The following is a 132154-nucleotide window of genomic DNA, read 5'->3' as shown; positions in this document are numbered from 1 at the left end:
TTTAATAATCGAATGGACAGGATGACCCATTCTGTGAACACCAGTCAGCTTCTTTCCCCAGCCACTCCTGTCACCACCCAATGGACCATGCATGAACAAGTGGCCATGGTGGCAGGAATGGAAGTTATACATGGGCTCAGCCACCTGGACTTCCATTCACTAAGGCCAGTCCAGCTATGGCCACTGCCGAGTGCCCAATCTGCCGAAAACAGAGACCAACACTGAGCCCCCAGTATGGCACCATTCCCTGGCCAGCTACCCAATGGCAGGTTGATCACTTTGAACCACTTCCATCATGGAAGAAGCAGCATTTTGTTTACTGGAATAGACACTTACTCTGGATGTGGAATTGCCTTCTCTGCATGTAATGCTTCTACCAAAACTACCATCTGTGGACTTAACAGAATGCCTTGTCTGCCATGATGGTGCTCCACATAGCATTCTTTTGATCAAGAAACTCACAGCACAGCAAATGAAGTGTGGCGATGAATTCACTGGTCTTACCATGTTCCCCATCATCCTGAAGCAGCTAGTTTGATAGAGCAATAGAATGGCCATTTGAAGACTCAGTTACAGTGCCAGCAAGGTGGCAGTACCTTGCGGGGCTGAGGCAACCTCTCCAGAAGGCTGCATGTGGTCTGAATCTGATAGCCAGGATTCACGGATCCAGGAATCAAGGTGTGGATGTGGGAGTGGCACCTTTCACTATTACCACTAGTGACCCCTTAGCAAAACTTTTGCTTCCTGTCCCCATGACGTTATGCTCTACTGGCTTAGAGGTCTTCATTTCAAGGGGAGGAATGATTAGACCAGGAGAAACAACAATGATTTCATTGAACTGGAAGTTAAGACAGCCACCTGGCCTCTTTGGGTTCCTCATGCCTCTGAATCAACAGGCAAGGAAGAGGGTTACTGTGCTGGCTGAGGTGATGGATCATGACGTCCAAGGGGGAAATTAGCCTTCTACTCCACAATGGAGGTAAGGAAAAGCATGTCTGGATCACAGGAGATCCCTGAAGTTATATCTTAGTATTACCATGGTCCTGTGATTAAGGTCAATGGAAAAATACAACAACTCAGTTCAGTTCGGACTGCTAATGGCCCAGACCCTTCAGGAATGAAGTTTGGGGTCACCCTATGATGTAGAAGATGATGACCACTCAGGTGCTTGCTGAGGGCAAAGGGAATATGGAACAGGTAGTAGAAGAAGGTAGTTAATACCAGCTATGACCACGTGACCAACTTACACAAGTGAGGACTGAAATTGTCATGAGTATTTCTCCTTTTTTTGTTATGTATGTGTGTGTAATATCTATATATTCTTCCTTCTCTTATCCTCTTATCATGGAACATGAGACATATTGACTTTATAGTACAGTATTTAAGTATTGTTAGCTTTACATTGTAGTATTTAACTTAAAGGTTATCAAGAACAAAAGTAAACATCACCCAAGGACTTTGCATTCTCCTCTAGAGAAAAGGTTAGTGCATTTTCATTGTATACAGGAAAGTTGTATTGTGTTAGGCAAAATTATGACCTGGTTATAATTTTGCCTAACACAATAAGTAACTGCATGACACTCTATTTGAAAATTAAGTATGGTTTAAGGAGATGTGTATGATTGCCAAGTTGACAAGGGGTGGACTTATGATGGTTAATTTTGGGTGTCAACTTCACTAGGCCATGGTATCCAGATATTTGGTTAAACATTATTCTAGATCTCTAGGTATTTTTTAGATGAGATTAACATTGAAATGAGCCAGGCCAAGAAGGACAAATACTGTATGATTCCATTCCTATGAGGTACTGAGAATAGGCAATTCATAAAGATAGGAAATAGAATGGTGTTTGACAGGATATGGGGGAGGGGGAATTGCAACAGGTATGGGGTTTCTTTGGGGGGTGATGGAAATGTCCTGGAATGAGATAATGGTGATAACGTTGTGAATATACTAAAAAATCAATGAATTGTCTCCTTTTTTTTTCTTTGGCAGCGCCGCTCAGCTTGTGGGATCTTAGTTCCCTGACCAGGGATTGAACCTGCACCCTTGGCAGTGAAACCATGGAGTCCTAACCACTGGACCGTGAGGGAATTCCCTGAATTGTCTACTTTAAAATTATGAATTTTATGTTATGGGATTTTATCTCAATTTAAAAGTCGCTCCCTCATCAACATTTTGGAAGTTTAAAATATGTCCTCAAATCCTTTGACACTTTTTTCGATTGCCCTCCCCTTGAGTGTAACTGGACTTAGTGACTTGCAGGTAATGAATAGAAGGCAAACAGAAGGTGACAGAAGAAACTGCATGATATTGGAGGAACTGAGGTTTCTGCCTTGCCCTCTCCTGGTCACTCACTCAAGGGGACACAAGCTACCACATCATGAGGACACTCAAGCATTGCTGTGGAGAAGCCTCCAGGGAGAAGAAATAAGACCTCTCACCATCAGCCAGCACCTGCTGCCACCCATCTGTGGCAATGAATCCTACAGCCCCAGGAGAGTTTCCTCTGGCTCCAGTTCTAGCCAATATCTTGACCACAAGCTCCTAAGAGACTCTGAGCCAGATCCACCAGGGCAAGCCACTCCCAAATTCCTGACCTACGGAAACTATGAGATAACAAAGTTTATCTTTTTAAACTACTAACTTTGGGTATAACTTGTTACACAGCAATGGATAACTGATACAGATATTTAATTGCAGGTTAGTTGGTAAAAGCAAAGGATTCCAAACAACTTAGGTGTCCATCACTAGTAACAAATGACTTGTCCCAACCTCAGATTGGGTTGTCACACCCCTAAGGGCAGGACAGCCTCAGCTGTCATGGGCTGGGTGATATCCTGGCTGAGATGCCTCAGCAGGGAAGCCAGCCCTAGAACGTGGTCTGGAGCAGCTGAGCCCCAAGCCCTTCCATTGCACTTTAGTTCTCCAGCAAACCTGGATACATGGTAGCCAGAATTCCAGACTCATGCCTTATCCCTCCTTTCCCTGTCACCCCAAGACTTTCCTTTCCCTTCCTCTGATGGAGCCCTTTTCACAGCCAGCATTTGTAACTGGACAGGACCCTGTGGGGCCATCCCAGGACAGACCCCACCTCCCATGTCTTCCGCCTGCCTCTTGTCTGCAGAAAAATCTTTAGCCTCCTAGGCCTTTCCCAAGTTCCAAAGAATAAATTTAATCAGAGAAGTGGGAAAATTCAGCTAGAAAGGAAAACAGTCAAGCAAGACAAAATAATTTCAGTTTAGTCATTAAACAAAGTCAAGGACTTTTAGTTCCTTCTCAAGGGCTATAGATAATATTCTGAGCCATGTCCTTTGAGTTATTTTGCAGATACTGAAACTCTTACCAGGTAGAAGTTAACTGCATGCTGCCCACAAGCACATAAACCCCCAGATCAGCTGGAACCAGAAGATTGATGATATCAACTCCCAATCACCTCACCACCAGCCAATCAGAAGAAAGTCCATGAGCTGATCACACACCCCACAACCCTCCTCCCTCACTGTCTTTAAAAACCTTTCCCTGAAAACCATCAGGGAGAGCCCTTTGAGGGAGAGCCTCTAGCTGCCTGTACTCCTTGCTTGGTGCCCTGCAATAAACGCTGCACTTTCCTTCACCACAACCTGGTGTCAGTAGATTGGCTTTACTACGAGTGGGCAAGTGGACCCAAGTTTGGTTTGGTAACACATTGATCATAATTTTGATTAAATTATTGTCAATGTGATTCTTTGTTGAATGTTCATTATTTTTTTGGAGAGGATGCTGCAGGTGTCCCACCCAGATCTCCTTTACTGGCTGACGCACCCCTACCCCAGCTGCTGTAAATATTGTCTGCTAACAGCTCACAGCCACCCATTGTGAATTGCCCTCACCCGAACTGCCTCACCAGGGAGGTTATGCCCCCAAAACACACATCCCCTAGGGAAGCCCACACCAAGGACCAACTGGCATGGGGAACCAGAGGCCAGACCCCTTGCATCAAAGTAGGACCAACTTGTGCTTGTCACGCTCCAGGGTCCCCCCTAGATCAGTGGAGGCTTGACACCAGTTGAGCCCACTTCCTTGCCTGCTCCTTCCCTAAATTGTCCTGCATCCTTCACTCCCTCACAAGTTTCCCCCAAACTCACACAACCTTGAATCTCCATCTCAGGCTCAGCTTCTAGAGAACCCAACCCAAGGTGAGGCAGAAATCAGTTCTCTGAAGGCAGGAACTGTGTCAGTTTCATTCACTGCTGTATGCCCAGGGCAGAACACAAGGCTTAGCACACAGTAGGTGCTCAGTAAATGCTTCAGTGGCCAAGTCACGAGCCCATATTACTGCTTGGGGAGAACATAGAGGAGTCCTATTACCCATATTTATAGGTTGAAGGGATGACTAAAAGGATCGTCACACTTTTTCAAAATCTTCCATTCTCAGTCATCTCTGGCATGTTTCTCCTGCAAACTCAAGATCCATCAACATCTTCATGTGCTTTGAGCATACAGAGGCCAAGGACCCCTCAAAAAAGAAGGCACATTGATCTACTTGTTTCTTTTGTTGCTTGTGCTTTGGGTGTCATTTTCAAGAAACCATTGCTAATCCAAGGTCATGGAGATTAACCCTTATGTTTTCTTCTAAGAATAGTATGATTTTAGCTCTTACATTTAGGTCTTTGATCCATTTTGAGTTAATTTTGTGTATGGTGTGAGGTAGGGGTCCAACTTCATTTTTTTGTATGTGGATATCCAGTTGTACTAGTACCTTTTGCCAAAGAGATTATTCCTTCCCCATTGAATGGTCTTGGCACCTGTTATAAACTGAATGTTTGTGTCCCCCCCTAAATTCGTATACCGAAGCCCTAACCTCCAATGTGATGGTATTAGGAAGCAGGGTCTTTGGGAGGTAATTAGGGCTTGATGAGGTCATGAGGGTAGGGCCTTAATAATGGGGATTAGTACCCTTATAAGAAGAGATGCCAGATCTCTCCCTCCCTTCCTCCCTCCCTCTCCCTCCCTCTCTCTCTCTCTCTCTCTCTCTGCCAGGTGAGGACACAGCAAGCAGGTGACCCTCTACAAGCCAGGAAGAGAGCTCTCACCAGGAACTGAATTGGCTAGAATCTTGATGTTGGACTTATAGCCTCCAGAACTGTGAGAAATAAATGACTGTTTAAGCCATCCAGTTGGTGGTATTTTGTTATAACAGCCCAAACAGGCTAAGAAAGCATCCTTATTAAAAATCAATTGATCATGAATGTAAGGCTTTATTTCTGGATTCCCAATTCTATTTTATTGATGTATTTGTTTATCCTTATGCTAGTACCATGCTGTCATGATTACTATGGCTTTGGAGTAATTTTCAAAATCAGGAAGTGTGGCTTTCAAATTTTGTTCTTCTTTCTCAAGTTTGTTGTTTGGGGGGAGAAATGTCTATTCAAGTCCTTTGCCCTTTGTAAATTGTTATTTATATTTTTACTATTGATGTGTAAGTGTTCTTTTTGGATACTGGATACAAGTCCTTTGTCAGGTATATGATTTGCACGTGTTTTCTCCTATTCTGTGGGTTGTCTTTTTCATTTTCTTCATGGTATCATTTGTGGCACAAAAGTTTTAAATTATGATGAAATCTAAATTATCTATTTTTCCTTTTGTTGCTTTTGTGCTTTTTCCATCATAGCTAAGTAACTGTTGCTTATTCTAAGGTCACAGATATTTATTCCTATATATGATAGACATCCAACTTTATTCTTTCACATATACATATATATATATATGTATACATATGTATGTATACATATATATACATATACATCACAATACATATACGTTGTAGATATACAATTGTTCCAACATCACTTGTTGAAAAGACTGTTCATTTCCCATTGAATTGTCTTGGCACCCTTGTCAAATGCCTTTTTAGTATAAGTGTGTGCCATGGGACAAACTTAGGCTAAAAAATTTTTCTATGTTTATCTGAAATTCAAATTTACCTGGGTATCCTGCATTTGTATTTGCTGAATCTGGCAACTCTATACTGGCATCTAGTGGGTAGAGGCCAGGGATGCTGCTAAACATCCTACAACGCTCAGGACAGCCCTCCACAAAAAATGAAATCTTATCCAAAATGTCTATGGTGCTGAGATTAAGAAACCCTGGTGTGAAACAAATACAAGTATAGCATCGCTTGACAACCAGCACACCAGCAACTCTGAGAGTAGGTGGGATCTGCCCATTTTTCAGGAGTGGAAACTGAGGCTCAGAGCAGGTGAAGCAAGCATGGAAGGTTGTGGGCAGTGGGGATTCACCTGGATTCTCTTTAAAAATCGTCCAGGAGGGGCTTCCCTGGTGGCGCAGTGGTTGGGAGTCCGCCTGCCGATGCAGGGGACACGGGTTCGTGCCCCGGTCTGGGAAGATCCCACATGCCGCAGAGCGGCTGGGCCCATGAGCCATGGCCGCTGAGCCTGCGCGTCCGGAGCCTGTGCTCCGCAACAGGAGAGGCCACAGCAGTGAGAGGCCCGCGCGTACCACAAAAAAAAAAAAAAAAAAAAAAAAAAAATCGTCCAGGAGAATCTGTCCCAGAAGAGACAAAGAGGTTCTTCAAAGGGGCCCAGGCTACCCCCTATGGATGCAGGCACCACAGATCAATCTCCAAGGATCCCCCCCCACGCCCCCACCCCTGCCAGACACTTAGCCTGAGAAGATCCTGGGCACGCCCGGGCATTTGCATCTTAACGCTACCCCAGGAACTCCACTCAATATTCTGTAATAACCTATATGGGAAAAGAATCTGAAAAATAATGGATATATGTATATGTATAAATGGATCACTTTGCTGTATACTTGAAACTAACAAAACATTGTAAATCAACTATACTGTAATATAAAATAAAATTTCAAAAAAAATACATACTAACCCAGAGCGCTTCTTTAGGATGTCATATGGAGAGGATGAAAAATAAAATAATGCTTGGTCTAGCCACATTCTCATCACTGGAGGGTCCATGGCCACTTTTCGTTTACTTGGTTAGTAGTCATTTTTAAAAACCTACAAATGGGGAATTCCCTGGTGGTCCAGTGGTTAGGACTCTGTGCTTTCACTGCCTGGGCCAGGTTCAATTCCTGGTCGGGGAACTGAGATCCCACAAGCCGCACAGTGTAGCCAAAAAAAAAGTTTTTCTTAAAATTACAAATAAAATAAAATAAAAACCTACCAGTCATTAATATTTGCCCCCTCTAGCAGGTTGAATGGTGTCCGCCCAAAAGATATGTCCAAGTCTTAACCTCTAGAACCTATGAATGTGATCTCATTTGGAAAAAAGGGTCCTTGCAGATGTAATTAAATGAAAGATCTCAAGATGACATCACCATGGATTTAAAGTGAGCCCCAAATCCAAGGACAAGTGTCCTTATGAGAGACAGAAAAGGAGAAACATAGAGGAGAAGGCCATGTGATGACAGAGGCAGAAGTCGGAGTGCTGCAGCGACAGGCTAAGAAACGCCTGGAGCCCTCAGAAGCTGGAAGAGGCAAAGAAAGATCCTCCCTTAGAGCCTCCAGAGGGAGCACGGCCCTGCCAACACCTTGATCCTGGACTTCTGGCCTCCAGAACCGTGAGAGAATAAATTCCTGTTGTTTTAAGCCACCCAGTCTGTGGTAGCTTGTTACAGCAGCCCCAGGACACTAACACCCCCACCAGATGACTTTCATCTCAAAGACCCCCATCCAACCCTTGTACTATATTTTTCATACCTCTATTAATTATTAAAAATACATATACATCTTTATTTGGATTGCTTTTAACTGTATAAAAGGGCATCAAGCTGCCTGTGATCTTGGGGTCACTTACTCTTTTTCGCATGGTGATTCTATTTCTGAGCTGTGGCCATATTGTTACTCATCCCTCTGGGCATACTTTTTGATCGCTGTATAATATTCCACCATCTCCATTCAGCATTTAGGCAGATTCCAGGCGTGGACACCTCCAACACGTCGAGCAATTTCTCTCGAGCACGTTGCAAGGCATGTGAATATTCCACTTGAGGAGGAGAAACAGCATGGCCACCACACACACCTGCCCCCCAGCTTTCTATGAGTTCCCCAGGAGCCCCATTCCCACCATGCTGGGTATCATCTTGCTGGGTAATTTTTGCCGATCAGCTGGATGCAAAGTGGTATCTCATTGAGGTACTCAGGTTATTCTAATTTTATAATGCAATTCACACAACATAAAATTCGCCATTTTGGCTATTCTAAAGTGACATTTAGTACACTCACAATGCTGTGTGAACATCAGCTCTAGTTCCAGAACATTTTCATCACCTCATAAAGGAAACCCTGTACCTTTAATACAACTTTTGAGCAAAACTAAGCAGCTGTTTAACTGGTATTTAATTCTTGTTTGTTTTTCCTATTCGGGGGAAAAAACACAATGTTTGTATGTATGGGGTGGAGGATCCCTCACTGTAAAAGTAACACATTCTTGATGCTGGAAAAGAAAAAATCAGACAAAACAGAAAAGTAGAAAGAATATAAAAACCACCTGGAATCTCACAACTCAGAACACAGTGTGCACAATGATCCCCACCCCCAGGTGGCTAATGTGAAGAAGATTGACACCAGCAAGTGTTGACAAGGATGGGGAGGAACTGAAACTCCTGTCCAGGAGTTTGCTGGAAATGCAAACTGCTGCAGCCACTTGGAAAGGCAGTTTGGCGGTTTCTTCAAAAGTTAACATAAGTCAGCCTTTCCCCTCCTCAGTATTTAGCCTAGAGAAATGAAAGCAGGTGTTCACAGAAGACCTGGTACATGAATGCTCCCAGCAGCTTTATTTATTAGTAATCATCCCAAACTGGAAATAACCCAAATGTCCACCATCAAGGGAATGGATGAACACACAGTGGAATACTTCTCAGTAATAAAAAGGTGTGAACTGTTGACACTCCAGCAACAGGGATGCACCTCCAGCCCATTATGCTGAGTGAAAGAATCCAGACGCAAAAGGCTACATACTGCACGATTCCTTTTATATGCCATTCTAGAAAGTGAAAACTAATGTAAACTGACAGAAAACAGGTCAGAGGTTCCAAGGGGAGGGGTGGGAGGAAACATTTAGGGTGATGGTTATGTTCACTATCTTGATGTGGTGACAGTTTCACAGGTGTAGACATATATCAAATGCATCAAATAGTACACATTAAAAATGTGCAGGCAGGGAGATCGGCTCGGTGCTTTGTGACCACCTAGAGGGGTGGGATAGGGAGGGTGGGACAGAGGGAGACGCAAGACGGAAGAGATATGGGAACATATGTATATGTGTAACTGATTCACTTTGTTATAAGCAGAAACTAACATATCATTGTAAAGTAATTATACTCCAATAAAGATTAAAAAAAAAAGAAAGAAAAAACATGTGCAGGTTTTGGTATGTCAATTATAACTGAATACTGCTGTTTTAAAAAGCAATGACAATGACAGTATTATATGAAAAATGTGTGTGGTGTGTTGTAAGAAAAAAAAAACATAAGAAAAGAACTCAGAGTTGGGATTCACAGATACTTGTATGGGTATGTTCATAGCAGCCCTATTTACAATACCCAAAAGGCAGAAATAACCCAAATGTCCATTAGTGGTTGAGTGGATAAACAAAATGTGGTCCATCCAAACAAGGGAATATTATTCAGCCATAAAAAGGAATGAAGCACTGATTCATGCTACAACACGGATAAAACTTTTTTTCTTTTTTGGCTGCACTGCACAACATGTGGGATCTTAGTTCCCTGACCAGGGATCAAACACACGGCCCCTGTAGTGGAAGCATGGAGTCTTAACCAATGGACTGACAGAGAAATCCCAACACGGATAAACCTTGAAAACATTATGCTGAGTAAAAAAGCCAGACCCTAAATGCCACATGTTGCATGATTCTATTTCTATGAAAAGTCCAGAACAAGCAAATCCACAGAGACAGAAAGCAGATATTAGAGATTAACTAGGGGGTAGGGGAGGGGGAGATGGGAGTTATTGCTTAATTGGCACTGGGATTCTATTTTGGGAGATGAAAAATTTTGGAAGTAAATAATTGTGATGGTTGCACAACATTTCATGAATGTACTTAATGCCACTCAATTGTACAGTAAAATGGCGAATTTCATGTTAGGTATATTTTTCCACAAAAGAAGTCTAAAACGATAAAATTCAATTAAAAACAAAAATACAACACATGGTTGTGGTGATGGGTTTGGGTTAACTAAAGCAGGTCTGGATTTATATCCCTGCCCTGCTATCGGCTTGCTGTGTAACCTCTCTCACATGTCTTGACCTCTCTGTGCCTCATCTGTAAAATGAGATTCTAGTGACCCCAACACCCCACAGTGTGTTGAAGGGCTTAGGGCAGTATCTGGACGGCAGCCATCAAGCACCAGTTCTCAGTGTTCTTTACTTTGTCTACATTTTCACAATTCATCATTGAAAATTAAAATATATATATATTTCAAATCACACCAAAGTTCCCTCGGGCCTCCACCACAGCCCAGGCTGGGTCCCAAGTAGATCTCAGCGAATCCCAGGCCTGTCCCACTCAGTGACTTAACCCAGCATGGGTCGCACTCCGGAATTCACCCGCCAGTCCTGAATTCACAGCTCTGCCCCACGTCCTGGTCCAGCCCCTCCTCAAGTTCCATGTCAGCCTCCAAGTCCAGGGAAATGGCATTCTTCTCTTGTACCAAGAGAGGTCCCTCGAGGGTAAGCAGCGGCCATGGTTGCTGCAGGGAAATTCCATGACTTTGGAAAAAAAGGACATTTAGGATCTTAGCTTTCCCCCAGACCAGCTTCTTTGAAACCCCATCTGTTGGGCTCCTGGCTCCCACAGAAGTGGCCCTCGCCAGCCATGCCTTGCTGAGATGTGGGCAGCCCAGGCTGACCGGGGACCCCATTTGGGGCTCTTCCCAGGAACAGTGGGCACTTGTGGGTTTCTGTGGGCCCCCCTCGCGGCCCCATTCTTGCTTCAAAGGAGTCTCTTGTGGGACATGGATATGTGGCCAAAGCCCCGGCGATGCTGGTGGGGAAAGAAAAATAGGCATGTGTGTATATTTTATAGCCTTCCTCTGCTCTCTGAACAGCCTCTTTGAAGGTGACGATGGGTCACAGCAGGCCTTGGGTGGGGGGGACAGTGAGTGGCCACCTTGATTCTAATTCAACCACAGGCTGCTTTTGGGGGGGATATGCTGGGGTGTCGGGAGAGGTGGGTTTTGGCCTGGCCTCAAAGCTCCGGTTGCCAAAGAGACTCAAGGCTGCCATTGTGGGTGGCAAGGCTCCAGGAAAGAAGTCAGCCCCCAGGGACCCTCTTCTATTCCCATACGAGGCTGTACGCTGGGATATATTTGGGGTGGAATTCACCATGGATGTTTTAGACGGTGTTGGGCTGGGAAACTAAATAACACTTCCCAGTGGGCCCGACCCAGGTCATTCTCCCCAATTCACAGACAGCTGTGTGGCCTCTCAGAGCAGGGAGATGGATGATAAGCAGAAGTCATCAGAAATCAGTAACTGGTGTAGTGTGTGAGAAGGGGACAAAAGGATGGGGAGGAAAACGGACCACGCCACACCCACTAGGAGGGCCACAATCCAAAACGGAAAATAACATGTGTTGTTCAAGGCTGTGGAGGAATCGCAACACTTACGCGCTACAACTTGTAAAAACGTGTTATGGTGCAGTCGCTGCAGAAAAGTTTGGCGGTTCCTCAAAAAGTTAAACATTGAAATGCCGTGTGATCCAGAAATTTCACTTCTGGGTATATGTGCAAAAGCGTTGAAAGCAGGGTCTCAAAGAGGTGTCTGTAAACACATGTTCACAGCAGCACTAGTCACAATCGCCAAGAGGTGGAAACAATCCAAGTGTCTGATGAATGGATAAACAGAAGGTGGTGCCTCCATACGGTGGAATATTACTCGGCCATAAAAAGGAATGAAGTTCTGATACATGCTACAATGTGATGAACCTCAAAAACGTTATACCAAGTGAAAGAAGCCAACACGAAAGGCCACACAGTATATGATTCCATTTGTACGAAATGTCCAAACAGGCAAATCCATAGACAGAAAGCAGATTAATGGTTGCCAGGGGCTGGGGGAGGGGGATGGGGAGTGACTGCTTAGTGGGTACAGGGCTTCCTTTTGAGGTGATGAGAATGTTCTGGAACAAGAAAGAGGTGATGGTTGCACACATAGTTAATGTACTAAGTGGCAGTTTAAAGGGGTAATTTTTTGTCATATATTTTACCACCAGAAAAAGAGAGAAAGAAAGAAAGGAAGGAAGGAAGGAAGGAAGGAAGGAAGAAAGAAAGAAAGAAAGAAAGAAGGAAAGGAAGGAAGGAAGGAAGGAGGGGGAAAGGGAAAGGGAAAGGAAAGGGAAGGAAAAAAGAAGAGAAGAGAGAAGTAAATAGTTCCCTGAGGGGTCGATGGACACCTGGGTGCAGGGCCACATGCAGGGTCAGATGTGTGACTGCAAATCACTGGCCAGATGTGCCCAGAAGATGGGCACAGTATAAAACCCACCAGACCAACTGAAACCGAATCATCACAGATGAGTTAGAGGACACTGCATGAGGTTCCTGCAGCTGCTGTAACAAAATACCACAAACTAGGGGGTTTAAAACAACAGAATTTATTCTCTTGCAGATCTGGAGGCCAGAAGTCCTAAATCAAAGTGTCGGCATAGTCACACTCCGTTTGAGGGCTCTAGGGGAGGATCCTTCCTTGTCAATTCCAGCTGCTGGGGGCTCCAGGCGTCCTTGGCTTGTGGCCGTATCACTCTAGTCTCTGTCTTTACATCACCTCCTCCTCTTCTTCTGTCTCTTATAAGGACACTTGTCATTGGATTTAAGGGCCACCCAGATAATCCAGGATGATCTCATCTTGAGACCTTCAACTTAATGACACCTCCAAAGACCCTTATTCCAAATAAGTTCACGTTCACAGGTTCCGAGAAGACATATCTTTGGGGGACCACCATTCTACCCACTAAACTATCGCTCCGAGGACTGAACCACTTCCTCAGGGCCCCTCTGGCAGCTTCTCACTCAGACCTGGGCAATGTTGAAGTCCCCAGGAAGTGAATTCAAGGCCCAGTGACATTCACAAAGCCAGCATGGCCCGCTAGGCCTGCACACCGAGGCTTGAGGCCCAGGAGATCAGAGGGGTTTGTGGACACCAGCAGCCCAGCATCCCCAAGTGAAGGGGTGCAGACTGCCTGGCATCGGCTACCCAGTGCGTGTTCGTTGAGCACCTCTGCGTGCTGGGTGCCCTCACCCCAGGCTGGGCAGAGTCTGTGTGTGGAATGCTCAGATGGGCCTGGGGCAGCAGCACTGTGGGTGGTTTAAGGCTGGGGGTTCTGGGTTTGAGTCCTGACCCAGCCTCTTCCTGATTTAGGAGGCTGTCTGCACTCTCTCCTCACCCATTAAATGGGGCAAAATCAAATCCTTCATGTATAAGTCAAGATTCCCCAGAGAAACAGAACCAGTCGGTTACATACAGATGTATAGAAAGAGATTTATCATGAGGCTTATGTGATTATGGAAACTAAGAAGTCCCACAGTCTTCCATGGGCAAGCTGGAGCCCAGGAAAGCCAGTGGCGTAGTTCAGTCCAAACTCAGAGAGCAGGGGAGCTGATGGTGGAAGTTCCAGCTGAGTCCCAAAGCTTGAAAACCAAGGTGTTGATGTCTGGGGGCAGGAGAAGATGGAGAGCCCAGCTTAACAGAGAAAGAGCAAATTCACCCTTGCTCCAAGTTTTTGCTTTATTCAGGTCCTTACTGGAGTGGGTGATGCCCACCCATACTGGTGAGGGTAAACTTCCTTACTCAGTCCTCTGATTCAAATGCTAAGCTCTTTGGAAATGCCCTCACAGATGCCGCTAGAAATAATGTTTTCCCACCTCTCTAGGGACCCCTTAGCCCAGCCAGATTGACACTTGAAATTAACCATCAAGAGCTAAAGGATAGGGCTTCCCTGGTGGTGCAGTGGTTGAGAGTCCGCCTGCCGATGCAGGGGACACGGGTTCGTGCCCCGGTCCGGGAAGATCCCACATGCCGCGGAGCGGCTAGGCCCGTGAGCGATGGCCACTGAGCCTGCGCGTCTGGAGCCTGTGCTCCACAACGGGAGAGGCCACAGCAGTGAGAGGCCCACATATCGCAAAAAAAAAAAAAAAAAAAAAAAAAAAAAAAAAAAAAAGAGCTAAAGGATAGGGCTTCCCTGGTGGCACAGTGGTTAAGAATCCACCTGCCGGGCCTCCCTGGTGGCGCAAGTGGTTGAGAGTCCGCCTGCCGATGCAGGGGACACGGGTTCGTGCCCCGGTCTGGGAGGATCCCATATGCCGCGGAGCGGCTGGGCCCGTGAGCCATGGCCGCTGAGCCTGCGCGTCCGGAGCCTGCGCGTCCGGAGCCTGCGCTCCGCAACGGGGGAGGCCACAACAGTGAGAGGCCCGCATACCGCAAAAAAAAAAAAAAAAAAAAAAAGAATCCACCTGCCATGCAGGGTACACAGGTTCGAGCCCTGGTCCGGGAATATCCCACGTGCCGCGGAGCAGCTAAGCCCATATACCACAACTACTGAGCCTGTGCTCTAGAGCCCGTGAGCCACAACTACTGAGCCCACGCGCTACAACTACTAAAGCCTGCATGCCTAGAGCCCGTGCTCCACAACAAGAGAAGCCACCAGAATGAGAAGCCCACGCACTGCAACCAAGAGTAGTCCCTGCTCACCACAACTAGAAAAAGCCCATGCACAGCCACGAAGACACAGTGCAGCCAAAAATAAACAAATTAAATAAATTAGTTTTTTTTTTAAAGAGCTAAAGAAGAGGGACTTCCCTAGTGGTGCAGTGGTTAAGAATCCACCTACCAATGCAGGGGCCATGGGTTTGATCCCTGGTCCAGGAAGATCCCACATGCCGCAGAGCAACTAAACCCATGCACCACAACTACTGAGCCTGTATTCTAGAGCCCGCAAGCCACAACTACTGAGTACGCATGTCTAGAGCCCATGCTCTGCAACAAGAGAAGCCACCACGAGAAGCCTGCTCACTGCAATGAAGAGTAGCCTCTGCTCACCGCCAACTAGAGAAAGCCCGCGTGCAGCAAAGAAGACCCAACGCAGCCAAAAATAAATAAATAAATTTATTTTTTAAAAAAAGAAAGAAAATTTTAGCTCATAAAAAATGATAGGACTTCCCTGGTGGCACAGTGGTTGAGAGTCTGCCTGCCGATGCAGGGGACATGGGTTTGTGCCCCGATCTGGGAAGATTCCACATGCCGCAGAGCGGCTGGGCCCGTGAGCCATGGCTGCTGAGCCTGTGCGTCCGGAGCCTGTGCTCCGCAACGGGAGAGGCCACAACAGTGAGAGGCCCACGTACCGCAAAAATAATAATAATAATAATTTTTTAAAAAAGAACATGGATATCTGTGGAAGAAGTGTACTCCAGGTGCACCTAGGAGGGGTTAGATGCGCTAGAGCAGCGGTCCCCAACCTTTTTAGCATCAGGGACCAGTTTTGTGGAAGACAATTTTTCCACAGAAGGCCAGGGGATGGTTCAGGTGGTAATGTGAGTGATGGGGAGCGGCTGTAAATACAGATGAAGCTTCGCTCGCTCTCTGCCGCTCACCTCCTGCTGTATTGCCCAGTTCCTAACAGGCTGTGGACTGGTATCAGTCCACAGCCCAGGGGTTGGGGGCTCCTGTGCTAGAGGTTTATTTTGGAGCCAATGGAGGCCAGCAGGGCCATCCAGACAATGCGAGTGTCACTTTGAGAAGAAGAGAGGGAAGGAAAGAGGATGTGGAGAGGCTCAGGTGGAAGCAAGGAGAAGATTCCTGCCAGGTCAAAGGATTCTTCCTGATTAGGTCCTGCCTGATGTCAGCATTGGTCTCTGTTGCTGATAAGCTGGACCATTCCAGAAGTAGTGGTAGCTGAATCATCATGGTAAATGGGGGTTCCTACTGATGGCCTACATGTCACCCCTTCTCTGTCCTGTGGCCCCTCTGTTCACATGCCCATCACGTGACAAATGACAAATGTGGCCGACTGTTGCTTGGCTGAGTCATGTGGTCTCTGTGGTTGTTCCAAGCCTTCTTTGTGGTGGATGATTTCTGGAGGATGTTGATGCTAATACAGAAATCCTCGTGTTTCAGTCCACTCCTGATTGTCCATTGATGGCTCTACCCCAGACCTCCTTGTCTTTGATCTTCCAGATCTTTTTTTTTTTTTTTTTTTGCGGTACGCAGGCCTCTCACTGTTGTGGCCTCTCCCGTTGCAGAACACAGGCTCCGGACGCGCAGGCTCAGCGGCCATGGCTCACGGGCCCAGCTGCTCCGTGGCATGTGAGATCTTCCTGGACCGGGGCACGAACCCGTGTCCCCTGCATCGGCAGGCGGACTCTCAACCACTGCACCACCAGGGAAGCCCCCAGATCTTCTTAAAATAATTAATTAATTAATTAGTCTGTTTATTTATTTATGGCTGCATTGGGTCTTTTTTGCTGCACACGCCTTTCTCTAGTTGCGGCGAGAGGGGGCTATTCTTTGTTGCAGTGCGTGGGCTTCTCATTGTTGCGGAGCACGGGCTGTAGGCGCGTGGGCTTCAGTAGTTGTGGCACATGGGCTCAGTAGTTGTGGCACACGGGCTTAGTTGCTCCGCGGCATGTGGGATTTTCCCAGACCAGGGCTCGAACCCATGTCCCCTGCATTGGCAGGTGAGTTCTTAACCGTTGCGCCACCAGGGAAGTCCTGATCTTCCAGATCTTTTACTTCTGGCCCTGGCCCAGGAATCTGTGTATACTCTCACCTCAGGTCACCTCTCTGTCCCACAGTGTGTCTAGTCAGAGACTCTCTCACAGCTCTGCCCACGGGGGAGAACACCCCTCCACCATGCTTTGGGGCCACCCCTGCATGAGGCTGTACTGCAGCCGTTGGCTCACACCTGTGTGCCAAGCAATCCACCACACAGACCCAAGTGGGAGAACTAAAATGCCTCTGGGTGTAGGCATGCCAGATTCATCAAGACAACACACACCCAGAAAAAACTTAAAAAAAAAAAAAAAAGACATTCAGTTAAATTTGAATTTTACATAAGCAGCAAATAATTTTATTAAAAATTTTTTTATTGTGCTAAAATACACACAACATAAAATTTACCATTTTAGCCGTGTTTAAGTGTATAGTTCAGTAGTGTTAAATACATTGTTGTTGTGCAACCGTCACCACCATCCATCTCGAGAACCCTGTTCTCTTCCCAAACTGAAATTCTGTGCCCATTAAACACTAACTCACCATTCCCCCTCCCTCAACCCTTGGCACCCACTATTCTCCTTCCTGTCTCTGATTACTCTAGGGACCTCATATAAGTGAGATCATACAATGTTTGTCTTCTTGTGTCTGTCTTCTTTCACTTAGCATAATGTCCTCAAAGTTCATCAATGTCTCAGAATTTCCTTCCTTTTTAAGGCTGAATAATATTCCTTTGTATAGATATACTCCAATTTTATTTATCCATCCATGTGTCAATGGCCACTTGGGTTGCTTCTACCTTTTGGCTGTCATGAGCAATGCTGCTATGATTATGGGTGTACAAATATCTCTTTGAGTCCCTGCTTTCAATTCTTTGGGGAATGTACACAGAAGTGGAAATGCTGGATCATATCTTAATTCTATTTCCAATTTTTTGAGGAATTGTCATACTGTGCACCATTTTACATTCCCACCAACAGTGCACAAGGGTTTCAGTTTCTCCACATCCTCACCAACACTTGTTATTTTGTGTTTTGTTTTGTTTTTGTAAGAGTAGTCATTCTAGTGGAGATGAAGTGATATCTCATTGTGGTTTTCTAAAAATATTTATTTATTTGTTTTTGGCTGCGTTGCGTTTTCATTGCTGCGTGCGGGCTTTCTCCAGTTGGGGCGAGCAGGGTCTACTCTTCGCTGCGTGCGCGGTCTTATTGTGGTGGCTTCTCTTGTTGCAGAGCACAGGCTCTAGGCGCGTGGGCTTCAGTAGTTGTGGCGCACGGGCTTAGTAGCTGTGGCTCACAGGCTCTAGAGCGCGGGTTCAGTAGTCGCGGCACACGGGCTTAGTTGCTCTGCGGCATGTGGGATCTTCCCTTACCAGGGATCGAACTGTGTCCCCTGCATTGGCAGGTGGATTCTTAACCACTGTGCCACCCGGGAAGTCCTGTTTTTTTTTTTTTTTTTTTTTTTTTTGTGGTATGCGGGCCTCTCACTGTTGTGGCCTCCCCCGTTGCGGAGCACAGGCTCCGGACGCGCAGGCTCCGGACGCGCAGGCTCAGCGGCCATGGCTCACGGGCCCAGCCGCTCCGCGGCATATGGGATCCCCCCAGATCGGGGCACGAACCCGTATCCCCTGCATCGGCAGGCGGACTCTCAACCACTTGCGCCACCAGGGAGGCCCCTGTTTGTTTTTTAATTGCAGTAAAATATACATAAAGTTACCGTTTCAACCACTTTTAAGTGTGCAAATTCATTGCCATTTAGTACATTCACCATGTTGTGTAACCACCATCACTATTTAGTTCCAGAACTTTTTCATCACCTCCCCAAACAGAATGGGCATCTGTAGCTTTTTGGGCAATCCTAGCCCTGGGGCAAAACTGTAAATGCATATCCTGTCTATCTTGTGGGAATGTGAACTGTTTCTGGTCCTTCTTTCTAATCAGAATAGAAAAGAATGCATCCACCAAACCAGTGGCCACAGGCGACATAGCTGAAGCCTCAGGAATAAGCTCTGTCAGGGCCACCCCCTCTACGCAGCAGCTGGATGGGGCACCCACTTGATCAGACCTGAGGAAGTCCATGGTCATTCTCCAGGGCCCATCTGGTATCCTCAGAGGCTGACTGGAGAATTTGATTGGAGAATTAAACAGAGGTGTGATAGGGACCCTCTCCTGTGTCTTTGATGGTGGCGGATCTCTATGGATGTGATATTGTTTGTGTTTTACTACTTGGCTGCAGGTGGGGACGGATTTAGAGGTTTCTTGTGGCCTTCCCCACTCTTATCCTTCAGGCCTCAACGGTGAGAGGAAGTTCCTCCAACTTCCAAGTATATCTGTTCTCATCAGCTCTACTTGTATACTCAGGGACCGCTGAGCTGGTCCACCATGAACTAGACTTTCTCCAGGACTTTGTTCATTACCTGACCCCCCAGCCCTCTGTCTGCAAGTGGCCATGGTGACTCACTGGTTTCTGAGTATCAGTGTCAGCTCAGACCCAGTGTCTGATAATCCTCAAAATGTCTGGGCATCCAGGTTCTGCAGTGGACGGCCACTTGAGTCCAGCACCACAGGTCGCTGTGAGAAAAAGGACTGAGGATTTGTCAAGGAAACAACTTTCCAGTGTCCTCCCTCCTCGCACCTGACCAGATCTTCAGGCCAGCTCGGGTCTGGGAACTGGGCAAAGGGATTGAGACTCAGCATCCCGCTCCTCTGTTCTTGTGTTTTCAGATCGTGGTTGTTAATTATGCAGTATCCTTGGTAGCTGCCCATCCATCTCACCCCAGGGATATTCTATTAGCCTTATTAATCATCTTCACAACTCATTGGGGTCAAGCCCCCTTCCACCTTGCCTTGCCGTATCAGCCAGTTTCTCCCAGAGATGGAGCTATTAGGACATGTATACATCAAAAGACTTATTGCAAAAAAAAAAAAAAAAAAAGACTCATTGCGAGGAATTGGCATATGCAATCATGGGGGCTGGTGAGGGGATAAAAAGAGACTTAAGGGAGATGACAACCAAATACGGACTTTGTTTGGAACCTGATTCTAATACACCAACTGTAAAAAGTCACCTTTTGAGACAGCTGGGGAAATTGGGAGATGCATGATGCATCGTGGGTGCCTATGAAAATCTCCATCATTTCTGGAGCCAAGTGGCAGAGAAACAGAGAAATGACTCGAGGCCTGGGATTGCTTTAAAATATTTCAGCAAAATAAAGTAAAAATGAATTGAAAATAGAGTAACCTTGAACACATCATGCTGAGTGGAGGAAACCAGCCACAAAACCCCTCATAATGTAAGGCTCCATTTATATGAAATGTCCACCACAGACAAATCCATAAAGACAGAAAGCAGATTAGTGGCTGCCAGGGGCTGGGAGAGGAGAATGGGAGTGACTGCTCATGGGGACTGGGTTTCCTCTGGGGGTGATGGGAATGTTCTGGGATTAAATAGAGGTGGTGGCTGCATGACACTGTGAATATACTAAAAACCACTGAATTGTGCACTTTAAAAAGGGTGCATTAGGGGCTTCCTTGGTGGCGCAGTGGTTAAGAATCTGCCTGCCAATACAGGGGACACGGGTTCAAGCTATGGTCTGGGAAGATCCCACATGCTGTGGAGCAACTAAGCCAGCGCACCACAACTACTGAAGTCTGTGCACCTAGAGCCTGGCTCCGCAACAAGAGAAGCCACCGCAATGAGAAGCCCACGCACAGCAACCAAGAGTAGCCCCTGCTTGCCACAACTGGAGAAAGCCTGCAAGTAGCAACGAAGACCCAACACAGCCAAAAATAAATAAATAAAAAATTATTGTTTTTAAAGGGTGCATTAAATCAGAACTACAGTGAGGGGCTTCACTGGTGGCGCAGTGGTTGAGAGTCCGCCTGCCGATGCAGGGGACACGGGTTCGTGCCCCGGTCCGGGAAGATCCCACATGCCGTGGAGCAGCTGGGCCCGTGAGCCATGGCCACTGAGCCTGTGCGTTCGGAGCTTGTGCTCCTCAATGGGAGAGGCCACAGCAGTGAGAGGCCCGCGTACTGCAAAAAAAAAAAACCAAAGCTACAATGAGCTACCACCTCACGCTGGTCAGAATGGCCATCATTAAAAATGTTTACAGGGCTTCCCTGGTGGCGCAGTGGTTGAGAATCTGCCTGCTAATGCAGGGGACACGGGTTCGCGCCCTGGTCTGGGAGGATCCCACGTGCCGCAGAGCGACTAGGCCCGTGAGCCACAACTACTGAGCCTGCGCGTCTGGACCCTGTGCCCCGCAACAAGAGAGGCTGCGATAGTGAGAGGCTCGCGCACCGCGATGAAGAGTGGCCCCCGCTTGCCACAACTAGAGATAGCCCTCGCATAGAAACGAAAACCCAACACAGCAAAAATAAATAAAAATAAAATTAATAAACTCCTACCCCTAACATCTTAAAAAAAATGTTTACAAATAACAAATGCTGGAGAGGTGGAAAGGTGAGTGGTGCAGCCATTATGGAAAACAGTATGGAGTTTCTGCAGGTGGAAAGGTGAGTGGTGCAGCCATTATGGAAAACAGTATGGAGTTTCCTCAAAAAGCTAAAAATAGAGTTTCCATATGATCCTGCAATCCCACTCCTGGACATATATCCAGAAAAAACTCTAATTCAAAAAGATACATGCACCCCAATGTTCATTGCAGCACTATTCACAGTAGCCAACACATGGAAGCAATGTAATGTCCATAGACAGATGAATGGATAAAGAAGATGTGGTACACATATACAATGGAATACTACTCAGCCATGAAAAAGAATGAAATAATGCCATTTGCAGCAACATGGATGGACCTAGAGATTATCATACTAAGTGAAGTAAGTCAGACAGAGAAAGACAAATATCATATGATATCACTTATACGTGGAATCTAAAATACGACACAAATGAACTTATTTATGAAACAGAAATGGACTCACAGACCTAGAGAACAGACTTGTGGTTGCCAAGGGAGAGGGTGTGGGGGAGGGGTGGATTGGGAGTTTGGAGTTAGCAGATGCAAACTATTGTATATACAATGAACAGACAACAAGGTCCCACTGTATAGCACAGGGAACTATATTCAATATCCTGTGATAAACCGTAATAGAAAAGAATATATTAAAAGAATACTGTGTGTGTGTGTGTGTGTATATATATATATATGTATAACTGAATCACTTTGCTGTACAGCAGAAATTAGCACAACATTGTAAACCAACTATACTTCAATAAAAAAAAGGGGGGCATTGCATGCTGTGTGAACTCTATCTCAAGAAAGCTATCTAAAAATAGTGAAGAGGGTCACGGAAGCCAGTGAGGCCAACACTTGATAATTTAGAGTCTGAGAAATGGGTCCATGGCAGGCGTAATGTATGATTCTTTCAATTTGGGGGTATGTTTGAACATATTTATAATAAACAATGGGAGTACTTCGCGGAGGAAGATGGGAATTATTAAACCAGAGGTTCGTGCCTGCCCTGCTGGAGCAAGACCCGAGTAGCCGGTGCCCTCCCAGCGAGTTGTCCAGGTGGGAGGTGAACCAAGGGCTCGCTCTCGGCCTTAGGATGGGCTGACTGCAGGCCCCAGGCTGATCGTGGATCCGGCTTTCCCCCCAGCCTTCTGGAGCTGGGATGTAGACTCCAGTCAGTAGGACGGGATGGCAATCACCCAGGCCTGAGAGCTCCCAGTGCCAATGGAGTTTCAGCAGAATGTTTGCTGAGATGTGGAGGGAATTAATGCGGACACATCCCAGGCACGCCGGCCTGGGGCATGTCAGCCGATTTCCTGGGCAACTGGCTCTGCGTGGGTCACGGTGGCTTCTAGGGTCTGGACTGTCCAAAGAAGGGTCCTTGTGTTCCTGGTATACCAAACTCAGCACACTGAACCTGGCTTTGCTGCGGAAAACTGGTTTGAGGTTTCTCAAACAATTCCACATGGAATTTCCAGCAATTTCAGCAATGATCCAGCAATTTCACTCACAGGTGTAGACCCAAGAGAACTGGAAACAGCTGTTCAAACCAAAACTTGTACACGCATGTTCAGAGCAGCACTAGCATGGAGACTAAACAACATGCTACTAAAAAACCAATGGGTTGGGACTTCCCTGGTGGGACAGTGGTTAAGAATCCACCTGCCAATGCAGGGGACACGGGTTCGAGCCCTGGTCCGGGAAGATCCCACATGCCACAGAACAACTAAGCCCGTGCACCACAACTACTGAGCCTGTGCTCTAGAGCCCACGAGCCACAACTACTGAAGCCCGTGCGTTTAGAGCCCGTGCTCCGCCAAGGAGAAGCCCGTGCACCGCAATGAAGAGTAGCCCCCACTTGCTGCAACTAGAGAAAGCCCACGTGCAGCAACGAAGACCCAATGAAGCCAAAAATAAAATTAAGTACTTAATTAATTTAAGAAAAATGTCTAAGGGACATTTAAAAAAAAACCCAATGGGTCAACAATGAAATTAAAAATACCTGGAGACAAATGACAATGAAATCACAACCATACAAAATCCACGGGATGAAGCAAAAGCAGTTCTTATAGCAAAGTTCATAGTGAATAGGCCTTCCGCAAAAAACAAGAAAAATCTGAAATAAACAAACTAACCTACCACCTAAAACAATTAGAAAAAGAAGAACAAACAAAACCTAAAGTCAGCAGACAGAAGGAAATAATGAAGATCAAAGAGGAAATAAATAAAATAGAAATTAAAAAATAGAAGAAAATCGATAAAACCAAGAGCTAGTTCTTTGAAAGGGTAAACAAAATTGACAAACCTCTGGCCAGGATCACCAAGAAGAAAAGAGAGAGGCCCCAAATAAACAAAATATGAAATGAAAAAGGAGAAATAACAACCGATACCACAGAAATACAAAAAAAATAAGAGAATACTATGCCAACAAATTCAACAACCTAGAAGAAATGGACAAGTTTCTAGAAACATACAGGCCATCAAAACTGAATCAAGAAGCAATAGATAATTTGAACAGACTGATCACTAGCAGTGAAATAGAATCTGTAATTTGAAAAACTCCCTACAGGGACTTCCCTCGTGGTCCAGTGGTTAAGAATCCATCTTCCAATGCAGGGGACGCAGGTTGCATCCCTGGTTGGGGAACTAAGATTCCACATGCCACGGGGCAACTAAGCCTGCATGTGCCACAACTAGAGAAAAGCCCGCACACTGCAAAAAAGAGATCCTGTGTGCCGCAACTAAGACCCAACTCAGCCAAAAATAAATAAATGAATAAAATATTTTTAAATATAAAAAATTTAAAACTCCCTACAAACAAAAGTCCAGGACCAGAGCAACACTAGTCACAGTTGCCAAAAGTGGAAACAACCCAAATGTCCACTAACAAAACATGATACAACTGTACAGTGGAATATTACACAACTATAAAAGGGGATGAAGCTCTGACACACCCTACATCGTGGATGAACTTAGAAACCATTACACTAAGTGAAAGATGCCAGAGACAAAGGCCACAGATTGTATGACCCTATTTACGTGAAATGTCCAAACAGGCAAATTCACAGAGGCAGAAAGCAGATCAGTTGTTTCCAGGGGCTGGAGAGTGGGGTGGGAGTGACTGTCAATGGATAAAGCTTTCTTTCTGGGATGATGAAAAAGCTCTGGAATGAGACAAAGGTGACGGTTGCATAACATTGTGAATGTACTAAATTCCACTGAATTGTTCACTTTAAAATGGTGATTTCTACATTTGGGGAATTTCACCTCAATTAGACAAAAGAAAGGCGTCTTTGGAACTGCTCTGCCTATGTTGGTCTCTGCCCCTTTGCTTATTCCCTGCACCGTCTCGGGCAAGCTGCCACCTTCCCTGTCCCCCTTTATAGACCTGTGACCTGGGGGTACTCTAGTGCCCCTTCCCACCTGATTCTGGTCCCCACTCTAGGGCAGGACAGGTCCCACTTGTTCCTGCTGTGTCCCCAGCACCCGAAGGAGACCACACAGTAGGAGCACAGCAGGCGTTTGTTGAATGAATAAATGTTGGAAAATGCATTAGCTCCAAGCTTTATCCTGAGCCTCTATTTTGCTGGAGAATTTCTCCCCAGTCTGGGGGAAGGGGGCGAGGGGGACTTTGCTTGGCTAGGAAATCCCTGCAGAACCCAGGCCTCTAAGGAGGGCCCAGGAGGCAAGCAGGGTTGAAGACGCTCTGCAGAAGGAACAGCGTCGTGACGAGGCCTTTCCACTCTGCGGTCAGACTCCCAGCCCCGAGAACCATAAAACAGCCCTGCTCGGACTGGAAACATTTTCTTTTAATATATTCCTGGAGGCGTTGGCAGGGCCTGTGAGGAAAATTCCAGGGGAATAAGGAGAGAGGTCTTTGGCATCCACGAAGGGCCTGGAAGGGGTAGCCAGGCCTAGGGCCTTGGGGGGACCTTGCTGTTATTGGGGGAGGCTGAGGGGCCCAGGCAGGGCCAGGTGGCTGTCAGCACGTTAGCTGGGTCTGGGAGGCTCCTGCAGACCGACAGACCTCCCTGAGTCCTGTGGTGGTGGAGGTGGTGCGTGGCCTCACCAGTCGGAGACAGTTCTCCACAGGAATTCATATAAAGCTGCTTCGAGATGTAGCCAGCAAACATGAGCTACCCACAGTGTGCTGACGTCTGAGGAAGGAACCTCCCGGTGCCCGGCACAGGGCAATGGGGTCCACACACCTCCCATGGCTCCCTATTGTCCCAGGATGGAATCCAGATCTCATTGTCTGGCCTGTGTCCCCTGCCCCCATGTGAGCCGGGCCCCACCACAGCCAGGTCCAGGAACACTGCCTTGTTCTTGTCCCCTCCGGCCTTTGCCCACACTGGCATGTATTGAGGGTGAAGTTCTGGATTATAAATCCTGGGGCATTGCTGGGGGAGGTCAGGGGGACTCAGAGGGGTAGATGTTTCTCAAACCTTGTCATTGGGGCTCTTATGTGCCTTTGTCCTCTAGAAGACAGGACCCCACTTACTATGGGCTGGCATGATGGTACATGCTGGGGGTAAAACACAGTTTGTATTTGTATGAACATACACACAAAGAAGATAATTTCAAAGAGGGAAGAGTGTTTGGAAGAAAGTTGAGTGAAGGTATTTTTGTTCAAGGGTTGGGGAGGCCTCCTGAGGTTGGTGATATTTAAGCTGAGATCTGAAGGACAGGAAAGTACCGTGTAAATATGGAGAATGAGAATTTCAGACAGAAAGGATGGCTTGTGCAAAGGCCCTGAGATGGGAAAGGACGTGGCTGTTGGCAGAACAGTGAGGAAGCCAGTGTGACTGGAGCAGAGTGAGGGAAGGAGGAGACGGGTAGGAGGGATGGGAGGAAGTCAGATTGTGTGGGGCCTTGCAGGCCACAGAGAGTTGGTGGAATTTATTCTGAGAGTAATAGGGAGCCATGGAGGGTGTGTGAGCCAGAGAGGAACATGATCTGATTTATGAATTGAGACATCCCCTGTGGCTACCCTGGGGAATGGGGCAGTGTCCAGGCAGGAGTCAGTGGGGTGGAAACCAAGGCTGTGCTGCTGGGAGGGGCAAAGTGTTTGGATTTGTATGTTTTGGAGGCCGAGGGGACAAGAGCTGCTGACAAACTGAACATAGCGGGGGGCGGGGGGAGGGAGGAGCTTCAGATGCTGCCCAGGTCTCAGGCCCAGCACAGAATGGATGGTGGGACCATTGCCTGAGACAGAAAGCCTCAGAGAGATGACGTCAGGGTACCAACGGCTGTGCCTTGGCCGTGCGGTCAAGGTGTCTGGTTGGAACCACATTCCTGGGCCAGGCTGGTCAAGCTCCAGGTGGAACTGTGGACCTTGTGGGCGAAGAGTGGCCTTTGACGTCCAAGCCTGGACCAGGTCCACCAGGGAGAGGCAGGCAGGGGCATGGCCCGAGCCCTAAAACCCCAAGCTTTGTGTAAGTAGACAGGGCCCAAGTTTTCCCCATCCGGGTCCTTTTTTTCCAGCTGGAAACTGGGACCAAGTGGAGAAATCCAGATGTGGAGTTGGATGCAGCCCCGAGACCGTGTGGTCTGGGGAGGCCCAGCATCCAGGCGTCCAGTGGGTCAAGCCTCCGTGTGGCCTCTCTGGCCATAGCCCGGCCAGGTGTGGGGGGGCAGGACGGTTTCAGCTTTGTGTCTCTGGCTGCAACTGCAAAGTTAAAAAAAATAATCCCAGCCCCGAGGCCTCACCCTTCCCGGTGTCAACCCAAGCTCCGGGTGGAAAAACAGGCCCCGGGCCCCCCGCCAACCCACAGATCTGAGACCCGCCCAGGGATCTGTTTAGGAGCAAGGGCAGGGGTCAGGAGGGCAAAAGACTGGCTCCCAGCATTTCTCTAGACATGAAAGTTGACTCCGTTTTCCACCTGGAAAAGGGGGCATTGCTCTGGACTCGCATCCACATTCAAGGTCTCCTGAAGGACCAGCTGTGTGCTCAGCCGAGGGCCACGAACTGGAGACCAACCCCTCAGACAAGCCATGGCCAGCCCTGCCCTGAGGGCCTCCCAGTCCAGCGGGACAGGGTGTGGGGTTCGCTAGACAACAGCTGTCACATTCCTGGGCCTCAGTTTTCCATCTCTGCAATGGGGAGAAAAACAGCCCCACCTCAGGGAGTCAGCATTATCCCCATGACAACTTCCTCATTTCGGACCATTCATGACCCAGCTTGGGGCCCCATGGACAAGATCCCAGCGGTCCCAAATCTTCTAGATCAGGGGCACAAGTCAGCTGTTTAAAATCAGGTGGGGTGGGAACTGGGTTGAATCACTTTCAGGTCTTCTGATCCCAGTCACTAGGAGAAAGTGGTTCAAGTGTGGCTTAAGAAGTGGGGACAGGTAGCAGGGGCGGGGAGAGAGCTGGGGTGTTGCTTAATGGGGACAGAGTTTCAGTTTTTCGATCTGAAAGTATTCTGGAGATAGATGGTGGGGATGGTTGCCCAACAACCTGGACACACTTCAGGCCACCAAACTGTGCACTGATTAAGATGGAAAGTTTTATGTTATGAGTTTTTACCACAATAAAACGTAATTTTTAAGAAAGAAAACAAAAGGTAAAGACTGAAATCAGATCTGCCTCTCATGTACTGTGTGGCCTGAGCAAATGTCTTGCCCTCTCTGGGCTTCTGTTTGCTCCCTCCCTCCCTTCCAGCTCTGGATCATAGTCACAGCTCTGATCTTGATGATTCCCTGTGATTGTGCATTTCCCCCTTTTCAACCCTCTGGGGCTTGAAGCGGGGCTGGGGAGCAAGGGAGATGAATGTCAGTTGAGCAGCCTTGAAATGAGTGATGGGGTGAGAAACTAGTGAGTATGGGCCCCTCTTGCCACCTGCCAGCCATTTGGAAATAACACATTGGTGACGGCAGCCGTCCCGGGCAAAGCCTGTTTCCTTGTGATGTTCAAGGTTGCCTGGTACCCAGGGGAGGTCAAGAGGCCAGCAGACTAAGGAAGGACCTTGGCTGGGCCTGGAGCTTCCTCCAGCGGCAGCCTTCCAGGGAAAGCCTGGGCCAGAGCTGGGACCACCACCATTCCTGCAGGCAGAAGGTAACAAGAGGGGCCTTGAATGTAGCGTTTGGAGATGGAAGCAGATGATGGAGGCTTGGCATACTGCCAGGGTCACCTCCATTAAAGCAGGTGATGTCCGACAACCTGTAATCCAGAATGCTCACTAAGGCAGGAGGCAGGTGGCAGATCCAGTCTCCATCCTTTGCATCTGGTGGCATCCAGCTGGGGGCTTACCCCCTTCCCCACCTCGACAGGATGACTTAAGCCCCTGGCCTGTCCAATCAAAACCTTCCATCTACAGACCACAGTGACTGGTTCCGGGAAAGGCGTGGAACCTGAGCCGGGCCAGCGAGCCTCAGCCCTGAGATCTCTACTGGGCCCGGCAGGGAGAAAGGTACTCTGCTTCCGCTGGACCATGGGGCTGGAGAAATTTAAGCCTGGCCCATCTTTGCCACTCCAAGAAGCAGGAAGAGGGCTGATCAGGGAGATGCAAATCAGAACCACAAAGAGACATCACCTCACACCCACTAGGATGGCCATAATAAAAAAATAAATCTAAAAACCGGCATTGGCAAGGATGCGGAGAAACTGAAACCCTTGTGCATTGCTGGTGGGAGTGTCAAATGTTGCAGCCGCTGTGAAAAACAATGTGGTGGTTGTTCCTCTCAAAGTGAAACATAGTTCATCATCCTATGATCACAAGATCCAGCAATTTCACTCTAGGTATACACCCAATTGAAAACAGGTGTTCAAACAAAAACCTGCACACACATGTTCCTAGGGTTCTTTATTCACAATAGTTAAAAGGTGGAAACAACCCAAATGTCCATCAACTGGTGAACGGATAAACAAAATGATGAACCCTGCAGACATACTGAGTGAGAGAAGCCAGACACAAAAGGACACATGGTGTATGATTCCATTTACATGAAATGTCTAGAACAGGCAAATCCATAGAGACAGAAAGCAGATGAGTGGTTACCAGGGGCTGAGGGAAGGGGGAACGGGAGTGACTGATAAGGGGAACGGGGTTTCCTTTTGGGAGAAGATGAAAATGTTTTCGAACTAGATAGAGGTGATGATGGCATGACCTCACAAATGTACTAAAAACTACTGAATTGTACATTTTAAAATTGTTGAAATTATAAATTTTATGTAGTGTGTATTTTATCACAATTTTTTTTTTTTTTTTTTAGAAAAGGGAGAAGACAGCTGACAGAGAGACACAGATCCTGAAAGCATCATTTGGGGTTCTGGATCCAGCCGTAGCTGAAGGTAACCCTGATGCTAAGGTAAGGCAGCAAGGGATGGGCTTTCCCTCCCTGTAACCTGGTATTTCAGAAAATCAGCTGCTTCGTCCCCATCATGATGAGAACAGCCCTCACTGAAGGTGCCGGGGGCCTCAGGAGGCTGGAATCCCCTCCCTGACCCTCTGCTTTCCCATCTATAAAATGGGAGGAAGGGAAAGTTCCTCCATGCCAGCAATACGAGGTCCCAGTGTGCACTCATGTTTGATCATGTATGATCATGTTTCATCCCCATGGCAGCTCTGTGAACAAGGTGTTCTGAGTTCAGCAAAGGGAAGAAATTGCCGAGGCCCATGCTCCTGCCTTCGACGCTGTGTCACATCTAGAAGCAAATGGCTGGGGCCCCAGGAGGAGGGGGGTTAGGGCTCCCAAGAGGAGGCTCAGCTGGGTGGTGACAAGCTCACTCTTAGCATCCAACAGCCCTGAGTTCGAGTCTCAGCTCTGGCCCTCTGTGATCCCGGGCCAGTGGTCTTCACCTCTGGGCCTCGGTTTCCCCTCTCCAAAACAGACTGGTTACTCTGGGCGTCAGGTGCCGGGTCTGCTGGGTGAACAGTTGCTGTCCTGGGAGAGCTCATTAATACACGGATGTGTCTGGTGGAATCCGAGCTGGGCTATGACTCCTGGTGTCGGGCAGAGGCCAGTGCTGGGGGGGCAGCTTACCAGTTGACTGCCATCCGGAGGCAACGCAGCCAGGATACAGCCTCCCCTCCATGCTGTGTTGCTGTTGGCTTTTAAGAGGATATGGATGCAGAAGGAACTCGTTGATGCTTTTTCCACTTGCTGCTGAGCACTCGGCGTCCCGGCGCGCCTGGCCGGAGGCTGGCACTGTTTCCTGGCACCTGGACAGCCTCGCTTGGCCCTGGCCACAGGGATTCACTGAGTGTTTGGCGGCTGGCTGGCCCCAGGCATTGGCGATGGCGTGGTCCTTCTCTCCTGTGGCTGCCCCAGGGAGCAGGGAGAGAGCACCTCAGAGCTCCCGTGGCCTCTGGGAGACTCCCTGGACAGGTGCCAACAGGTGAGGGTGGATCAGAGAGGGTGACTCTGGCGGCATCACCTCTGAGGCTCCAGCCTGTGGCACCTCATACGTGGGGCTCAGCAGTGTTGTGTCTCAGGCTCCCTGGGCTCCTGCGGCTTCCACCATCCCGCGGTTCTGTGCTTCTCTTGACTGGTGGCCATATCACCTGCGTCTGTGGTTTTTAGCACCGTGATCCCATGGCCCTAGGATCCCACAGTGCCGTGGCTTTAGCATGTTTTGGTCCCATGTCTCCATGAGCACATAATGCTATGACTCTGTCATTCCTTAGTTCTGTGGCTCCTTGTTCTGTGGTCTTGTGACTCTTGGATTCATTGGAACTTCCTGAATTTACTTTTTTAAAATAAATTTATTTATTTGTTCGTTTTTATTTTTGGCCGTGTTGCGTCGTCATTGCTGCGCGCGGGCTTTCTCTAGTTGCGGTGAGCGGGGGCTACTCTCAGTTGTGGTGCACGGGCTTCTCATTGCAGTGGCTTCTCTTGTTGCCGAGCACGGGCTCTAGGTGCGCAGGCTTCAGTAGTTGCAGCACGAGGGCTCAGTAGTTGCGGCTCACGGGCTCTAGAGCACAGGCTCAGTAGTTGTGGCGCACGGGCTTAGTTGCTCCGCAGCATGTGGGATCTTCCCAGGCCAGGGCTCGAACCTGTGTCCCTTAGATTGGCAGGCGGATTCTTAACCACTGTGCCACTAGGGAAGCCCCACTTGTGGCTTTAGAAATGGGTAAATCATCTAACCCAGTGGGAAACAGAGTCAAGAAAACTCATGGGGTGGGTGTTGCAATGACCCCCCCCTCCACCAGCACTATGTGGGCCAGCAGCAACAGTGGCATCACCCCTTTGCCAGAGGGTTCCATGTGGCTGTCATCATCCCATAGCTCTCTCGCAGACTGTCCCAACAGCTGCTGTAGTCAGTCTCCTTCTGTGGGGTGAGAATAGGGACACACAGGCCAGCCAGCCTGGTCCGGCCTGAGGGAGTAAACTTTAAGTTAGGGTAAATAGTGGTCAGCCAGGTAAAGAACCGAAGGAAGAGTGCTCCAGGTGGAGGGCACAGCCTGTGCAAATGTCCTAGGGTGGGGAGGAGCCTGAGAGTAGGAGGTACAGGGAGAGGCAGCCAGTGTGGCTAGAGTGAGCCAGGCCAGTTCACTTTCCTTGGTCTCATGTAAGGTAAGGGAGACAGAGACTGGACAGAGGCACCTGCTATGTGCTTCACCTTCACTGTCTGACTGACTTCTCACAATGACCTTTGAATGGGCTTGTCACATAGCTAGAGAGGCCCCAAGGGGGCATCCATTCATTCATCCATCCATCCTACCATCTGTCTATGATACATCCATCCACCTGTCATCCACCCATCCACCCATCCAGCCACCTATCCACCAACCCAACCGTCCACCTCCCCACCCATCTGCCTGTATATCAGTCCACTCATTTAGCCATCCCATCTATTCATCCCTCCCTCCCTCCATCCATCCATCCATCCCCTGATCCAGCCAGCCAGCTATCATCTATCCAACCATCCATTCATTTGTCCATCCATCCGTCTGCCTTCCTTTCTGTGAGTCCGTCCATCCACTCACCCGTTTACCCATCCACCCACCCACCTACCCACTCACTCATCTATCTGTCCATCAGTCCACCCATCCATCCATCTACTCAGCCAGCCATCCATCATTCATTTATTCTAACATGTGTATGATGCTGGAGATATGGTGGGCCTCAGTGTGATGAAGGATGCAGCCCCATAGCCATGTAATCCACTGTGCCCATTCAGTGTGGTCAGAGCTGTGACAGATGATACTCAGGGCACTTTGGAGGCCAGAGGATGCTACTAACCCAGCTGGGACAAAGAGGAGTGAGCGATGTTAAAGGGGAAGGTGGACCAGGGAGAGTCACAGCCCAACGAAGGGCCCGGAGGGCAGAAAGAGATGGGGCTGGAGAGGCCCGTGAAGCCCAAAATGGCTCATGGCTCTGTCCCGTCCAGCCCTCTCCCCTTCCATCACACCCTCAACTCTCTGCTCCAGCCACACCTGCCTCCCTGCTTAACCTCCCATACATCAGGCACATCCTCCCCGCAGGCCTTCACCCTTGCTGTGCCCTCTGCCTGGGACACCCCTCATCAGCTGGAACCCGTTCACTTGTTCAGGTCTCGATACTAACATCCCACTGCAGAGTGGCCTCCCTGACCCCTGGGCTCTGTTTCCACAGCCCAGCCAGCCCCTACTTCCATGCAGCTTGTGTGCACTTGTCCACCTTCGAGGCTACCTACCACAGGGCTGAGAGGCCGAGACCACCTCCTTCCCATCCGCTGTGCAGCAAAGGGTCAATGCTTGTGCAGTGGATGGAGTTATTTAGTTTTATCCTATTGATTGCTAAGCATTTATTTGGCACATATTGTATGCAGTCCTCCCATTTGCGGGCTGGGGCTCTCCCCTGCCTGGTAGCCTCCCTCCCCCACTGGCCCATTGGAGCCTGGGCCTCTGCCTGCCAGGCGGCCAGTGGGTAAACACACCCCGCCCTCACCCTCGGCCACCCTCCCGTCACTGGCTAGAACAAGGGCCTCCTGTTAATGAGCTGAGGTGGGGGCTGGAGAAGGGGGGAGGAGGAATTGGGGCAGGGCTCTGGTTCCTGTGATCTCTCCTGCCTACCCACCCACAGAAACCTGAGTCGGGGGCCTTCTCCCCGTGGCAAGGCTGTGTGCCTTCCCTCTCTGAGCATCCAGTGCCCAAATAGAGGAGGCACGACCAGGCTGCCACACTGAGCCTCAGTTTGCCCATCTGTAGAGTGGGGGACATTGGCAACCACCAGCATCAAAAAGTGCTGAATGCGCTTTTCATGGACTAATGTATTTGGGTCTCATGATGAGCCTAAGAAGTTGGGGCTCTCATTGTCCCCATTTCACCTGGGTTTTTAGTGCTGCTGGTATAGTGCAAAAAGACTTTAAGAATTTCCAATTTTCACTTCATTAGACAGAGAGGCAGACTGACAGACAGACAGACAGACTGAGGGAGAGAAGGAAACCACTGTAGTGAGACCGCAGGCAGTCTCTCTCCGTGTAACACAGACACAGGTTTGTTTTGTTGTTACCTACAAGACTCTCACTAAATGCGAGAGGAAAGGAGAAAAGAGCAGGGCAGTCATTTGCCCTGCCACAGTTATCCCTGGAAAATTATGAAGATAATGGTGGTGTGTAATCATTCTCAGAACTCAGTGCCCATAGAATGCCACATTGTTAAATTCCAGTCGCTTCCTAGTGAAGTCCTTTCTCCCCTAAGGCAACTCCATAGTCCATTCTCTAAACTGGAGATGTAAAAATTTACATTATAATAAACTTTTGAAGGTGTCCTCCCCCACCCTGTCCAAAGAAAAGAAGAGAAACACACACACACACACACACACACACACACACCGCTGCAAGGCACAGTGATGTTAAGCAACTTGTCTCACGTTGCACAGCAGAGCTGGGATATGAAACTCAGGGTCCTGGTGCCAGAGACCAAGACCTTCATGGTGGTGTCCTGCTGCCTCCCATGATGATGAGTTCCTGCCTCCTGAGGCTGCGGGGAGAGTGGGCAAAAACGGAAAACCCACAAGAGTGATGTGGCAAGGTTTCAAGCATTGGGCACTTGCTCAATAAAATTGTAGTCACTATATTTATTGTTATTTTCTTCTTTCTTTATCATACCTTTTGAAGAGCCTGCGACCGAATGACAATAGATTCGGGGTAAATGGAGGGTGGGAGGGGAGGCAGGGCTTGCTGAAATTCACAGAGCAAGTCAGGGTGGGTCTGCCAGACTCCAGTGCCCAGATGGCACCCTATCTGTCCCCCTGCCCCTCTTCCCACCACTTGGTCCTTCTGGAGAGATGGGTCCAGTCGGGCCATTCAAGGCAGGCTGGGTCAGGCTCCTCAGCTGCGGATGCAGCAGTGGCTAAGCGGCCTCCCTTGCTGCTCTAATGAATTCCCCAGACCCTGGGCCTGTGGTGGGGCCCGCCCAGGGCAGGGCGGCTGCCTTCCCGACATACTTTCTCTCTGGATTCACAAGGAGAGGCGGCTGGGGGAGCTGGGGGCGCCCACATGTCTCCTGGCCCAGCAGGACTCTGCCAGGAAGGGCTCAGGGGCCCCATCACACAGGCATCAGCCCCTCTGCCTCAGCCTGGCCAGGTTCCTGGAACCACTGGGTCCAGCATCATGGGAAGGGGGGATGTTTGGGGCTCCAGCCAAGGGCTCAGGCCAGGAGGTCCTGGGTAGCAGAGTTTTCACAGCTAATGAGGGGCCTGGGCTAGCATTTCTCATCTGGAATCTGTGGCCAAGGGCAGAGAGTGGGTGGTATGAAGGCCTTAGGGGTCCTGCCTTCTCCTGTTTTAATCCTGGCTGTATGACCTTGAGCTGTCTCATGCCCTCTCTGAGGGAAATGTGAATAAGAACGATCTGAGGTATAAGTGACATAGTGTATAAATTACAGATTATATAATGAGGCTAACACAGGAGGCAGACACGGGGCATGGGTTAGCTCATTCAATCCTCTCAAGAGTGATCATTCCCACTTTCTAGGTGAGGAAACCAAGGCACAGAGAAGTCAAGCAACTTGCCTTAGGTCACACAGCAAGGCTATGCCCAGCTGACATTCGAATCCAGGCCATGTGGCTCCTGAGTCTGTCCTAAAGTACAGTGGTAGCAGGGGTTACTATTATTAATAGTAATTACATTACATTAATTATAAGGAATAATAACAATGTTACACTAATCATGGCAGGTGCTCTTTGCAGGCCCAGTGGCCCCCAGGGTAGGAGGAACGGAACAAAACAGACATTTCCAGTCCCCCAGGTGAGGCCATCCCAAATTTCTCTCCCAGAAATATTCTGTCAGGCATTCTAGAAGAATGTCACACAGGCACCAGCCCCTAAGCCCTGCCCAAGAAGAGCAGGGAGGTATTCCTGAAGGAGGGGGCACCAGAGCCAGACCTTGGAGGATGGAGGAAGGTGTTCAGGATGGTGGGGGACAGCATGTACAAAGGCCAGAAGGACACCCAGAGTGAGTTGTTGTGTAATGTGAGGCTGCCGAGGTGTGCATGGGAGGAGGGGGCTGCTGCCTGGAAGGGGAATTTCAGGGCCGATGGGATCCAGGAGGCAGGAGCATGAACCCAGATTGCCCATGTCTCCAGGCCTCTGTTGTCTAACCTGCAGACTGGGGCATCTTAAGGGCCTCTGCCTTTGCCATTCCCTCTGCCTAGAATGTCCTTCCCTGCATCTCCTCATGGCCGGGCCGTGAACAAGGCCACGTGTGTCCAAGCCACAGCCCCATGCCAAGCCTGTGGTGGGGGCCTGGCTTCCATGTGCCCTTGTCCCAGCTGCATGAGGCACACGCAAGCCCACAGCCCTTGCTGGAGCCGTGGTTTTCCCAAGAATTCCAGCACCAGCCAGGAGTGGCCCCCAGGTGTGCCGGATGCCAAGGAAAACAGGAGGTGAGCTCATGGCCCTGCCACAGGCATCAGGGCGTGGGCCTGTGGCACTTCACTGGAAGTGCCCAGGCTGGGATTGGCTGCTCCTACCCAGCCTCCCCTCCAGACCCTCCACTCCTCACTCACCCTCTGTGGCTCCCCATTGCCCTCAGAAGACAGCGCAAGCCCTGCCCCACTGGTATTACTTCTCCTGAGCCCCAAGATTTCTCTACCCTGAGATCAATCTGTCCATCAGGCCAGGCTCATCTTTGCCTCAGGGCCTTTGCACATGCTGTTCCTCTACCTGGAATGCCTTTCCACCATCTCTTTATCTGGCCATGGCCTCCTCACTTTCCTGGTCCTAGCTCGGTGTTCCCTCCTCCTCTAAGAAGCCTGCCCAGACTCCCCCTGCCACCCCAAGCTGGGTCAGGCACCTTCTTGGAGCTCCCACTGCTGCCTGTGCATCCCCCACCACAGTCCTGGCCCCTTGGGATGATTACATGTAGCTGCTTCCCCACCAACCTGGGTTCCCCACAAGAGAGGGGCCCAGTCTGGCTTGTTCACTCTGTGTCCCCAGCGTCCTGCACAGGACATGGCACACAGTAGGTTCTCAATGCATGTTTGAGAATAATGAATGTGCCTGAAATTTCCCCACCTCCAAGCTCCACATGCTTCCCTCTGCCAGAACTGTCCTCACCTTTTTGTCTCTGCTGATCTGAGTCTCCTTTCCTTTAGGTTTCCTTGCCACCTCCTCCAGGAAGCCCTCAGTGACTTCTCTGCAACCTCCCATGAGAACAAATCTGGCAATGAACCTACCCTGGCTTCATCCCTGCCCCTCGCAGTGGCCCTAGGCTAGTCACTTCCCCTCTCTGGTCCTCAGTTTCCCTGCCTATAGAATAGAGACTGCAAACGCTGAAGGGTAGGGGCAAAGAGAGTTAACTCCAGAAAACAGAGGTGTTTTGTAGCTTAAGAGCATGGCTGGGCTGGGAGGATTTTCCTGATTAGCAGTAATTTCTATTTTTATTACAGGCTGTTCCCACAGAGCTGGACTGGAGCTTGGATGGTATGGCAAAGTCTTGACAAACAGAAGCACAGGGCCTCCCCCGCTCAGATCTCCTCCAGCCAGAGCCCTTTAATTTGCTCACCCTCCTGCTGGGGAGGGACACACACACAGCCCAGTGCACAGATTGGGAGACTGAGTGGGCTCCGGCCCTTGGGCGACCAGGCTGCCCCCCTCCCATACTCACCAGCTAGAGAACCGCAGAGAGAGATCAGAAAGGGGTTGGGGGAGGAGGTGGGTCCTAACCTTTAGCCACTCTTGACTCAGTTTCCCCAAGTGTGAGCTGAGGGGAGCCACTGTGGGGATCACTTCGTTCCCAGATATGACCGAGTCTTGGCACGCAACCATCACTCAGATAAGCGAATGAGAGGGCTGGAGGGCGGTCCCGCTTGATTCCCCGCCCCACCAACCCCGGCACAAGCCCCCCCGTGACTCAGTTTCCCCGCCGGATCCGGGTTCAGCCGCGCTGGGCGGGGCCTTGAACGCGGAGGCCAGCGCCGTCTGTTTACCTTGAGGCTGGACGCTGGGCAGGGCCGCGGAGGGCCGTCCCCGGGGCCGGCCGCGCCGCCGGCATAAATAGGCTGCGCGGGCCTCGTGGGCGGCAGAGAGCGAGCCGCTGTCCAGCTCCCCGCCGCCGTCATGGTCCTCACCACCGCCCGCGTTCTCTTGCTCACTCTGGCTGCCCTCGGCGCATCGGGCCAGGGGCAGATCCCGCTGGGTAAGCCGCGCCTGACCCCCAAACGGACACGACTCGCGGGAGGCCTGGGGTCGCGGCTTCTTGGGACTCGGGGACTGTTCGCCGGGGCGTGCGGGGCGGAGAAAGCAGGCAGCGGGGGCAGAGGCTCAGGAAATGGGGTGGGCGTCAGGGGTCCCTGCGGCGGCGGTGTGAGGGGTGGTGATGGGGGTCTCCGGTCCCCGACGCCCCACCAGCGCCCCCTGTCAGCGCAGGTGCAGACCTGGGCCCGCAGATGCTACGCGAACTACAGGAGACCAACGCGGCGCTGCAGGATGTGCGGGAACTGCTTCGGCAGCAGGTGCCTCCGGGGTTGGGGGGACGGGGGTGCCGGGTTGGCACAGAGAGGCTTGGAAGAGGGGAAGGGGGTCTCGGAGGTAGGGGAGTGGGGGGGAGTGGGGGGAGGACCGGAGAAGGGGATCCTGGTGGAGGTGAAGAGGGCCTAGAGTTATGGAAAAGAGGAAAAAGAGGGGTCCCAGGGACAGGGGGTTCCTCGGGAGAGGGGTAGGGATCCGTGAGGGGGGAAGGGAATCCCAGGGAAGGAAGAGAGGGGCTGGGAGAGTAGGGATCTCGGGGTAGGGAGTCCGTGGGGAGGGGGCCCGGGCCGAGTGGGTGGGTCTGCGGGAAGGGAGTTTGAGAGAGGGACAGGGGAGACCCGACGGGGGAGGAGAGGGATGGACCCACTGACCACACCCCATCCCCCTTGCACCAAAGGTCAAGGAGATCACGTTTCTGAAAAATACGGTGATGGAGTGTGACGCGTGCGGTGAGCGCAACTGGAGCGGCAGAGACTGGGCGGCGGGGGAGCGAGAAGAGATGGGGAGACAGAGACAGAGAGCGAAGGACAGACCGGGAGGAAAAGAGACAGAGAAGAAGATGGAGGCTGACAGAGATGGAGAGATTGGATGAGGGATGGAGAGAGAGAAACAGGAAGGGGAGACAGAGACTATGGGAGGGGGAGACCCCAAAAGGGCCAGAAACCATGCGAGAGATGCTGGGAGGTGGAGAGTCGCGGAGGGAGAAGCAAAAAACGGCCGGGCGCAGAGATCCAGATACTGGAGAGACCTGGCGGGCAGAGCGCTCAGTACGAGGCGGGGTCGCAGAACAACCAGGATCTCACCATGCCCTCAGGGGCCAGCCCCCCCAGGCTCCACCCCTGGGCGTGGCCCTAACCATTCCCGCCCCACCCCCCGCAGGGATGCAACCCGCGCTCACCCCCAGACTGAGCGTGAGGCCCCTAAGCCAGTGCGCGCCCGGCTTCTGCTTCCCCGGCGTGGCTTGTACCGAGACAGCAAACGGCGCGCGCTGCGGACCCTGCCCTGCAGGCTTCACCGGCAACGGCTCGCACTGCGCCGATGTCAACGAGGTGCGTCCGTCACCACCGCCTAGACGGTCCCCCAACGCGTGACCCCACAGCTCCCCACCGCCCCGATGAACTCCTCATCCGCTGGGGGTGCTCTCCCGGAGAGCCCCCTCATCTCCAAGAGCGCAGGTCTAGACGACCTCCCCACCGCCGGGGGACAGCCACCACTACCACCCCCCTCTCCACCTGGGACGCCCATCCCGACGACTTCCTCCGTAGCCGGTGACGTCCGCCCCGACGACTCCCCTACCGCCGGGAGTGGTCCGCCTCAACGACCCCCCTCACCGCGGGGAGCCGCCGACCCCAGCCACCCTTCCACCACTGGGGGGCTTCCGCCCGGACAGCCTCCTCACCGCCGGGCACGCACGTCCCGACGACCACTTCCCGCCTCCTCTGGGGACGCCCGCCCTCAAAATGTCTTCCCCCGCCCATGAGCACCCAGCCCACCGGGTCCCAGGAACAGATCCCCTCAGGCACGCCCTGTTCCCCGCCTGGTCTTGCCCCTTCCCACATCAAGGCAAAGCCATGTGTGACCCCTGGGACAGTGGCCTTTGCCCCACATGGCACTCCCCCTCGCCAAGAGCTAGCTGATGGCCCTTGAACTTTACAAGTACAAGCCCAATAAGCCCTGAGGCGCCTCTCTCGGGGGGCCCAGCTACACGTCCGTCCTCTGACCCTCCGGGGCCCTTCCTCCCCCAGTGCAACGCCCATCCCTGCTTCCCCCACGTCCGCTGCATCAACACCAGTCCGGGCTTCCGCTGCGAGGCTTGCCCGCCGGGGTACAGCGGCCCCACCCACGAGGGCGTGGGGCTGGCCTTCGCCAAGGCCAACAAGCAGGTGAGAGCCGTGGGGGGTTGGGGTGGGGGGCATTTTGTTGAGTTAACTCGACCTCCAGCCTCGCAGCCGAGTCTGGGGAATAGAGGAAGTTAAGGGTCCACGTCAGGGATGGTCCGGGTTGGAGGCAAGACGTAGGGGAGAGGTAGGATTCAGAGGAGACGTGAACCGGGTGGGAGGTCTGGGGGTACCTCCGTGGGAGCAGTGACCTCTGCCCTCCCTCCCACCCAGGTTTGCACGGACATTAACGAGTGTGAGACCGGGCAGCATAACTGCGTTCCCAACTCCGTATGCGTCAATACCCTGGTAAGGCCTGGGAGGAGAGGGGAAGGACTGAGAGATGGAGGATGGGACGCGAAGTGTCAGGCGGTGGGAGGCGGGTGTTGACCTCCTGTGGCCCGGGCTCAGGGCTCCTTCCAGTGCGGCCCGTGCCAGCCCGGCTTCGTGGGAGACCAGGCATCAGGCTGCCGTCGGCGCGCACAGCGCTTCTGCCCCGACGGCACGCCCAGCCCGTGCCACGAGAAGGCCGACTGCGTCCTGGAGCGTGATGGGTCGCGATCCTGCGTGGTGAGTGCGAGCGGGCCAAGGAAGGGCGTTCGATGAGGATCCTGGGGTGGGGCCACGCCGGAGCACCCACTCACTCCCCCACCCCGCAGTGCGGCGTCGGCTGGGCTGGCAACGGGCTCTTCTGCGGCAGAGACACAGACTTGGACGGCTTTCCCGACGAGAAGCTGCGCTGCTCAGAGCTCCAGTGCCGAAAGGTGGGCGGGGTCTGAAGGGCGTGGCCTGGTATGAGGGTGGGCGTGGCTCCCTGGCAGCGCCCCTCATGCCCGCCGCGCCCACCCCTAGGACAACTGCGTGACGGTGCCCAACTCAGGGCAGGAGGACGTGGATCGCGATGGCATCGGAGACGCCTGCGACCCGGATGCCGACGGGGACGGCGTCCTCAACGAGAAGGTGGGGCAAAAGCGGGGGCCTAGGCGAGACTAGATGGGGGCTTGGCTCGAGTGAGGGGTGTGGCCTTAGAGGCTGATCTCACGGGTCCCCGAGGGTTAGGGGTTCCCTGCAGAGGAGGCGGGGCCTCGGAGATGGACAGTCTGGGGAGTGACATTTGCCTCTCTAGGCCTGACTACTCCCAACCGGCCCTGACCTCTAGGACAACTGCCCGCTGGTGCGGAACCCAGACCAGCGCAATGCGGACGGCGACAAGTGGGGCGATGCGTGCGACAACTGCCGGTCCCAGAAGAACGACGATCAGAAGGACACCGATAACGACGGCCGAGGCGACGCCTGCGACGACGACACAGACGGCGACCGTGAGCTCTGTGGCAGGGGGAAGAGGAGAGAGAAGGGCTGGCACCAAGGGGCGGGGCTTGGCTGGGGGCGGGGCTCGGCCTCCTTTGGGAGCCGGAGGGGGTGTGCTCGCCTAAGGCTCCAGGGACCGTGGACCATGCTCCGGCGGGCAGCAAAATGCAAGCTGGGATATGATGTCGAGGAGAAAAGGAAGGAATTTTTGGAGGAGGGGAAAGTGGTCCCTGTGTTAGATGCTGCAGGGAGGAAATAAGAGGACAGAGACGTGAGCCTGGGGTTTAGGGCTGAGGAGGTACCATTTTTACATCTGGGCAGAGACTCGAGGTGGTGCATTCACAGAGCTAGTCCCCTCACCGCCATCCATTCATTTAGTCTCTAGGAGGCTGGCGACTGGGCATGAATACTTGGTTTAACTTTGTAGTTATTGGGAACCAAAGATGGGGTGGGACTCTGTCCCAAGCTAGCCCCAGGTCTGCACCTGCCCTGCTGAAGTCAGCCTGGCCCCGTCCTAATCTTGGGATCCCGTGTTCTGTCCTTCTGCTTCCCGCAGGGATCCGCAACACGGTGGACAACTGCCCCAAGGTGCCCAACTCAGACCAGAAGGACAGTGATGGCGATGGTGTAGGAGATGCCTGTGACAACTGTCCTCAGAAGAGCAACGCAGACCAGGTGAGGGCAGGCCAGACCCCAGCTGGGTCAGACCCCTGGGGTAAGCCCCAGACTGATTAACAAGACTCCAGCCCAGTCCCAGCAGCCTGGCGGGGGTGGGGGTGGGGGGAGGGGTGTTCCTCCGCGTCAGGAAGGACCTTGGCTCTGGAACTCGGGGTGGGCGGGAGGCTTCTGAATTCTTCTGCCCTGATTATGGATATTTACATCCTTCCCCCGCCCACAGAGGGATGTGGACCACGACTTTGTGGGAGATGCTTGTGACAGCGACCAAGATCAGTAAGGAGGACATCTGGGGCTGAGATGGGCACCCAGGGTGGGCAGCCCTTGATCCAGCTTTCTGGGGTCTCATTGTCTCTGCCCCACCCACGCACTCTAGGGATGGGGATGGGCACCAGGACTCGCGGGACAACTGCCCCACAGTGCCCAACAGCGCCCAGCAGGACTCAGACCACGATGGCCAGGGTGACGCCTGCGACGACGACGATGACAACGATGGGGTCCCCGACAGTCGGGACAACTGCCGCCTGGTGCCCAACCCGGGCCAGGAAGACGTGGACCGTAAGGCAGGGTGCAGGGCCTGTGGTGGGGACGGGGCTAGTGTGGAGCCACTAGGGTGAGATTTAGGGTGGGCATGCTGGGGCCAGTGGCACGTGTGAGCGGAGCTGGAGACATGGTGTGGGCAGGGCCGGTAGCCTGTGTGGGCGTGGCCAGGCCTGGGGCGGGGCCTGGAGCTGATTCTACTACGGTGGGGGGGCCTCCCATCTCCTCTCAGGGGACGGCGTGGGCGACGCGTGCCAGGGGGACTTTGATGCAGACAAGGTGGTGGACAAGATCGATGTGTGTCCGGAGAATGCTGAGGTCACCCTCACCGACTTCCGGGCCTTCCAGACGGTTGTGCTGGACCCCGAGGGCGACGCGCAGATAGACCCTAACTGGGTGGTGCTCAACCAGGTGTGGGAGGGGCCCAGGTGGGAGGTGAGGGGAGCCCAGGACCGCCACAGCGGGTCCTAAGCTAGGGGCGGGGAGCCGAGGGCCCAAACGGCTGGCCTGAGGCCCTTCTTCCTTTGAACCCCACCAGGGGATGGAGATCGTGCAGACGATGAACAGCGATCCTGGCCTGGGTGTGGGTGAGACATGGAAAGGGGCCAGGCTGTGCAGGGGGCGGGGCTAGAGGAGAAGTGGGACGGGGCGGGCCTGGACTCAGGAAAGGCGGGGCCCGGTTGGGTGGTCTGGGCTCAGGGGTCGGGCGTTCTGGACTCTGGAGGGGCGGGGCCGGGGGGCGGATCTGGGCCCCGGTGCGGCAGGGGCTAGCGTCCCTTCCTCTCCCCAGGTTACACGGCCTTCAATGGCGTGGACTTCGAAGGCACGTTCCACGTGAACACGGTCACGGATGACGACTACGCGGGTTTCATCTTTGGCTACCAGGACAGCTCCAGCTTCTATGTGGTCATGTGGAAGCAGATGGAGCAGACTTACTGGCAGGCAAACCCCTTCCGTGCAGTGGCGGAGCCTGGCATCCAGCTCAAGGTGCTGGCCCCTACCTGAACTCGGCCTCAGTGCCAACTCGGAGGCCCCAAACCCTCCCACAGATCCCCAAAGCCTTACAGCCCCCAGCCTCATTCTATGGACCTCAAAGTCTTTCTACCGTAGTTCCTCCCACAGGCCCTCAAACACTCCCCCGAGATCCTCCAACCTTTCTGTGGGCCCCAAAACCCTCTCACAGAGCCCCAAACTTTCCCTCAGGTTCCAAATCCTCCTGCAGGCCCCAAAGACCCCAGTATTTCACTGAAACCCTAGAATTCCCCAAGTCCTCTACACTAAAGTTTATCCCACAAACCATTGCTGCCCCTACAGCCTGACTGCAAAGCTCCTCGTGTCCCCCAAGGCTTCCTCGTGGGTCTCCCATCCAGGCATACTGGGGGACCCCACCACTCCTTTATGACTCACAGCTCCTTGCCTGTCTGGGAGCTCTGGTAGCCTGTGTGGTCTCTGACCCCCGCTCCCCTGTTCTCCGGTGTGGCAGGCCGTGAAGTCCTCCACAGGCCCTGGGGAGCAGCTTCGGAATGCACTGTGGCACACGGGAGACACAGAGTCACAGGTGCGGCTGCTGTGGAAGGACCCCCGCAATGTGGGCTGGAAGGACAAGACGTCCTACCGCTGGTTCCTGCAGCACCGGCCCCAAGTGGGCTACATCAGGTAGGAACCCGCCCTCTGCCAGGGGGCCCGGAGTGCCTGCTCTATCCTGGCTCTTGAGGGAAGGGGGGAGTGCTTCAGAGGGCCTCGGTCCCCTTATCTGTAAAATGGGAATAATACAGGCAGTTAGAAATGACTGTCTGGCCCTGGGGCATGATACCCCTCCCAGGACAGGGGGAGGGGCCAGGCTGTGCAGGGAGCTGCTCAGGGGGCAGGGCCAGAGGAGAGGTGAGACGGGGCGGGGGGGGGGGGGGGGAGCCTGGACTCAGAAAAGGCGGGGCCAGTTTGGGTGGTCTGGGCTCAAGGGTCCGGTGGTTCTGGACTCTGCACACAGCAGTAGGTGGGGTCTCACTCACTCCTGGTTTCTCAATCCCCGCTCTACGCTGCCAGGAAGACCAGGCACTACGCTTAGCACCTACTGTGTGCAGGGCCCTAGATGTCCATCCTCTCACACAGGGAAACTGAGGCTCAGGTCAGGAGCCCCCTCTGCCCTGAGCATGGCCCAGGCAGGGAGACATATGGCCCCCTCTCCTAGAGAGGAGGGGGCCTAGCTCATGGGGCAGGATGCTGAAGCTCTGAGAGGGGAGGCGGCACCTGGCCCAGCACCCCGAATCACAGTCCCTTCCTTCCCCGCAGAGTGAGGTTCTACGAGGGCCCGGAGCTGGTTGCAGACAGCAATGTGGTCCTGGACACGACCATGCGGGGAGGCCGCTTGGGAGTCTTCTGCTTCTCCCAGGAGAACATCATCTGGGCCAACCTGCGCTACCGCTGCAATGGTAAGAGGGCACTGCTGGGGAAGGTGGGGCGTCCCTACCGCCCAGCCTCACCCGCCTCTCACCTGCTCACCCTCTCTCCACAGACACCATCCCTGAGGACTACGAAGTCCAGAGGCTGCTGCAGGCCTAGGGACACAGGTGGGGACCCGCCACTGGATGACGGCCACCCTCACGGCTACCCTCACTGTGGGAGGCCATCAGCACCCGGCCCCAAGAGGCAGCTGGCCTGGTGGGGAGGGAGAGGGGCTCAAAGAGGACAAAATAAAGTGTGTGTGTGGCGGAGCAGCCGGCTGTGGTCTCTGCCGCGGGGAGATGGCAGGGTCGAGCCTCTGAGGGGAGGCCAGGGACCCCAAACTCGGGCCTTGGGCGAGTTGGGGGCCTGCCACTCTCTCCCCCCGTGACTGGTTGGGGCCCTAGGTGCCTGACTAGGAGTGTCCGGCCCTGCTGCATCCCACTCACTCTCCTGGGGCGTCTGCCCCAGGATCCTGGGGTGTGTGTGTGAGGGGCTCACGCCTGCGTGTCCGTGTGTCTGTGTCTGTGTGTGTGGCCCCTGTGTGGCTCCTGCCTGGTGCACCTGCAACACCCACAGTTCATCCTCCAGAGGGGAGAAGAGGGCAGGAAAAAAGGGGAGGAGGCAGAGATGAAAACATTGGATTTTTATTACGTTTCATTACAAAGGATGCAAAGGTACACAGACGATAGAGTCCACGCCAGAGAGGATGGGCAGGGGCCGGCCGAGTGCGCCCTGAGCGCCCGCCCCCGCCCGCCATGGGCACCCACGCGTGCGGCCCACGGGACATCTACAGCACAATGTACATGCTGGGGGTGGGGGCAGAGCCAGCCTGGGGGAAAGAGGGACATGAGTGGGACAGGGCTTGGACTGGCAGGTTTGCATATATCAGTGCCCAGTCCCTGGAGGGGCAGGGGCAGTTTCCAACGGGGGGCATGGCGGGGTCAGTGGACCTTGACTGCCAAAGGCCTCCCTTCCGGAGTCTGGTGGCAAATGCCACAGCTGCGTCCCCTTGTCCCCGGTTGGCAGGAGGTCAGAAATGACAGGCTGGGCGTCGATTACCCCCAAATTCCACAACCCTGCAAGGTGGGGGCAACCCAAGTGTCACTGGCTCCTCAGGACAGGGTACTGGGCACTGGCCAGGAGGGCAGAAGGCAGAGGGAGCTGTCTGGAACCAGTCCCTGACATCCAGCCCCTGCCTGGGATGAGCCTGGGGCCCTGAGACCCGTGACCCTGAGCTAATGACAAGAGGGAACTGAGGCCCGGGTCACAAGGGTCTGGTCTGCCCCCCGGCGCCTTCAGGAGTACCCCAGTGCCCAGGCCTGGGGGTGCAGGTCACCCCACCTCCACTGGGGTAGAACTCTTGTCTGTGGCCAGCCACCTGTGGCACACCAACAGTTATGAGAGGTGCCTGAGCCCCACGCAGCCAGGATCCCCAAAAGCCGAGGAAGCCAAAAAGAGTTGGTTTAGGCCAAGCTGGCTGGGCAGGGCCTGACAAAGGAATGTCCCAAGGACCCCTGTCATATGCTGTGAGACCCCCAGGGGATGGGGGCCCAGGGTCCACGGAGAACTCAAGCAGAAACAGACCTGTCTGCCCACTCACCCCAGGGTAGGCGAGGTGCCAAATCCTCCCCCAGCTCTTCAGGTCACGTGGTGGGGGGCGGAGCTCAGGTGGCCACAGCTCCCTCACCTGAAGCATCACCTGCAGGGGTGGTAGGCCAGGCCCAAGAGCAGCAGGTACCCTTGACCTTGCACCCCTGTGCCCCAACACTATGCCAAGGGCGCCCTGAGGACTCTGACTACAGCTCCCTCAGAACCCAGTGAGGGCAATGGGTGCTGCTACTGCTGTGTCAGGGCTGGGGGCGGGGGTTGCCTGACCCCACCAGGCCTCACCACACCCAGCCTGCACCCTGGGGTGGGGATGCCTTCTTTGGAAATGCAGAAGACTCAGAATCCAGTTGGGGGCAGGAGTTTGGCAGCAAGTTTGGTTATGAACTAGCTCGGGGTCGGCTGAGATGTGGAGGTCTGGGGAGGGGGGGCACCATCCCAAGTGTTCTCAGCTGCCTGGAGGCCTCCACGTCAACAAAGTCTTCTCTAGGAGAAGGGGATCATGGGGGCTCATTAGGCCCAGGAGGCTGGACAGAGGGGGGTCGCCCCTGCTGCTTGAGTCCCACCCAGCACCTCCATGGGCCTTGTACCTACTCCCGTCCCCTGTGACCAGGCCGTGGCCAGCACCCGGCATGCACACAGGCCCCAAACTGGACACCCACCCCAGCAGGATGGATGGACGACACGGGACGTCTCGCCCTCCATGCAGGAGTCTCACAGCATCTGATGGACGGACAGATGGACAGCTGTCCTTGCCCGCCCCACTGTGACACACAGGCCTCACGACAGGCCCACTTGGCTGGCCGCCCTCCTGGGAGGTCGGCCGCCTGGAGAAATCAGGCCAAACACACATACGACGTCAGAACCCTCCTGCCCAGCCCTCAACACCCACAAGGAGATAACAGCACACAGGCCACAAAGGCCGGCCAAGCGCTCCCAGGGAATGGAGGTGTTGCTGGGGAAAGGGCTGCAAACACACACACCTGCCCTTGCCTTCCAGCCTCACAGGCCTGGTCCCAGGGAACTCCGTGGACCGCACTGGGGTCGGGGGCTGGACCCAACGCAATTAGGGTCCCTTCTGCTGTGTACTTGTCCCCACAGGGAAGCCTGTTTTTTGGATACCGCTGGCTGTGGGCCTCCAAATTTTGTTGAAGGGTCGACCTGCCCCCTGAGCTTTCCACTGAGGGTCTCAGGGCCCCCTGCCCCAGGGGACTGGCCCCTACCCTTCTTGCCCGGAAGAGCGCTGGGGGGAAGCAAGGCGTGCAAGGAAAGCGGGGAGGGGGCTGCAGGGAACCCCAAACAGTGCTGCCTGTCTTCCCTCTGCTAAGGGCACGGTGTGGGGGGAGGTCCTCACGGGTACCTGCGACAGGCATGTGACCCCGATGAGACTCCTCCTTCCCCAAGTCAACCCTGGGCACTGCAGGGGGTGATGCTGACAGGTGGGGGGTGGGGACCAGGGGCATGAACTCTCTTCTCTGGGGGACACAGAGACAGGCTGACCCCAGGTCTCATCCTCGGCCCATGGAGCCTCACGGGGGAACAAATTTACCACCCTGGGGGCTCAGAGGACAGAGGCAGGTGGGGACACGGTGGTTGGCTCACACTCCCGGAGGAAAGGTTTGCACAGCTGAGGGGGGCTCGGCCACAGCGAGCGGGTCTATATACACGATGCAGGGGCTCCAGCTCACCCCTCACGGCGCAGCTCGCCTGAAGTCACAGTATTTTCACATCACAAGTCAAAGGGCTGATTCCCTTAAGCTGTCCTGTTTCTAAAAGTCTTGGCAATTCATATTCAATATTTAGTAGAGAAATGATATTTAAGAAAAAAACCCAAATCCCCTGTTGTAGACCCCCAGAGGCCTGCCCAGGCCCAGGAGGGGGCAGTGAACCCTTTGAGAACGCCTGGCCGCTGGCTCCTGGCTGGATCCCCTCCCCGGGAAAGCTCTGCACCTACACCCCTCACGGGCTGAGGCTGCCGTGTTAATAGAGTATCACCTGTGCTCCTGGCTGAGGGATGCTAGAAACGGGCCATGGGGCTGGACAGCCCCTCCTTCCCTGCCCATCTGCACCAAGAACCCAGTGCCGAGCAGATGGGAAGTGTAGGCTGACGAGGCTCCCTCACGGGGTCCCCTACTCCTTGTTTGAAAATTGCATCCAGGAAGGTTGCTTGTAATTTTATTAAGGCCATTTTTTAAAAAAAGTTCTACATACAAGTCTAATGGTAATCAAACCCTTCTATGTACATACATGTAGTTTTTCTTTAAAAAAAGAAAGAGTCCACTCTTTGCCCCCATCCCTGGAAAGAAGACAGGCCCTTGACCTGGATGGACTGACACTAAACCTAACTCCAGTCCAGACAACAGCGGCGGAGGCCAAGTGACCGAGGACAGGGGGCTTCCCGTCTGTGGGGCCACGCGGCCACTTGGCCACGTGCTAAGAGTCCGGCCAGGGAACAAGAGAGAGGGATGGTCGCTAGGATCAAATCTGGCTCCCACAGATAGAGGCGGGTGCTCCCAAGACGCCGACGGAGGCGGAAACGCACCAGGCAGGAGGTGTCAGCCCTGCTGGCAGGCGGAGGAGCGAATAAGAACTCGAGATGTGATGTCGGAGGGAATGAAACGGACGTTCCTATTCCAAAGCAATTGACAGAACACAAAGCCAGCCCTGTCACCCCCTCGCAGGGCCTGTAGGGCAGACGGATGGCCTCTGGTGCGCCAGTGAGCCCTGATGGACGGTCACCTGGGCCTCCTGAGGCACTCTGAGAAGCACCTGGAAACCAGCCACTAAAATGCACACTGCTCTTTGCCTCCAAAGCCAGCCCTGCCAGGAAGGGCTACGAAAGAGATGGCGGGATGGTGGGAGGGGATGAATGTCGGCTGGTCCTCAGGATGGGGGTGCTGAGGACAGACTTGTCTCCGGGGCATCTCAGAACAGAGGGGCCGTAGCTGCTGCCGCTAGCCATGGGGTCTAGGACAGGCCTGCCCTGAGGACTGGCTGGCACCTTTGGGAAGGCCGGGCAGAGCGGGGTCTTCACGAGACCCCTGATGGAAGCCGGGGCTCCTTCCCAGAAGTCTGTTAGGGATCAGAGCAGAGGTCCCTCTGGCCGCTGCTGCCAGCTTCTGCCAGAGTGCCCACCCAGGCCAACCTCATGTCCTTGTTTTGGGATAACGGAGCAAAAGTAAAAAGGCCGGAGATGCAGCTCAGACCCAGGCAGACAGCAGACCTCTTCCAGTTAGCTTACAAATATTATAACGTTGGATTTCTAGAATAAAAACATGCTCTCAGGCAAGTGTTGGCTTGAAGGAGTCAGTTATTCATCTACAACCAAAATGTAAATACAAACCGAAAGAAACAAACCAAAAAATGCCCCGGCCGCCTCCACCCCCCCACCCCCGGCCATTCTTTAAATAATAGTAACAGTGACCACGGTACAGAGAAAGAAAGATGGAAACAAGTCGCAAAACCCCCTAGAAATAATCCCCGCCTCCACGTGCATCCCCGACAGGCCTGGGTGGGGATTTCACAGCAAAGGTGGCCACCGAGGGGCCCAGCTGGGGGTGGCGAGGCGGGGGCATGGGCTTCCCTACTGGGCCCCGGGGGAGATATAGCTGCTTCGCATGCTCCGTTCACACATTCACATCCCACCTCCGTGGGATGGAGTCTAGTGTTCTGTGTGTGCTCAGAAATATAAAAGACGGCAGTCCAAATAGTGTTTATTTCCGCTTCATGTCCGCCCACCCCCCACCCCCGGCGCCTTCTCCTTTTGGCGGGGTGGGGCTGGCTCGCTACCTAACCAAGGGCTGGGGGCGCGGGCGGGTGGGGGGACCGGGGACAAAGGAAGGCAGTGAGAGCTGGACAACAGTCGCAAGATGCACCTCATCCCACCACCGTCGCAGAGCACGGCGCCCCCCCCCCCCCCCCCCCGAGGCCGGCGGCCCTGCCCAGCACGCATTCCGCATCTTACAGGGGGAGGAGAGAGCAGGGAGGGAGGGTCCGCGGGGGCGACGACACGCGGCCTCACGCGGGAGGTGGACGACCGGGGTGGGCGGGCGGGTGGGCTGGGGCGCTTGGCGGCATTGCAAGCTCAGAATCACAAGCTCGGCCGTTTGCGAGGGACGGAGCGCCGCCGTCCCCAGGCTTGGGGAGACGCCCTGGGGACCACTGACCGGTAGGGTGACGGAGCCGGGGGCTGGGCGGCCGTGTGCCGGGCGTGCGGCTCACAGACGGTCCATCCGGAAGGTGTCCTCAGTGGCCGGGTCGGCCAGGACCATGTCTGGGTCATTGAGCATGTGCAGTCCGTCCAGGGTCAGGGGGTCAATCTTGAGTTCGTCCAAGGGGAACTGGTTGTCAGAATCGAAGCTGACGTCACCGACCCCGGCCAGCGTGCTGGTCAGTTCTTTAGAGAGGCTGGGAGGGGACTCTCCTGTCACTGGGGGTGGGGGGTACACACAAAAGGCTCAGCTTGGCCCTGACTCCCCGCACCCCGACTCTGTGCCTCCATGGCTCCCATCAATGCTCAGGCCATACCAGGGAGCTCACCTGAGCAGTCTGTTCCCCAAAGGACATTTGCGATGTCTGGGGACATTTTTAGTTGTCACGACTGGAGGGAATGCTACTGGTATCAGGTGGGTGGAGGCCAGGGATGCTGCTCAACACCCCATAGCACACGGGATGGTCCCAACCCAGATGTCGGGGTACCAAAAGGCCGGAAAGCCCTGGGATGCGGGCTGCGACAGACTTCAGTGTGACCTGGAGGGAGCAGGGGCCTCTCAGGCTCTGCCAGGTTCTGCCAGGCAGTCTGCTCTGTGTGCATCAGGGGCCTCCCCATGGGTGGGAGGGAAGCCCGGGTTCCCCTGCAGAGACCCAGGTTCACACCTGGGCTCCTTCCTCTACTTGTGTTGAGACCCTGGGCCTCAGTTTCCCAATCTGGGAAACAGATATGAAAGTTTCGTACTTTCTGGGCTGTTGGACAATCACAGAGGCCTGATCCTTCTCACACAACCTCCAAGGCCAAGGCTTCTGCACCCAGAGCATCTCCTGCAGACCCTTGGGGCGGGGAGGAGGCACTGGGTCTGCACTCGGCTGTGGGGAGCTCTGGGCAGGAACCCCTCCATCCTAGAGATGTCAGTGGGGACTGCTGAGAGGGTCTCACCCTCAATTCCCCAACAGCCCTGGCTTATGAGGAAACTGCCTCCGTCTTTGATAAAACCTAGAACCTTCAGGGGCATGACGAGGGGTGGGGGTGGGGGACTGCAGGGTCTGAGCTCTGCTGGGAGAAGACTCACTCAACATGCGCGTGCGCAAGCCTGGGTGCCTGGGCACTGTGCTCAGGCCGCGCGGGGAGGCCCGACGCAGCATGCGCGAGCTCTTACGTGTCTGTCAGCTGCACAGGACAAGCCCCAGCAGGCAGGGCCCACCCCACAGTCACATGCATCCCCGGCACGCTCAGCTACTGGGGTTCAGGGGACTGGGCAGGAGGTGAAGGGCTAGGTGAGTGACCGGTTTCATCCTGTTCTCACTCTTGAGCCTGGGACACCGGACACCTGGTCCAGGGTCCAGTGTGCATCCCCCCAGCCTGTGTCCTGTAAGCCCAGCAGTGAGTCGAGGTTGGTGGGTTCTGGCCCCCTTGGGCAGGGACACCTCAGCCCCGTTGCGCCTCACCCTGCAGGGCAGGGACTCCACCTCCCCCGGCCTCTCACCTGTGAGGATGATATTGGGGATGCTGCTGTGGCTAGGGAAGCTGAGCTGCTGTGTGTCCGGCAGGCTCCCGTGGCTGCCCGTGAGGCCCATCATGGCCGCCTGTGAGTAGTTGAGTGTCGAGCCCGGGCTGTACAGGCTGCTGGAGCTGATGGCATTCTCTATCATGTTGAACTGCTCCAGCTGGCAGAGGAAGCATACAGGTATGAGGCCAGCCCCCCGAGCTGGCCACCCTGGGACCCCGGTCGTGGTTGGCTGGCCGGCCTGCCTGCGACCGCCAGCACCTCCTCCCCTACAGGACGGCCAGCACCCATGCCAAGGTACACTTGGGGCTGCCAAGCATGAGTCCCTCTGCCTTGGGGTCTCCCCATCTCCGAACCTGCCTGGGCCTGCCGGCACACGGCCCCCTCAGAGCTTGCTGGATGGATGGATGGATGGATGGATGGATGGATAAGTGAGTGAGTGAACAGCTCCAGGCAGCAGCCAACCCTTCCCGTGCCCACACGCCCCCAATCCCGGCCTTCACACAAAGCCACTGCAACCTCCCGGCAAACCCACGTGCACGGCCCACACTGAGGCACCGCTGTAACAGCCACTGCCCGTCCCTACCAGCGTTCACCACCCACCCTTCCTCCCCCTCCACTGGCGGCCTCGTTCTGTGGGCAGGGTGCAAACGCCAGGAGAGGCCAAGCCAAGCCACCCCCTCCAGGGCCTGGGCCTCTGCAGCCTGGAGACTGGAGAGGCTGAGAAGCTCAGGCAGAGGAGCAGGCAGGGTCTGGCGAGCGTCTGCGGTGGGCGCCCACTCACCTGGTGGGACAGAGCATTGGCCTGCCTGGCCGCCATCTGCTGCTCATAGTATGAGTCCCCAAACACGCCGCCCAGGGTGGAAGAGTGCTGAAGACAGAAGAGAGGCCCACTGTCGTTAGGGTTCCCAAAACCAGGCAGGGGGTGAGGCTGCTATGGGGTGGGGGGTGCTCCCACGGGCTGGCTGCACCCATACCCTTCTCCCAGGACCTCACCACCGGCCTGGGCTGGGAGAGGAGGGAGGCCTCTGGAACTTCCTGGAAGATGCTCAGGACGTGAGAGGCTGATGACGTCTATCTCAGGGCTCCTGGGAGAGCCCACACCCGCTGGGGTGGAGGGGTGCACCCCTACTCTCGGGATGATTGCTCCTTTCCACCGCCTGCTCCTGGGGGTTGGGACCTCTGCCGCCCAACTTCCCCCGAAGTGCCATCCCACCTCCTCTCCTTAAGCTCAGGTGTGGGTGAACCCGCTGTCGTCAGATGGAAGACGAGGGGCCACAGGGACCAGGAACCCCACCTGCCAGGCCCCAGAGGAAAGTGTGTGAGTGGGGCAAGGCAGGAGATACTCTGGGTGTTCAGGGTGGGATGTGTACCTTGTCAGACGTGGGAGACGTGGGACAGGCAGCAGGACACACACACTTGGGCAGGAAGGGTGCACAGAGTGAGCACGGGACAGGTACACGGAAAGCCCCTGCCCACCTGTCCAGCCGTGGCTGCCTGCCTGCCCGCGAGGCCCTGGGGCCTGGGGGATGGCAGGCAGTCCCACTCCTGTTTGCCCAATGCCAGCTGGGGCAGAGGGATGGGGGCTGCCCCTGGGAGAGGAGCAGGGGGCTGGGAATCCTCTGAGGCAGTGGAGATGCCAAGAATAGGAGTGTGGAGCCCCTGCCCATTCTTGAGATGCTGCCAGGGAGATGGCACGACAGTCTGGCGGGATGTGGAAGGGAGGAAAGGGATGGCCGTGTGTGTCGCCAGGTCACACCGGAGGCAACAGACCTGGGGAAACAGATGCCCCACCCAGGGCCCTCGGCGTCCCCGAGGCTGGGAGCTCTGGCCTGTTTCCTCCTCTGTAGAACAGGGTGACCTGCAGAAGTCGCTCCCCTGCGGCCGTTTCCAGGTCAGAGTCTTCATGGACCACAGGCCCTGGACCTCCCCGCTTTGAGCTCTCTATTCTAGAAAGGTCCCCGCGTTCTCTGACAACTGCCAAAGCTTGACTCTCAGGCCTCCATCCCAGAGAGGAGTTGGCCACAAAGCCCCCAGCCACTCTGCGTGTTCAGTGGACTGACCACAGAAAGGGACAGCCACTCCGGCTGGTGCGGTGGTTCCTGGGGATGCACATTCCATTCAAACACCAGGAAAGAGTTAAAAATGTGAAAGGAGTAAGAAGCAAAAAAGACAATGTGGCAAAAAGGCCACATTTGCCCTAAAAATCGCCAGCTTCAGGTTTGGAAAAGGGGGCTGTGAGGTTGCTGTGTTTACCTGTGAAGGAGGCAGATGATGGCCTTGGCTGAGGCCGGGGGAAGGCTGTTCTGGGGCACTTGACCCTGTCCCCATGACCTTGACCCCAGAGAGGCCCGGCACACACAGGAGACCCCAGATATGGTTTCTCTTGTGAAGCTACCATGAGGGTTTGCCAGAAAGGTCTGCCCAGAATGGAAGGGCTGGGGCTGGAGGGGGCAGCACAAAGGAGCCAATTCCAGCTGCCTAAGGTTCAGGGTGCAGCCGGACACACGCAACATCCGCTTGGGGCCAAGTGGGGCAAGGCGGCTGCCTCGTGCATCCAGGGGAGATGCTGGCTGGGCCGGGGAGGCGTGGGGTGACCCAGGCCCATGGGGCTGATGAATGTGTCCCCAGAGATCCAGCTGCAGTGGGAAACCATGGTTTGCCCCCAAGCGAGCCCCTGGTTGGGGCCAGACAGCCTGCCGGCCCCGTCCTCACATCTGAATGAGCAGCCTGCCTCCCTGGCCAGTGCCCTATTGACGGACGGACAAACCAACACACAGACACGGGCTTGAGGAGACAGCAACATGCTTTCCGCTCAGAATGGCCCACTTTGGTTCAGGAGAACCTCTCCTGAGAGCGATCTGCTCCACCCGTCCTGCCTCACGTACACCAGCCCCAGGCAGGGCTGCCCGCCTCAGGCAGGCGCCCTCTATTGCTGCCCCTGCCTGGACCAACTTCTCCCACTCCCACGTCCCCTCGGCACCACGTGACGAGACCAGACGCGAGCGCTCAGAGCCGACAGGGATGGACGGAGAGCATGCAGACACCAGGTTGACCCCCGGCCGGCCCCGAGCTCACTGCACCTTCCCTGCCTTCTGCGGAGTGGGGGGCTGCACGCCGACAGTCCCAGCGGGACCCCTGGCTGCCGTGGGTGGTGGAGGGAGCGCCCTGGGAGAGCCCCTCCTGTATCAGTGGGCCATGAGAACAGTCTCAGGTCCCCTGAGGGCTAGGCCTACTCTCCTGACACACAGGGCCTGGCTCGGGGTGCGTTGCTGCGAGCCTGGGAGATGGACAGCGGGGCATGTCGCCGGGGACAAGGGAGCCCACGTCCTGCCTGGAGGAAAGCTCCTCCCCCTGCTCTACCCGGGAAGTAAGGCCCTATCTTCCCCTGGCTGAGGAGACTTCAAGGGTCTTGGGCACTGCAGTAGCTTCTGAGGTTTCTCAGCTTGGTGACGTTCTGGGGATGGGGTGGTGAGGTCCTGGGGAGGCTCTGCTGCTACAGCGAGAAGTCTGGGGCCTGGAGGTCAGTTTTGCAGGAACCCCTTCTCCCCTGATGGAAGGTTCCAGACAGAATGCAGCCATGGGTGGAGCAGAGCCAAGAGGGATTCTGAGGAACCTGGAAGGGGTGTGTGTGTGCGTGTCTGTGTCAGAGATCGGGGTCCCGTGGTGCCTGGTGTGGAGGGAGGGAAAACCTGAGTCTGAGAGACACGATCTAGCCCTGCCTGTTGCCTGGGGCAAGCCTCAGTCTCCTCATCTGTGGGGAGAGGACAAGGACACTGGAGGGGCTGCTTCCTGTGCTGGGGGTCTGAAGGCGAGAGACACGCCATCCTAAAGGGCGGAGGGGGCTGAAGAGTCAGAGCCCCCATCACAGGCTGGCCGTCACCTCAGCTGCACCCTGATGCAGGGGGAGCACGCCTCCGCCTCCAGAAGCCTGGAAGCAGGAGGCCTCAGGGCGGGCAGACCTGGGTGGGGACGGGTGCACGGGCTGCTCGATGCCTGCTCTGAGCCGCACACCGGGCTCGGCATCCTAGCCACGGGGTGATAAGCTGGGGCGAAGGCGACACCAACGTCACCAATGCAAATGGGGAGCCCGCCAACCCCACTTGGGGCTTGGCGTGGACCACAGAGACGCCGAGGGAATGTGACAGCTCCAGGAGAGGGTGCCTTCTCCTTGGCCACTGCCCAGGGTGGCCGCCCCTCACCGGTCCCCACCCCGGTGGAGTGAACAAGATGGGGTGGAGTGAGACGGGAGGCACAGATGGCGGACAGACAGGTGGATGGGGGACACGTTGGGGGGGGGTACCAGCTAGGCTGGAGTGGGGGAGGCCGGGGAGGGGAGGCGGCGTCCCTTACTTGCGGGGAGCTCCCGGGGGAGAAGCCTTGATTGGAGACGGGTGAGGTGGGAGACTGGTTGGCTGGGGAGCCAGCGCTAGTACGGTACTGCTGCAGAGCCGGCGCCTGTGACGACAGACACAGGTCAGGATGCTCGCGGGGCCCCAGGCCTGGCTTCCCGGGACTGGCTGTTCACTGCTGACACCCCTGGCAGGGCCCCCATCCCTCAGGGGAGCTGAATACCCAGGGCACCTGCAGGAGGGCACCTGAGCCCAGGGCCTCAAGGGGCCCTACCTCCAAACCCAACTCTGGGAGGGGTGGGGGCATTCCGTCAGAGAGCATGGAACCCAGCCTCACAGAATCGCCCTGGGGGGCTGGGGAGGGAAGGAGGGATCAGGCTCTACTCAGCAGGTTTTAGAGCACTCACACGAACGCACACCACACCCACGTATGTGTGCACACAGCCGCACACGTGTGAACACGCACACCCGCACAGGCAGGGAAGGCCCAGGGCCAGTCAGATGCCCTCGGGCTAACAGCCAAGGCCGTCTGGGGCACACTGCAGGGCTCCTGGCACCGGGCAGTCACTATCACTGGTATTGCTTGGGACAAGTCCGCCAGGTTATGCTGTCCACCAACTTCCAAAGGACGGCCACCTCCTCACTCGAATGACAAAGGGTCTTGGCTTCTTATCAGACTCCTGGGGGGCAGGACGGGCTAGGCCAGGACCTGGATTTAGACCCTGCTCTGGTCCTACCCAGTGAGGCCCTGCTGTGTGCCTCTGGGCAAGCTGCCTGACCTCTCTGAACTTGTTCAATGAGACCCAGCCGGCCGGCCCAGGGCTCCCTAAGTGCTATGGCTCCTTCATTTCCTCAGCGGCCTGTTCTGAGCAGTTTGGGATGGGGGTTGAGCCCAGATGGGGCAGGGGGCTCGTGCATCAGGGTGTGGGTGTCAGAGACATCAGCGTGGTCACTTGGCAATGACCAGCTCAGGCCTTCTTCGGGTTGAAAAGAGGAAAATGACCAGAGGGACATTCTCCTCGCTTGGGTGGATCTACAGAAACTCACAGAGGAGGCCACAGGAATCCGAGCCCTGAGGGAGCCACCACTCCCACGGGAGGGGAGAGGGTTGCCCGACAACAGCGCCCTGACCCGAGAGCCTGGCCTGGATAGCCCATGTCTCCAAAGTCCCCCCAGCTCCACAGAGAGGCACCGCCATGGCCGGGTGTCATGAACTGGGTGCCCCAGGCAGCCCCAGTGTCAGGGCCACCTCCGTACCTGCTGTGTGTCTGCCCAAGGCAAGGCTTGGGTGCAGTCCCATCCAAGGGGACCCCTGAGGTCTGCCCTCTGAGGGATCAGAGCAGCCTGGAAATGTGGGTTTCTACCTGTTGGGTTACCTGCCCGCCCTGGCCAACCTGGCGGGGGGCGGGGGGGCGGCCTGTTCTTCACAGAGCACATGATGTTCTGATGACATTTATCCTGGGGCTGGCAGCCATGGGCCAAGTGAGTGGGGAGGGCTGGCTGGGCCCCAAATGTGGGTCCCTGTTCCTCTGGATGTGGCCAAAGGTAGCTGTGACCACTCCCTTCCCATCAGGGCAACCTGGGTGAAAGTCTGAACAAGCAGGAAGGTTTGGGGTGCAGGGGTCAAAGCCTAGCACTTGTTACCCCAAGCCTGGCCCCAGGCAAGGGGTCCCATGGTCTGAGCTGCAGGCCCCCGGCCCAGGGCACTGTGCTGTATGAACCACAGAACTGGCTTCATCCCTTCTTCTCCTCCAAGTTCATCTCCATCCCTCTGGCTCTCAGAAGTCCATTCCCGAGGCCCTGAGAGCTCCGTGTTCTCCCTGCCTCTGAGGAAGCCTTGTCTCGGGTGGGAAGGGCTGAGGGGGGCAATCGGGGCCATGGGGGAGGGCTTGGCAGCCAGACGTGGGGTGGCCCGTCCTGGGTGAAGTCTGGGGCACCTGACCCCTGCTTGTGCCTGTTTCCCCATCTATACCGGGGTGACAAACTTGGCTTGAGGATTCCAGGGAGAATACCCCACTGAGCTCCCAGCCCCAGGCAGTGTTTGCCTCAGCCCCAACCCCTGGCCGAGTTGGCCTCAAAGTGGAGCCTCGAGGTGGCTGCAGATAAAGCCAGGCACCCTGACACTCCTCCTGCAGGTCTGATGGTGGTCTCCCACAGCCCCTGGGCTCCTCCTGCACAAGCCCCACGCCCCGCCCCCCCCGTCAGGCCCCGCCCCGGGCTTACCGAGGCAGTGTCGATTCCCATCGGCGGCTGGCCCGAGTTCTCTGGGGGGGACTGGGGGAGAGAGGATGGTACCGTGACCGCAAGTGGGGGCAGTTGGGGCCCCCGAGTCAGGCTGGCGCTCGGCATCAGGGAGCCGCCCTGGGGGAGGCCGACAGGCACCTGCGGGGGCGGCGGGGGCGGCTGCGGCTGGGACGCAGGCGGCGGCGGGGGCGGGGGCTGAGGCTGAGGCGGCGGCGGCTGCTGAGAGCCCGCCTGGGTGAAGAAGGCGTAGGGCAGCTGCTGCTCCAGAGACAGGGCGTCCATGGCCACGGCCTGAACGGAGAGGAGGGCATCAGGTGGGACACATGCTCAAAGGAGTGGGCCGGGCAGGCTGTGAGCACCTGGCCCCCAGGGGACCCCCATGGCCTGGCGTGATTGACACTGAAGTGAGAGATGAACAGAGGGATGTCCAGACCCTGGACCAGGGAAGCGAAGAGGGCTTCCCCCAAGGCCCACGGAGGCCTGGGCTGCAGCTCAGTAGGCCTGCCCCCAGTGAGCCTTTCTCACTGCACACCCCTCCACACTTGCAGAGACTCAGGATGCTCCACCCCCATCCCCCGCCTCTCTGAGCTGGAGTTTCCCCACTGTGGGCAGGCACAGGGCACCACACTCTGGTAGCCCAGCGGGGAGCCAGCACCTAGCCCCTGTGGGGTCCTGCCAGGGAGAAGGAACCCCCTCCCGCCACCCTGCAGCCTGGGCACCAAGGGGAGGCTGGAGACGGTGGGGCTGACGGAGGCCCCTGTGTGGTCACTCGGCAATGACCAGATCGGGCCCCTCTTGGAGTTGGAAAGAGGAAAATAACCAGAGGCAAGTTTTCCAGGCTCACGAGTCTGCTCGGACAGTTCCTCAGGCAGGCAGGCAGGCAAGGGCTCCTGCCCTCTGAGGGAGGCTGGGTATGCCCAGGAGCTACAGGATGTAAACACTTAGCAGAACGCAGGAAAGGAGTGGCCGGAAAGGAGTTTCCGGAAAGGGAAGGCAGGCCTCAGGGGTGGGGCGTGGCGGGGAGGGGAGAAGAGGCTGGGGTCAGGGATGAAGAGACTGAAGACACAGCCGCTAGGAGCCATGCATGGCTCTGTTTGGATCCTTATCTGAACAAGAACTGTACAAGAGACAGAGACACGGTGGGGAGCCGAGACCAGGCCGGGCATCGGAAGGTATAGAAGAACTACTGTTAATTTCGTTGTGGGTAGGTAAGACCATCGAGGTCATGTTAAAAACCAAAGAAACAAGGGCTTCCCTGGTGGCGCAGTGGTTGAGTCCGCCTGCTGATGCAGGGGACGCGGGTTCGTGCCCCAGTCCGGGAAGATCCCACATGCAGCAGAGCGGCTGGGCCCGTGAGCCATGGCCGCTGGGCCTGCACGTCCGGAGCCTGTGCTCCACAGCGGGAGAGGCCACAACAGTGAGAGGCCCACATACCACACACACAAAAAAACCCCAAAGAAACAATATTATCTATTAGGGACTGAAAAGCAGACAAAATGGACAAATTCCTCAGAACACACAAACTACCGAAACGGACCCAAGAAGGAAAAGGACGTCTGAGTAGGACCGATATTGAGTAAGGAGGTGGGATCAGCCACCAAAAACTTTCCAGTGAAGATCCGCCAGACCGCAGCACCTTCACTGAATTCTACCAAATGTTCAAAGAAGAATTAATACCAATGCTTCTCAAACTGTTCAAAAAAACAGAAGAGGAGGAACACTTCCTAACTCGTTCTACGAGCCTGGATTGACTAAAAAAGAGAAGATTCCAATTATGGAAATCGGAAACGAAAGGGGCAACGTTACTAACTACTTCACAGAAATAAAAAGGATTATGAGAGTACTCCGAACAACTGTATGCTGGCACGTGGGATAACTTTGATGAAACGGACCAACTCCTAGACACACACAGAACTACCAAAGACGCAGACGAAGCAAATATGGTAAATTGGGGGGGGGGGGAACCCTTCTCTAAACATTTTATTTTGGGAAATTGCAGCTAGATCTTAAAGAAGAGAACAGCATAATAAAGGATGCCCAGTCACACGGGCACAAGCTAACAGCCATGATGGGCACAGGGGAATCCAGGCCACTGATTTCTGCATTCCCCGTGTGTTTGAAAATTTGACAACAAAAAGCAAAAAAACTGTTGGCAGGATTTTCAGGATTCTGCTCCCTGGAAGGAGCGTGAGCCCTCCCAGAGAGGCAGAGCCGGGCCCCACCTCCCCCGCCCCACTGAGCCCTCGCACCTGAGTGATGGGTGACAGTGGGGAGAGGGTGGGCGACACCTGCTGGGCCTGCTGCCGCCTTGCCTCCGTGCTCAGGGACAGCGGGCTGACGCCGGCCGGGCGGTGCTGCGGTGAGGAGCCAGGTGTGCTCATCCCTGAAAGGAAGGGAGGGTGGGCATGATGCCAGCCACTGGGATCAGGGCAGGGGGCACTCACACACCCAGGGTCATTGCTGAGGACAGTCCAATCGCTCAGACGCCAGTGGGCACATCCTGATCACCAAACCCGGGATCCTGACCTCAGGGTCCCCCAGCTCTGCATGGGCTCCCACCTCCAGTGCTGACCAACACTCTCCCCACAGATCCTGCCATCCCTCCAGGAGGGGCGTGTCCCGCAGGCCCTGCCAATCAGCGCTTCCCCACCTCTGGGCTACCGCATGATTGGCCCCCAGATGGACATGTGACTAGGCTGGCCAAATGAGACCCTGCCCAGGGGCTTTTGATGGAACTGCAGGAAGGGAGGTCCAGAATTGTGTGAGGAGGCATCCTGGTGACCACAAGGGAGCTGAGGGGCAGAGAGAGCACCTGAGCCCCAAATCCAGCCACGCTGGCACTTCCCTGGTTTCAGAGACAGTCCCCCTCCTTTTTTTTTTTTTTTTTTCTATAATGGCTTGGGTTTTGGTTAGCTCCAACCAAATCGGTGCTGCCTGATGCTGCAGTTTCTTCTTGAGCCTCATCGTTCTCCTCACCCTCATTCCGTGAACGTGCCCCTTCCCATAACTGCTCCTTTGGCCAGATCTCCTCTTGGCCCCTGACCTCTGTATCTGGCAGCCCTTCCCCCCACATCACGCACCCACAACCGCCTCCTCCCACCTCATGCACTCCCCATGCTGCAGCACCAACCCCACCAGGATGCCTGAGCAAGAAACTCAGTTATTTGATCTTCTTCCTGATGGAGCTTTTGCTGGGGGGGCTCCAAGTCACCCCTTCCCTCACCCTGGCCCCCTCCCCTAGCAATATGATCCCTGGATGTGTCTGCTGTGAAGGAGCTAAGTGAGGCCAAGTTCAGTGTGTTGGGGCCTGCCAGATGATCCTGGGGCACTGTGCCAGGGAAGCAATGGGCCCCCTGATGCTGGGGGCAGGAAGGGAGCCCTGGGGGCCTGTCCTGATCACCCCAGGCTCAGTTTCTTTGTCCTCTCCAGTTCACCATGAGGCCCTAAGGAGGTCGTGAGCAAGCTCAGAGAGAATCTGGCCTGCAGTCAAGGCCAGGTGAAGGTGCCTGACTCACTGGGGGAGCTGGCCCCACTCCGCGGAGGGCACCAAATCAACCTGGTTCCAGCGGGTGAGGCGGCAGTTTCCAGGGCTGGCAAGAACGCACCCAGCATACACTGAGGGGAGATGATGGGCAGCCTTCCCTCCACCCCAGGCAGCTGTTCACTGGGGCCGTGTCATCTGTGCAAGGCGAGCCCGGTCACGCCTGCACTTCCCCTCGGATGCCCTGGCAGCTCCACTCGGCTGAGCACTGCTGGGGGTGCCTGGCACCGTCGACAGCTCCTGTAGCAGAGCCCCCGGGGTCCAGTTTCTGCACAGACCTTGGGCCCAGAATCAGGCTGCTGCAAACACAGCGACGTCAAGGGAGCCATCGACAGAGGCCTAGTCAGGAGGAGTCCGGAAGGCGCCTGCTGAGAGCACACTGGGAGTCGGGACCCTGCACCGCTCCCTCGTCTTCTCTGAGCATCCGACACTTCATGTGTCCAGCGGGCCGAGGAACGCTCAACACGCACGTCGGGAGCAGATGTCGGGGCTCGGTAAGCAGCAGAGGCAGATACCAAGAGTGACGGGCACAGAGGGGTGACGGGGACAGGAGGGGCCCGCAGCAAACTGGAGTGCTCTAGCCCAGCTTGAGGCACACGACCTCGACCCACCATTGCTGGGCCTGACTCTTCAAGATAAGCTGGAAATCCAGGTTTTTACGTGCATATTTGAATGTCAATTCAAAGCCTCACACACACAATCGTAGGAAAGCCAAAATACACTGGGGGGCTGGATTTGGCCCTTCGGCTGCCGCCTGTGACGTGTGTCCTGAAGGCAAGGGAGTTTTTAATCCTCTGCTAGGCTGTAACCTGAGCTCCTGGCCTCACATGGGGTGGCCACCACCCCTGAGACACCAGTTGGGCCAGAAGGGCCGAGGGATGCCTTGCTGTTGAGTTCCTTTTGACAACCTGGATCAACTTTGGGAAAAGAAGTGGGGCCAGCTGGAAGGGAAGCCTAGCGTGGGCAGGGAGAGCTGCCAGGGGAGGGCAGCCCAGGTGGCAGGAGCCCGCCCCAGTGGCATGGAAGCCCTGTGCACGGGGCTAGCCGGCCACGGAGCTGTGCAGGGAAGGAGGACCTCAGCCTGCCCACTTCCCGCTTCCGGCGCGCAGCCAGGGAAACGACTTTGGCAAACTTGGAAGGAGATGAGAGGGGCCACTGTCTCCCTGGCGGCGGAGGCCTCCGTCCTCCTCCTCCACCGGCTCCCGTCCTGACTGCAGGGTGGGCCTGGTGGTACGGGGGGCGATCTCCATGTGTGCCAGGGGCTGGCGGCTCTGCTTGATTTAAAACACATCTGGAGAGTGAGGCCCCCGCCAGGCGAGCTGCTGGAGCGCGGCAGGTTCGCAAACAGCCGAACACATGTCAGACATTACCGGGCCGAAGCTCTGAGCCAGGCAGGCTGGGGTCTGGGCCCCACGCTCGGGGTCTGCACTCGTTCCCGCATCTACGGTTTTCACATGTGTTGTGTTTTCCTGTACTTGTTTAGACTCGGCGCGGGCTGGAGGTGCGAGGCTCCCAGGCGGGCGCTGGGGGGCTGCCAAGGGCCCTCCAGCGGAAGGGGTGGTGCCCTGGAGGCTGCTGCCAAGGCGTGAGGAGAAAAACGGGGGCCGGGAAACAGCGACTCTCTGCCGGAGGGCCAGCAGCCCCAGGGCCGACCTGATTTCTTGCCTTGTACAGGCATCTGTGGATGCTGCCCACCCACTGGTGTCTTGCGAGGGCCACGGATCTGGGGCTCCCCTGAATCTGCTCGTTTTGCCTTCTGGGCCTTCCCTGGAGGTGTGGGTGGGTGAGTGGGGTGCACACGGCCAGGGCCAGTATCCTCTGCCCAATGGCTGAGCCTCAGTGGGCACGGGGCCAGGTGCATGGGAAAAAGAACACAGCCTGAATGGCATGAGGCAGAATGTCACTCTCCTCTTCACCACTCTGGCCTCCATCTCCTCGCCTAAATACCTAGGGAATGTCTGTACCACCCTCAACACCCCTCACCTGGTCCTGGCCCGGTCGGCACCAAAGCCGGGAATGACTCCGGGCTCCTCGCTCTCCTTCACTCCCTGAATCAACCCGGCTCCAAGGCTGGCCAACTTCACCCTGAAATCTCTCTGCAAAGCTCCCAATGGGGCTCTGCCCTGGCCCAGGGGCTGCCACCTATTCCTCACAGTCAGCTTCTCCCCGGGGCAGTCAGAGGAAGTGTGGCAAACACGAATCTGAGTGTGTGATTCTCTCTCAGAAAACCCTGCGTGGCGCTACCCACCATGCTCGGGGTGGAGGTGCCGTGGGCCTGTGGATGGGGTGAGCGCTGACCTGTGCTGTGGCTCCAGGACACAGGGCGGGCACAGCGAGGCAGTGCTCTCACCGACCGCCGAGTCCGGACACATGTGGGGACACATGAGTCCCCACAGCCCCTCCTGCCCGTCCCACCGCCAGGCTGTTGGGGGCCCGTCCTGTCTCCTCCCTGGGCGCAAACCCACGCCTCCCACAGTCAATGTGGGTAGAGGGGTCAGAGCAAGGGCGTGGGAGATCAAGGCCCAGCACAGGGGACAGACGAAAGAGCAAAACAGTGACTCAACAGCAGCACGGTGAGTGCAGAAAAGCAACCCAGTGTGAGAGGGGGAGGGGGCAGGGGCAGGGGCAGGGGCAGGGAGTCAGGAAGGCCTGCAGAGGGGAGGGGAGGCGGTCTGCGTAGGGAATGGGATGAGGAGCCTGGAGGAGCGCTGTGCGGGTGGGGTGGCATGTGCAAAGGCCCCACGGTGGTCGGCGGTAAGCCTGTTGGCTGGAGAGGAGTCGGCATGGGCAGCAGGAATTAGGGGGCCCCGCAGGTCTCAAGCTTTCACTAGGGAGGAAACTGAGGCGCTGTGCAAGGTCCTGACCAGAGGAGGGCCATGAGCTGATGGCCCTTCTGGGTGAAGAGGCAGGGGCTGGGCGGGGAGCAAGCAGATGGAGGCCACGCAGGGGAGAGGGTCTGAGTGGAGGAGGACACCTCCAGGGTCCCTGCCTGAGTCATAGGAGGACGGTGCTGCCAGAAGTCCCGAGGAGGAGCAGGGTTGGGGCAGCACCGGGGGATACTGGGACAGGCCAGGGGCCCATGAAACGTCCTCAGGGGAGGGGGCCGGGCTGGAGCATCCTAAGCAGGCAGCCACGGTTGGGGGATTGGGGGGTTGGGGGAGTGGGAGAGGTGGGGGAGAGGAACAGATCAGGCCTGTCCCTTGATGAGGGGCATGAGGAAAGCCTGGCCCACCCCAACTCTCTGAAGCCCCCAGCCCCCGCTAAGAACCATGGTCCCATCCCTGGGGGCATGAGCTTTCCCAGCCCTGGTCCTCTGCCCAGGCTGTGCCCTCTGCCCAGATGCCTTTCCCCTTGGGTCAGCCTGGCAACCCTGAACCCCCGTGGTGGACTCTGTGCTCCACCCCCATGCCTGGCATTTTGAACGTGACCCTGCTAAGTATCATTCAAACACACCTGTCATTCTCACTAGACGGTGACCTCTGTCAGGGAAGGGAGTGTCCCCGCCACCCAGCCCGGCCTTACCCTGGCCGGCACCGCCGATGCCCAGGTGTGTCAGGTTGGCTGCGAGGTTGCCGGTGCTGCTGGAGCTGCTCAGCGCAGGGAAGGTGGGCTCCTCGGGGTCCAGCGGGGTCGGGAGGGGGGAGGGGAAGTGGATGTTGGTCAGGTCAGGCAGGGAGCCCCCCGTGTTGTGGGTGGCAGGGATCAGGGCTGTAGTGTTTTCCTGGTCGGCGGATGGAAAGATGCTGGGGGGAAAGGCCAGACAGAGGGGGCGGTGAGCTCTCGGGGTGGCGGCTGGCCTGTTCTCCCACGAAAGCTGTGGCAGGGGCGGAGAAGGCTGGTGCAAAAAAATTCGCAGGCGCAAAATGACACCCCATAATTAGGCACTGCCCTGCTGGAGAAACAACTGTCAGCACCTCCAGTGGGACCTCAGGAAGCAGCCTATCCCTGCGGGCTGGGGGCTGGGGTGAGGGTCCTCCCACTGCCCAGGAAAAGGGTGTGTCTGAGGGGTGAGTGTGCTGGGGCTAGGACAGGGACTCTGTCATCTCAGGGAAGGAGGGGTAGGAGTGTACCCCTGCAGTGGGGCTTGCTGGGTGGCTGCCAGCGGCACAGTGCCCCTCTTGTCAGGATATGTAGCCTCATGAGCGGAGGGGAAGCCCTGGCATCGTCCAAGCAGCCCAGGGTGGCCTTGGGCACACAGGGTGGGCCCTGCTGAGACTTACTTGATTCCAGGGACCTCGCAGGACTTGGGCCTGGACCCCGTCTGAAAGAGAAGACAGCAGAGGCTGAGCTGGCCTCCTCATGTGCACTGCTCCTCCTCACAACATGGCTTCTCCCCACCAGGGCTAAGAAATGCTCAACAAGAGTGGAGTTTATCTGCAGATGAAGAACACGTGGCCCCATGGGATTGGGGTGGGGGGCCTGCCCCAGACACACCCAGGGGCAAAACCAAGAGTTGTGTGGAGATGGTCTTTCTACAGCCCCCTCCCAGCTTCCACTCTGTCTACCTGTGGGCACAGCCCAGGGGTGGTGTGGTCCCCTGTGAGAGCACTGGGGAAGAAGAGGAAGCTTGCCCACTCTTCACGTCTGAACCCCCCAGGGCTGTACCATGGCTGTTAGCAGCCAGCCGGGGGGCAGGGTCACTGAAAACCCAGGGGCCTCCAGGCTAACACCCTGTGTCACTCCTGAATCGAGGCAGGCAGGGCTCCAGTGGCAGGGGCTGCCTCTGTTCCATGTGCCTCTGTCCATGGCAAGGAAGGACACCACGTGGAGAAGCCTGAGGCGGCTCAAACCGCATGCCCTAAGTAACACAGAGGGCGCTCCCCACACCCCCTGCTGACCCGCCTTGCAGCGGTGTGGTGCCCCAGAGCTGCGACTCCCACAGCGACCCTGGTGCTGACGTGCTCTCTGGCCCACGCGGCCCAAGGACAGAGACCGTGGCTGCCCTGGAGACCAGCCCCGGGGAGAGGGTCCCAGAGAAATCCTGTTTCCCCTTCTGTGAACCCGGGACACTATCACCATCCAAGAACTGCAGGCTCCAGGCAGGGTCCCCAGACCTGTTCAAGGACAAAGGAGGAAACTCTCTTCGGATGGAAGCAGACATGACTGGACAGAACCTGGCATGCCAGTGGAGGGCTCGGCTGTGTCACGTTCCCTTATTCCTCTCTGCCTCTCGGGCCCTGGGGCAGACACTCCTGGCTGACATGCTACAGGAGCGTGGACACACCGGCGGGGGGGCTAGGCCTGCCTCCCATGCACACACCCAGTGCGGTGGGGTGGGGGAGGCCCCACTGGCAGTGACTGGGGAGCCCAAGGGGGGACATGTGACCGGCAGGCATTTAGCCCCTGCAGGGAATGCCGGAGGAACGGGTTTCTGCTTGGCCACAGGCTCCTTAATTCCGTGGGTAAACACTCGCTTCATTACCGGATTTTTTACTAAGCACTTTGACAATGACTTTTTCTAAAGAATCTTTTCAAAAGCATTCCACGAATGTTATGGGATCCTAACAGATTTCTAAACAGTATTAAAAATTCACCCATCACCCCCCACCCCACCCCCAACAAATCCACAGGAATTCCTTTACTGACATCCTCACAGATGCATCGTTTTTGAGGGGCAGTTAAAGGAAGTCTCGCCAAGATGCTGGGCTCTGCCACCATCTTCTCACTCCCAGGATGCTGGGGCTGTCCCCCTCCCCAGAGTCAAGATGCTGGCCATCTTCACTTTCTTTATGGTAGCACCACATTTGGGCATGTGTAGGGACCCTGCTGTCCTTACTGACGCACCTCTCTGCAACTAGACGTTTCAGTTACTTTTTGACTTTGTTTGGGTTGTTAGAATTTTTAAGTTTCTCCCCCCAGGTTTGGAAATCATATGCGTTCCTTGTGCAAAACTGGAACATGCAGACAGGGATTAAAAGGCCAACAGTGGGCCTCCCTGGTGGCGCAGTGGTTGAGAGTCCGCCTGCCGATGCAGGGGATACGGGTTCGTGCCCCGGTCTGGGAGGATCCCATATGCCGCGGAGCGGCTGGGCCCGTGAGCCATGGCCGCTGGGCCTGCGCGTCCGGAGCCTGTGCTCCGCAACGGGAGAGGCCACAACAGTGAGAGGCCCGCATACCGCAAAAAAAAAAAAAAAAAAAAGGCCAACAGTGCTGCTCACACCTGCACTCGGGTCTCCCCCAGGGCCTGGTCCTGCACACCCAGGGATCTGTTGGCATCATTACGTGTCTTGTGCCTTTCTAAACAGCTTTATCCTGCTCTTTCCACATACCAGTTTTATCACAAGTCTCTCATGCCTTTAAAATTCCTTCAAAGATCCCAACCCATACACACAGAGCTTTCCACACGAGGGACTGAGGACAGTTTCCTTATAAATCCCCTACTGTCAAACGTTCAGGTTGTTTCCTGTTGATTTCAAACGTTCACACATGCCTTTGAGGAACATAGTGCTGTTTGCTCGTTCATCATCTCCCTCCGAGTTCCTGACAGGGTTTCAATTTTTAAAAAAAAAAAACATTCAAAATCGCTTCAGTGTTAATGCATTTTTGTTCTATTCAAATTCGTTGAAATCTGTATTCATGGCACGAATTCTATCTTATCACTAGACATTTTTGTAGGTTGAACTTGAGAAATTTGTTTCTGGACCTGGAAAGAACACAGAAATCCCAATCCAATTGGGAATTCCAAGCAGACTCTGTACTCTAATAAAAGCTGCAATTATTGTGCAAGTGAATGGAAGTTTATGTTTAAGAATGAGGACAGGGAACTCCCTGGAGGTCCAGTGGTTAGGATTCCGTGCTTCTACTGCAGGGGGCACGATTTCAATCCCTGGTTGGGGAACTAAGATCTCGCGTGCTGTGCGGTGCAACAGAAAAAAAAAAAAAGAATGATGATAAACGATGATAATTACCCAATACTATGGGTTAGTAGAACGATCACAGGCTAAAAATTAGGAGGTATATGTTCTAAACCCTAAGTATCTTCACCGCCTTGGGCAAATCACTTAACTTCCCTGGCTTCAATTTCTTTCTTTTTTTTTTCATTGAGGTATAATTCGCATACAATATTAATTTCAGGTGTACAACATCATAATCCTCTATTTGTATATACTGCAGTGTTCACCACAATAAGTCTAGTTAATAGTTAACATCCATCACTACACATAAAAATATGGAATGCTGTGTGAATCTGCGCATAATCCTTGTACAGGGGCCATGTTAATCTTCCCTGCACTGTTCCAATTTTAGTATACATGCTGCCAAAGTGAACATAGATTTTAATTCTTTACGTGGTTTTCACCAGTGTAACAGGCCTGCCATTAGTATTCAAGGCTTATGTGACTGGTCAAAACTGAATGAGGTTTAGGCAATTCCCTGGTGGTCCACTGGTTAGGACTCCAAGCACTCACTGCCAAGGGCCCAGGTTCAATCCCTGGTTGGGGAACTAAGATCCCGCAAGCTGTGCAGCACAGCCAAAAAAAAAACCATTGAATGAGGTTCACACTTCAGGGAAGGCAACACTCCCCCAATGTGCTATTCCACCATCTTCACGTGGGTTGTGCTAAAAAAAAAAAAAGAAAGATCAAGAAGGAAAACCACTTCCGAAAACCCTTAGGCTCTTACCTTCTTGGTGTCCCATGCTTGCTTAGAAAGGTTCTTGTCCATCTCTGATGTGGTCTCCTCCATTCCAGGGACTGTTAATAGTAAGACTGGGGTGGGGTGGGGTTGGAGAAGAAGGAGAAGCAGAAAAGGAATCTTTGCAGCTGTGTGGTGGCACCAGGAGGGCACTTCCCTGACATACAGAGTCACGACCGTGATATGAATGAAACTGCCCCAACAGTAACTTCTGGGGATTGTACTAAAGTAAAAAAGAGTTTCGTTAAAAAAAAAAAAAAAAAAACAGAAAGAAAGAAAGAAAGAAAAAGAAAAGTTAAAAAAAAAAAGTCAGAGAACCTGTGACTTAAAAAGAAATGAAAATGAAAGCTCTGGAGCCAAGGACGTGTGTCGACTCTGTCTCTCACAGGACCCACTCAGGCCTCGGGCTGCAGAGAACAGCCAAGAATCTCTCCCCGTCTCCCAGGACGGGTCGCCTCACCCCGTGCACCCCACCTACAGCCCTGTGGACACCTGCCTCCCCCTCTGGGCTGTCAGCACCCAGAGGCCGGGCCCCTCTTGGGCTTTTGGCACCAAGCCACGTAGCTCAACGTAGTCTGAGGTCGATCCAACCATGGTAGCTACGGCTCCGTGAGTTAGCTGCAATGCCAACCAGTCCCAGAGGAGGAAAGGAGGAGAGAGAAGGTCTAAGGGACTGGATGGGCATCATTCGAGGCCCTGGAACCAGCTGTGCCTGAAGGCCCCTTTCCTTAAAACTTTCAGTTAACGTGAGATTAAACACTTTCTTTATGAGATCCAATTTCTCGATGCCTGTTGGAGGTTCAGTTTTTCACCTGCAACAGCACCACTAAGAACATAATTAGAAGGAGGAGGTTAATTCCTCCTTCTAGAATCCTGGACTGGGCGATGGGAGGACAGCCAGGCTAACACCAGACTTCATTACTGCCTGGGCCCCTCCTAGAGGAACAGGGAGAGGTGATGTGTCCCACACCCCCACCCCCACCCCCGCCAAGGCCAACTGGACTCTGAGCTGCCAGGGGTCCTTCCACAGTCACAAAGAGTCCCTGGGGAGAGCGAAGCCCACTCACCCACCCCCCCAAAGCCCCAAGTTCCTGGAGGACCCCCCTCAGGATAGACGGCACCCTCTGAATTGCCCCCAGCATCAGGAACAGGAGGGAAGTGCCAGGTCCATTCTCGTCACCCCTAGGCATTTGGAATCCTCACTTTTATTATGGAGACATTCCCATCTGCAGTCTCGCCTTTGATGCCCAATGAGCTGGAAAGATCACATGAGGAGAGCCCCTGCCCACCAAGGGGTGAAGTTCTGGTTGACCATCCTTCTTCTATCAGCAAAATCTCCCCGGTAGGTTTACATACTTGCACAGTGAAATGCTACCAAAAAAGTGGTGAACGTTTGGACCTGCAGTGTAAATGATTAACTGTCTGGTTTCAGCGTCTTGGAGCAGATCAGGCCCACATGGGTTTCTAGGGCTGGCCTCACAGCATCACACTCCCCTCTCTGGGTGACACTGCCCTGGTTTTTAAGATGCCATGTACCTTACTGGAAGGTCCCAGGGATGCTGCCTCCATACCTGGCTCCAAGGAGGAACTGAGGCCTGGGCACAGATCTGCCCCAGCTGCAGGGGTGTGTGCATGACCCAGTTGGAAAGGAGGCTCTGGACAAGAGTTAGGAAACAGTTAGCCTCTTTTCCACCCACTGGTGCCAGGACAGACCCTGTGGACCAAGAGGTTCTGAGCATCAGAGCTGGGAAATGATCCAGTGTGAAGCCCTGGATCAAACGGTACCTGAAGCTGAACATCTAGCTCCGACTGTTGGTCACGAGCTGATAAATGCCCCCTTTCCCCGGGCCTGCTGCTCCCAACATTTGAAAGAATCTGCAAGGCCCCCAGACTGCACAGCCATACCCTGAATCCATGATCAGAAGCTAATCTGAGTTTGCAGGGACTGTTTTCTCTGTCTAGAAAACTCCTACGCACTCCTCAAAATCCAAATCAAATAGCGCCATCTCAGAGTTTCCCTGAACCCCTCCCCTTGTCCCACAGCACCTGCTGAGTCTTCCTTCTCAGGTCTGTCCACCTACATATTTGTGACCTCTGGGAGCACAGCGGTCACCCACTGGACTTGCATGACCCCAGGAAAGACACCCATGGGCCCCATTGATACCTTTTTTCTGGTGCACGTCCTGGGACCCACCCATAAAAGGCTCCGGCTGGGTGGGCGTCATTGTGCTCTGGTGCAGGGCAGAGTCAGAATTGGTCCTGGGGAGAGGAGAGAGACAGTGAGCCTTGGCCCCAAAGGGGACGAAGGGACAGTCCTGGCTCCACTCTATCTGGGACCCACCCGATGGAACAGGGTGGCAGTCATGGGTCATTTTTGTGAGCTGCATACCTTAGCAAAAACCCTGAAGAACCACAACAGTGATTGTGGTTTTCGTCTGCAAAGGCTGCAGCAGAGCTGTCCCTTCATTCCTAACCAGCCCCTGCCCATCCCTGCCCCTTCGATGGCCTTCACGGCTTTAGGGAAAAGGTAGTGCTTTCCTGTTGAAACCCTGAAGAGAGAGGACCTGACAGTCCCACAGTGGCCCAGCCTTGGGAGTATGAACCCATCATGGAGCCCCCTACTGGTGACCAACGGCCAAGGTGGGGTCTTGCTCCAACCAGCCCAGTGTTCCCAGGAGTCTGGGAGAGGCTCCACTCTCTGCCCCAATAACACAATCTGCCCCCACCTGCAGGTGCCTGGAGGGAGGGTCCTCAGAAAAACCCCTCAGCTGCCTAGGAAACCAGGGGTAGCCACGGGGAGCTGGGCAGACAAGCAAAGGGCAGGTCCAGCTGCACAGCCAATTCGGGGAAAGAGCCACACCCCCCCAACGGGGATGTCCCAGACACTGAGAGTGACGTAGAGGAAACTTGGTTCAAGGACAACAGCAGGTTACAGAGGACCGGGCTGTCTCTGACCCTGGGGCCAGCTAAGCTGTGAGGAGCCAGGGGAATCCTGGCTCCCCACCAGCTGTCTGTCCCTGAGCAAGTGTTCTGACCTCTCTGCACGCTTTCTTATGCCTAAAATGGGGAGGATAACAGCACCAACTCCACAGAGCTCTGTGCGTCTTACATCAGTTAATGTATGTGATGGTTGAAATAGGACCTGGTATATGAACACGTGCTTGGTGGGCATTTAATTATGTCTTTTAATTAATTAATTAATTAATTAATTAATTAATTTTTGGCTGCATTGGGTCTTCATTGTTGGGTCTTAGTTGCTGCACGCAGACTTTCTCTAGTTGTGGTGAGCGGGGGCTACTCTTCATTGCGGTGCGTGGGCTTCTCACGGTGGTGGCTTCTCCTGCTGCAGAGCTTGGGCTCTAGGCACGCGGGCTTCAGTAGTTGTGGCACGCGGGCTCAGCAGCTGTGGCTGACAGGCTCTAGAATGCAGGCTCAATAGTTGTGGCTCACGGGCTTAGATGCTCCGCGGCATATAGGATCTTCCCGGACCAGGGATCAAACCCGTGTCCCCTGCATTGGCAGGCAGATTCTCAACCACTGTGCCACCAGGGAAGTCCCTAATTACGGAAGTCCCTAATTGAATGATATATTTTGTGCTGTGTTTTTTTTTTAACAGCTTGCTTACTTTGGGTTTTTGTTTACTCAAGTCACCTACATATGCTTTATTGTGTGTGTGTGCTAAAATAAATATAAAATTTGCCTTTTTAACCATTTTTAAGTATACACTTCTATGTCATTAAGTACATTCACACTGGTGTGCAACTATCACCTGTGTTATTGTAGGTATTTATATTAACTATATTATTGTTGTTATCTTAGATCTTCCTAGATGATGGCATTATGGACTTTTTTTTTCATCTTCTAGATGCATTTATGTATTTTCCTAATCTTCTAGTAATAAATATTTCATACTTTTCCAATCAAATTTTCTTTGGCTTTTCAGGAATGTGGGAAACAATCATAACAGAGCATTAAATAAAGCAAGTGACAACACTGAATATTCACTACAATCCCAACTTTGTTTAAAAAAGAAAAGGAAAAAAAAAGTCATAAATAGAGGGGAAAAAAAAAAATCCCTGGAAGACCCCAAAACTGTGACCTCATTGTTTACAGGGATAGAGCTGATTTCTAGAAACTTCTGGATGCTTCTAAGTTTTGTCATTTTTAAGTGACTGCGTATTGGTTTTCCAAGCACAGCCACGATGAAAGTATAGTTTTGTTTCCAATGAGAGGGCTGGGGGTTGGCTCTGGGTCACTGACCTTCTCCAGCTGGTGTCCGCAGGTGGCGAGAGGTACACGGTGCCATATGGGCAGCTGTCTGCGTGAGTATGAGTTAAGGGGATGGTGCTGTCAGCTGAGGCCCTGCCCTGAGCCCCAAGAACCCTGCGCTGGCCAGCCCGAGTAGCCAGGCTGCTGGGAGCCGGCAAACAGCTGGGGCCTCGGGGCGGGGGCCTTTCCTGCCTGGCTGCGAGCAGCCCCCAGGGTGCAGCCCCATCCACCTAGCACTCAGCACTCACCCCCTGCAAGCGCACGTGCAGGCTGCACCCCTTCCAAGAGGGGCCTCAGCCATGAAACGGGGGCCCGTAGGGGGGGCTGCAGGGAGTCTAGTTCAGCTGACCCCGGTCTTGACTCTTAACTTTGGGCTGACGGGGTGACTCCCAAGGCCTGAGGGCTTGGTCTGGCGCCCAGTTGCTCAGGCTCCCCCAGCCCATGGAAACGAGAACCAGGAAAGAACAGGCTTCTCTGTTCTAGAGAGCCAGGGTTCCCAGGAGCAGCCACTCAGACCGTAGTGGCGGGGGAGACTGGCTGGTTAAGTACCAAGGGGCAGCCAAGTCGGTGGGGCGGGGGGGTATTCCTCACAACCTCTCTGCTTGGCAGAGGTGCAAAGGCAAATTTTGTGTCTTCAGATCAAGCCTCCCTCTGATCTGTCTGTGTCTGGCTCAGATCCCCCTCGGCCCCGCTGCCTTGGCTCCATATGGCCCCCAGAGGGGTCCACCATCATGGCCCTGACATGTGGGTGCCCTGCTCACAGCCTTCCTGGGCCCCACTGCCCAGTCAGGCATCTGAGTGTACCCTCCCAACTCTCATCTCAGGCTGTGTGCTCCAGTGGCCTACTCTGTGTCACTGTTCCCTGTGCTCCCCTAGGCCCTGCCTAGCTAAAGGCTCCTCAGCTTGCACTGCCTCCTCCAGGAAGTCTTCCAGGATTGCCATGCAATGGCACCCCCTCTTGGTGGGGCCCAGTAGCCCTGGAGGACTGGAGCAGCCCTGATTCTATCACAGAGCTGGCAGCAGGCAGGTCCATCAGCTGGATGAAGTGGTCCCCGCCCCCATCCTCTGGGAAAAGGATATCTGCCTTCCATGTTTGTCCACTGAGAGGGGCCGGCGATGTGGGGAGCCAAGGCGGCCACGCTCCCGGTACACTCTGTCCACTAGCCCATGGTGCCGGGTAGTTCGGCTGGTGTCCAGGCCTGAGGACTGGAAGGGTGTCTGGGGGTGGGGAGGGAGAAGAGGAAGAGATGGAAAAAAAGAGAGGAACCCAAACCACGGTTACCAGCTGTGGTCCAAGATCTGACCCCAGCTCTGCCCACAGGATCTCACCTCAGGGTCCCTCTACAACCCCCCTGCCCAGTTCTGGAGACATCCTCGGCTACTCCAGACGGGCTTCCTTTCCTCCTCGGCCCCTGCCCCCAGCCTCCGAGCACTGTAGGGGTGGCGGCGAGCTGGGGTTCCAGGTGCCGGGGCGGCAGGCGTGCAGTGCAGCTGGCATGCACGGGCCAGGCAGAGCGGCGCAAGCTCGGGGCCCGGAGCCGGCCAGGGTGCCAGGGGTGCAGACGGCCCGAGCACCCCCTCCCAGCCTCGCCAGGTGCAGACAGGCCTCCGCCCTCTCTCTCCGGGCCTGGCCGGCCTCCTCTCCCCACCTACGTCATCCCTGGAGGGGCCTGCCAAGAGACAGCCCCAGGGCTTCCAGCCCAGGACGTCAGGGGCCCACCTGGCCAAGTGCTGGCTCCCTGGAGGCTCCTCGTGGAGCCTGGGGCTGGTCCTGATTGAGACTCGGCCCCCACGCACTCTCCCCCACGGCCTTGTCCCAGCACCACCGGCAGCCAAGTGCAGGCACTTTCCAGAGCCCTGGCCCACAGCTTGGCTGGATGGGGCTCCCTTCCAGCACCTGGGGCTGGCATGAGGCCCCCAGTCACGCCCGGCTCCCGCTCCTGGCTCCATGCTCCTGAGGTCCCCAGGAGCCTGCTCTCCACTAGCCCTGGTGCCATGGGCCCCTCACCATCTGACTAGGGTGAGACTGGCAGCCTTAGCTAGCTCTGGATGCAGCTACCAGCCTCCTACCTGGCCATCTGGCCCTCGGGCCCTTCTGTCTTCTCTGGGCAGCCAGGCAAAAAGCAATTTCCTCCGGAAGACTGCCACTGGCTGGCTCACTGCTCTTCTCCACCTGTCCGAAAACCTCGGAGAGCATTCCGGGCTGACTGCTCTCCCTGGCGTCCGGGGACCCCTGGCGTCCAGGGACCCCGTCTTTCTCTGACCCAGCAAGGACGCTGCCAGCTTGGGTCTTTCTGTGCTTCTGCCTCCAAAAGGCTGTGGGCCCGGGAGATAGCAGTGACCGAGGGAGGGTAGGAACTGTCCAGGCACAGACGCCAGAGGACAGGGGCCGTTCATCTCCTCCCAGAGATGCCTGGAAGCCCAGAGGGGAAACCAAGGCGGCTGAAGCAGAGCCAGAGGCACAGAGAAGCTCGGGCCCAGCTCGCCAGGCCGAGTTAGGATCCGCGCACACGCGTGTGTGCATGTGTCACAGGAACGAACCATGCAGCGTTGGCACGCATGCTAGGATCCCCCAGGAAAGGGGTCTCTCGACGCGAACATATGCACTTCCCCAGACAAGGGGGTGCAGAGCGAATCTGCTTCCGTTTGGCAGACGGGACACCTCCCGCTGGGCCACGGGGGCGGCCGCACAGGAATACCCAGCGCCCGCACACGTGCCGGGGATGCCGAGGCCTCAGCCCAGGGGCTCATTTACCAGAGAGACAGGAGCCGCTGCCAGAGCCTCCCCCAGATATCCGCTGGGCTGAAAATGCAAAGAACCAAGACTTTGAGACACTCCTGCCTCGCCTGGCCCCCCAGTGGGAAGCCCAACAGGCCCCCATGCACCCTCGGCCCTCAGGGGCTCTACAGTGGCCTCAGGCAGGGCCAAGCTTGGGGATGCCCAGAGAGACACTGTCCTTGACGGAGGAGGGGATGGGGAAACAGAGGAAGAGGGGAGCCAGGGAGGAGAGGAGAAAACCCAAACTAGAAAGGGCCCTGACAAAGAGGTGAAGCTTTTGGAGCATGTCAAGATCAGCATGACAGCCCCATGCATCTATCTGCTCTGATGTGGAGGCCATCTGAGGAGGGCCATGCTCCAAGAGGCCCTGGGGATTCAGAGCTGAGCCAGCCGGATCCCAAGCCAGCCTGTGGGACCCTGGGCTGGTACCCTGCCACATCCCAGCAGCAGTGTGGGAGGAGTACAAGCTGGGGAATGACTGCGGGGTGGGTGGGGACTGAGATCCCTGTGAGACCGACCCAGCTCCACCTGGCCTGTCAACATGCTAACGGACATGGCTGTTTCTGGGGCTCTGTCCCAGCAACGGGACAAGTGCGTGGCTGTTCGGTGGACCTGTCCCTGCAGAGTCCAGACATCGTGCTGGAGTGGGGGGGCCCAGCTATCAGCCCAGCTCCTGGGCCCACCGTGCCCCCACTTCCACCTGCAGACCAGGGTCGAGGGACATGGCCTGGGAGAAGAGGCCGGCCCTGCACCGGGCAGGCGGTGGACCTTATCTGTTCTTATTTATGATAAGGACGTGCGCGGCAGCTATGCGGCCTGCGGGAGCCGTGCTGTGTGGGTCTCTGCCAGAAAACGTTTGCAGACAAGTGGGGTCAGGCTGAGGGGCCTCCTTCTGAGAATTGCTGGGCTTGCGGATTACTGAAGCGGGACGGAGCCAAGCCCCAGAGGCCCTGAGCAGTTCCCGCTGCCGCACAGCCGGCCAACAGGTGTAGCGGCTGCCGAAACACTCACAGCCAGACCTCGGCCTCTCTGCGGGCTCTGCTGACAGAGGATGGGCAGGGGGGATCCGGGTGAGGCCTGGCCAGGCCATCCCAGGGGAAGGAGTAGGTGGGGGCTGGGTGGGCGGCGGCAATTGTCTGGTGACCCCAGCTGTTCACAGGCTGTCATGCACGCTCTCTTGCTCTGTGGCCAGGGCCCAGACTGCAACACACTCCAGGTGGGAGGTGGTGTGGGAGAGGAATGGGGGCTTACCTGGAAGGGCAGATCCACGGTGCCGCTCCCAATCTGGTTCACGTTGGGCAGGGAACCGCCATAGTACTGGCCACGGCTTGGGCCCAGCTGCAGGTACTGGGACTTTTGGAGCTGGAGCTGCAAGAGAGAAACCAACAGCTATAGCGTAGGGGGAGCGGGGGAGTGGTTCCTGAGCACACCCTGTGGAGCGCCATTCCCGAGGGCCCCAAGTAGTGGAGTCAGTGGCACCAGGCACAGAGGGTGTGGCAACCCCATGACTCAGATTCTCAAAGGAGCCATGATTCTCTCCACCAAAACCAGCAGAATCAGAGACCCGAGACGCCCAGGTGGCCCTCCCCAGGCAGGGAAACTCGCCCTGGGGGTGCTGCCTCCATGAACTTGAGGGGGCGTCGCCAGCTGACTCAGACAATTTGTGATTAAGCAAGAGTATCAAGTGGACCTGGAGCCTGGAGCCTGTGCAGGAGGCCCCTCACCCCCCCGGGGGAACCATTTCTTATCACGCCAAAGGCTGCGTTCCTGGGGTGTGGGCCAGAGGCTGCGAATTTACGCCCGGACACAGGAGAAATTGCCTTTCCACTGGCCTGAATCAGAGAGGCCAGCTCAGAAGTGCAGTGCTGGCTTTCAAAGTGCAGCATGTACAATCCCTCTGACAGCACACACAGGGCGAGAGGGTCTGCCAGACCCCGCCTGAGTTCTAAGGAGTCCTGCCCAAGCCCCCAGGCTCCTTCTGCCTGTCCCGCCAGCCTCACGCATTACAGAGCCTTCATCTGGGGTGGCTGCATCCCTGCACAGTCCTCTGCCCATCACTCGCGTGGGGGATTCATCCTGCTGGGCCAGGCCTCAGAACCAGGAGTCCGGGGCTCCCTGACCAGCCACGGCTGCCTTGGCGCGGGGCTGGGACCTGGCCTTTCCTCGCTGGAGCATCGATTCCACTTTGCCAGGAAGAGCAGATGCTCGTGACCTGGTTGACACCACTGGTGGCCCTAGGCCCTCAGCCAGGTCCCCAAAGCCCGTCCGTCTGCCCAGGCTGGGATGCAGGTGCTGTGACGAAGGGGTGGCAGCTGGGCAGCCGGGGAGAGGTGGGTGTCCGCTCCAGCCGGCTGGGGCGGTTGCTAGGGTCGACGCTGTGTACACAACAAGACCGGCTCACGTTCCCTCACAAACAGCTCCTGGCAGCGCTCCATTTGCTGTCCGCCCACACCACCCGGCTCTCCCACGCCAGTCCCGGCTTCCTGGGGGGCCTCCGACACCGGAGGGGGAAGTGAAGCTCGGGAACTGGCTGCTCGCCCGGCCGAGCACCTCACCCAGGTAAACAGCTGTTTCCTGCGAGCTGCGGTGGAGCCAGGAGGGAGATTGACTTTGCTCCGTTCCTCTGCGGGTGGTTCTCAGGCATCTGTAGGGTCCGGCCCAGGCTCTGTCTCCAATGGCTGGAGACGCTCACCGTGAACACCCCACTGTGTCCCTCCCTGCGGTTGCACGAGATGAAATAGGCTGGCCCCCGATCAGGAGAGGTGGGGAGGCCAAGCAGGATGGGCGATGGGCACGGGTTACCTTGGACCCGAGACCTGCCCCCCACAGCCCCTTCTTGTGTCTGAGCCACGTGGCAGGAAGTCGCCTTACATCCACCTCTCAAGAACCACCTCTAGAGTACCATGTGGCCCTGGGGAGCTACAGCCCCCTTCTGGGCCTCAGTTTCCCCCTGTCTATAGAGTGGGTGGTCCAGGTGAGCGTGTGTGCACAAACGCCAGGTGTGTGATACAGGAAGTGCTTATAACACACGTGCTTCTGTCACAGGCTGAACTGCCAGCTCTGGAAACCGCAGCATCCAGGAAAGTATTCTGCAAAGCTGCCACGTTCCGGGCCAGAGGGAGCCCAGACTGGGGACAGGCTGCTCACGGCTTGTGCGCTGCTGTAACAGCGGCCCTCCGGCGGAGGCTTTCTTTCCTTTGATGGTTCCCAACCCCCATCCACTGTGCTTTGGGAATGTCAGGCTTTGTGGTGCGGCCTCTGGAGTGGACACAGTACGGGGCTCCACTCGTCCTTTGGGGGACCCCTGTGCTCACCCTCAGTTGTATGTGGGGCTGTGCAGGAGAGTTGACCTGGCCCAGGGCAGTTTGACCTTTGCCCCCAGCTCCTGGGAAGTGAAAGCCCTGCCTGATAGAGTGTCTCTGTTTGCCTAGGTCCTCGGGCCACGCTGGGTATCTATGCCAACAGCGTGACTGCGGGTGGAGGTCTCAGGCCAATGCAATACCAGCTCACCCTCTGCAGCAGCTGGAGACCGCAGTCAGCAGAGTCTGCGCGGCGAACCCCAAGAAAAACCCTGGACACCAAGGCTTGGGGCACATCCCTGGTTGACAATCCCCATGTATGTCATCACACACCGGTGCTGGGAGAAGCAAGCACTGTCCATGTGATTCCACGGGAAGGGACAACCTGCAGCCCTGTGTTTGGAAGTCTCCCGGCCGCCGCCCCACGCCAACTGTGATCTGTGTCCTTTCACCATAATAGATCGTGACCGTGTGATGGTTTCCAGTGACTTCTGAGTCCTTACAGTGCACTGCCGAGTTGAATGTAGTCTTGGGAACCCTCAAATTCTGCAGCTGGTGTCAGCTGTGAAGGTGGTCTTAGGGACCCCCTTGACTTTTGCAGGGGCTGACTGCCATCCCAGGCCTGGCCAGGAAACCCCAAGAGTAAGGTCCTGGGGTGAGGAGGTGCCAGCCTGGGCTCCACCCATGGACCTGATGCCTCAGAGGGTCCACAAGGAGGACAGCAGAGTGACACCACCAGTGAGGGTCTTACAAGCTGCCTGACGTTGAAGTTCATGCCTCTTCCCGCTGTCAAGCCACAGTCCCTCGTGCATCCCTCCACCCAGCGGTCCTCACTCTGTACCCCCTCGATGGCACTTCCTACCCTACCCTACCCCCAACCTCGCCATAAACCTGGCATCCAAGCCAGGGTCTAACACTCAGCAGCACCTGCTTGTGGAACAAAGAAACACAGAACACACGAGTGAATGGATGAATCAATGAATGAACACCCCTGTTCCCGCTCTCAGGAGCTGACTTTCACCAGCCAGGTGACAGTCCCATTTGGAGGCCATATAAGAACTTTTCAGGACACCAGCATAACTCCTGATGCCCTCAGGAGGCTTGGGCCGCCCCTTCCCCTCACCCCATCCTCATGGGTTTTGGCAGAGGCAGGCGCAGACAGGTCAGTGAAGCCTGGACAAGGCCCACCGGCTCAAAGGAGCTGTGACTCCCAGGCTCCCCCTTGCTTTTGGCCTGTGGGTCAGACAGCCTGGGGTCCAAGTCCAGGCTCCCCGACTGTGAGAGTGGACCCCACTCCAGATGCTGAGGGCAGGCAGATGCCCCATCACCCACGCTTTCACTGTGGCCTCCTTGCCCTCTGTTCTCCCCACTCTTCATTTCCTCTGGCCACCTGACCCCAAAGCACCCCGAGTTTGTGACGCCCCCCCAGGGCCTCAGCCTGTGACAGCTCTCCCTCCACACCTACCCTGGGGGGGCCTCTCTGACACCCCACCCAAGCAGGCCCCCCCAAGCCACCTTCACACTGGCCTCTGGCTTTGTTGTTGTTGTTTTTAATCAAGTTTTCGGTTCACAGAAAAACTGCAAAGATGGCACAGGGAGTTCCGGAATCACCCTGCCCAGCTTCCCCTAAAGCTACCCTCTTCCTTTACTGGGTCAAAAGGGAGAAAAATGACAGCACCACTGACTGACCCAGGCCTTTTCCATATGGCCCTTGGTTTGTCTAGCCACGTTTGCCCCATCCAAAATGCCTGGCCCATGAACCCTGTCCACCATCCCCATCCTGTACCCACCAGGTGGCGGGCTCCCGAGATTCACGGTCTACTGGTCACAATGTGTCTGGTGCCAGCACTGCATGGGGCCACGTCAGACCCCCAGGAAGTGCTGCTGCATGTCTGGCCTTGCCTCCCACCAGCATCCTACAGCCCCAGGTCTTTCCAGAACAGTCCAGTTCGTGTCTCTCAAATCCTCTTGCTCTCAGATGTGAACCAACCAACCAACGACGTGGTGCCACACCCTAGGGGTCAGAGGTGTTTCAGGGTTGAGGCCGATGGGGACACGACAGATGACCAGGAAGCACAGCACAGACCTTAGGCACCCTCTGAGCCACTCTCCCACCCCAAGTGTTGCAGACGGCACCCCTGAGCCCCCGCCATGGGCCACAGAGCTCTTTTCAAGTCTCAGTACATTTAAGCATCACAACTGCCCTGTCTCAAGCGTCCTGAGGTGACCAAAACAAATTACCAGACTCGGTGGCTTATAACAACAGGAATTCCCTCCCTCACAGTTCAAGAGGTGGAAGTCCAAAATCAAGGTGTGGACAGGGTTGGTTCTTTCCAGAGGCTCTGAGGGATGATCCGTCCCAGGCCCCTCCCGGCTTTGGTGGGGGGTGTGGCTAGGGGCTCCAGGCATCCCTGGCTGACAGCTGCCTCACTCAGATCTCCGCCTCTGTCTCTACATGGCCTTCCCCTCTGTGTCTGTGTCTCAAATCCCCCTCTCCTTCCTCTTAGAATAATACCTGTCATTGGATTCAGAGCCCATCCTAATTTAGCATTAATCTCATCTTGGGACCCTTAATTACACCTGCAAAGACCCTCCTGCCAAGTAAGGTCACATTCCCAGGTTCCAGGGGTGAGCACGTGGACATATCTTTTTTTGGGGGTGGGGGGCGTCATGAGGCATGGGGGATCTTGGTTCCCCGACCAGGGATCGAACCTGTGGCCCCTGCAGTGGAAGTGCAAAGTCTTAACCACTGGATCACCAGGGAAGTCCCCAGGACACATCTTTTGAGGGGACACAATTCAACCTAAGACAGGCCCTTTGGGAGTTCCCTGGTGGCCTAGTGGTTAGGATTCCAGGCTTTCACTGCAGTGGCCCAGGTTCAATCCCTGGTCGGGGAAGATCCCACAAGCCATGCAGCGAGGCCAAAAAAAAAAAAAAAAAAAAGAAAAGAAAAAAAATAGTAGTAAGACAGGCCCTTTGAGGAGGTTACCAGCACACTCCACTTTCCAGATGGGAAAACTGAGACTCAGCAGGCAAGGGAATTGCCCAGGGCCATTGAGCTCAGAAGTGGCCAAGTGGGGCATAGACTCCACTCCTGGAATCTGACTCTCACGTAACCCTGTGGACCAGCGGGTGGCTGGGACCGCAGAGTGTCACAGAGGCCACATCACATCACAGATCAGAGCACGCCAGCTCTTCTGGGAGCTTATAGTCAGAGCATCAACCCAACCCTTTCGGCTCTGTCAATGGGGACCCAGCACAAGTCTCACTATAAAAAGCCACTTTAGGTCCTGCTTTCGCCCTGGGCCCCTCATTTCCACACAGGGTTCCCCTGCCCCAGCCCCTGACACAGCCTGAGTGAGGACCGGCCCTCCCACCCCCATACAAAGTCCTTCTCCCCCACCCGACCCCCACTCCCCCTACAGAACCGTGTATAAATGGGTGGCTTCTCCAGCCTCTCCCAACCCCCTTGCTGACAGGACCCCACAGGGACAGAGTTGCCCAGCACAGCGTACATCCCCAGTGTGTGTCCACATCCCTACTGGGCACACCCCGCCCCGATCCTGGCAGCATCCAAGGGGCTGGGAGGAGTGGGGGCCACAAGGCCAGGGAAGAATGGGGGCCCATGGCCCTGGGAAGGCATAGCATGGCAGATGCAGTCACTTCTCCAGGGCAGCCCCCATCCTCTGGGACCCCCACAGGATACAGCAAATTCCCATCTGCCAACCCCTCCCAGGCCTCGCCGTCTAGAAGGAGCTGGCCTCGGTCAGGCCCATCAGCAACCACCATGGCAACTGGCCAAGCTTCTAATGAAATTAAGGGGAGGAGCTGAAGGCTGAGCTCTGTCCTGCAAAGCCAGGGCAGGCATGGGGGCTGCAGCAGAGCACCAGAGAGGAGCTGTGAGCTCTCAGCAGACCTGTTTCCCCCTCTCACCACGAAGGCCTGCACTATCTGGCCCTCTGCTCTCCCCCAAACACTGTGCTCTACCAGCTGAGGTAACTGCCTCAGGGCCTTTGCACTGGCCCTCCCTCCTCCAGAAGGCTCTTCCCACTGGGCCAGCCCAACACTGTGCACCTCTCCCCCATGGGGTCACCTCCTTCCATGGCTCACTATCCGAAACCACCTGACCAAGGTCTATCTCCTCCCATTAGACTGTCAGCCCTGCAAGGATCCTGGCACAATGGAGTAGCTTGGCACTCACATGGGGACTGAGAGACCAGATAACAGATGAACATGTGAATGCAGGAACAACTAACTGTTTGATGTGCTCAGAATCCCAGGCAGGGACAATGTTTCTCCTGCACCCACATGGGACAGCCCACCCCCCGACTCTGGGGAAAATGAGGCCCAAGGAAGAACAGACAGTTTCGCAAGTACACAGTCAAAGAGCCACTCGTGAGAGGGAGGTGGATAGCAAATCCTATCTCAAGTGCAGGATCCTTCTGGGACCTGAGTGCTGAGCAGGACCCCAGGGGATTCGCACACCCTGGCCTGAGCACTGCCCCTCAGGGATCCCCTAGGTGGAGTCCTCAGGAGGCTGCCAACAGCAGAGGGGTCACCTTTGGGGGTTATTCCCTGGGAGGGAGAGACCAGGGCTTCATCAGGTTCTCCAAGTATTCCAGCAGCAGTAGGGGCCTGTGGAGGGAGCCCCGGAGAGCCCCTGAAAGGGTCTGATTCTGAGTCACGTGGAGCTGCCAGTGCATTTTCTGGGGCCAGCAGTCCCTGAGAGGTGTGTGCACCCCAGTTAGTCTGGCTGTGTCCCTCCAGGTTCCTTCCAAGGCCTGGCCCCAAGTGCCTGCCTGGTCTTAGCTCACGCACCAGACGTGAGTTTGGGGAGGAGAGACAGCCCCTCCCGGGCTCCATTCACAACATCTGTGGGTTGTGCCGTCTCTCCCCACACCTCTCCTGCCCGCTCTGGAAAGGACTGGAAACCTGGGGCTCTGGGGGAGACGGCTGTGCCTGCACAGCTACCCAACCAGGAAGGCCCGGAACCACTCTTCTCCCTTCTTAAACATTTTTTTTTCTTTGTTATCAAAATAAAAGTCACACAACATAAAATGAACCCTTTGAAATTGTACAATTCAGTACCATCTAGTACATTCACAGTGTCGTGGAACCATCACGTCTAGCTAGGTCCAGAACATTCCCATCACCCCAAGAGAGACCCAGCGCTCATTAGCAGTTGCTCCGCATCCCCCCACCCAGAGCCCCGGCAACCACTAATCTGCTTTCTGTGTCTATGGATTTGCCTGTTCTTGATATTTCATATAAATAGGATCACACGCTATCTGTCCCTCTGTCTCTGGCGTCTCTCAGCATGGTGTTTTTAGAGTTCCTCCACATGGCAGCACGTGTCAGAGCTTCATTCCTTTTTATGTCTGAGTAATATTCCACCGCATGGATGGACCACATTTTGTCCATATTCATCTATTAACGCACGTGTGTTGTCCCACCTTTTGGTGACTGTGACTAGTGCTGCCATGGATGTGCATGTAGAAGTATCTGAGTCCCTGTTTTCAAATCTCTCAGGTATGCACCTCCAAGGAGAACTGCTGGATCATATGGTAACTCCATATTTCTCTTGTTGAGGAACTGTCAGACTGTTTCCCACAGCTACTGCACCATTTTCTATTCCCACCAGCAGGGCACGAGGGTCCCAATTTCCCCACATCCTCATCAACACTTGTTAGTGTCTGTTGCTTTGATAGTAGCCATCCTGATGGGTGGGAGGTGGTCTCTCATTTCGGTTCTGATTTTCATTTCCCTGATGACTAGTGATGTTGAGCATCTTCTCATGTGCTTATCGGTCACTGTACATCTTCTTTGGAGAAAGGTCTATTCAAGTCCTTTGCCTTTTAAAAAAATTGGGTTGTATGTCTTTTTCTTGTTGACTTATAAGAGTTCTTTATATATTCTGGATCTTAATCCCTTATCAGCTATATGGTTTGCAAATATTTCATTTTCTTGACAGTCTTTTGATGCATCAAAGTTTTTAATGCTCATATGCTCCAATTAATCTTTTTTTTTTTTTTTTTTGCTTGTGCTTTTAGTGTCACATCTAAAACTCCATCACCCAACCCAAGTCCAGGAAGATTTACACCTATGCTTCCTTCTAGGAATTTTATAGCTTGAGCTCTTACATTTCGGCTTTTGGTACATTTTTAATTCACTGTTGTTGGAAATTCCCTGGTGGTCCAGTGGTTAGGACTCTGTGCTTTCATTGCCAAGGGCCCGGGTTCAATCCCTGGTCGGGGAACTAAGATCCTGCAAGCCGTGCGGTACGGCCAAAAATAGTAATAATTCACTGTTCTTAACTTTGTTGCTGTCCCAGTCCCACCTCACCATGGGCCCCCACGCCAACTGACAGCTCCACAGTGAGGAGAACCAGGCTGCCCCCACGAAGTGTGCCCGGTACACTGGAGTTTCTCATTACACGTCTACCGAGCACGGGAAGGAATAATGAATGAACCCGGGAATGAATGAAAGCATCACAGGCATGTGGCCGAGCGTGGATTCCAGGCTGAGTCACCCCGGCCCCCGGCCCCCTGGCCGACTGAGACACTCCCCAGCTGCCTCCTCACTCGTTCCCAAAGTGTAAATACAGAATCAGATACACAAACACCGAGTGCGCCTCGGAATGCCTTTAATCAGGCTCTGCTGCCGCTGCCAAATCCCCATCCCTGGCTGAATCAGAGGGTCCGCTCTGAGCATGTTTTGTTTCCCTCGTTGGTGGCAGTTGTTGAGCACAGACGGTCGGGCTGGGATGTAGGAAGGGTCCCTTGGGGTCTGAGTGCAGCACAGCTAGCTCCTGGGGGGCCTCTCTCCCCTGCCCGCCAGCCAGGCACCCACTCTGGGTGGGGCCTTGAAGCAGCCCTGAGATGGGGAGACATGGCTTCACCTCCGTTTTACAAGGGGGGAAACTGAGGCCCGGGGGGAATGACTGGCTCGCCCTGAGGTCACCTGGGAAACAGGACGGGGCCTTGGTTACAATCCAGGCTCTTTTCCTGGCAAACCTCAATTTCCCGGTGGCCCACGAGGCCCTCCCTTGCCTCCTGCCTCTGGGCCCTTGCACCCACCTCACCCTTTTCTGGAACCTTCCATGGAGCTCCTTCTCATCCTTTGGGTTTCAGCTCGAACATGACAAGAAGCCTACCCTGACCCCTTACTTCCAAAATAATCCTCTGTATTAACTCGGGCCACTGTAACAAAATACCACAGACTGGGTGGCTTAAGCAGCAGATGTGTACTTCTCAGAGTTTCAGAGGCTGGAGTCTGAGATCAGGGTGCCGGCACAGCCTCTGGTGAGAGCCCTGTTGTTGGCCTGCAGAATGCTGCCTTTTCCCAGTGTCCTCACGTGGCCTTTCCTTGGGGTGTGTTCAGCGAGAAGTCTCTCTCCCTCTTATAAGGACACCTGTCCTATCGGATCAGGAACCCTCCCTTATGACCTCAGTTCACCTCAATCACCTCTTGCACGCCCCATCTCCACATAGGGTCACACTGGAGGCTAGGGCTTCCACACAGGAAACTGCGGAACACAGTTCGGTCCGCAACACCCTCTCACGGATAAGCTGCCGGCCTGTGTCTGTCTGGTGGGCCAACGGGCCCTGACAGCTGGGGCCCTGCTTGCTTGGCCTCCGTAGGTGCCTCAGGGACCAGCTCCCATCCCGAGGAAGCAACCATCGACAGCTGTATCTGTTGTTGTGTTTTGTTAATATTTATTTATTTATGTGGCTGCGTCGGGTCTTAGTCACAGCGCATAGGCTCTTCATTGAGGTACACAGGCTTCTCTCTAGTTGTGGCGCTCCAGAGCACACGGGTTCAGTAGTTGTGGTTTGCAGGCTTAGTTGCCCCGTATGGCATGTGGGATCTTAGTTCCCTGACCAGGGATCGAACCCACACCCCCTGCAGTGGAAGCACGGAGTCCTAACCACTGGACCACCAGGGAATTCCCAACAGCTGTATCTGGAATTGGGAAGCCCAGACCGCCCCACACCCTGAGTCCTCTGTGAACACCCACAGCTAGCCAGGCCCAGGTGAAGCCCAGGGACCCCAGGACTCTCCCAGCAGGAGCCCCCAAGGTGCAGGGTGGGGTGGCCTGTGAGGAAGGCTCTTCTCTGGACCTGTCCCGGGAGTCAGTGAGGCAGAGGTGACAAGTGGTGCGTGCTGCTCCGGGGCTGCTGAAGACAGAGATGTGATGGGTGGACAATCACGGCTGGCGTTTCCAGAATCAGTGGCCCAAATGCAAAGTCATGTGCCTGTTCACCAGGGTCACAGGTGGGGGGCCGGGTGGGGGCACGTGCAAGGCAGCACAGAGGAGCAGGAACAGCCCAGGGTGAATCAGCTCAGCCACTATACAGGGGCTGCACCTCAGGATATGACCTTGTTTGAAAATAGTTTTTGCAGCTGTGATGAGTTCAGGCTCTTGAGATGAGGTCATCCTGGATTTCGGGAGATCCCTAAATCCAACGACTAGTGCTCTTCGAAGAAGTGAACACAGACAGACAGGGAGAAGGCCGTGTGAAGGTGAAGGCAGAGATCGGAGGATGCAGCTACAGCCAAGGGTTACAAGGAGCCACCAGAGCCGGGAGAGGGGCCTGGGACAGACTCCCCCTGAGAGGCCACAGATGGATCCAACCCTGCACACACCCTGATCTGGGACTTCTCGTCTCCAGAACTATGAGGGAGTAGATTTCCGGGGGGGGTTTTCTCTTTTTTTCTGTTTGTTTTTGTTTTGAATCTGTTTGGTATTTTTTGATCCTTGTATTGTTATTAAATTCTTTTTTTTTCCAAAATAACTTTGTTATTGAAGTAAAGTTGATTTACAATGTTGTGTTAGTTTCAGGTGTATAGCAAAGTGATTCAGTTACACAAATATACATACAGCTGTTCTTTTTCAGATTCTTTTCCATTGTAGGTTATTACAAGATACTGAATATAGTTCCCTGTGCTGTATAGTAGGTCCTTGTTGTTTATTTTATTTTTTTATTTTTTATTTTTTGGCTGAGTTGGGTCTTCGTTGCTGTGCATGGGCTTTCTCTAGTTGCGGCGAGCGGGGGCTACTCTTCATCCAGGTGTGCTGGCTTCTCATTGCGGTGGCCTCTGCGGAGCACGGGCTCTAGGTGCGCAGGCTTCAGTAGTTGCGGCACGTGGGCTCAGCAGTTGTGGCTCACGGGCTCAGCAGTTGTGGCTCACGGGCTCTAGAGCGCAGGCTCAGTAGTTGTGGCACACGGGCTTAGTTGCTCTGCGACATGTGGGATCTTCCTGGACCAGGGCTCAAACCTGTGTCCCCTGCATTGGCAGGTGGATTCTTAACCACTGCGCCACCAGGGAAGTCGCTGTTTATCTATTTTATATATAGTAGTGTGTATCTGTTAATCCCAAACTCCTAATTTATCCCTCCCCCTCCCCTCTGGTAACCAGAAGTTTGTTTTCTATATCTGTGAGTCTATTTCTGCTTTGTAAATTCATTTGTATTATTTTTTTAGACTCCACATATAAGTGATGTCATATGGTATTTATCTTTCTCTGGCTTACTTCACTTAGTATGATAATCTCTAGGTCCATCCACATTGCTGCAAATGGCATTACTTCATTCTTTTCTATGGCTGAGTAGTATTCCATTGTATAAATATACCACATCTTCTTAATCCAATCATCTGTTAATGGGCACATGGGTTGCTTCCGTATCTTGGCTATTGTAAATAGTGCTGCTTCGAACATTGGGGTGCATGTATCTTTTCAAATTAGCGTTTTCATCTTTTCTGGATATATGCCCAGGAGAGACTTTTGTTGTTTTAAGCCTCCCAGCTTAAGATACTTTGCTACAGGAGCCCTAGGAAGCTAACTCTGGGGGCCCAGAGAGGAGGCAGGGCCACTCAGAGCCAAGCTTGGGGGAGGTGGGGGCCCTGAGAATGGATGATCGGAGAAGGTCGATGATGGGGACCCTCAAGGTGATACTCCAGGGTGAAGAAGTAAGGGTCTAGGGAGAGGGCAGATTAGGGGCAGAAGTGGAAGCCCAGGAAGAGAGGGAAGACAAGGTCAGGCCAGCTCTGATGGGCAGTTACTGCAGAGTGGTGGGGAGGGAAGCACAGGTGCCCAGTCCGTGACAGCACAGGGAGGCAGTGAACGCCCAGCTGGAGACCCAGGGGCTGGTGACACCATAGTGGACTCACCAGGCAGGGTGGTCTCGGCACCCTGGGAGCTGCAGAAGGGCCCCCCAAGACACGCCCCTGGAAGGTCCTCAAGGCACCCTTCCCCAACACTATGCCAATCCCACCCCAAGGTTCTGGGGGCTGCACTAGGTGGGACAACAGGGACACGGGGTCTTACTGGGCACAAAGCTCCGCCGGAGCTGCACACCTCCCTCTGGCCTGCACCTGGGCACCGCATCCCAGCAGGCTGGGGTGGGATCAAGTGAGCAGGGGCCTCAGCAACGTGACTGCCCCCAACCCCTTCACCACATACTGACTGCAGGGACACAGCCCGTCACCGTCAGGTTCAGAGGGTGGGAGTCAGCGGGGAGGGTGTGTGCAGCAGGCCAGGAGGGCCCAGTGTTTGCTCTCCTACCCCTGCCCTACACAAGCCCTGACAGGTCCTAGAGAGGTGTGAGGGGCCCCAAGTGGGAAGCAGGGGAGCCATGCTTTGCAAGCCCAAAGGCAAAGCCCAGTGCTGCCAGCAGGGCCAACTGGAGATGCTGCTCCCCTGTTCCACAGCCTGGCGTCCATGGGAGAGGAGGCCGACTGCCCCACAGGCACAGGATGACCCGCACACAAGCGCCAGCCCTGACCCCATCTGTCTGGGCAGCAGGTCCCCACAGCGTGGCTGAGCCTCCCCCAAGGCACGTGGCCGAGCCTCGCACACTGTGAGGCCCCTTCCAAATAGCCAAACGCACCTGGTTTCACCTGTGACCTCAGGAAGCTCTCCCGGCCTCCAGGGGGGCTACTCAGCCTGGGCCCAGCAGGAGGCTCCGGGGGGAGGCCCCAGGGCTGGGGGGCTCGAGGCCAGAGGGGCTTCCAAGAGTGAGGCCAACAGAATAATCAAGTGAACTTCGAAAGCAGATCAGGCTTGAAGAAGTTACTTGGAGCTGCCCATTTCTACTATTACTGTGTTCTAACGTTACTTGATTTCTGGAGCTGATAAGATCTAGATCTCTGATATGTTTAAGTCCAAACCCCTTAGACGCTGCAGTTCTTTCCCAGTTTTGCTTACCCACAATTCATTCTGTGTAGCTAGTTAAGCTGGAGAAGCCTGGGAATAATGTTTGGAACCAGGTTAATAAAGTTCCTTGCCTAGTAACAAAAAAAAAAAAAGGAAAGAAAAGAAAAGAAAAGAGTGGGGTGGTGGTTCAGGACAGTGCACACTCCCGACCCCTGGCAGCCTCGTCACATGGAGAGGCACGGCGGGAAGGGTGCTTCTGTGGGAGCAGGAACCCTGACCCCAGGGCCCTCGATGTCCACCCCCCACTCTGGGGCACTATACAAGTTTCCTGGGGCTGCCGTAACAAATGATCACAAACTGCATGGTTTAAAAAACAGGAATTTATTCCCTCACCGTTCTGGAAACCAGAAGTCTGAAATCAAGGTGTGAGCGGGGTTGGACCCTTCGGGAGGCTCTGAGGGAGAATCTGTCCCAGGCCTCTCTCCTGACTGCAGGTGGCTTTTGGCAGTCCATGGTGTTCCTGGGCTTGTAGATGTGTCACCCCGATCTCTATCTCTGTCTTCACATGGCCTTCTCCCTATGTGACTCTGTTGTGTTCTTGTAAGGACCCCAGGCACTGGATTCAGGGCCCACCCTATTCCAGGATGACCTCACGGTGACTTGATGAGATCTGCAAAGACCCTACTTCCAAATAAGGTCCTATTCGCAGGTTCTGGTTAAACATGAACTTGGGGGAGGGGGGACACTCTTCAACCCATCAGAGTCACCCAATCCTGTGTCCCCTCGAGTCCCACACTAAGAACCATCCCATAATGGCAACACCTGAAAGCTCAAGCCCCAACCCTGCCTGCAGCCCCTGGGGCCCCCAGGCCGTGCTCTCTCCTTCATTTCCTCCTCTGTCACCCAGGGGCTGAGGGGTGAAGCCAGGTCGGCACACAGACCCGCCCAGCACACGTCAGCTACAGAGGAAATGACCCAGACCCTGAGAGGCAGGTGGCCGGCAGCGTCTGCAGAGCCATTTGGCTGCATCCATTGGGAGCCTGAACGATGTTCCTGCCCTATGACCTGTAATCCCACTTCTGGGAAGCTCTCTTGAGGAAGAGGGTCCAAAAGGCAGATTTATGCACAAGGATGTTCCTGCAGCGTCGCAGAGCTGCAGAGAGAGGAGCCCGAGCCGCATGGCAGGATCCTCCAGAGAAGAGCAGGGGACACACGCCCGCCCCCAGGGCTGGAGGTGGATGATGGGGAACCCACCTTCTGTTGCAATTTCTGGACCATCTCTGTGGTTGGTCCGTGCAGGCGCAGACTGACCTGGGAGAAGGCTGGGCTATCCCCTTTCCAGGGACATCCCCAAGTGGGAACAGGAGCTGGAGTGTGCAGGCTGCAGGGTGGCCGGCAGCCCCAGAAATGCCCCATGGGACACGGGAGGAACTCCAGGTCAAAGGAAGGGTCACGGCAAACCGCATAACCAGGGTGACTGGGGCGACCTGGGCTTGAAGCGGGGACCCAACACTCCACATTCGTCCTCCACAGGCCAGAGACTGACGTGAACCCCAAACCAGGCCAACACAATGATCCTGACAGTGAGGGAGGGGGGGCTCCCTTGGAGGCCATGGGGAGAGACGCCCCAGCTGCATGGAGCAGGGGAAGGGGAGGCTGCTTGAGGTGCAGAGGCCCCGCAGAGGTCAGAGGTCAGAGAGGAGGCTTCCCCCACTCAGGCCAAGGGGCTTGGGGAGTGGTGGGAGCGTGATCTCACATGCAGACAGTGAGTCACAGACGTCCACCCAGTGTACCTGGGGGATGCGGAGAGGCATCCCCAGCTCCGGGCAGGCCCACCAAAAGGGCATGGGAGGTAGAAGGGACAGAGCAGGCGTGCTGGGGTGACACAAGGCAGGGCTGGGTGGGCGACAGGGTCAGAAGCCCCTAACTGACAAGGGCAATGAAGATGGTGACAGCAAGACCTAAACGGCACCTTCCCACATCCCACCAGGTGCTGACCAAGCACCTGATGTGGGTCAGCTCAGGCACATGCAGTGGGTTCACTTATGTCCCTAAAAACTTAAGTCCACATCCTCACCCCAGAAACCTGTGACTTTGACCTTATTTGGAAAGAGGGTCTTTACAGGTGTAATTAAGGAAAGTATCTTGGGATGGAGAAATCTTCCTGCGTTATCCAGGTGGGCCCTAAATCCAATGACAAGTGTCCTTATAAGAGACAGAAGAGGAGACACACACAGGGAGAAGGCCACGTGGAGATGAGGCAGAGACTGAGGTGATGCCGTCACACATGAAGGAACGGGGGAGCCCCCAGAAGCTGGAAGATGCAAGGAAGACTCTGCCCCCCGATTTTCAGAGGGAGCCGTGGCCCTGCCGACACCTTGATTTCGGACTTCTGGCCTCCAAAGCTGTGAGAGGATGAAGTCCTGCTGTTTGAAGCCCCCCAGTCAGTAGTACTTGTTACAGCAGCCCCAAGATGCTCATACCCACAGATCGCCCAAGCCAGGACAGATGCAGCCATCTCCCCTTCCCAGGGGAAGCTGAGGCTGGTGGGCGGGTCCTGAACCCCTCTCCCTCGCACAGATGGTGCCCTATTACCTCTTTTAACTTGAAAACGAAGTTGAACTCCAGCAATCACAAAGAACTACAGACCACATGTCCACTCCCTCAGTCTAAGACCTAATAGCTGTCACTGCTCCGTCATCTCGGCCTCTCACCTTGCAAAGTGGACAACGGAGCCCTGAGGAGGCCACCAGGGCACCCACATTACTGCCATGCTTCCCACTGGGCGACAATGGACGCCATCGCCCTTGACGCACTGACTCACGATCTGCCTTCTGGGGGCTCTGAGGGGACAGAGGCTACTTGGGGACCGTCTAGTTCCATCAGGGCCCCACACCCCTCTCACTAACAGGCCCCTCTGAGCATCCAGGTCACACAGCCCTCTTAGGCACCCCCTGCCCTCAAACAAAGGGGCCAGAGGCAAAAGACACCGAACAGATGAGCACATGCCCCGGCCTTCCAGAGTTCCCCACAAGGTCCTCCGTCCAGCAGGTACCAAGCCCACTACTGGAAACATTGCCCCAAACCCACCACAGGCATGAACTTCTGACACTTTAAACCTCACGGTGGTGCCACCACATGTCCCCAGAGGTCGGACAGTCCCACAGCTAGAACCGGCGGACAGAGACAGAAGTGGGGAGACTGAAGGTCATATGTAAACACATTTACAAACCGTGGATGGACTGTTCATGACTGCCAAAAGGCAGAAACAACTAAACGGACGAAGGGATAGAAAAAATGTGGTCCAGCTATACCATGGAATATTAATCAGTCATAAAAAGGAAAGAAGCACTGACACAGGATACGACGTGGATGAACCTCGAAAACATCAGGCTGAGTGAAAGAAGCCAGACACAAAAGGCCACACAGTGTAGGATTCCACTTATATGAAATGTCCAGAACAGGTAAATCCATAGAGACAGCAGATTAGGAGTCACCAGGGGCTGCAGGGGGGGTGTAGGGAGTGACTGCTAATGGGGACGGGTTTTCCCTTGGGGATGATAAAAATGTTCCAGAGCTAGACAGACACGACAGTTGTCCAACATTGTGAATGCACTAAATGTCACTGAATTATTCACTTAAAAATGGTGGGTTCTATGTTATGTGAATTTCACCTCAATTTAAACATTGGTGGCTGCTGGTAATCCTTGGTGTTCCTTGCCTTATGGCTCCATCACGCCAATCTCTGCTTCTACCCTCACACGGCCTTCTTAGAAGGACACCAATCACTGGATTCAGGGCCCACCCAACTCCAGGACAATCTCATCTCAAGATCTTTGACTTAGTCACACCTCCAAAGACCCTTTTTCCAAGGGTCACAGTCACATGTTCCAGGGGTTAGGACTTGGACATACATGTTTGGGGGACACCATTCAACCTACTCCACCAGGGTTTCTGTAAGGCTGACAGCCTGTGTCTGTGCCCACCCTCCTACTTCCCAAACCCCTGGACTGCTGCTCTCCAGCCAAGGGACCATAGGCAAATCTGTAACCTCTTGGCCTCAATTTTCTCATCTGCAGCATGGGGCTGGGAGTGCCTCCCCAGCCGGACGGAGGAGGGGTCGGAATGATTCTCACAGGGGAGCACTGCGGGGTGCCTGGGAGGCAGCAAGCCTAGGCAGGGACACCAGGGGCCCGCAGTGCACGTCCACAAACCCCCGGCTCTGTGCCCAGTGAAGACCCCACTCACACTAGGCTGTGCCCCCATGTGCTTGAGCGAAGGCAGGGCAAATCACTGCACCTCTCAGGGAGCTAGGGCCTCACTGAGGGCCAGTGGACCTGCTTGGTGGAGGGTCTGTTGTGGGTTGAATTGTGTCCCCCGAAAATATACATCCACGTCCTAACCTCCGGTACCAGGAAATCTGACCTTATTTGGAGACGGTGTCTTTGCAGATATCATTAGTTAAAGCGAGGTCATACCGTAGTAGGGTGGGCTCCAGTCCAATGACTGGTGTCTTTAGAAGATGAGAAGTGACACAGACACACAAGGGAGAAGGCCACGTGGAGACAGAGGCAGAGACTGGGATGATGCGGCCACAATCCAAGGAACATCTGGAGGCACCAGAAGCTGGAAGAGGCCAGGAGGGATCCTCCCCAAGAGCCTTCGGAAGGAGCACAGCCCTGCCACACCTTGCTTGGGACTTCTGGCCTCCAGAACCGTGAGAGGAGATGTATTTCTGCTGTTAAGTCACCCAGTTCATGGTCATTTGTTACAGCAGCCACAGGACACCAAGACGGGCCTGAGGACTTACACGTGCGTGCGTGCTGTACACGGGGAGAGGCGGGGGACTCTGAAACTCATAGTTTCTCCACCTCTACCCCGAACACACACCACTTCGGGAACGTGTGAACACGTGTCTCTGTTTACAGCCGAAAGAATGGACCCTCTGCAGTTTAATTTTAAATCTCATCACCAACTGGAGAACACAAACCACCAGCTGGGATGCCGGTCACCAGAAACCGGGGCTGCCTCCCAGCAACCCGCCCCTTGGCCCCGGCATGGAGAGGGAGCCGGACTCAGACGGGCCGTGATGGGTCCCGCGCCTCCCTCTGCCTGGCCCACCTTGAAAACATCAGACTGAGTTTCTGACAGGTGCCAGATGCAGCAGGGAGCACAGCCTTCTGCACGCCCTAGGGGTCAGCACCTGCCGGCCTCCAGGATCCCCGGCGCCGTGGGGCAGTCTGCCAGCAGCTGCTTCGGGCCGATGCCAAACAAATGACTTTTGAAAACGGCCTCCACACAGAACTCAGGTTCTGGTTGAAACCGCTTCTCGCGAGTGGCTCCTTCAATGCTGCCTCCCCCTAGGATGGAAGGGGCCACGGGAAGATAAGACAAAAGCGAGATGCCCTCATTACCACGGGCCCAAAATAGCTTTTATGCTCCATTTTTCAGACATAGCACAACTCTGGAGTTACATATTAACATTGCACGCTGTTTTGTGGTCTGGGAGGCAGGATCCCGGGCCTGCCCAGGCCCACCCTGTGCCCCTCAGGCACTCTCACAGCCCTGCCTGAGCCCCTAAGACCGCCAGCCCCCAGCGGGGCCCTGGGTGGCACCTGCTCCGGGCATGGGGATGGGCAGGGTCAGCCCTAGGGCTGCCTCACTGCCCTCAGACCACAGTTGGCCTGGCAGGGCGGGCCCCACTCGGAACTGTCGTGTCCAGTGGACATGTCCCAGGAACCGTCACCAGCCCGGGGCCACGCCCCCCGCCCCCCAAGGAAAAGAAAGCAAAGACAAGGGCTGAGAAAGGTGAATGCCAAGGGCTTGTGGGGATGAGCAGCTGGGCAGGGTGACATGGCGAGGAAGCCATGAGAAGGTGAGGCCAGAGAGGGGGCCGGGCCGGGCTGGAGAGGGCCTCAATGCAGGGCCGAAGAGGCAGGGGCAGGCAGGGGAGCATCCCACAGCTTCCCCTTTCCCTCTTCCCCTTGTTGTTTCTGTGAGCAACTCCCAGTGGCTCCCCCTCCAGGGCCCCTGTGTGCCCCGTCCACATTCCCAGCCTGGGTCATCTTGCACCAGGATGCCCACATAACCTCCTCCCCGATCCCCCTGCCCGAAGCCGTCTCCGCACACCACTGCCAGGAAAGCCTTTCTTTCCTTCTTTAATTAAGTTCAAATTGTGTCACGCTCCTCTTTTAAACACACCAGTAGGTTGCTATCCTATTTAAAATCAAAGCCAACCCCACTTCGGCAGTTCCTGAACAAGTTAAAAAGAGTTACCTCAGGATGTAGCGGTTCCACTCCTTGGTACGTGCCCCAGTGAAGTGAAGACCTACGTCCACGCTGACACTTGCACACGCGTGTTCACAGCAGCCAAAAAGGTGGAGACAACCCAAGTGGCCATTGATGGGAAAATGGATAAACAAAACATGGTCCATTCACACAATGGAACATCACTCAGCCATAAAAGGAACAAAGCGCTGACACACGCTACAATGCGGGTGAACCTCAAAACCATCATGCCAAGTGAAAGCGGCCAGACACCAAAGGCCACATGCTGTATGGCTCCATTTAAGTGAAATGTCCAGAACAAGTAAATCCACAGAGACAGACAGCAGACTAGTGGTTGCCAGGGGCTGGGGGAGGGGGTGGGAAGTGACTGCTCACGGGCCTGGGGTTTCCTCTTGTGGGGGGTGGGAATATTTTGGAACTAGATAGTGGTGGTGGTCACACAACATTGTAAACATACTAAGTGCCATTCAACTGTTCTCTTTAAACGGTTATTTTTATGTTACATGGAATTCACCTCAATAATCAATCAATCAGTGAAAATCGAACCCGACCCCGGGGGGCTGGCTGTGCCTGTCATCTTCTCCCTTGCCCCCCTGCCCTGTCACTCGGCCCCGAGGTGGCCGAGTCCCTCTCCCCCCAGAACCTCTGTCTGTGCGTCCCCTCCTCCTGCCCACGCTCCCCCCAGTTCTGGGAACAGCTGCATCCCGACCTGGGGGTCCCATGCCAAGCCCCCTCCTCCGAGAAGCCCTGATCTGCTCCCTGCCCAGCACTCGGGCCTGCCTCCTCCCCTGGGCCCGGGAGGATGGGAGCAGCATCTGAAGGCCTCCGAGCCCCCTGGGGTCAAGTGGGGCTGCTGATGAGGAGGGGAGGACCTGGCCACTGGGCTGTGCCAGCCCGCAGTGAATCCACCCCAGCATGCGGTGTGGGAATGCAACCCCGATCCTCTTCATGGGCCGCCAAGAAGACAGAGCCGGGCTCCAGGGCACACTTGACCCCGAGGGCCACTGCCCAGAGACCGATAAGGGGGAGGAGCCCTCACCTTGGCTCCTGACTGAAGTCCACTTGGACCCTGACTCCCCAGTCTAGCAGCCTCTTCTCAGCCCCCGTCTCACGCTTGTCAAGATTCCCTCGAAGCTCTCCAAATTCTGACTTCCAACCCAGCGCCCGCCATCCTCACAGAGAGGCTGCACAGACATCACAGGCGAGACGCACACATCTCGCTCGCATGTGTGTGCAGAGGCAGGCATGCATGTCTGGGCACACACACTCACACGAATGTGCTCACACACACCCAGTACTGAATGCACACGCACGCGCATGCACACACTCACCCACACACTCGTGTGTGCACACCCATCCACACGTACGTGTGCTCACTCACTGGTGCACACGCTCACACCCCTCCCACCCGGAAGTGCATCTCTCAGAGACACCCCCAGAGTGAAGAGGCAAAGAAGGATCCTCCTCTAGAGCCCAAAGAAGGAACCAAGCCTGGCAGCATCTTGATTTTGGACTTCTGGCCTCCAGAACTATGAAACAATAAATTCTTGTTGTTTTAAGCCACTAGGCTTGTGGTCATTTGTTGTGGCAGCTCCAGGAAACTAATAAACACAGTGCTTGAACTGTCCCTGAAGACTCTCGGGGGCCCTCCCCAAAATCGCCCTCCAGCTGGGTGCAGTGGCACCAGAGCCCAGCGGTAGCAGGAAGGGCCCTGGAAAGGTGGTGAGGGAAGCATGGAGGTGCAGGCAACAGGATGCAGCCAGAGCGGGGACGCCCCCGAGGTCATCTCCACCCCTCCAGATGTGGGGATAACATCCCAATCCCTAACCCACCATCCTGAAATACAAAAGCTCTGCAGAGACCCTTCTGGTGAGCGTGGTACAGGCCTACCAGCAGTAACACCAGTGGATGGGAGGCTATTCCTGTTTGTTCACAGAGCATCAGTTTTTCTGCAAATATGTTCCAGGTCCATACTGTGAGGCTGCCCAGACCCCACCACGTCTGTACACGCACAATGCCATCTTCCCAGAAATAGAGCCAATATGATTCCCAGTGATTTCTGGAGCGCCCTTGACCCCCTGCTCCTCAGTCTTCCTGGGTGTGTGTCGCTTGCCTGGTGTCACACTGGAGGCCACTGGGGGGACTGCATGGGCCCCAGTGAGCACTGCCACTCTGCTGCCTCTGGGTGGGCCTGGGAGTGAGGGAAGGAGTCCAGTACAGGCTGCCCACAGGAGGCAGGGTGGGTTTCCACACTCGCAGGCCAAGCTGCCGGGGCAGGGAGTGGACTGTGTGGGTACAGGGCACAGCAAGGCGGGGGACTTGCTGGCAGCCACTGCACAGGCATCCAGGGGCACCTCCTTGGGCATGCAGTTAGGTGTGCACAAAGGGGTTCCCTGCTCTGGCCTACACCTTGGGGCTCTGTGCCTGGGCGTGTTATGCAACATCCCTGTGCCTTCACGTCTTCGCATATAAATGGAACATTCCAGATGGACCAGGGCAGGAATCCCAGCCTGCATCGAGCCCCCAGACATTGAGCTAGAAGCAACCAGCGGTGAGCCTCACTGTTACAGGACCGTGTGCAAACAACTCAAACCTCCACAATATAAAATAAGACAATCCTAATAAAATTGGGAGTGAGTGGGGAGGGGAGGTGAAGGACCAGTAAATGGGCACAAAGCCCCAGCTCCCAAGCTGGGATTCAACACAGAACATGGAAAGGGTTGTTTGCAAAACCAGCTGGCTCTTGGAAGATGGTCTGGTGGGTCCTTGAAAAGTGAAACACAGAATTACCACATGACCCAGCAATTCCACTCCTAGGTTACAGACCTAAAGAACAGAGCTCAGGTGTTCAAACAGAAACCTGTACAACCATGTTCATAGCAGCACAAGTCAGTCACCAAAAGGTGGAAACAACACCCATGTCCACTGACTAATGAATGGATAAACAAACTCGATCCATCCATACAATGGAATATAAAAAGGGATGAAGCACTGATATATGCTACAACATGGATGAATCTCGAAAATGTCATGCTATGGTACTGGCATAAAGATAGCTACAAAGTTCAATGGAACAGAATTGAGAGCCCAGAATTAAACCCTCACATATACAAATAATTAATTTACGACAAAGGAGTAAAGAACATACAATGGAGAAAGGACGGTCTCTTCCATAAATGGTGCTGGGAAAACTGGACAGCCATGTGCAAAAAAATGAAACTAGACCACCAACTCACACCATACACAAAAATCAACTCAAAATTTATTAAAGACTTAACTGTAAGACCTGAAACCATAAAATTACTGGAAGAAAATACAGGCAGTGCACTCTGTGACATCAGTCTTAGCAATATTTTTCTAGTATGTCTCTAGATAGGCAAGGAAAGAAGCAAAAATAAACAAAAGGGACTACAGTAAACTAAAAAGCTTCTGCACAGCAAAGGAAACCATCCACAAAATGAAAAGACGACCTGCCGATGGGAGAAGATATTTGCAAAACATATATCTGATAAGGGGTTAATATCCGAAATATATAAAGAACTCATATAGCTCAACAACAACAACAAAAAACCCAATTTAAAAATGGGCAGGGGAGCAGAATAGACATTTCTCCAAAGAAGACACACAGATGACCAACAGGCCATGAAAAGATGTTCAGCATCACTAATTATTAGGGAAATGCAAAACCACAATGAGATTATCAACTCACGCCTGTTAGAATGGTTATTATCAAAAAGGCAAGAAATAACAAGTGTTGGTGAGGACGTGGGCAAAAGGGAACCCTCGTGCACTGCTGGTGGGAATGTTAAGTTGGTGCAGCCACTATGGAAAACAGTATGGAGGTTCCTAAAAAAAATTAAGAATAGAGGGCTTCCCTGGTGGCGCAGTGGTTAAGAATCCACCTGCCAATGCAGGGGACACGGGTTCAAGCCCTGGTCCGGGAAGATCGCACATGCCACGGAGCAGCTAAGCCCATGCGCCACAACTACTGCGCCCACACGCTGCATCTACTGAAGCCTGCGTGCCTAGAGCCCGTGCTCCACAACAAGAGAAGCCACCACAATGAGAAGCCCGCGCACCACAACAAAGAGTAGCCCCAGCTCGCCGCAACTAGAGAAAGCCCACGCACAGCAACGAAGACCCAACACAGCCAAAAATAATAAATAAATTTAAAAAATAAAAGAATCCGCCTGCCAATGCTGGGGACATGGGTTCAAGCCCTGGTCTGGGAAGATCCCACATGCCGCGGACTAACTAAGCCCGTGTGCCACACTACTGAGCCCATATGCCACAACCACTGAAGCCCACGCTCCTACAGCCCGTACCCTGCAACAACAGAAGCCACCGCAATGAGAAGCCCACGTACCGCAGTGAAGAGTAGCCCCACTTGCTGCAACTAAAGAAAGCCCACATGCAGCAATGAAGACCCAATGAAGCCAAAAAATAATTAATTAATTAATTTTTTTTAAAAAGCTTTGTTTGGTTTAAAATAAATTAAATTTTTTAGGGCTTCCCTGGTGGCGCAGTGGTTGAGAGTCTGCCTGCTGATGCAGGGGACACGGGCTCGTGCCCCGGTCCGGGAAGATCCTACATGCCACGGAGCAGCTGGGCCCGTGAGCCATGGCTGCTGAGCCTGCGCGTCCGGAGCCTGTGCTCCGCGACGGGAGAGGCCACAACAGTGAGAGGCCCGCGTACTGCAAAAAAAAAACAACAATAAAATAAATTAAATTTTTTAAAAAGTCCCCTCTTAAAAAAAAAAAAACAGAGGTGGTGCATGTATACAACAGAATACTACTCAGCCATAAAAAAGAATGACATTTTGTCATTTGCAACAACATGGATGCAACTTGAGGATATTAGGCTAAGTGAAATAAGTCAGATGGAGAAAGACAAATACCCTATGATTTCACTTGTATGTGAAATAGTAAATAAATAAGTAAATAACCAAACCAAACAAAAACAAACATGTAGATACAGAGAACAGAGTAGTGGTTACCAGAGGGGAAGGAGTCGGGGGGGCAGAGAGGGTGGAATGGGTAAAGGGGACCAACTGTCGGATGGTAACTAAATTTTTTTTTTTTTTTTTTTCTGTACGCGGGCCTCTCACTGTTGTGGCCTCTCCCGTTGCGGAGCACAGGCTCTGGACGCGCAGGCTCAGCGGCCATGGCTCACGGGCCCAGCCGCTCCGCGGCATGTGGGATCTTCCCGGACCGGGGCACGAACCTGTGTCCCCCGCATCGGCAGGCGGACTCTCAACCACTGCGCCACCAGGGAAGCCCAGGTAACTAAATTTTTGACAGTGAGCACACTGTAGGGAAGGCAGAAGTAGAAACATAATGTTGTACACATTAAACTTACATAGTTATAAACCAATGTTACCTCAATAAAAAATAAATTTAAAAAAGAAAACATGACAGAAGCCAGACACAAAAGGCCACATAATGTGTGATCCCATTCATACGAAATGTCCAGAAAAGGCAAATCCATAGAAACAGAAAGCAGACTAGTGGCTGCCAGGGTATGAGGGGAAGGAGGGAGTTGGGGAGTGACTGCTCATGGGGACGGGTCTCCTTTGGGGGTGATGGAAATGTTCTAGAACTAGATAGAGGTGATGGTTGCACAACTTTGTGAATGTGCTAAATACCACTGAACTGTGCACTTTGAAATGGTAAATTTTATGTTATGTGACTTTTACCACAATAAAACAACATGTAAGAGAAATGAAAAGCATTCCCAAGATTCTGGCCAAGCGCAAAGTGCACGTCAGCATGGAGGTGAGCGGTGGGTGAGACCTGGAGTGACCTGTCCTGAGCCCCCGCCCGCAAGACAATGGTGTGGGTGGGGGACGGTCGCAAAGGACCACGTCCCTGCCCTCAGAGCAGTGTCATCTAACTGGGAAGCCACCACGGCACCACATGTGTACGCAGAAGAGGAACACAGACTGCCACGTGGCTTCTTGGCCATGGCACATCCCCTCTTGAGGCAGCCCAGGGTCAACCTGCCAGGCACCCACCCCAGGAGGAGCCACCCACGCACTGCCAACCCACAGCGCCTTGGGGTCCATCGGTCCACGTCAGAGCCTGTGATCTGGCAGGCAGGAGCACCGAGGCCGCAGCTGTGGCCTTCTTGAGGTCTAAGAAGCATTTTGAAAAATGCAAACTAGTGGCCAACTTCTAAATTTTTTTGAAATTAACTTAAACATCAGAATTGCTGGCTCCTCCTGTAACACTAAAAGTGCCAACAACTTGGGGCCTGGATTCTTGGCTCGTGATTTATTATCAGCCAGCGCAGGGCCACATTCCCCGCACTGAGACGAGAGGGCTGCACAGGTCCCCTCATGCCCCATGTGTGAGTCTGGGTTCCAAGAGGGCCGGCAGGCCTGAGGTCACCCAGCTGGCTGCAGACCCAGGGCTGCCAAGCCCAGCTTGTCCCCGCTGCCCCTCCCTCCAGCTCAGCAGCTGTGTGGACCGACCCAAGGCCTGGAGGGAGGAAGCCCCCACCCCACCCCCAGAAGCAGGCCAAGTGGGACAAGAAGGTACAGAGCTAGGATGCTGCATGTGGGCCAAGCGAGGCCCAGAATGCAGGTCTCACCCTGAGCCAAACCCCAAAGAAATCCACTGCTGCCTGTCCAGCATTTAACCATGAGCAGCCCCAGCCAGAGTGGACACCAAGAGGTCTGCAAAGCCCTGGGGAGGGGACAAAGCAAAGTCAAGGGGTCAGCAGTCAGGCCCAGGCCCAGGCTGGCTCAAGAGCCAGGGGTTCCTTGGGGAGACACACTACACTGCCACCCAGAGCCCCCACCTGAGGGAACCGCTCAACACAGCCCAGGAGCCCTGCCACCCTCACTGGCTCCTGTCTTTACCCTCCAGCAGTCCCAGAAAACCCTGTATGTCTGGCCCAGCCGGCGGGGCTAGTGCCCTCCAGGGAGGGTCCACTAGGTATTGCCTAGGGCCAGCAGGACAGGAGGCCCAAGCAGGCAGTTGGAGACACGGGGAGCCGCCCGTCACCTGGGGGTGCTGGAAAGGAGGCTGGCAGGGAAACCAGCAGGGTCGGGGACGAGCTCTGTGGCTCACGTGCTTACCCACCAGCATAAAGAGGTCCTGGGGCGCTCCAGGTTCCGGGCTGGGTGGAGGCTGAGGATTTCTGAGTGAGAGGGGCTATGCAGAAAACAAGCAGGAAAGGGGGTCGGGGGTGGGGGAGCAGGTGGCAAAGGAGGTGACACTGGAGCTGGGTAAAGCACTCCAGGCAGGCGGCCCAGTGAGTGCAAAGGCCCTAGGGTCAGAGTGAGCATGAGAGGCGGAGGGGGACATGGGGGCAGGCCAGGCCACCCATGAGTGAACAAGGAGCTGGGGGAGGAGGGCGCAGAGCCTCGCGGGATCTCACTGTGAGTGTGATGGGAAGCTACGAGAAGGATTAAAGCCAGTGACCTAGGCTGCCTTCCCTCGCACAGAGTTCCCATGCTCGGAGGAGGTGGACAGAGGAGCCAGTGTCGCGCTGGCGATGGGGGAGCAGACGGCCCATCCACGGCAGGCAGGGCACAGGGCAGGTGGAGATTAGGCCCCTGAACTCAGCCACCTTCCAGGATGGGGCCCAATGCGACACCTGGACAGATGAGTGGCTGTGCAGGCACAAGGAAAACCACCCAGGGCAGACGGGACCTGGAGACCCACCTGTCCCAGGGACCAAGCGCACCTAGGCAGCACCCCTGGGTGCACTTCCAACTTTCCAGCAGGTCCCAGGAGGGTGTTGACAAGCACACCGGCTCATCCCAATTATCATCCATGGCCCCTGGCTGGTCCCCAGGCTCTATCTGTCCCTCTCTTGTCCCCATGCAGGTGCTGGCCAGCCTTCCTCCCAATGTCTCCCTCCTTCCCATCCAGACCCCAAGGCAGGGTCTGCTCCCCTGCTCCAGCGGCTGTGCCCCTCACTGCAGGCTTCCTGCCACCACCCTCAGGATGAAGTCCCACGTGCCCGCAGGAGCGTGAGGGCAGGACAGGCGCTCTCAGGATCCTGTCCCCTTGGTCCCCACCTTCTCACAGGCAACCCCCACCCCGCCACGCCAAGCCTCTGCAGCTGCTGTGCCCTCTGCCAGGTGCACCCTCGCCCGCCCCCCCAGGCGAACCTCACTCGGGGCACCACAGGGCCCAACATGGCTCCCCCCATGCCCCATCGGGCACCCACTGCTCCAGACGCAGCTGTAGCCCTGCACCTCCAAGCACCATGAAGGCTCAGAGCAGGCACTGCTGGTCATGCCTTTGTCGACCGGGGGTGCCCCTCCAGCCTGGTGCCCGTGGCTACCCTTGTGAGGGAAACCCCCTCTCTCCCCATTACTTCGCTCCCCTCCCAGCACCCTCCAACACAGCTCTCTTAAGGACTCAGCCCTCTGCTTCTCACGTGTCACCCCTTCTAGGGCAGCCCCGGATGCCAAGTCAGCCAGCAACTCCTGTGTGCCACCTGGCCCTGTGCTCGGAACGCTCTCCGTCACGCTCACAGGAACCTCCTCCATCTCAGCAGCCCCTCACGAGGCTCTTGTCCTCCCAAGTCCTCCACTCCACACCCCCGCTCCTCCTGGCCCTGGCAGATGACACCGTGATCTTCCCCATGTGGCAGCCAGAAACCCGGGGGTGGTCCCTTTCTTCCCTCGGGCCTTCCCGCCGTGGCCGGCCTGGCGGTCACCTCTCCTCCACAGCTCCTGAGCCCCCAGATTCCCCTCGCCCCACAGTCGTGCCCCAGACAATCCCCTGCCAGGTCTCTGTGCCTCAGGACATGCTGTTCCTCCTTCTCCCAAAGACGCTGTTGCTCCCTACCCACCTCCTGTCCCACCACAGAGCTCTCCGCCTCCAGGCAGCCCTCCCAGCTTGGCCCCACCCTCCAGTAACCTCTTCTCCCCTCTATGTCAGTAGCTCTTCAGGGCAGTCAGCAGATGTGATTCCCTCCACAGGGCACCAACTGTGTGCAGGTACAGTCTTAAGGGCTGTTCACACACTGAGATGGTTAACCCCCTCTACAGCACATCTTAGGAGCGGTGATGGGAAAACTGACAGGGGTCAGTTATGTGTTTGCCCAGGGTCACACAGCTGGCAGGAGAGGAGCAGAACTTCATACTGTTAGGATGGCAACAATACCCAAAGCAACCTACAGAGACAATGCAATCCCTATCAAAATCCCAACAACAGGGGCTTCCCTGGCAGTCCACGGGTTAAGACTCTGCTCTCCCACTGCAGGGGGCACAGGTTTCGACCCCTGGTTGGGGTAAGATCCTGCATGCCGCACAGCGTGGCCAAAAAAAAAAAAAAAATCCCAACAACATTTTTGGCAGAAATAGAAAAATCCACTGTAAAGTTCATATGGAATCTCAAGGGATCCCAAATAGCCAAGACCATCTTTAAAAAGAAGAACAAAGTTGGAGGACTCATGCTTTCCCAATCTCTAAACTTACCACAAAACTACAGCAACCAAGACAGTGTGGTACTGACATAAAGACATATAACACTAACAGAATAGAATACAGAGTCCAGAAATAAACTCTCACATATATGGTCAAATGATTTTTGACAAGGGTGCCAAGACCATTCAAAAAGGAAAGGACACTTTTTTCAACAAATGGTGCTGGGAAAACTGGATCTCCACATGCAAAAGACTAAACCAATACCTTATACCATATATAGAAATTAACTCAACATGGATCCAGACCTAAAGCTAAAACTATAAAACTTTAACTATGTAACTAAAACTATAGAAGCTCAGAAGAAAACAGAGGAAAAGCTTCAAAACATTAGATTTGGCAATGACTTCTTGGCTGTGACACCAAAAAGACAGTCAACAAAAGAAAAATATATATAAATTGGACTTTGTCAAAATTGAAAACATTTGTGTATCAAAGGACACCATCAACAGAGTGAAAAGGTCCCATTCCCATGGAACGTGAGAAAATATTTGCAAATCATGTATCTGATAAGGGATTAGTATCCAGAATATATATGGAACTCCTAAACCTCAACGGCAAAAAACAACTCAATTCAAAAATGGGCAAAGTAACACAAAAAAACTAATTAGAAAAGATATATGCACGCTTATGTTCATTTCCACACTATTTACAATAGCCAAGATATGGGAACAAACTAAGTGTCCATTGATGGATGAATGGATAAAGAAATCGTTTTATACATATGTATTTATACACACACACACACACACACACACACACACACACACACACACACTACAACTCAGCCATAAAAAAGAATGAAGTCCTGCCATTTGAGACAACATAAATGGATATGAGAGTGTTATGCTATGTCAAATAAGTCAAATGGAAAAAAACAAATACCATAGGATTTCACTCATATGTGGAATCTAAAAAAAAAAAAAAAGAACAAACAAAATAAAATAAAAACTCATAGATACAGAGAACAGATTAGTGGTTACTAGAGGGAAAAGGGGTTGGGGGTGGACAAAATGGGTGAAAGGGTCAACTGTATGGTGATGGACGGTAACTAGACTTGTGTTGGTGATCACTCTGCAATGTACACAGATGTTGAACTACAATGTTGTATGCTTGAAACTTACATTTAAAAAAAATAAAATGGGCAAAGGACCCAAATAGATATCTCTCCAAAGAAAATATACAAATGGCCAACATGTGCATGAAAAGATGTTCAACATCACTAATCATTAGGGAAATGCAAATCAAAACCACAATGAGATACCACCTCACACCCACAAGGATGGCTATAATCAAAAAGTCATAAAATAAAAAGTACTGGTGAGGATGTGAAAAAATTGGAACCTCTGTGCACTGTTGGCGGGAATGTGCAGCCGCTGTGGAAAACAGTGTGGAGATTCCTCAAAAAATTAAACACAGGATGGCCACATGATTCAGCAATCCCACTCTTGGGTACACACCCCCCAAAAAAATGGGTGCAGGGATTCGAACAGATATTTGTACAGCCATGTTCAGAGCAGTATTATTCACAATGGCCAAAAGGTGGAAGCAATCCAAGTGTCCAATGAAGAATAAATGGATAAACAAATATGGTCCATCCATACAATGAAATATTATTCAAGCTTAAAAAGGAAGGAAATTCTGACATATGCTACACCACAGACAAACCTTGAGGACATTATGCTAAGTGAAATAAGCCAGTCACAAAAGGACAAATATTATGAGTCAGTCCATTTACATGAGGTTCCTAGAGTAGTCAAATTCATAGAGACAGCAAGTGTTTAATATGGGAACAGAGTTTCAGTTTTGCAAGATGAGAAGAGTTCCAGAGATGGATGGTGGGGACGGTAGCACCACAATGTGAATGTACTTAATGCCCCCGAACTTAAAAATGGTACACTTAAAAATGGTTAAGATGGTAAACCATTACGTGTATTTTCCCACTTTATTTATTTACTTATTTGGCCACGTCACGCGACTTGCGGGATCCTAGTTCCCTGACCAAGGATCAAACCCAGGCCCGGGCAGTGAAAGTGCTGAGTCCTAACCACTGGACCGCCAGGGAATTCCCTCCCACAATTTTTAAAAAGGAAAAATACAAAAAGAAAATTAGCATTTCACTCCTATGGAATTCCTGCCAAAAACACACCACCTTAACCCAATGGCAAGAAAACAGACAAACCGCCCTGAAGGACATTCCACAAAAAGACTGAGCAGTTCTCTTCAAGAGGTGAAGGTCGTGGACAATGAGGAAACCCTGAGCATCATGGACTAGAGGAGAATGAGGTGACCCAACGACTAAATGCAACATGGGAGCCTGGACAGAACCTAGGCCCAAAAAAGTCACTGAGGGACATCTGGGGAAGTCCAAACGCAGACTGGAGTCTAGTTGATAGACCTGTGACAATGCTGCTGTCCTGGTCCTGTGACGCCGTTCATGGTGAGGGGCTATGGAAACTGTACTGTCTTTGCAACTTTTCACTAAATCTAAAACTCTCTCAAAAGAAAAAGTGAAAAGAAATGAATATCCCCCCCGCAATAAAACTGAACAGACAATTCCTAAACTGTTTCTTGGCATCTGTCACATGTCAAGCCAGGGCACATGGGTGCAAAGTGTAAGACCCTGCCCCATGGGGCACCCTGATGCCCCCCAGCACGAGGCTAAGAGCTTAGGGTGGGCACGTCATCTAATCTGTACAAGTCTACACACGGGAACCTGAGGCACAAGAGGAGGAGTCATTTGGGGGAAGCCGGCAGAGGCAGGGCTTTGAGCCCCAATAATAGCCACTTAGACTTGCAGGGTGGGGGCGTCACCATGAGGCGGGCTCTTGGGCACAAGTGACCCCCAGAAGGCCCCTGCTACTGACCCTCAGGGCTCCTCCCTCTGCATCTGCTGAGCCAGCAGGGATGAAATTAGCATCTCCTTGGCACCTTGGCTGCTGGGCCCATAAATCACTCCTGAGGCTGTGCATTGATTCTGTGATGATTTAATGAGCTGCTCCCATCCTAATTACAGCTATCAAAGCCTCCAGCTCGGGAGGACAGCAGGGATCAAGACAGCACAATGCTCACGGGTACAAAAGGACCCATGGAGGAGGGCCGCAGGAGTTTGCCTCTTCTGAACTTGATCTCAATGTGAGAGAGGCTCTTTAGCCGGCAGGGCATGGACACAGCAGCCCCCTGGACGTTCCGGCAGGGCGGACAGATCTCAGTCTTTGTGGGGCATGCTCCACCCCCCCCACCCCGGTGTCCCCAGCCCGAGGACTGGCCAGCCCTGCAGAGCCAGCCCTGGGCACTCTGCCTGGCTGGGCTGACACTTCCTCCCTGAGATTTCCAGGCGAATGACCAGCTGGCATGCACCCACCCACCCTCCGCGCCCAGGTGAGCTGTTGTCAGATGCATGGAGGAAAAGGGAAGTGCTCTGGGTTTTCTGTTTTCAATTCTCATCAAAGTTTTGAGACATAAACAATTTCTTTTATTATTGAAAAAAAAAAAAAGTGTGGCAGGGTACGTCCCTGCAACTCCAGCTGGCAGGGAAGGGCAGCCCTCAAAAGCTCTCACAGGGCTTCTCCCGTCCTAAGCGTCCTTGCGGGAGCAGGGCAACTCAGGAGGGACCACCGAGCTCCCAGGCTGGATCCAGGAACAGAGGCTCAACGCTCAACAGCCAACAAGGGAAAAGATCTGTCCTTCACAGCAGAGACTGACCCCTCTGGATAGAATGACGTGCCCCAGCTCTGGGGTGAAACCCCCGTGACCAGTGGGGTGTCAGGATGGGACCACCTGACAGAGAAGGAAGTTCATATAACAAATTAGGACTCAAGGTCTCTTCTCTGCTGCAGAAATGCCTTTCCTCATTATGGGGGCCACCAGAGCATAAAGTGAAAGCTATTTAATATAAACCTCCCCCATCCCCACCCTGGGGAATCAGATTCCCGATTCTTGGGTGAAAGAACTTCTGCCAAGTCAGCAAGTCCTGGTCTGTAAGGAGTCAGCATTCATTCCCTCAGCACCCACCACCCCTTGGGGATGCCTGCCCTGGTCCCCTCCCAGGGGACTAGTCCACCCCAGACCCCTGCATCCCCTGCCCTCACTCTCCCCAGGCCTGTGCCCATATGGTGGCTGGAGGGATCTTTGCTAAACCTACATCGCACATCACTGCCCTGCTCATAACCTTTCTGGAGCACCCCACCACCCCAGAATCAGACTCTGACCCCTCACGGGGGCCCATGACACATCACCCAAGGAGTTCGGCCGGGCCAGGCTCTCCCCAACAACAGGCCTCACATCCCCCAGTCCCATGGCTCACCCTTGTGCCCCAGGGCTCAGCCCAAACGCCACCTCCACCAAAGGGCTCCCCTACTCCCATCCCATTTCACTCTCTCAGAGCCATGACTTTGGGGCCAGGGACCAGCTGGCTGCTGGCATGGTTTCCCCTCCACCCCGGGGCAGGGGCTCCTGGTGACTTGTTCTGCAAGGTGTCCCCAGGGCCCAGCACAAAGTAGGTTCTCAATAAATACTGACTGAAGGACTAAACTCTCCAGTCCAAACCCTGGCCACTGCAGGGAAGACGTCATTGGGGGGCCCGGTGCTTCCTACGTTCCCCAGCCCAGGGTACCTGCAGGGCCAAACAGGCACCATGCTGCCCCAGGCCCGCCCTCCGGAGACCACAGGGGTCTGCTAGTCCACTCCAGACCCCTGCACAGTCAATACAAACTCCAAGTTTCTCCCTAAAACTGTTCAGAAAACTGTAGCTCTGGGAAGATCCCATTACCCACCTGGCTCTGTAGCCACTCGGCACCTGGTACACATTCCCAGACGGAAAACGGGACCCCACGCCACATTCCCACTACTTAAGGGGAGAAGCCTGGCTGTGTGGTGGGAAACTGGCCCTTTTAAAGGACACTTGCACCCAGAAGATTCTAAAATGAACTAGAGATAGGCCTGCCCTCAGGGGGGTCACAGTCCAGTATCTGCCTAGTGCCTGGTGAAAACCCACTCTGTGCCTGCTGAGTGTCTGCTGTGTCCACTCCACGCCTGCTGCCAAGTGCCTGCTGAGCACCTGCTGGGTACACCCTGTGTGCCTGCTGAATGCCTGCTGTGCACCCACCAATGGTTCACTCTGTGTCTGCTGAGCACTCGCTGGGTATACTGTGTACCTGCTGAGCAGGAGCCGAGTGTCTGCTGAATGCCTGCCATTTGCCCACCCAGTGCCGCTGAGTGCCGCCGTGCGTTCACTGTGCACACGCCTCCAGAATCCTAGCAGCAGCAAGCACGCAGCAAGCGTCTACATGCAAGCCCCATTCCGGACACGCTACCTGGGTTAACCCGTCTATGTCTCACCACAATCCTATGAGGCAGACGCCACTGTGACCCCCGCTTCATGGATAGGGAGAAGAGCCCAGAGGGGACTCCCAGGTCTAAACTCACTCAGGAGGAAGCTGGGAGAAGCCCAGCAGCATGGTCCCAAGCTGGGTACCAGGTGCTACAGGACCCCCTCACCCCAAGCACTTTCTCCCCTCCATGCCCATCTGAGAACCCTGAGGAGGAAGCCCCGGCCGCGCCTCATTTCCATCTGGCAAATAATAAATATTGACTCTCTCTGAATCCTTGGCCCGAGAGGCAAGCAGTGGCTTCCTTGTTTGCGCACCTGGACCCCCAGCCAGCCAGCGGCACCAGAGCCACCCCTAGCCAGGGCAGGGCACACCCACCTCTGCTCTGGGGTAGGGCTGGACGTGGTGGAGGGAGGGAGGTGAGGAGAGGGGGTCAGAGACGTCCCAGCCAGAAATGGGGGGCCAATCCATCCTACAAGCTCCAAGATGAGGTGAGACTCTCCCATCCCCACCCCTTTCTCACTGGTTCCCCCACCTCGCTCTCCTTCCTGTTCACCTCTGAATAAACCCTGTCATTATTACCTCTGAAATGTCCCAAATCGGCCTCCCCTCAGTCCTCACCGTGGCCGAGCCCAAGGTGCTACAGTCCCCTCCCTGCTGCAGGGGGCTCAGAGACAGACACACAGGTGGGACAGGCACAGAGAGGAACACAATGAACGCCTGATTTGCAAAACACCAGGGATGACCGCCATGGTCATCAACAGATGTATATGAATCAAAGCTCAGCCTCCAACAGGGTCCCTTATGGCTGCATTAAGAAAAATGTGGGCCCCAGATTCAGACACAGGGTCGATCCCAGCACCTCCACACACAGCAAACCACATGACCTGTCATGCCTTGGTCTCTCATCTGTGCACCAGGGGAAGCAACAGGCTCTTTCTTGGAGTGACCGCCACCACGTGCTGTGTGTACGCACCTGGGCTCTAGCAAGTATGGCCCCTGCCACTCCCGCACCTTCGTGTCACTCACGTCACCATCCTGCTGGAACCTTCCATGACACCCCATGGCCCACGAACAGGGCCTGGCCTAGGGCCCTCCATCCCCCGCCCCGCCTCCCTCCCCAGCCCTCTGCCCCTGCAGTGTATGCTCCTCAAGCCCTTCCCTCCACGCACAGGGTTCCAGCAGCCTGGAAGGCTCTGCCCCACCCTGACCGGCTGGCCAACTCCCAGAGCCGCATGAGACAGGGGAAAACGTGTGGCGACCTGGGTCTGTCCAAAGGGGTCAAATCCCAGCTCTCCCACCTCGAATGTTCTGGGACATTTGCTCTCTGAGCCGTGGTTTCCCCCTCAGTAAACCCGGGAGGATGCCATCAGCTGCCTGGGGTGTTGATATGTCGCCAGGCTCAAGGTCTGCACCTCAAGGAACCAGGGGCCTCTACCGACCCCTTCTCGCCTGCACAATCCTGGCACGCGGGGGAGCACAGGAGCAGGGCTTCTCAACCTCGGCACCCACCGACATCAGGGGCCTTGTGCACACTGCAGGGTGTTGAGCGGCATCCCTGGTCTCCATTCACCAGATGCCAGGAATACCCACCCCAAGTCATGACAACCCAAGGTGTCCCCAGATGTTGCCAAAGGCCCGCAGAGGCAGAAGCGGCCAGGGTGAGCACCCTGTAGCACCCATTTTTGACACTCCCCCACCACTGCACTCGGGCCCGTCTCTCCCCAGGCCAGACCCCACCCCTGACATCCGCATGGCATTTTCAAGAGGGTCCCTGTTTAAAAAGAAATCCCCAGCACCAAGGACTCTGAATCCCAACCCCTGAGGCACCGGTGCCCTGTCTCATGCAACAGCATGGAAGGGAGCCTGTACCACTGAGCTGAAACCAGAAGCTCCCAGTGCCGAGAGCAGCAGAGGAGGCCCAGCACTCAGCCTTCGGGACGCCTGCAACGGCCCAATTCTGACCCAGAGTAACCTAAGTAACCCCAAGCAGGACCAGAAGGCCCACTGCATGGACAAGAGTCACCTGGCACTCTGCCCCCGGGCCAGCCTTGGGGACAGTGACAGCAGAACCCTCCCTGGTGGTATGGACCAACAATTACCACCAGGCCACCAACCAAGGGCCAGACAGCCCACTTACCCCTCTGACGGAGGCCAACCCTATCCCTCCACCTGGCACAGCCCTGGTGACCCCGGTGTCCAGGCCTCCCAGCAAGGCCCACATGGCAGGGTCCTCAGATCCCCACTCAGAACTCAGGTCCCCACCCAGACCTCCAGAAGCAGGATCTTGGGGGAGCCCAGAGCCTGCATCCTTTAGTTCCAAGGTGGTTCAGAGACCCCCAAGAGTGACAGAACCACTGCCCACCATCCTCCCAACCTTCCTTGTTGCTCTTGGTCAGTGGGGCTCAAACTGTGGGTGACAGCCATTGGCCCAGGGCCAGCAAACTCCTGTAAAGAGCCAGATGGTAGATATCTCCACCTCTTTAGGCCATCAGGTCTCTGTGGCAATGACTCAACTGCCACAGACAAGGCATAAATGAATGGGCGTGGCTGTGTTCTAATAAAACTTTATTTACAAAAAACAGGTGTAGCTGGCTGAGCCCTGGATTACTGGGTTATGAAACCAATTCAGTGGGTCCCTGGCATTTTATAATAAACAGAAGGGAACCAATTATATCAACTTTGCACACACACAGGGAGGGCTGGACTCCTTGGAGAAAACTGTTTCAATTGTATGTTTGTTGGTGGCTGCCGTTATGTCACGAAACACAAATTTCTAACACTGGGTCACAGTCAAGGAAATGAGAAGGCGGCCTCGGAACTAAGCCCTCAGCTTCCATGCCTGTCCCTCAGCCAGTGACACCCTCCCCTCACCCAGTCACAGACACCCCTGGTTCCACACCTACTGCAGGTCCAGGAAGCCCTCCTGGATTCCCCAGAGCAGGTGGGCCCCAGCACCACACACCCTGAGCACCGGCCACCACCTAGTGAAGCAACATGCCCAGCAATTCCACTCCCGGACATGTGCCCACAAGGTGAAAACAGGGGCTTGTGCAAACACCTTCACACACATGTTCACAGCAGCACCATTCATGACAGTGAGAAAGTGGAAACAGGCCATGTACCCATCAACAGGTAACAGAGAAACTAAATGTGGTCCATCCACACAACAGAATGTTATTTGGCCACAAAAAGGAATGACACTCTGACACATGCTACAAAGTGGATGAACCTCAAAAACATCATGCTGAGTGAAAGAAGCCAAACACAAAAGGCCACATGTTGTATGGACCCATTTACATGAAATGTCCAGACACGCCAATCCATAGAGACAGAAAGTAGATTAGTGGTTACCAGGAGATGGGGGAGGGGAAGATAGGGAGTGACTGCTAATGGGGACAGGATTTCCTTCTGGGGTGATGGAAATGTTCTGGAACCAGACAGAGGTGACGGTTGTACAACACTGTGAATGTGCTAAATGCCACCGAAATGTGTATTAAAATGGTTCATTTTATGTGAATTTCACATCAATTTTTTAAAGGCTTTTTTTCAGAAAAAGGTCACTCAGCATGGTTCCCGGGCTGGCCATGAGCTTTAGGAGGGTTCTCTACACAGGACCCCGGGCTGGCAGGGCCACTCAGCAGTCCCCTGTGGGAACAGAACCAGGGCTCTCCAAGAAAGCCTCCTTCCAAATGACAACTGGACCAATTAACCCAGAAGCGTGTCCCGTGCCAGCCACAGAGACTTTGGCACCCAGCCTGATCTAGACCATGGCTTTTATGGGAAAAGAGCCATGGGCCATGCACAAAGGTGTGTGTGATGGTGTCCCAAGGCTGCCGCCTCCAAGGCGAGGACAATTAGTGACAGGAAATATGGAGTCCAGGGTCCAAGTCATGGGAGAAACAGGGGCGTGGTTGGAGAAACTGAGTCACGTTTCGGAAAAACCAAGGCCCACATGGGGCCAAGCAGGCTCTGGCGAGCTACTGAAGGTTCTAGTTTGTGTTCTTACTTCCTTGTTTCGGACACAGCGTGTGTGCTCATCCCAGAGCTAAACGTCATTTCTGCCTCTTCCCAGCTGGGATGCAGCACTGGGCCTCAGCTTCCCTATGGGCACAATGGCAAAGACGACACCTCCTCTCCGGTCGGGGAGGGGCTGAGCAACAAGAATGGGGTTGAGTGAAAGCCACACGGTGCCCAGCAGGGGGCAGGACCCGAGAGTGCAAAGGACAGACTTTACCCCCGACCACACTGTGACCATACTCTTGGTCAGCTCCTGACAAGATGCCCCCTCCTGCCCCAGGGCCCTTGCTCTAGCTGCTGTTTCTAGCTGCTGTTTCTCAGGCTTGTTCACCATCACCACCAGGCCCAGTACAGAGCGAGAGTACCTAGTTCCTGACAATGGGTGTGTGACGGGTCCACTCAAGGCCTCGAGGGGAACATGACCTGCCAGAGAAGGCCAGATGTGCACATCTGCAGACAACCCTCAGGGCCACCGCCCCGAAGCGGGCTCCGCATGGTACTTGGACTCTGCAGGCTCTGTCTCAGCCCAGGGGACAGTGTCCCGCGGCTGCCATCACAAATGACTGCCAAAGGCTGGGGTGGGGTGCATAAAACAACACAAATTCATTTTTGCACAGCTCGGGAGGCCAGACATCCAAAATCGAGTTCGGCAGGGCCACAATCCCTCTGGAGGCCCTAGGGGAGGATCCTCCCTTGCCTCTTCCAGCTTCTGGGGGCTCCATGCATCCCTGGCTTGTGGCTGCAACACTCCAATCTCTGCCTCCGTCATACACGGCCTCTCATATGTGAGTCTGGGTCTTCTCTTTTCGTGAGGACGCCAGTCATCTGACCACCCTAAATCCAGGACAACCTCATCTTGAGATCCTTACCCTACTCACATCTGCAGAGACCTTTTTTCCAAATAAGGTCAGAGTCACAGGTTCTGGGAGTCAGGATGTGGGCATATCTTCTTAGGGGCCCCCATTCAACCTATTATTGGGTGTGGCAGATCACAAGCTGGAGAGCACTGAGACTGCTGGGGCTTTCTGAAGGTGGGGTACAGTGTACCCCATCCTCTCAACAGAGCAGCTCGGCGAGTCCTGCGTGCATGTGTGTGTGTGTTAAGGCTGCAGATGGCACCAGACACTTGAAGCAGCCGGCACAGAGGCAAATGGTGCCAAAGCCCAGGATGGAGGCCAGGACTGGGGGCGGCCTCCGTGCTCAGCTAACCCGAGCCCCCGCTGCACGGCGCCTGCGGCCCAGAGGCCCATTTTCCAACAGCCTGTGCAGAGCCACCCCCGTCACAGGGTAGGGCCGGGAGAACACCCTCCTTCAGCGCAGCCAGAGCTGGCAGCCCTGACTGGGCCACCGTGGACTGCTTTGCACGCGGGCTTTTTCTGGCCCAGGTACTGCTCCCTGGGATGCTCAGTGATCAGTTACAGGCAGAGCCTCCTGTGCCCTGGGCCCCTGGCAAGTGGGCGACACACCCCCATTTCTTCCCCTCACCTCCCACATCCGGTCCACCCACACGTCCAGTCATCTCTGCTGCCAAAATATCACCAAAATCCACCACTCTGGGGCTTCCCTGGTGGCGCAATGGTTGAGAGTCCGCCTGCCGATGCGGGGGACACGGGTTCGTGCCCCGGTCCGGGAGGATCCCACATGCCGCGGAGCGGCTGGGCCCGTGAGCCATGGCCGCTGAGCCTGTGCATCCGGAGCCTGTGCTCCTCAACAGGAGAGGCCACAACAGTGAGAGGCCCGCGTACCGCAAAAAAAAAAAAAAAAAAAAAAATCCACCACTCCGGCCACTGCCACGGCCACCTCCCTGCTCAAGCCACCTTCTCCATTCCCCAACCGGGATGCTACAGCAGCCTTGCACCATCTGCCTGCTTCCCTTCTCACCCCCTTGCCCACTCAGCTCACAGCCATCTTTGTAAGACACAAAGCGTCCTTGAATGATTAAATAGAGAGTTACCATTTGAGAGTTACCAGCAACTCCACTCCTCGACATATACACCCAAAGGAAAGGAAGACCTGCATCCACACAAGCACTTGGACACAAATGTCCGCGGCAGCACTATTCACAGTAGCCAAAAAGGTGGAAACAACCCGAGTGTCCACGGATGAACAAATGGATACGCGAAATGCAGTGTATCCACACAATGGAGTATTATCCAGCCTTAAAGAGTAATGAAGTAATGGACAGTGGTGGCTACACAACACTGTAAAAGTACTTAATACCACTGATCTGTACACTTATCAATGGTTAAGATGGTAAATTAGGGACTTCCCTGGTGGTCCAGTGGGTAAGACTCTGAGCTCCCAATGCAGGGGGCCTGGGTTTGATCCCTGGTCAGGGAACTAGGTCCCGCATGCCGCGACTAAGAAGTCCGCATGCCGCAACTAAAGATCCCACACGTTGCAACGTTGCAACGAAGATCCTGAGCGCCTCATCTAAGACCCGGCACAGCCAAAATAAATAAAATAAATACATAAATGTTAAAAAAAAAGGTGGTAAACTGTATGTTTTGTATATTTTACCACAATTCTTAATAAAGAGGGCTTCCCTGGTGGCGCAGTAGTTGAGAGTGCACCTGCCTATTCAGGGAACATGGGTTCGTGCCCCGGTCCGGGAAGATCCCACATGCCGCGGAGCGGCTGGGCCCGTAAGCCATGGCCGCTGAGCCTGCGCGTCCGGAGCCTGTGCTCCACAACAGGAGAGGCCACAACAGTGAGAGACCCACGTACCGCAAAAAGAAGAAAATTAAATTAAATTAAATTTAAAAAAAATAAAGGAAGGACTGATACACCCTACAATATGCATGAACCTTGGAAACATCACGCTGAGTAAAAAAAGTCAGACATAAAAAGCTACGTGTTATATGATTCCATTTATATGAAATGTCCAGAACAGGCAAATCCACAGAGACAGAAAGTAGATTAGTGGTTGCCAGGAGTGTGGGAGGGGGAATGGGGAGTGACTGCTAAGGGGACGGGGTTTCCTTCTGGGGTGATGGAAATGTTCTAAAATTGACTGGTGATGGTTGCACAACTCTGTGAATATGCTAAAAACCACTGGATGGTACACTTTATTTATTTTTTTGGTGCCGCGCGGCTTGAGGGATCTTAGTTCCCTGACCAGGGATTGAACCAGTGCCCCCTGCAGTGGAAACTCAGAGTCTTAACCACTGGACCACCAGGGAAGTCCCTAGATGGTACACTTTTTTTTTTTTTTTTTGGCTGCGTTGGGTCTTCGTTGCTGCATGCAGGCTTTCTCTCTAGTTGCGGTGAGTGGGGGCTACTCTTCACTGAGGTGCGCTGGCTTCTCTTGTTGCGGAGCACGGGCTCTAGGCACACGGGCTTCAGTAGTTGTGGCGCGTGGGCTCAGTAGTTGTGCCTCGCAGGCTCTAGAGTGCATGCTCAGTAGCTGTGGCACACGGGCTTAGTTGCTCCACGGCACGTGGGATCTTCCTGGGGCCAGGGCTGTCCCCTACATTGGCAGGCGGATTCTTAACCACTGTGCCACCAGGGAAGTCCCAGTACACTTTAAATGAGTGGTTTGAATGTATTGGGAATGATATCTCAATAAAGCTATTACAAAAACAAGCAAAGGATCAGGCCACTGAGTATCACAAACCCTCCCAGGGCCCCTCCCTCAGGGGCCAGCCACATCTCTCCTCTCTCTCTCTCAATATGCCAGCCTCAACCTCGCCAAGCCCTTCCCACCTCGGGGCCTCTGCACCTGCCTCCCTCACAAGGGACACCCTTCCCCGGCATGGGGTGGGGGGCCTCTGTCTCACTGTCCAGGCGTCAGCCTCCCGCCCTAGCCAGTCCTAGCACATTGCTTTGCTTCTTCTCTCTGAGAGCATCTGCCTCATTTATCTGCAGCAATTCTCTCCTGTCCCCGCTAAAACCATGCCAGCTCCCCAAGAGCATGGTCCTCACATGCCTCATATGCTGCTGGCTCCCCACTACCTAATACAGTCCCTGGGATGTGCTGGGCAAATAAAAATGTCATTTTGTGGAATAAGCAAGCTACCCTTGCTCACAGATCAGGATTCTCAGACCCAGAGAGGTTAAGAAACCTGCCCGAAGTCACACAGCAGAGCGCCACAGCCCTCTCTGCACATCAGGCTGCCCAAGTGTGAGCACGAGAAAGGAACATTCGTGCACTCACCTCTCTACCCTGAGACCCGAAAGGGGACGTCACACCCCATCCCCCACCCGAACTAGCCCTTGGGGTACCTGCCCCTGGGTGATGTGACAGCATGGATCTACACATCAGGCTCAACACCTGCTGACCGGCCTTTCACAAGGGAAGGCACTGAGGGTGCACCCATCATGACTGAGGACTGTGCACAGACACACATCGACACGAGTGTCCCCGCTCGCTCCGGGAGTGGGCGTGCTGACCTGTGGCATTCCCCTGAGAAGAGCAGGTACCAACTGGGCCACGTCCCACCTGTTCTCAGGTGAAACCCTGGTGTCTACTGCAGGCGGAGGCAGCGCGGAAGGCTGCAGCCACGGGAGGGTGAGCAGGAGGGGACCCTGCATCAGCCGGGTTCACTCACCTGCACCAGACACTGCTGATGTACCACGTGCCATGTGCAATAGCCGGAAAAGGCTGGGAAAGTGCTTGCCCATCCTGGTCTCAGGTGCGGGCAAAGCCATCAGCCTGCCCACAGTGGCACAGAAGTATTGGTGGGTGCGGAGTTTTGAACTATCTGCCCGGGTGCAAAGCTCGCACCCCTGCCCACACAGCGTTTCCTTCAAACTGAAGGCATCTCGGCCTTGACACTGCTGACACCTGGGGCCGGATCACTGTCTATGGTGGGAGCCGTCTATGCATCGTGGGGTGTTGAGCAGCATCCCTGCTCTCTACTCACTAGATGCCAGTAGCAGCCCTTCCCCTAGTCGAGACAACCAAAAATGTCATTGCCAAATGTCCCCTGAGGACAAATCACCCCCAAGAGAGAACACTGCTCTGTCTGTAAAAATCTAGTATAAGTGCACCTCCGCCCAGGGCCCAAGCCCACCCTACCTCCCCAACTCCCGAACTAAAGGAAGGCAACAGGGTGAGGGAGGAAAGAGACGGGAAACGGTTACCAGGGGCCAAGAGAACTGCTGTCTGCGAATCTTAAAAATCTTTTCTACATCCATCAACCAATGAACGGATAAGCAAATGTGGTCCAGCCATACAAAGGAATACTACTCAGCCATAAAAAGGAAAGAAGCTTCCTGATACACACTACAATGTAGATGAACCTTGAAAACATTAGGCTGAGCGAAAGAAGCCAGACACAAAAGGCCACATCTTGTATGATTCCATTTATATGAAATGTCCAGAACAGGTAAATCCATAAAGACAGAAAAATGGGTGCCTGCCCGGGGCTGGGGGGAGGGGCAAATGAGAAGTGATGGCTAATGGGTGTGGAGTTTCTTTGAGGAATGATGAAAACATTCTGGAATTAGACAGTGGTGATGGTTGCACAACTCTGTAAATGTACTAAAAACCACTGAATCGTACACTTTAAACAAGTGAATTATATGGTACTATCTCAATAAAGTTGTTATTTTAAAATATCTTTTCAACAACAATTCAAAAACAAACAAACAAAAAAAACCAATAATTCATTTCCAACCCTAAAGCAGAAACCAGGCCTCGGATCATGAAGAACTGTCATGAACCAGTGTGACCCCTTCTTCCTGTCATACCACATACATTTGACACCTACTGCATGCTAGCACACACTACAGGCTGTTGACAAGATGAAGTGGACACTCCTGCACTCAGAAGCCCTGACGTATGGACAACACTCAAGCTGCATGCTTTCATTCATTCATTCATTCACCAACCACATCCTGAGCGAGGCCGCAAGCTGCTGGAGCAGGGATAAGCAGCACCTGGCCGACAGTGTGCACCTAACTGATATAGCTGAACAAATGCATGGAAATGAAGACACACATTCTAGTCTTAAGGTCATGATCTCAAAGAGAAACAAGCAACTAATTAAAAAATAACGACACCCCAAAAGCCCACCTGAGGAATCAGAAACTGAGGCTCACAGCATGGAGGTAGGTCTGCCTAGGACAGTCAGATCAGACGCCAAATCCAGAAACCAGCGGGGTGGGTGTCTGCAGCTCCCACTCAACCCCTCCCCAAGGCCCCAGGGTACAGCACAGGGGTCCCATCTCTGCAGGATCGAAGCAGAGATTTACTGCCACCTGTGCAAAGCATGCTCCCCTCCCTGACCCACGAGGAAGGGCTTGCTAGACACACTCCACAAGGGAGGACACCGAGACCCAAGGAGCTTGGCACCTCACGGTGGTCGTCAGAGAGCTGGGGCCCAGAAGAAGGGCCAGGACCCCCGACCCCAGCCACAACCAAGCCCCTGCTCCAGGCCTACAGCGGCTTCCCAGGTGAGGTTAGGAGGTAACCGGGCCTGCCCCTTCACACCAAAAGCACCCAGCCATCTGAAGAACTGTCCCTCCATCCTGGTCCTGAGGGGCCGGGCAATCTGTGGCCAGCTGTACCTTGTCCCAGTGGGAGGAACATCACCTGATCCCCACCATATGGGCCGCATGGGGAAGGGGCAGCTGTCTGCACTCCAAGCTCCAAGACAGCCCAATCTGCCCTCCTGATCCTGCCCAGGTCCCCACAGCAGAGGCCAGAACTTTCCCTCAGGTATCCAAAAGGGAGAGATACCTATCCCATCTCAGCTCTGCAAGTGGGGGTACCTGTCCTTCCCCCAACACTCAGGCAGTGAGTACACAGGTGACAATGATGGAGAGACACCTGTCCCTTCAGGTAGCAATGGTGTGGGGGCAGCTGTCCCCCTCAGGTGCCAATGATATAGGAGCACCTATCCCCCCTCCCCAGGTAACAGTGATGCTTGCAAGCAGCACCAAGTTCACACACCTCAGTATCACTACCCTAGGTAGCAGTGATATAAAGGCACCTATGCCCCTCAGGTAGCAGTGTGGGGACACCTTTCCCCCCTCAGGTACCAATGATGTAATGGCACCTGTTCCCTCCATGTAGTAATGATGTAGAGACCCCTGCCCCTACAGGTAACAATGATGTAATGACACCTGTCCCCCACTTCAGGTAGCAATGATGCAGGGACACCTTCACCCCTTCAGGTATCGATGATGTGGGGGCACCTGTCCCGCCCACGACGCCCGGGGCGTGGGGACACCTGTCCCCACGGGCCGAGCCAAGTCCCGCCCCCGCCGCGCGCGCCCCGCCCCCGCCGCGCGCCCCCCACCCCGTGCACGCGCCAGACACGCGCCCCCTGCCTCCCTCTCCGGCCCAGAGGGGTCGGCGCGGGCAGCCCCCTTACCCGCGCGGCCCGCGTCAGGCTCAGGTCCTTCATGACCTCCTCGAAAGCCGCCGTCTCCTCCGCTTGCTTCTGGTTGTGCAGGGCGATCTTCTCGCTGAATTTCCGCGGATTGTTCGAAGTCGCCATCTTCTCGCCGCCTCCTCCTCCTCCTCCTCCTCCACCTCCTCGCCCCCCCCACTCGCCGGTGCCACCACGCAAGCGCCGGCCGGACCCGCGGGCGGCGGGCAGTGCGCAGGCGCGCCGTCTGTAGTGAGAGCGGCACATGCGCACAGGAGTGGCGGGCGGCGCGGGGGCGATGGCGCATGCGCGCGCCTCGGCGGCGCGCTCAGAGGCCAGAAGGGGAGGCGGGAGAGGGAGGGTGGAGATTTCGGCGCAGTCGCAGTGAGCTGCCTCCTGGCCCGCTGGACAGCGGCCGTCTGGCTGTTGGGCAAGGGACAGGCTGGGGCGCTGGAGCTCCCAAGAGAGAGACTCCTGGACGCAAACCCTTCCAGGTCACCAAGATGGAGCCAGCACCCATCCCAAGGACAGGTAGCACTCGAGGCTGAGCCTGGGCTCGGACCAGTTCAGCTCAGAGACCAGTTCAGGGCGTTGCTCATCCATGCATGCATTCATTCATTTATGGAGCGCCTATGTGTACCAAGCGTACTGGGGGAACGGCGTGAGCAAGCAGACGTGGTGCACAGTCGGGGTGGGGGGAAGGAACATAACCCACCAACAAATGACCCGAGAACTTTTCAGATGGAGAGAAATGTGATGTGGAAAATAAAACCAGTGATGGGCCAGGAGGAGAGTGATGTTAGGAAGGGAGGCTCCTATGGCCAACATGGTTTTCGGGGTGCGATCAGTCCCCAGCCCAAAATCCCAATGTCGTCCTTAACACCTTTCTTTCCCTGTTCCTATCCCCTATCCAGTTCCTATTTTCTGGATCCTTAAGCTCGGAGAACTGGAGCTACATAGCTTCAGCCTCCTCTCTGTGAATTTCTCCAGTCCAATTTTGCTCAAGGGAGCCAGCTTTGCCATGGGGTGCTAAAGGACAGGTCCAGAAATCCCACCCAGACCCAGCAGTGAAAGGGACAGCAGAGTCTCCCCAATGATGAGGTGGGGGGGCGGGCAGGTGACCTAGAGAGGCAAGAGGGATTCTGACACCTAGTTGTCCCTCCCCAGACAGAGGGACTCCACCAGCAATGTCAAAAGTTTGTATTCAGGAGGCTCCAGGGATTTCAGAGCCTGGGCGGGGCAGAAGCCAGGAGGGGCAGCCAGGGGAATTGGGGGTATCTCTAATTGCACAACAAGCACACCTTTTTACCAGGGTGAGGGATGGCTGGAGGGGACACTGATGGAGATCATAGGGGGAAACAAACATTTTCCAAACATGCTTTTATTTACATTTTACAACAGTTTAATGAAAAGTCCACATTAAATACATACACATACATAGATTTTAATTTGGAGTGTCCTGGGCACTGCCACTGCTCTATTTTATCCTTCTTGTTCATATGGTTTTGAGCACTTTCTTGGACTTCTAGCCTTTTTGCCTAGCAAGTATCTGCCCCCTATCTGGGGTGTCAACAACCAACTACCCTTCAGGGAACCCTTTCCAACTTTCAGTCCCTGGTTTGTGGTAGAGCTAGTCTCACCACTCGCTCTCCCCACAAAGTCTCCCCTTCAAATTGGAAGGCTTGGCCAATCAGCAGAGCCATTGCTCTGACCAGCACGATTGGGTCAGGGCAGGCATGTGACCCAGTTTGCCCAATGAGATGCAAGTCTGGAATTTTTGTTTGAAGCATGGAAAAGAGAAGCACCCTCTTTGCTTGGGTGGCTGATTTGAAGGATAACACAGGTTTGCAGAGCCAGAGGTCACCACTTGAAGAGAGGTGGCCTGGGGAATTCCCTGGTGGTCTAGTGGCTAGGATTCTGTGCTTTCACTGCCGTGGCCTGGGTTCAATCCCTGGTTAGGGAACTGTCCCAGAAGTCGCACAGTGCGCGTGGACCGAAAAAAAAAGAGAGAGAGAGAGAGAGGTGGCCTGAGAGTAAACCCACACAAAGGAAAACAGAACCAAATGTAGGCAGAGACACTCAGAATTCCTGCATCCAGCCATACCTGAAGCTAGACACTCCTGCCTTTTCAGTTATATGAGCCAATAATTCATTCCTGTTTTGCTAAAGTCGATTTGAAGTCCATCTTCTCTCCCTGGCACGGAGACTGAAGCTTCTGGGAGTCAGGTAAGGGACTGGACATTCTATTTATGTGACTTTTAGTCCCTGCCACCATCCTGTGAGATTAGAGAGGAAATAGTGACAGAGAGCAGGGACGGCAGCTGCCCATAACAAGTTAAGCGCCAGAGCCAGGACTGGAACTCAGGCCTGACAGCAGGTCGGCTTCCTTCTCTACACCAGGTTTTGTCAAGTTTAAATGAGGTTAATATATGTCAAGTGCCTGGCTCATAATAAGTGCTCAAAAAATGCTGGTTACCCTGATCACTTACATAAGGCTGCACTAAGCCGGTTTCTCCACAGAAAGATGGAGGAGAAAAGATTTGGGGGGTAGCAGGGGCCACAGCAAGAGGCCATGCCCACAGGGCAGAGGTGAGGGGCCAGTGCTCGCCCTACTCACCCCCGTTTACCCTGCACCCCAGCAGCAACTCGATCCATCCTAAACCCTGGTGATGAGTCAGAGGAAGCCACAAGCCTGCTTATTGCACAATGGCCAGACAGTGACCCAAGCCCTCCTCCCACTCCACTGACCCCCAGCCCTGAGAAGGGTGAGGCCAGGGCGTCTGGTGACCCAGGCAGAACCCAGCCCTGACTTTATCACTTTCTCCCTTCATCAAAGGCAGCTTCCACCACCCAGTGTGGCCTGTGCAGGACTTCTGGAGCAGCTCATGGTCTTTGTAAAGGGGGGCGGATCTCATGCTCCCTATGATACTCAGAAAAAAATCCAGTGGCCCGCAGGGTCCTCACACACCCTGCCCCTCACTCCAGCCACCCTGGCTTCCTTGCTACTCCACCACCAGGTCTTTGCATGTGCTGTTTCCTCTGCCCGCACTGCTCTCCCCCCAGATCCTTTCATGGCTGGCACCTTCTCATCTTTCAGACCTCTCCTCTGGCAGACCCACCCTGAGGGCGCTGTCTAAAGTGTACCCTTGAATGTTTGTCCCATGATCCAGGAACATCCCACCCTCTGAAGGCAGCTGTGTCTGGAGTACTGTCTGCTCCCCTATAGACTGAGCAGAGATCAGAAGCTGAAAGTATGTTCACCCTTCTCAGACACTCCGGGGGCTTGAATTTCCTGTGTGATGCAGAAAGAACACAGACACACCCAATTCCCTACTCCTAAGGTTTGTTCTCTGTTGATGGCTCTGAGCACTTTAGGCCTCATTTTATACTCATCTACACAGATGAGTTTCCCTGGCTCCCCAGAGCTAACACAAGACTAGTCAGAGATGGGGAATTAGGAAGGGTTTGTTAAATGAATATGCCTGAGAAACTCCTATCTATCCCTCAAAACCCACCTCAAATGACCCGTCCTCCAGAAAGCCATTCCTGACCCCAAAGCAGAGCTGTTCCTCCCTCTGGACTCACACAGCCCTGGGTCCTTCTCCAGCCAACCCTGACCCAAAGGGATAAGGAATATCCCATTCTCTCTCTCTTTTTTTTTTTTCTTGGCTGCACTGGGTCTTCATTGTGGCACGTGGGCTTCTCTAGTTGCACCACACGGACTCTCTAGTTGTGGCACAGTGTGGGCTCAGTAGTTGCAGCATGCAGGTTTAGTTGCCCGCGGCATATGGGAATCTTAGTTCCCCGACCAGGGATAGAACCCACGTCCCCTGCATTAGAAGGTGGATTCTTTATTTTTTTTTTTTATTATTTATGTATTTATTTGTTTGTGCTGCATCTTAGTTGTGGCAGGTGGGCTCCTTAGTTGTGGCTCACAGGCTCCTTAGTTGTGGCGTGCGAACTCTTAGTTGCAGCATGCATGTGGGATCTAGTTCCCTGACCAGGGACTGAACCCCAGCCCCCAGCATTGGGAGCATGGAGTCAACCACTGAGCCACCAGGGACATCCTGGAAGGTGGGTTCTTAACCACTGGACTACCAAGGAAGTCCCAGGAGTATCCCATTCTTTTTTTTTTTCTTTTTTGCGGTATGCGGGCCTCTCACTGTTGTGGCCTCTCCCATTGTGGAGCACAGGCTCCGGACGCGCAGGCTCAGCGGCCATGGCTCACGGGCCTACCCGCTCCGCGGCATGTGGGATCTTTCCGGCGGGGCGCGAACCCGTGTCCCCTGCGTCGGCAGGCGGACTCTCAACCACTGCGCCACCAGGGAAGCCCGGAGTATCCCATTCTTAAATAGCTTCACTTGAGTTACAGAGCACATCCAAGTGTGAGCTAAGAGGCAAGTCCTATAAGCTACTTCTTGCTGCCTCCGTGATATAGTTTTCTCTCCTCTGCTCCATAACTCTGGCTGGCTCCCTTTTTTTCTCTGCCAGCTTCCCTAGCATCCTCTCCCACCCTTCCCTTTCTCATGTCCTCCATCCAGCCTTGCTGATCCTGCGTGGGCCTTTGCACAGGCTGTCTCCCTGCTTAGAATGCCCCTTCCCCTGCATCCAGGCCACAGCACCCCTCAACGTAAAACTTCTAAATACAAGCTAAATTAAAACCTAAATTCCTGTGCGTTTCTGCGTGGCCCAGCCCTTGCCATTTCTCCAGCTGTGTGACAACAGGCAAGTGATTTCATGTCTCTGAGCCTCACTGTCCTCCCATGTGAAATACAGATAATGGCACTCCGCAGAGCAGGCTCTTGGGAAGATTAAATAGATAATGCATGTAAGCACTTAGCTCAGCGCCTGCTTCCTCGCAAGCACTCAATAATTGTTAGGGAAGCAAAACCCTACATCGAGATGTTAGTTTTCATGGCTTGCTTTTCTGCACTGCCTTATATGGAATCTTAGTCAATCCAGGGTACCCACATTGCATGAAGGTGAACTCGGGCCATTTGGATCTGGAAGGCAAAGAGGAAAACCATCCAGGGCCCGTCTTTGACTTCCAAACCAGGCCCTCATCAGACAGAGTTTTGAAAGGCAAACAAGAACCAGGTTTGATTATGAAGCGAAAGGGAAGAACCCGATGGGAGCCAGAAACAACAGACATGGAGCTCACTCCTTACGACTGAATAAGAGGTTAGATGAGGACCCAGGCCCCTCAGCCCCCCACCGAAGGCTGAGTGTGGGGTGGACGGTAGGACGGGGTGGACTGCCGGACTGCCAAGGAGGCTGGAGTTGAGGGGGCAGGGACCCAGGGGGATGGATCTAGGGTATGGTGGGGCAGAGCCAGCCGTCCGGTCCCCACCACCACAACCACCACGCTGAAGGGACATCTGGGGCAGGCCTTCCAGTGACACCAGAATGCCCTGAGACTTGGCTGAGCTCCAGCTAAACTGCCTCACAGAGCCCCCCTACCCGCTGTCCAAAAGCCCAGGATACTTAACAGCCCCAATCTACTCCACAATAAAAGAGGATTCCCCAACCTCTAGGGGGCAGTGGCTGCAGAAGAGATACAGCTGGCTTTTCTTTTTGGTGGCCCAGCATCTGGAGGCTGGGGAATCTCCATAATGGGAATTCAGCCTCCCCACTGACAACAGAGGCTCCAAAGCCAATGGTGTGATCAGTCAAATTATGGGCCTCAGTTCCCCTTCGTTTCTGTGTCCCACCCTTTGCCACATCACTGTGCATTCTTCCTGCATAAGGTAGGGGATATTTACCCAGCCCTGATTCTGAGCACGTCATTTGCTTTGGCCAAAGGAATATGGGTAGAAGCAACAGCACAAGAGTTCCGAATCTGGACCTTAGGAAGCCTCATGTGATCCCACTTGTCCTCTGGCACCATTGTAGGAGGAGAACATAGGTTGACTAGCTGCTGGTCCCAGGAAGATGCAAGGCAGGTGGAGCTGAACTTCCTGGTTACTCCACAGTCTTGCACCTGGAAGCAGAGCTGCTCAGCCAAGAGAAGCCTAGAACAGATACCCCACCCCAGCTGAGTCACAGACATGTGAAAAATATTTTTGCGTGCCATTGAGACTTGGGGTTGCTTGTTACACAGTGGCAGCAGCTGACTAATACACTGAGGTACTAAGTTTCCCCACTCCCTAGGGCATTGGAGCAGGACATGGGCTGGGCCAACAGGATGTTTCCAAGTGATGCAAAGAAACAGCACTGGGGCAGGAGCATGTGGTTTCCAGGGGCAGCTATGGCGGAGTACCAATGGCAGTGCCAGTTGAGGCATCTGGATTCTGTGGTGGTGGCAGGAGTGACCTCACCAACCAGTTCCCTGGCATGATTTCAGCTAATCACCCTCGCCTCCTTGACTTCTACCACTTTCTGAGCCTGGTTTTCCAGCCTTCCTGCCACTTTTGTGAGGAACTGAACAGACTTCCAATGCACATTTTTGCTATTTAATTTGGCCGGTGTTCCTGCTGCTTGCAAATTAAAACCTTGACTTACATAAGATGGGGAAACCCCAGCATCTGTTACATTTATATTATAATTTTGGAACTGTTTGGGTTACAATTAGCAGAATATCTGACCACTAGTATCTTAAGTGGCACAGACATTGTGGTTTTTCATAAAAAGGAGTCTGGAGGCACAAGGTTCCAGGGTGGGACTGGGGCCCCCATGGTTTCAGGGCTCTGGGAGGCAGCATCTCTGTGCCTGTCTTCACTTGCTCCTCATGGCCACAAGATGGCTACAGAAGCTCCTGGCATCATGTCCTCGTGGGAAACAGGGACGGAAGGGGGCAATAAAACCTTTTCTGTGTCCAGAAACCCCTACCCCAGACCTCCCCTTAAAACTTGCTGGCCAGAACTGGGAAATGTGCCCAGATCGAGAAAACCCCCCACAAAAGCCATTGCCAAGAATGGCTCAGCCAAATCCTAAATTAACCCCCGAGGCTGGGCACCAAACCATGGCTCTGTTGGTGAGGAGGGTGAAATGATCACCGGGATGGCAACAAGCAGGGTCAGCCACAAGAATTAAGCTGGGCCCTTTGTTGTGGGCAGGAACACGGCTTCCTGGCCCTCTTGCCCTTGGGGTCTGCAGGCCAGTGGCGCCCACAGATCCTGGGGTGGATGAGACTGCTCCCACCACCCCACCCCAAAAGCTGTCATTTGTGCAACAAACATTCAGGCTGTGCCTCCTGGGATACATGGCCAGGTGCCCCTAATAAAACTGGTGCGCCGAGGCTCCACCATGAGAAGCAAAAGCTCCAGGGTCCGTGAGAACAGAGGGGCTGGAGCTGCATTCTCAGAGATGAAGCCAGGGGCGGGTTTCCAAGCTGGCCAGGTCTGGGGCAGATTCCCACCTCACACGGCTCCCCCGAGGCCCCCTTGGCCCTCGCTCGCTGTGAGGCCCCAGAAGTCACACTTGGCCTCCCTCTCGCGGGCCTCCATCCCACCGTCCCAGGAGATGGCGTTTTCCCACAGCCCAAGCCCAGGTGCAGAGGGAGGCTCCTGCTGGCCACATCCAGGGCCACGGTGGGAAAGCAGGATATCTGGAAGCAGACGGGCTCTCCACAAGCTCAGTCCCTACATGCCCAAGCTGCCCTGGGCAAAAGGTGAAGGAGGTGATGAGGTGATGAGTTCCAGACCCCTTCAGGGTGCTGTGCAGAGGAGGGCCAGGCTAGTCCAGGAGCATGTAGACATGTGAGTTGTGTGTTTAATTGTGCGTGAGTGAGCATGTGAGCACATTACACAGCCTATGAGCAAGGCTACCTGTGAGTGTGACCACGTGGATGTGGGTGTCAGATGCATGACTGCAGGTGAGCGTGTGAGCGTCTGCGTGCCTGTGTGCACGCATGTTCCGCCTCCCTCTGAAGGACACAAATGTGCACAAAGTGAAGATGCAAGCCAGTTTCTGCTAAATTAAAAACAGCTTTTTCGTGTTTAAAGTTTACAATACGAAAAATAATTTTCCTTTCTTCCGGGGGGGTGTGGGTGTGGAGAGGGAGGGGCAGGGGGCCCCTGAGAACATTCCTTGAACCAGCCCAGACGGTTATGCACAATCGACCCGGTTAGATATGGCAGCACCTCCCCGCCCCCAACTCCACGCCGGCGCCCCTGCCAGCTCGTTGGGGACAAGATGTTCTGAGGTGTGAGCTGATCTGGGGGGACTTGCAGCTGGCAAAGGCTTCTCCCTGCCCCC

General features: G+C 54.6%; 2 protein-coding genes and 1 non-coding gene across 13 annotated transcripts; 1 reads left to right on the top strand and 2 right to left on the bottom strand.

Annotated features, from left to right (window-relative positions):
* The first annotated feature begins 37705 nt into the window (after window positions 1-37705).
* COMP (cartilage oligomeric matrix protein) lies at window positions 37706-45075 on the top strand. Its single transcript, XM_060092181.1, has 19 exons — window positions 37706-37784; window positions 38015-38100; window positions 38514-38565; window positions 38996-39165; window positions 39862-39999; window positions 40228-40302; window positions 40405-40563; window positions 40653-40757; window positions 40846-40953; window positions 41153-41312; window positions 41858-41976; window positions 42200-42252; window positions 42353-42534; window positions 42749-42927; window positions 43055-43103; window positions 43307-43503; window positions 44000-44172; window positions 44806-44945; window positions 45029-45075. The coding sequence occupies exons 1-19, from the start codon at window positions 37706-37708 to the stop codon at window positions 45073-45075; spliced, it is 2271 nt and encodes a 756-aa protein (XP_059948164.1).
* A 4891-nt stretch (window positions 45076-49966) lies between these two features.
* On the bottom strand, window positions 49967-124102 carry CRTC1 (CREB regulated transcription coactivator 1). 11 transcript variants are annotated; one of them, XM_060093915.1, is made up of 16 exons: window positions 123962-124102; window positions 78352-78468; window positions 77077-77124; window positions 75402-75539; window positions 74313-74374; window positions 72217-72311; window positions 70041-70126; window positions 66641-66681; window positions 65943-66163; window positions 61129-61262; window positions 59018-59170; window positions 58859-58909; window positions 56637-56741; window positions 53068-53154; window positions 52263-52443; window positions 49967-50992 (listed from the first exon to the last, which is right to left on the bottom strand). In XM_060093915.1, exons 1-16 carry the CDS (start codon window positions 124085-124087, stop codon window positions 50781-50783), a joined length of 1857 nt encoding a protein of 618 aa, XP_059949898.1. In that variant the 5' UTR covers window positions 124088-124102; the 3' UTR covers window positions 49967-50780. The 11 variants fall into 11 exon arrangements, with proteins under 11 accessions (XP_059949898.1, XP_059949894.1, XP_059949901.1 ...); XM_060093911.1 differs by having other exon boundaries at window positions 58859-59170; XM_060093918.1 differs by lacking the exon at window positions 56637-56741.
* Window positions 69583-69689, bottom strand: LOC132487260 (U6 spliceosomal RNA). The gene has a single exon (XR_009531555.1). It is a non-coding gene; the product is annotated as a U6 spliceosomal RNA (small nuclear RNA).
* Window positions 124103-132154: the final 8052 nt, after the last annotated feature.

The sequence above is a fragment of the Mesoplodon densirostris genome, chromosome 3 (genome assembly GCF_025265405.1).
Source record: "Mesoplodon densirostris isolate mMesDen1 chromosome 3, mMesDen1 primary haplotype, whole genome shotgun sequence".
NCBI lineage: Eukaryota > Metazoa > Chordata > Mammalia > Artiodactyla > Ziphiidae > Mesoplodon > Mesoplodon densirostris.
This window is presented reverse-complemented; position numbering and strand designations above follow the sequence as displayed.

Coding starts and splice junctions, on each gene's coding strand:
- CRTC1 (XM_060093911.1), bottom strand. CDS start 124,087: ATGGCGACTTCGAACAATCCGCGGAAATTCAGCGAGAAGATCGCCCTG. Junction 53,155..56,636: donor CCCCCGGGAGCTCCCCGCAA/GTAAGGGACGCC, acceptor TTCTGTCTTCAG/CACTCTTCCACCCTGGGCGG. Junction 50,993..52,262: donor CCCCAATATCATCCTCACAG/GTGAGAGGCCGG, acceptor CCCCACCCCCAG/TGACAGGAGAGTCCCCTCCC.
- COMP (XM_060092181.1), top strand. CDS start 37,706: ATGGTCCTCACCACCGCCCGCGTTCTCTTGCTCACTCTGGCTGCCCTC. Junction 37,785..38,014: donor CCAGGGGCAGATCCCGCTGG/GTAAGCCGCGCC, acceptor CTGTCAGCGCAG/GTGCAGACCTGGGCCCGCAG. Junction 44,946..45,028: donor CCTGCGCTACCGCTGCAATG/GTAAGAGGGCAC, acceptor CTCTCTCCACAG/ACACCATCCCTGAGGACTAC.